General features: G+C 46.0%; 3 protein-coding genes across 13 annotated transcripts; all 3 read left to right on the top strand.

The window, feature by feature from the left end:
• The first annotated feature begins 19,724 nt into the window (after window positions 1-19,724).
• CDC16 (cell division cycle 16) lies at window positions 19,725-57,537 on the top strand. 8 transcript variants are annotated; one of them, XM_089303332.1, is made up of 20 exons: window positions 19,725-19,742; window positions 21,963-22,017; window positions 22,113-22,210; window positions 23,037-23,075; window positions 23,401-23,541; window positions 26,077-26,236; window positions 27,504-27,595; window positions 28,062-28,195; window positions 29,294-29,373; window positions 31,421-31,470; window positions 33,266-33,339; window positions 33,970-34,053; window positions 36,756-36,881; window positions 44,995-45,147; window positions 46,368-46,431; window positions 49,684-49,745; window positions 50,645-50,780; window positions 53,314-53,404; window positions 56,869-57,164; window positions 57,247-57,537. In XM_089303332.1, the coding sequence occupies exons 5-19, from the start codon at window positions 23,443-23,445 to the stop codon at window positions 57,123-57,125; spliced, it is 1,662 nt and encodes a 553-aa protein (XP_089159458.1). In that variant the 5' UTR covers window positions 19,725-19,742; window positions 21,963-22,017; window positions 22,113-22,210; window positions 23,037-23,075; window positions 23,401-23,442; the 3' UTR covers window positions 57,126-57,164; window positions 57,247-57,537. The 8 variants fall into 8 exon arrangements, 5 of the variants coding, with proteins under 5 accessions (XP_089159458.1, XP_051685365.1, XP_089159459.1 ...); XR_011378591.2 differs by lacking the exon at window positions 19,725-19,742 and adding an exon at window positions 19,802-19,975 and having other exon boundaries at window positions 56,963-57,164; XM_051829405.3 differs by lacking the exon at window positions 19,725-19,742 and adding an exon at window positions 19,802-19,975.
• An 11,526-nt stretch (window positions 57,538-69,063) lies between these two features.
• Window positions 69,064-86,110, top strand: UPF3A (UPF3A regulator of nonsense mediated mRNA decay). 2 transcript variants are annotated; one of them, XM_008252270.5, is made up of 9 exons: window positions 69,064-69,313; window positions 69,402-69,508; window positions 70,633-70,739; window positions 75,183-75,281; window positions 75,407-75,517; window positions 78,541-78,596; window positions 78,691-78,849; window positions 82,416-82,576; window positions 85,129-86,110. In XM_008252270.5, exons 1-9 carry the CDS (start codon window positions 69,206-69,208, stop codon window positions 85,304-85,306), a joined length of 1,086 nt encoding a protein of 361 aa, XP_008250492.1. In that variant the 5' UTR covers window positions 69,064-69,205; the 3' UTR covers window positions 85,307-86,110. The 2 variants fall into 2 exon arrangements, with proteins under 2 accessions (XP_008250492.1, XP_051685368.1); XM_051829408.3 differs by lacking the exon at window positions 82,416-82,576.
• Window positions 86,111-92,483: 6,373 nt separating this feature from the next.
• On the top strand, window positions 92,484-105,361 carry CHAMP1 (chromosome alignment maintaining phosphoprotein 1). 3 transcript variants are annotated; one of them, XM_051829409.3, is made up of 3 exons: window positions 92,484-92,621; window positions 98,732-98,847; window positions 101,837-105,361. In XM_051829409.3, the coding sequence occupies exon 3, from the start codon at window positions 101,885-101,887 to the stop codon at window positions 104,315-104,317; it is 2,433 nt and encodes an 810-aa protein (XP_051685369.2). In that variant the 5' UTR covers window positions 92,484-92,621; window positions 98,732-98,847; window positions 101,837-101,884; the 3' UTR covers window positions 104,318-105,361. The 3 variants fall into 3 exon arrangements, with proteins under 3 accessions (XP_051685369.2, XP_089159457.1, XP_051685370.2); XM_051829410.3 differs by lacking the exon at window positions 92,484-92,621 and adding an exon at window positions 94,047-94,066; XM_089303331.1 differs by lacking the exon at window positions 98,732-98,847 and having other exon boundaries at window positions 92,503-92,621.
• The last annotated feature ends 21,494 nt before the right edge of the window (window positions 105,362-126,855 follow it).

Below are 126,855 nucleotides of genomic sequence, written 5' to 3'. Positions count from 1 at the left end.
TATTTGAAAGGCAGAGTTATAGACAGGCAGAGGCCGAAAGAGAGAGAGAGAGAGAGGTCTTCCATCCACTGGTTCACTCTCCTAATGACCACAACGGCTAGAGCTGACTGAGCCCATCTGAAGCCAGGAGTCAGGAGCTTCTTCTGGGTCTTCCATGTGGGTGCAGGGGCCCAAGGACTCGGGCCATCTTCTACTGCTTTCCCAGGCCACAGCACAGAGCTGGATTGAAAGTGGAGTAGCCAGGACTCAAACTGGTGCCCAAATGGGATGCCAGCACTGCAGGTGGCATCTTTACCAAGTACCCCACAGCACCAACCCCTCTCAATCCTTTTTGTGCTTTTGGGACTACAGATGGCACAAGCACCTTTGCATGCTCCATTGGCCAGAACTCATTCACCTGGTCCTGTGACAGGAATGTGAAAGTTGTCAAAATCAAGATGGTCAGTTGTGTCAACCCTGACAACAAGTAAAGAAAAAGTAGGAGGTTGTCAAGGTTAGGTTCCTTTTTTTAAAGATTTATTTATTTATTTATTTGAAAGTCAGGGTTACACACACAGAGAGAGAGAGAGAGAGAGAGAGAGAGAGAGAGAGAGATCCTCTATCCGCTGGTTCACTCCCCAGATGGCCGCAACGGCTGGAGCTGTGCCCATTCGAAGCCAGGAGCCAGGAGCTTCCTCCAGGTCTTCTACGCGGGTGCAGGGGCCCAAGGACTTGGGCCATCCTCTACTGCTTTCCCAGGAAATAGCAGAGAGCTGGACTGGAAGTGGAGCAGCTGGGGCTAGAACCGGTGCCCACATGGGATGCCGGCACTTCAGGCCAGGGCATTAACCCGCTGCACCACAGCGCCAGCCCCAAGGTTAGGTTCTAATGCATGATTGCCTGATGGTGGCTGTCACAACAGACCCTGCCAGAGACACAGCTTATACAGAGGCCACTACAACCTTAGGAGAAAAGTGCTTCTTCAAGGCCATCCTCCCAGCAACGCCTGTTCAACCTTGGACCAATGTTACTGTTGTAGGTGGGAAGGACAGGTTCTTCGAGTCTCTGACAATGATTTGAACAAGACTCACTTTGAATTGCTCACAGGACAGCAAGTGTAGGCAACAAAGATTTATTATAGCAAGCAAAGCACTCTTCACAAAGAAGCTGAAAGCAGGCCTCTGAGAACTCTAACAAAGACCTGGCTCAGAGCCTCCTCCCAGGGCCGCAAAGCAAAAGAACACTCCGTAGGACTGTAGGAGCAGCCTCTGAGAAAATGCAGGGCCCCAAGTTTCATATGGACTGTTAACTTATAGCCTATTTTTAGATAGGTAAGGAGGAGTTGTTGCCAGGGAGGCTCTGGCCAGATGCTTTGGGCGGAGGGATGTCAGAGAGACTCTGGCCAGAGGTCTTGGGTGGAGGGATGTTGTTGTCCTGGGCTGAGAGATATCTTTGGGAATTTGGTCAGGGGTTTTCTGACACAGTGACACATGCTTCTCAAGATTAGCCTTAGCTGTTCTCTCCCTGGGTTTGGCCTGGGTTGGTTACGCATGTAGGTGGGCTGTCTTTGAGCTAGCTGCCTTCTAAACTGGCATTTTCAAGCAAGGAAAACAGTTTTAGCAGTTTTAACAGTTTTCTTCTGAGTTTCCCTCTTGGTGTTCTCCCCAGACCCTATTTCCTGCCTCATCACCCTGGTTATTAATCATAGTAGCCAAGGATTGTTTTTTGTTTCAAAGTATCTGATGTACTCTGCTTCTTGCCTCTAAACATTTCCCCTTGCCTGAACCTCTTTGAATACACCCAATTTGTTATGGTCCAGGTACCTCACCGCATTGCTCTGCATGGCTGTGGTGTCATAAAGAAGTGATGGCCTGGGAACATATGCTTTGAGCTGTTTTCCAGCAAGAAGTTGGATTTTCTCTGATCTATCTACATTTCATATGGTTTTTAAATAAAGGCAAGCCTAGGTTGACTGACTCAATAATGTAGTGGGAAGAAGGAGCGAGATGTGGAGTGAGGCACGCCATGGCTTGCTGGCCTTCGGCTGAGGGCACATAGCTCCCCAGAGACCAAGTGTAGCAAATGGGCCTTGTAAGGCTCCTTATCACAGGAAGAACACTTTCCTTGACATTTAGGTGCTTTTTATTTATCTCAAAAACAATATTCTGAACTCAGGATTTCTCAAATATTTCTGTGTTGACTCCTAGAGTAGTGGTCCTGGTTCCTTTATCCAGTTACTTTCCTTGTTCTTGAAATGTGGATTTTTCTTCTCTGCACATTACCTCCATGATTTGGTGTGGAAAAGACTGCTTTTCTCTTGTTCCAACCCTCAAATCAATGGAGAACCCGTGGCATGCAGATGTCCTGCTGACTTCCCCAGAAAGAAAGAAGCAACTGATACAACTCTTCTGCTGCAGTTTGCCTAATTACAAAGAAATTATTTTACACACTGAAGGCTGATTTTTTTAAAAATTTATTTATTTCTTTGAAAGTCAGAGTTACACAGAGAGGAGAGGCAGAGAGAGAGAGAGAGAGAGAGAGAGAGAGAGAGAGTTTTTTCCATCTGCTGGTTCACTCTCCAATTGGCCGCAATGGCCAGAACTGCATCAATCCGAAGCCAGGAGCCAGGAGCTTTTTCTGGGTCTCTCACGAGGGTGCAGAGGCCCAAAGACTTGGGCCATCTTTTTTTTTTTTTTTTTTTTTTTGACAGGCAGAATTAAACAGTGAGAGAGAGAGAGACAGAGAGAAAGATCTTCCTTCCGTTGGTTCACCCTCCAAATGGCTGCTACGGCAGGTGTGCTGTGCCGATCTGAAGCCAGGAGCCAGGTGCCTCCTCCTGGTCTCCCATGCGGGTGCAGGGCCCAAGCACTTGGGCCATCTTCCACTGCCTTCCTGGGCCACAGCAGAGAGCTGGGCTGGAAGAGGAGCAATTGGGACAGAATCTGGCGCCCCAACCAGGACTAGAACCCAGGGTGCTGGCACCACAGGCGGAGGATTAGCCTAGTTGTACTGTTTTCCCAGGCCATAACAGAGAGCTGGACTGGAAGAGGAGCAGCTGGGGCTAGAACCGGCGCCCATATGGGATGCCGGTGCTTCAGGCCAGGGTGTTAACCCACTGCACCACAGCACCGGCCTATGAAGGCTGATATTTAATTTGAAACAGGTGCTTGGGTGGTGATACTTGCTTAAGGATGTGCCACACATAGAAACAGAGAAAAATGGCCAACATTGTGAAAGTATGTGAAGGCAAAAAAAATTTAGTAAAGCTTCAAAGGAAATCCAAAACAAACAATAGGTACCTTTATGGAAAAATGGTAGGACCAAAACTTACTTATCAATAATAACCTTGAATGTAAATTATTGGGGCTGGTGCTGTGGCATAGCAGGTAAAGCCATTGCCTGCAGTGCTGGCATCCCATATGGGCACCAGTTCAAGACCTGGCTGCTGCCCCACTTTCAATCCAGCTCTCTGCTATGGCCTGGGAAAGCAGTACAAGATGGCCCAAGTCCTTGAGCCTCTGCACCCACATGGGAGACCCAGAAAAAGCTCCTGGCTCCTGGCTTCGAATCGATGCAGCTCTGGCTGTTGCAGCCATCTGGGGAGTGACCCATCGGATGGAAGACCCTCTCTCTCTCTCTGCCTCTCCTCTCTCTGTGTAACCCTGACTTTCAAATAAATAAAATTAAATTAAAAAAAATAGTAATGGGGGACTGCAAACCCCACTTTCATCAATGGACAGACCAACTAGATGGAAAATCAACAAAGAAACAAGAGAGCTAATCTATACTATTGTCCAAATGGACCTAACTGATATCTACAGAATATTTCATCCCACAGCTACAGAATACACATTCTTCTCATTGGTGCATGGAACTATACCCAGGATAGACCATATGCTAGGCCATAAAGCAAGTCTCAGCTTTCTTAAAAAAAAAAAAAAAAAAAAAAAAAAAAAAAAAATCATACCATGTATCTTTTCTGACCACAATGGAATGAAGCTGGAAATTAACAACTTTAGAAACTCTAGAAAATATGTAAACACATGAAAACTGAATGATATGCTCCTGAATTAACAGTGAGTCATAGAAAAAAAGGACTATAGACCAATATCCCTGATGAACATAGATGCAAAAGTCCTTAACAAAATACCAGTCAATCTAATCCAACAACATAAGAAAGATAATTCACCAGGTCCAAATGGGATTTACTCCTGGTATGCAGGGATGGTTCAACATTTGCAAATCAACCAATGTGGTACATCACATTAACAAACTGAAGAACAAAAACCATATGATTATCTCAATAGATGCAGAGAAAGCATTTGGTAAAATACAATACCCTTTCATGATGAAAAGCTTAGGCAAATTGGGTATAGAAGTAACATTCCTCAACACAGTCAAGGCAATTTATGGCACATCCACAGTCAGTATTGTCGCTCCCCCTCTTCGCAGAGGAACGACACTAAACCCTGCCTAGGCTTCCTATCCGAGTCACGGCACCATTATGTCGCTCCCCCTCTTCATGGAGGAACGACACTAAACCCTGCCTAGGCTTCATATCCGAGTCACGGCACCATTATGTTGCTCCCCCTCTTCGCGGAGGAACGACACTAAACCCTGCCTAGGCTTCCTATCCGAGTCACGGCACCATTATGTCGCTCCCCCTCTTCGCGGAGGAACGACACAGGACCCTGCGCTGTTCTTTTGTCTGCTCGGCCCTCCCCGGGTTTGCTGCTGGTTCTTCCCGGGTTGGCTACCGTCCCTTCCACCTCCGTGGAAGGGCGGTTCCCCCTGCCACTTTCCCCACTTCCGCGGGGGAGCGGCACACCGCCGGCCGGCTCTCTCGGGGGCTGCACAGGTGTTCCTTCAGATAGATGTTCCTGGTGCATGTTGTCTCTCTCCTCCTTTATAGTCCTCTTCCACCAATCCCAACTCTGCTACCCACACGCCGAGTACGCTGCTCTCCTCCAATCAGGAGCAGGTCCTGCTGTTTATTGGTTGAACTGGAGGCACCTGTGTAGAAGCTGTTTCCTCCTCTACCAGCGCCATATTGTGGGAGAGCAGATGCATAGAATAAGTCTTAATTCCAGTAACTTAGTCTAGTCCGAGTTGCTCCCAGTTGCTCCCCACAAGTATCTTATTGAATGGGAAAAATCTGGAAGCTTTCCAATAAGATCTGGAACCAAAGATGCCCACTCTCACCAGTATTATTCAATATAGTCCTGGAAGTTTTAGCCAGAGCCATTAGACAAGAAAAGGAAAAGAATCAAATAGATACAAAATGGGAAAGAAGGAAATGAAATTATCTCTATTTGCAGATGACATGATTCTATATACAGGGGAACCAAAAGAATCCACTAAGAGACTATTGGAACTCATAAGCAGATCTGGCAAAGTGGTAGGAAATAAATTCAACCTGCAAAACTCAATAGCCTTTGTATACACAGATAATGCCATGGCTGACAAAGAATTTCTAAGAGTAGTCACATTCACAATAGTTACAGTAATTTAAATACCTTGGGATAAATTTAACCAAGGATGTGAAAAATCTCTATAATGAATATTATAAAACATTAAGGAAAGAGATTTAAAAAAGACACAAAAAAGGGAGAAAAAATTTCAATGTTCATGAATTGGAAGAATGAACATAATCAAAATGTCCATACTATCCAAAGCAATTTACATATTAAATGGGATCCCAATCAAAACACCTAAGACATTCTCAGACATGGAAAAAATGGCCCTAAAATTCATAAGAATCACAAGAGACCCTGAATAGTTAAAGCAATCTTAAGCAGTAAAAATAAAGCTAGACAGATCACAATAACAGATTTTAAGCCATGTTTCAGGGCAGTTATAATAAAAACAGCTTGGTACTGGCAGAATAATAGACATATCAACTAATGGAACAAAACAGAATCCCCATATCAATCCAAGATCTACAACCAACTTATCTGACAAAGAAGTTAAAATCAATTCCTGGAGAAAGGACTGTCTCTTCAACAAATGGTGCTAGGAAGACTGGATCTCCACATGCAGAAGTTGAAATAAGACCCCAACTTTACAGCTTATACAAAAATCAACTCAAAATGGATCAGCGATCTAAATCTGCAACTTGATATCATCAAATTACTAGAAGAGAACATTGGGGAAACACAACAAGATGTTGGCATTGGCAAAGACTTCTTGGAAAAGACCCAGAAGCACAGGCAATAAAGGTAAAAACTGACAAACATCAAAGAATCTTCTGCACAGCAAAGGAAACATGCAATCAAATGAAGAGGCAACTGACAGAATAGGATAAAATATTTGTGAATCCTATACCTGATAAAGCATTAATATCTGGGATATATAAGGAGTTCAAGAAACTCAACAACAACAAATCAACACTCCAAGTAAGAAATGAGATAAAGATATAAACAGGCATTTTTTTGTTAAAGATTTATTTATTTATTTGAAAGTCAGAGTTACACACAGAGAGGAGAAGCAGAGAGAGAGAGGTTCACTCCCTAATTGGCCGCAACGGCCGGAGCTGTGCTGATCCAAAGCCAGGAGCCAGGAGCTTCTTCCAGGTCTCCCACGCAGGCACAGGGGTCCAAGGACTTGGGCCATCTTCTACTGCTTTCCCAGGCCATAGCAGAGAGTTGGATCGGGAAGTGGAGCAGCCGGGTCTTGAACCAGCACCCATATGGGAAGCAGACACTTCAGGCCAGGGCGTTAATCCACTGTGCCACAGTGCCGGCCCCTAAACAGGCATTTTTCAAAGGATGAAATAAAAGTGGCCAACGAACACATGAAAAGAAGCTCAGGATCACCAGCTGTCAGGGAAACACACATGAAAACCACAATGAGATCCCCCTAAGAATGGCTATCATTCAAAAATCAAAAAGTAACAAATGCTGGTGAGCGTGTGGGGAAATTGGTGCCATAATGCACTGTTGGCAGGAAACCATATAGAGATTTCTTAGAAATCTGAAAATAGATCTATCATATGACCCCACCATTAAAATCCTGATTTGTGGTAACTAATACACAGAGTCCAAAAATTATAACATATATCAGCAAAATTAACATTTTGGCATTTCATTATTGTTTATAGCCTTTGTCTATACTCTTGAGGAACACTCATTTTTTTTACTTACCTCCTGTTGAATTCTTCATTTATTGTAGGGATAAGCTTGTAATAATAGAGAAAATTGAAAATATGTCATTATAAAGATAAAAAGGAAAGGACAAGGAGGGAGAGTGGGAATGAGGGAGGGATGGAGGGTATGGTAGGAAGTATTGAGGTAGGCAGACATACAGGTAAAAATTAATTAGGTTTGTGAGCTGGAAGACCATGCCTTCATCATGTCCCTGTGTGACTTCACCCCCTACCTGATACTTTCGCTATGTCCCTGTGTGACCTCATGCCCCTATCTGGCCACACCTGTGTGCCTACTGGCCAATCAGGTTAATTAACCACTCCCCTTTGGAAGTGGGTTAAAAGCCTGGGACACAGTGTGTCCAGCCTCTTCTTTTCCCTAGCCCTAGCCCTAGCCAGGAGGAGGCTGGCTGTAGTGCTATGCCTCCAGGGTGTGTGGCCTTGGGGCCACCTGCCCTAGGCTTCCTGGCCTAGATGCTCCCCCATGTGGCTGATTCCTGGTACTCAGTATGAACCCAGATTTACCCCTCTCTCTTGCATAAAGCTCTCACTCTCCTATGCATCTTTCTCACTAAATAAAAGCTTAAAATGTACCATGCTGCCCCGTTTATTTATGCCAGTATTTAGAATTCTTCTCTAAATATTAGGCAAGAACCCTCTCGGGCTTATTAATATTGGAGATTTATTAATAAGGGTGGTGAGATCATATGGCACCCCAAATTCCAGTAACATATGTGACACCCCAGAATCGACCTCTGGGGAACTTTAAGGTGCCACATTTTCATATATATTTTAGGGGGTCAATTCTGATATCAGTATCACTATGCTCTTTTTTTTTTTTTTTTTGACAGGCAGAGTTAGACTGTGAGAGAGAGAGAGAGAGAGAGGTCTTCCTTCCATTGGTTCACCCCCCAAATGGCTGCCACGGCTGGTGCTGTGCTGATCTGAAGCCAGGAGCCAGGTACTTCCTCCTGGTCTCCCATGCAGGCGCATGGGCCCAAGCACTTGGGCCATTCTCCACTGCCTTCCTGGGCCACAGCAGAGAGCTGGATGGGAAGTAGAGCAGCCAGGACTCCAACCGGCGCCCATATGGGATGCCAGCACTGCAGGCAGAGGATTAACCAAGTGAGCCACACGGCTGGCCCCCTAGGATTTATATTTATAAAAGTTGCATTTACTTTAGAAAGTTAATATTCGGGGCCAGCATGTGGCACAGTGGGCTAAGCCTCTGCCTGCAATGCCAGCATCCCATACGGGCACTGGTTCATGTCCTGGCTGCTCCTCTTCCAATCCAACTCTCTGAGGGATCCAGGTTGAGTTCTTGGCTCTTGGCAGGCATTTGGGGAGTGAACCAGGGGATGGAAGATCTCTCTGTTGTTACTGGAGAAATCAAGGGTTCTTGTCTTTGCACAAGAAAGAATTCAGGCGTGAGACAGAGAGTAAGTAGAAAGCAAATAGCAAGGTTTATTAGGGTAGGGACATCCGTAGGAACAGATGGGCACCTCTCCAGACAGAAACTGAGAGGGCCCAGTCGCTCAGACTCGGGGAGAGCGAGTTTACATGGTTGAATGGAGAGAATACACTGGGCCAGGCCAGGTGGGCGGCTCAGCAGAGAGGCAGAGGGCTGAGTTCGTAGTCTGGTTGGATGTAAATACGAAAAATTCCTATCTGAGTTTTCCCCCTGAAGTTATCAGACAGGAGGAAGCCTGGCTGGCAATGGGGTATGTTTGAAGTGCAGATACTGGGCTGTACCTGGAAGGTTATCAGGCAGAAGGGGCGAGATCCCCACCTGGAAGGTTATTGGGTAGAAGGGGCAGGGCAGGATGTTTCAAGGGCAGATACTGGCTGCACCTGGAAGGTTATTGGGATGACTTTGAAATGCATATGCTGGACCTAGATTGTGGGGAGCAACTCGGACTAGACTAAGTTACTGGAATTAAGACTTATTCTATGCATCTGCTCTCCCACAATATGGTGCTGGGAGAGGAGTAAACAGCTTCTACACAGCTGCCTCTCACCAACTTGACAAGCTGCAGGAGCTGCTCCTGATTGGAGGAGAGCAGCGTGCTCGGCATGTGGGTAGCAGAGTTGGGATTGGTGGAAGAGGACTATAAAGGAGGAGAGAGACAACATGCACCAGGAACACCTGAGGGGCACCTGAGCAGTCCCCGAGAGAGCCAGCCAGCGGTGTGCTGCTCCCCCATGGAAGTGGGGAAAGTGGCAGGGGGGCCCGCCCCTCCACGGAGGTGGAGGGACGGCAGCTAACCCAGGGAAGAACCAACAGCAAACCCGGGAAGGGCTGAGCAGACAAAAGAACAGCACAAGGTCCTGTGTCGTTCCTCCGCGAAGAGGGGGAGCGACACTAGATGTCAACTCCTTAGGCCTTTGTCACACACACATAAGCTCATATCTGACTTCCTACCTAACATCTGACTCGCTGCCCTTTTTTTTTTTTAAGATTTATTTATTTATTTGAAAGTCACAGAGAGAGGAGCTCCTGGCTCCTGGCTTCAGATCAGCCCAGCGCCAGCCATTGTGGCCACTTGGGGAGTGAAGCAGTGGATGGAAAAACTTTGTCTCTCCTTCTCTGTCTGTAACTCTACCTCTCAAATAAACAAATATTTAAAAAATAATATACGTACAGAATTTGAATTCCAAAAAATATTAAAAGATATCCAAGATATCCCAGGGAAGTGTCTCTCCCACTCCTGCCTGAAGGCACTGTACCATGCCAGTCCTTTCAGTTGTCCTACAGTTACTGGTGAATGGCAGGGTTCTTGTCTTCATGCAATGAAGAATCAGGCATGAGACAGAGAGTAGTGGAAAATAAAATAGCAAGTTTTTTTTTTTTTTTTTGATAGGTAGAGTTATAGACAGTGAGAGAGAGACAGAGGGAAAAGTCTTCCTTCCATTGGTTTACTCCCCTATTTGCCACTAGGGCCAGCGCTGCGCTGATCTGAAGCCAGAAGTCGGGTACTTCCTCCCAGTCTCCCATGCGGGTGCAGGGACCCAAGCACTTGGGCCATCCTCCGCTGCCCTCCCAGTCCACAGCAGAGAGCTGGACTGGAAGAGGAGCAACCAGGACTAGTACCCGGCGCCCCAACTGGGACTAGAACCTGGGATGCCGGCGCCGCAGGCAGAAGATTAGCCAAGTGAGCCATGGCGTTCGCCAATAGCAAGGTTTATTAGGGAAGAGACATCCATAAGAACAGATGGGCACCCCCCCAGACAGAACCTGGGAGGGTGTGCCCAATTGCTCAGACTGGGGGAGAGCAAGGTTACATGGTTGAGCGGAGAGTACACCTGGCCAGGCCAGGTGGGCAGCTCAGCAGAGAGGCAGAGGGCTGAGTGTGTAGTCCAGTTAAGGCCGGGGGTGGGGTGGGGTGTAGGGTGGGGGTGGGGGTGGGTGTTAAGGTGATGGGTCTTTGTCTTCTCACATCTCCTCCTGAAACAAAAGACTTTATGGATGTAAATACTAAAAAACTCCTATCTGAGGAAGGATGGGCAGGACCCCCTGGAGGAGCAGGATATTTGAAATGCAGATATCAGGCAGAAGGGGCGGGGACCCCCATCTGGCAGGTTATCCAGTAGAAGGGGCAGGGCAGGATGCAAATACTGGGCTGCCCCTGAAATGTTATAGGGATGACTTTGAGATGCATATGCTAGACCTAACTGTCTCCTTAGGCCTTTGTCACACACACATAAGCTCATATCTGACTTCCTCACCATTCCCACAAATTGTTCCAGCTACAAATTAGGGAGGCATCCTGTGCTTCCCAGTCCCAATTAAAACCTTTATAGCCACAGCTACAAATCAGGCAGCCCCAGAGGCTCCCTGTGTCAGGAACACTCTGTCTCATGTTATCTGGCATCCTCTCCAGCTGCTCCAGCCCACATCCCACATCCCTCTGTTCAGCTGCTCCAACTCATCTCCCACCTCCCTCCCTCCTCCCTTGACACAAGTTCTCTAGAAAGCCCCAGCAGTACACGTGAGCCCGAGCTCCTCTCCCTCTGAGGCTGCTCCCACCAGTTCTTCACCCTAATGAAACTCTTTCTTTGCTCAGCGTGGTCTTGTTACCGGAGAATGGAGGGTTCTTGTCTTCGCGCAAGAAAGAATTCAGGCATGAGACAGAGTAGCGGAAAGTAAAAAGTAGCAAAGTTTATTAAGGTAGGGACATCTGCAAGAACGGATGGGCACCTCTCCAGACAGGACCTGAGAGAGAGTGCAGTCGCTCGGACTGGGGGAGGAGTGAGGTTACATGGTTGAGTGGAGAGATTACACCTAGCAGGCCAGGTGGACAGCTCAGCAGAGGCAGAGGGCTGAGCGCAGTCTGTCTGGTTGGGGGGGGGGGGTGTTAAGGAGATGAGTCTTTGTCTTCACACATCTCCTCCTGAAACAAAGGATTTTATGGATGTAAATATTAAGAAGCTCCTATCTGAGTTTTCCCTTGAAGGTATCAGACAGGAGGAAGCCTAGCTGGCGCCATCCTGGGTTCAAAGGGTGAGCAGGGTCCCCTAGAGAATGGGGATCCATCCGGGAGTAGGGTATTTGAAATGCAGATACTAGGCTGCTCTCTGGGAGACTGTGGAAGATTTGTCAGGCAGAAGGGGCGGGGACCTCCACCTGGCAGGTTATCAGGTAGAAGGGGGCAGGGCAGAATGGGAACACTGGGCTACCCCTGAAACATTATCGGGATGACTTTGAGATGTAGATGCATATGCTGGATAGAGGTCTTCTCTTTAGGCCTTTATGTCACACACACATAAGCTCATATCTAACTTCCTACCTAACAGTCTTGGTTGTCTGTGGGGAGCAACTCGGACTAGGCTAAGTTACTGGAATTAAGACTTATTCTATGCCTCTGCTCTCCCACAATATGGCGCTGGGAGAGGAGTAAACAACTTCTACACAGGTGCCTCCAGTTCGACCAATAACCTGCAGGAGCTGATCCTGCTCCTGATTGGAGGAGAGCAGCGTACTCGGCGTGTTGGGTAGCAGAGTTGGGATTGGTAGAAGAGGACTATAAAGGAGGAGAGAGACAACATGCACCAGGAACATCTATCTGAAGGAACACCTGTGCAGCCCCCGAGAGAGCCGGCCGGCGGTGTGCCGCTCCCCCGCGGAAGTGGGGAAAGTGGCAGGGGGAACCGCCCTTCCACGGAGGTGGAAGGGACGGTAGCCAACCCGGGAAGAACCAGCAGCAAACCCGGGGAGGGCCGAGCAGACAAAAGAACAGCGCAGGGTCCTGTGTCGTTCCTCCGCGAAGAGGGGGGGCAACAGTTGTCATTCTCCATCATGGTTGAAAACCCTAACAACCCAAATAGGAGGCTACAATAACACTGTCATATAACTGCCTTTTCTCATTTACTTTATCTTGGAGAGTCTTTCATGTCCATACACCTGGGGCTTCTTTGTTCTACAGCTGCACAGTGTTCCATTGTAGCAGTATGAGCACTGTGACTTAGTTAGTTTCCTACCTGAGGGGTCTTTAAATTGTCTGCAACCTTTTACTATTACAGATGGTGCTATAGTGAACATCCTTACACAGGCCATTTTGCAGCCAGGCAAAAATGCATTTTTTTCTGAAGTGATAAGGTTTTATTGGGGATAGGGCATCCATCAGAATGGAAGGGACAGAGAGCGAGGTTACATGGTTTAATGGAGAGAATACCCCTGGGTAGGCCAGGCAGCCAGCTCAGCAGAGAGAGGGCTGAGCATGCAGTCTGTTTGGACTCCCTAGTCTGTAAGGGAGTCTGTTTTACCCAGGTCTCTTTCTTCCAGGACAAAGGATGTAGAGTTCTATCAGAAGGTTTTGTGAGGTGAAAATTAGCAAATTCCTCCCCAGATTTGCTGCCCCCCACCCCAGTAGAGGGGTTTCCCTTAGGGCATGTGTGAAGGTTTTACTGGCCCCTGTTATCAGGTCAGGTAACCCATTTGGCCCTGAGGAGAGAATTCTCCTGGGAGCTTTCCTGGGTGTGTGTGGGTGTGTGTGTGGAGGGGGGCAGGACTACCTGGGAGGTTATCAGGGTCTGGGCAGGACTTTGAAGTGCAAGATGCTGGGCTTCTGGAGCCTCTGCAGCAGGTGCTTCAGGCCCTTCTCACACATACATAGGCTAAATTTCTGACTTCCTACCTAACAGCAGCAGTAATGGCTCAAGTAGTTGGGTTCCTGCCACCTACAAGGGATTTCTAGATTGCTTTCCCAGCTCCTGGCCCTGGCCCTGGCCCTTATGGGCATTTGAGGAGTAAGCCAGTGAATGGGAGTTCTGCCTGTTTCTGTTTCCTTCTTGAATAAATTAAAAAAAAAAAAAAACAAATAAATAACTGAAGAGCAGAATAGGCATGGATGAAGATCAAGATCAAGTTCCTGAACACGAAGTTCACTAAATCGCGTCAACGCAGTCTTCCCCACTCCGTGAATGAAGGCAAAAACAAGAAAAATACTAAGTCATGAGCCTGGGGACAAGTTTTAAAAAATTGTCTACCATAACATCTAGACGAGATAATAAGAACTACAGGGATTAAATAACAAAGGAACAAATGCCTCTGCTGAGGCAAGGTTCAAGTCTACAAACTGAAGGGGCCCAATGAGGGCTGGGCTAGAAGAATGAGACTCCATTTCCTTGTGAATTTTCTGAACTCCTGGGAAAAAGAGAGTCTCAAAAGCAGGGGTGGGGTGGGGTGGGGAGGGGAAGGAGAGGGATTCCCATAACCTGGAAGGGACTGATGCCAATTAGCACAAGATTCTCATCTGCAGCTCTCATGCTAAGAGACAAAATTCAGAGGGAAAAGTATTTTCAATGCAGAATTCTAGACCCCGGTTAACCTATCACTTATTTTAATTTAGAATTCTATATTCAGTTCATCTATACTTAAGTTACAAGAGCAAATAAAAATGTACTTGGTCATGCAAATATCCAGAAAGTTTACATGCAGGAACACTTTCTGAAAGAGATACTCAGGGGCAGGTGTTTGGCCTGGCAGATAAGAGAACCTAGGTTTAATTCCCGCTCCTGCCCCTAACTCACAGTCCCCAGCCAATGCAGATCCTGGCAGGCAGCAGGAATGGTTCAAGTAACTGAGTTCCTGCCACTACTGCAGAAAACCTGGACTGAGTTCCCAGCTCCTGGCTGTGGCCCTGGTCCAGGCCATTGCAGATATTTGGGGAGTGAACCAGCACTATGTAAGGTCCAGTGTGTAACAGATCTTCCCAGGCAGACGAATCAATTAATTCACAGGCTTTTATTGGGGTTCCGCTCCCGGGCGAGGTTCCACGGTCCCAACAGAGCGGGGCGGGGAAGTTGCGCGTCAGAGGTTGGGAGGGCTCCTTTTATAGATTCAGGGCATGGGAGTTAAAGGTTGAGACGGGTCTGATCCTCATTGGTTGACCTTTAGGCACCCGCAGGGACCTTGACAAGGACTTTCTTCCCCGCAAGTACAGGCAGGGACTTCCATTCCCGGAAGTATAGGCCTTCCTTCCATGAGGATCCCAAAGCTACCATCCCAACCTTTTGATGATAGGAAAGGGGGCGACGATGAGTCTCTCTGACTATTTCCTGCTGACTGGGGACGTCATCTACAGGGGCCTGCTGGGGGTATCTTAGGGCTCCGCAGGGACAGGAATGTATGGATGGAGAAGCATCTGGTTGACCGCCTGGTTGCTGAAGGCCTTCGTTCATTCTATTATCATCTGCTGTAAACACTTACGTAGACACTGTAATATATAAGTCAGGGTGAGATAGCAACCGATGATCCTAAGAGTGGCATTAACCAGGTAATGAAAGGATTTCATAGAGGAGAGGAAATGAGGGGTTCTCTGGACCCTTGTGAGGATTGTTTGATGGACGTGTTTTTTTTTTTTTTTTTTTTTTTTTTTTTTTTTTTTTTTTTTTTTTACAGGCAGAGTGGACAGTTAGAGAGAGAGAGACAGAGAGAAAGGTCTTCCTTTGCCGTTGGTTCACCCTCCAATGGCCGCTGCAGCTGGCGCACTGCGCTGATCCAAAAGCAGGAGCCAGGTGCTTCTCTTGGTCTCCCATGGGGTGCAGGGCCCAAGCACTTGGGACATCCTCCACTGCCTTCCCGGGCCACAGCAGAGAGCTGGCCTGGAAGAGGGGCAACTGGGACAGAATCCGGCGCCCCGACTGGGACTAGAACCTGGTGTGCTGGCGCCGCTAGGTGGAGGATTAGTCTATTGAGCCGCTGTGCTGGCCGATGGACGTGGTTTAAATCTGATCCCAGCTGAGACCAGGAGAAAGACCACTCGACTTTTGCAAGTAGAGGGGTTTGTCTGTAGAGAAATTCTGAATAATCATACAAATTAAGTACAGGAGAGGACCATCAGTACACACATGTTGGGAGTAGAGCCATTGATGTTGGAGTAGAGGTGGGCTTATAAGTTAAGAGGCCCAGACTTATCTATCTCTTCACATAGGGTACATCCTAAGGTAGGTATGAACCTTCTTGGGGAAGGCACTCTGTTGACTTTCGTTACCCAGCTGGTCTGGGAGGAGAGCTGGATAGGTAAAGGCAGGTGGCATCTCTAACAGGAAATTTACAGTTCTGCCTGTAATGTTGTTGACCCTACTTGGCTGTCCCCTCTCAGCAGCAGTGGTCACCTTGGAAGCTGGGCTGAGTGAATGGCTTTTCAGCTTAGAGCCAATAAGATCTGTGGCTCTGACCTGAAGTCCTTCGACTCCAGGGCAGTTCCATTTCCAGTGATCCAACTCTTGGCTGGCAGAGCTGCCAGGGCTCTTCACAAGCTAATTTCTGCTGAAGCCCAGGCTCACCACATTGAAAGCCACTGCAGTGGGTTGGGTCTCCTTGAGGGCAGACCACTGTACAGAACAGCCATTAATAGGCTGCCACCTACATTCACATTTCTGATGCCTGGCTTTCTCTTCCTCCTGGTTTTTGTTAAAGCAGACCAGAGGATGCAAGTCAAGGGGGTGCTCAAGTCCCAGATCACTTCCTGACAATAGCAATATCAAATGAAAACTTAGAAAGCAGTTTCAATCATTAGATAACAAATATAGCAGCGTCAATACTAGCTTTTTAAACTCTTTAACTGTTTTTTACTTTACCAATTGATTCAAATTACTTTCTGCTCTTAGTAACCTCAGCTAACCATACTTTCAGTTCGTACCTATAATACATTATTGGCTTCATCTGTTTACAGCGCCATCCCAAAGTACTGAATACAATAGATGTGGCTGGAAAAAGTCCATCAGAACCTATAGGAGGACAGCTAAGCACAGAACCAACAATGCTTTAGTTTTATGAGCAGCAAATCTGATATATAAAACTGTGGATGACAAAAGACTTTCAGTTGCCACGTTTAAAATTATAAACTCATTATAAATTCAACAAGAGGCACGTGCTTACTTCACATAGCATTTTTGAAAGCATCTGTAGGATTTTACAGAACATTTAACTCTTTAGGCCTCTGTGGCTTTCTCATTAAGATCCAAGATTTCTTTCTTTTGTAACCTTCTGTGACTTCCACACACCCTCTTCAACTTACTTGAAATATTCCATCATTTCCATTCCAGTCTAGAGTAAACTAGCCATCAGGATGAAGTCAATCTTACAAACCTTGTCCTTTCTTTATTCAAAATAACTCTTTCCTTTTAACCTTCCTTACCAAATGCACATTTCTATAACATTTTTAACACAAATTTAGCATGCTGAGTATACAAGAGTTTACAATAAATTAGCAGTTACGCCTAAATGACTTAAGATGCTGATATGATATATCTCTACTTGAATTCAATTAAAATTAAAATTGCATTCATCTAAAACAAGTACTAATTACCCATTGCTGTTTCATTGAGTACTGATTACCTGGAAACCTGTTAAAATAAATTGCAAAAATAAGTTCAGCAAGTTACAAAGCAATATTTTCAAAGGAACAGGTCCTTTTAAAACTTTGCCAGAGGGCGGCCAGGGAAGCAGGAGCAGTGAATCCCATTAGGATGGGGGTAGGGAGCTTGACACTAGTGGTTGGGCCACATGGCTACCTGGCTTCCAGCAATGGCTGCGGGGAGAGGCAGGAAGTGGCGGTGGGGGCCGAAGAATGCGCATATGGGGGCGGGAGGTTCCTGGCTAGCTGTGGGATCCCCAGGAACTCAGGAGGGTCTGAAAAGGTGGAGGGTGGAGAGTTCAGCAGTAACACAGAAGAGGCGTCCTTAGGAGGTAGGGGCCCGATCTTGGCCAGCAAGACCTGGGCCGTGGAGCAGGCAGAGAGGAAATTAGAGAAGAGGGTAGGATGGGAGCGGAGGTCTCAGGAAGCCTGAACATATGGGACCTCTGACCATTTTCTCTCCCTGCGGCAGAAATTCTCAAGGTAATTAGGCCATGCCTGGGTGGAGTAGAAGATTAGGCGTTTACTCCGTAGGTCCTGGGCCAGTCCCAGTTTCTTCAAGTTCTTTAGGAGGCAGGCCAGGAGGCATTTTGAGTCCAACCCTCGGGATTGGCCAGAGCCCATGGACTCCCTGGTAGCCCGGATCTACTGAAATTCGGTCAAGGCGTCCCCTGTCCTGGACTTCAGCAGACGGTTTAGAGGTCAGTCCTCTACGGGGCCAAGCCAGAGGCAGGACGTCTCCACAAGCCGCTGGGAGGCTAAACAGCGGAGAACAGAGCCCACGTGCGCACGATTTGGAGGTCTCTGTCCAGACAGAGAGCTAGCCAGAGATCGCAGAGACTGGGCCAACCCAGAGGAGGGAGGGAGAGCAAGGGAGAAGTTACTTACAGTTGGTCAAGCATGGTCCATAGTTAGCCTGGGGCACCAGACAGGTTCAATAAGCGAGGGGGCCTCGAACCCAGAAAGGGGAGGCTCTAAACCTCAGGTCCCCAGTTTCAGCACCATCTGTAAGGTGTCTGGTGCGAAACAGATCTTCCCAGGCAGACGAATCAATTAATTCACAGGCTTTTATTGGGGTTCCGCTCCGGGGCGAGGTTCCACGGTCCCAACAGAGCGGGGCCGGGGAAGTCGCGCGTCAGAGGTTGGGAGGGCTCCTTTTATAGATTCAGGGCATGGGAGTTAAAGGTTGAGGTGGGTCTGACCCTCATTGGTTGACCTTTAGGCACCCGCAGGGACCCTGACAAGGACTTTCTTCCCCGCAAGTACAGGCAGGGACTTCCATTCCCGCAAGTATAGGTCTTCCTCCTTGCGGATCCCAAAGCTATCACACTAGCAGATGGGAGTCTCTTTCTCTCTGTCTCTACCAGAGAGATTAAACCTAAAAGTGCATTTTTAAAGGCTATTTACCAAGAATTGGAATCGTTAAGTCAGAGTATGAGAAATTTTAGTTTGGGAAAATATTTCAAACTTGTTCATCAATGCTGCTCATTATAGCAATTTATGAGAAAGCTCATTTCCTTGCCAACAAAATGTCATTAATCTTAAACACCTATTTTTTTTTTTTTTTGACAGGCAGAATGGACAGTGAGAGAGACAGAGAGAAAGGTCTTCCTTTGCCGTTGGTTCACCCTCCAATGGCCGCCACGGCTGGCGCACTGCGCTGATCCAATGGCAGGAGCCAGGTACTTCTGGTCTCCCATGGGGTGCAGGGCACAAGCACTTGGGCCATCCTCCAGTGCACTCCCTGGCCACAGCAGAGAGCTGGCCTGGAAGAGGGGCAACCGAGACAGAATCCGGCGCCCCGACCGGGACTAGAACACGGTGTGCCGGCGCCGCAAGGCGGAGGATTAGCCTAGTGAGCCGCGGCGCCGGCCAAGAAACACCTATTTTTTTTTTTAAATATGAAAGTCAGAGTTACACAGGGAGAGGAGAGAGGCGAGGCAAAGAGAGAGGTCTTCCATCTGCTGGTTCACTCCCCAGGTGGCTGCAACGGCTGGAGCTGCACCGATCCAAAGCCAGGAGCTTCTTCCGCGTCTCCCACGCGGGTGCAGGGGCCCAAAGGCTTGGGCCATCTTCCACTGCTCTCCCAGGCCACAGCAGAGAGCTGGATCGGAAGTGGAGCAGCCGGGTGTCGAACCGGCGCCTCAGGCCAGGGCATTAACCCGCTGTGCCACAGCACCTATTCTTTTAATTTGAGAGAGAGCGCGCCAGCTCTCCCATCTGCTGGTTCCATCCGCAAGCGCCCAACACAGCTGGGGCTGCGTCAGGGGACGCCAGGGGCCTCGCACTCCATCCGCTCTCCCACGTGCCTGCCTGGGACCCATTCATTTGAGCCATCACCGATGGCCTCCAAATAGGAGAAGCTGGATCGGAAGCAGAGCCAGGACTGGAACCTGGGGACGCCAGTGCGGGATGCCAGCGACCCAAGCGGCGCGCCTTAGCTTCTTAGGCTTTTGCTTATTTTTGTTCGCAGCTCCCTCTTCTAGAGCCTGAGATGAGCCTCTTGGGTTTTCCCAAAAGGCATCCGAAAGGGCCACTGAGCTGGCCAACGCCCCTTCTGCGGATGGGGGCGAGCTCGCGCCGCCCCGGCGCCCGCCTGCGACCCGCGGCCGTGTCGATGACCCTCCCGTGGACTAGGTAAACTAGCCCGGCGCCCGGGCGCCTCGAGACGCCCACTGGCCGGGGAAGGAACTCGGGACAACCGGAACGCCTCGGAACCAGAGGCGCCGCCGCTCGCACCGGAGGGAACGCTTTTGCGGGTGACTTCCGGGGCGGGGCCTTCGGGAGCGGAAGTGCCGGGTGGCGGGGCGGGGGGGCCGCGGGGGATCCTGGTGTCTGAGGGGGCCGGCTGGAGCCGGGCGCGAGGGCTCGCGAGCCTCGGAGCGGGCGCTTTCCGGGAGGCGGGTGCGGCGTCGACCGGCGCCTCACGCCCCGGCTCGCGGCCATGAACTTGGAGAGGCTGCGGAAGCGCGTCCGGCAGTACCTGGACCAGGTGGGTGGTCCGGCCGGGACCCTGGGCCTCGAGTGCGCCCGGGCCTGGGGGCCGCGGTGATGGCGGAGGGGCGAGGGAGGGGTCGGACTGGCGCGGGCCGCGGCTCGGCCGGCGGGAGGCCCCCGGGGTCGGGCGCCGCTGCAGGGAGGCCGCCCACGTGTCAGGCCCGCGGCCGGCCGGGATCGGAGGGTCGTCTCAGAGCAGATTTGCGGGGTGCTCCGTGAGCTTGGCCGGCCAGCAGAGCGTCGGCTGCAGTCGTAGTTGCGGTTCTTACTGACTGAGCGAAGATGTCAACTCGCCTGCCGTCTCGAGTCAGCGCTTTTAAAATCTTGCTAACCGCATCCGCGTTCCCTGCCTGCCTTTGAACGGCAGCACAGCGTGCTAAGGCAGGAAGTGTCCCCAGAATCTGCAGCCACGTCTTTGTGCGCGATGCCGTGAAGATTTGCTAAAACGCTGGCGGGCAGTGCATTGGAAACGCAGTGAGGAGAAGGCGCGTTCCAGCGCAGTGTTCCGGGTTGAACGCTGCGTGATTCGGCCAAACGTTTGCAGTTGCTGGAGAGCTGTCGTTTTGTTTGCCATACGTCCCTTGAATCAAACAGCAGATGTGTTCCAGCCGTTTTTTTCTTGGCCGTGGGATGTATCGAGGAGTAAGACAGGCCTGGTTCTGCCAGCAGGGACCATCCCGTGGGTGTCCCCTTTCCGCCCCCCGGCAGCGGATGTCCGTGTTTCACGTGCAGGGAGCGGGCAGAGGTGGGAGAGGGGCTGAGTGAGGGCCAGGAGACTGCAGTGGCCATGGTGAATCTGAGTGGCTCATTTCTGGTGGAGCTGGCCGGAGAAGGGGACTTTCCCAGTGGTCAGTGAAGGTTTGTGTGTGTTTGAAATTTGAGTAGTACTCAGTTTACAACTGTGTTGTATGAGGTGTTTGAGTGCAGGGTTTCATCTAGGAAATTTCATTTTGGGATTCACTAACAGCTTGTTGAAAGTGTTGCTATGTAAATATCAATACAAGAAGTACTAATGACTAGAGACTGAGCTATTGCAAAATAATCATTTAAATTATCTCCTGTTTTAGATACTTGCTGATACATTTTTGCAGTGTATGAGTATAAACACCCCCTGGGTGGGGGTTTGCTGCAGGGGTTTGAGAGGCACCTTGGGGTGTCCGCATCCTATGTCAGAGCACCTGGTTAGAGTCCTGGCTCTGCTTCTGATCCAGTGTCCTGCTAATGTGCCCCCTGGGAAGCAACAGGTGATGGCTGAAGTTCGTGGTCCCTGCCACCCATGTGAGGGATCTGGGTTGAATTCTTGGCTCATGGCAGGAATCTGGGGAGTGAACCAGGGGATGGAAGCTCACTCGCTCTTGCGCCCGCGCTCTCTGCCTTTTTTTTTTTTTTTTCTCTTTTAAGATGTATTTATTTATTTGAAAGTCACAGAGAGAGGGGATGAGAGATAATCTTCCAGCCACTGGTTCACCGCCCCCAGATGGCCATAATGGCCAGGGCTGAGCTAGGCCAAAGCCAGGAACTTGAGTTGGGTCTCCCACTTGGGTAGCAGAGGCCCAAACACTTGGGCCATCTTTTGCTGCTTTTCCCAGGACATTAGCTGGGAGCTAATTGGAAGTGGAGCAATCAGGACTCTAACCAGCGCCCGTATGGGATGCTGGTGTCTCAGGCGTCGGCTTTACCAACTATACCACAACACCAGCCCCTCTCTGCTTTTCAAATGAAATAAAAGTATAATTTAATAAAAAGCCTTAATGAATTGTATATGCAGAAATTCTACAGTAATATTTTTATTGTGCCATTGAACTAAAACTCATGCTAGCTGAGCTGTAACACTGTGGTGTGACAGACCCCATGCTACATGTAACAGGCTGTTGTGTGGAAGTGTTGGTGTATGCTGTAGGGGTCTACTAACTGTAGGTGTCTGTTTAAAGCTGTTGAAGTGACAGCACACTCACCGCTTGCCTTTCCTTTTTTGTGCTCAGCAACAGTATCAGAGTGCTCTGTTTTGGGCAGATAAAGTAGCTTCCCTCTCTCATGGTAAGTGACAAATGCCAAGTTTTTTCTGTTTAACCTTTTGAAATGTTTCTGTCTCGCCTTGCACCTCTGACGTCTTGTGTGACTGTTCCCTGCAGAGGAGCCCCAGGACGTGTATTGGCTGGCTCAGTGCCTGTACCTGACCGCACAGTATCACAGAGCAGCCCATGCGCTCCGCTCTCGGAAACTGGACAAAGTGAGTGCAGAGTCGTGTGAACTTAACAACTTGGATTAGTGTTTTAGGAGCATCTCCTCTTTATGCCAAACTTGTTTAAAGGGGTTCAGTATTTAGTTTTTCTTGAATGTGAAAAGATATTAGTTATTTCTAACCATGGTCCCTCCATCTAGTCACTGAGTTCTACAGATTCTGTGTTCTCTGCAGCTTTGAAATCACGGGTATCTCTTTTCATCTCCTCACCACTATTGCTAAACTCTCTGTCTTGTCTCTTTTCTCCACTAACATTTCCTCCCTTCCCACCTTCCCTGGGTCCAATTCACTTGTAAACTGCAAGGATGGCCTGGATCTGATTTTGTCACCCACGGAGTCTTTCAGCAATTTCCTGTTACCTACAGGATCAAGTCAGATGCCTGAGGTCCTCCAGGATTTCTCTCTAGTCTGTGTTTAACTTGCTGCCACCATCAGTGCAAGTAGCACAGTCTGTTTTGAGCTGCCTTGGTTCCTTGGACCTGTAGCACCCAGTGCCTGGTTGCGCCCAGCTCCTCACCAGCCCTCTCTCTGCCATGTCTCCTTCTTGAGCTGCTTGCGTGTACTTCTTTTGTGGTGCTTATCCGCTGTGCTGTTTTTGTCTCCCTGTTGTATGTAACTGCTAAAGCAGACCCTCAGTCCTTTTTGAATCCTTAGTGAACAGGAGGCTAATGATCAATATAGGTTTTAAAAGTACTGGAATATTTTTTTACACTGCAATGAGAAATTATGAAATTAGCTCTCTATCCTTCCAGTTTTTTTAAGTGAAGAGACATACTATTTTGACTACTTTTTGATGGTTTTCTTTCTTTTCTAGCTATATGAAGCATGTCGATACCTTGCAGCTAGATGCCATGTAAGTGTTCTCAGTTCCAGTTTTGTTCAATGAGACTTTGATCATGCAGTGTTAGGTCTCCTGCATGTATATGTGAGAATTTTAATGGTGGTTCATGGCAGGTTATTAAAGTATTTCATGAGCAAATGTTCATTTCTTTTTCACTGTTTGCTGTAAAATACTGGTTCTTCATTTACTAAAAGGTGACATGCCTGAAGAAAATTGTATTTTAGACATTTTAAAATCTATGGATATAATACTTTGATTTCCCTTTAAAGCTGTAGAGTATGTGTGTGTGTTTGCTGTGAGAAGCCACGCTGATGACTAGCGTTTCTGTTCTCTGTAGTATGCTGCAAAAGAGCACCAGCAGGCTCTCGACATTCTTGATATGGAGGAGCCAATCAACAAAAGATTATTTGAAAAATACTTGAAGGATGAGAGTGGTTTGAAAGACTCCTCCAGTGACTGGGAGATGTCACCATCCTCAGTAAGTGACAATATTTTCACTCTCATTGAAATCAGGAAGAACTCACATTGCTAGCATCCTTGTGTAATGGTGCTTGCCGACTTATTTATGCACCTCAGCATCTCACCCAGCAAGATGAGAACTTTCTGAGCTGTCAGCTGGAAGCTGTAATTAGGTTCTCAGATGCTCCTGAGGTGGTCTGGCCTGCTCTCTCCCTCTAAAGTTCTGACAACGTGCACCACTATCTGTGGGTGGGACAGCCTTCCTCCTGGTTCTATGTTCTGTGTTTTGGACCCAAAGAAACCTTGATTGGCTCAGTTTGTTTCTTTCCAGGAAATACTGTTTATTTCACGGTTCTTTGTTCTGTTTTCCTCATATGTTCCAGTTTGCATACTTCCCAAGATCTCGTACAGAGACTATGAAATATAACTTAATATCAGCCACAGTCAGATGGCTAATACGAATTGTTACTTTTTTTTCACAGTTTGCTGAGACATAATTCACACCCAATGCAATTCATTCACTTAGAAATGTGCAGTTTGATGGTGTTTAGTATATTGAGCGTATTCACGGAAGTGGTCAGTTCTGGAACGTCTGGTATATTCGCAGAGTGGTACAGGCCTCGTGGTCAGTTCTGGAATGTCTAGTATGTTTACAGGGTGGTACAGGCCTTCCCTGCTCTGTTCTAGAACATTTAGTGTATTCACAGAGTGGTGCAGGCCTTGTGGTCAGTTCTCAGAACATCTTTTATCCTGCAGGGACCCTGAATCCCTTGATTTTCACCCCAGTTCTTTGTATCAGACGTGTAAGGAACCTGGTTCTCGTTTCCATCTTAGAGCATGAGGAATATTGCACATTCTAGGTTTTTTTCTCTACTGTCCGTCCGTCCCTCCCTCCCTCCCTCCCTCCCTTCTGTCTTAATCTGTTTACTCATCTACTTTATGTATTCAGAAGCAAGTTAATTTTTCTGCCAGGAAATGCTTTTATGAATGAGTTTGGAATTATTTTTGAATCTTTTAGCATTTATCTGCTAAGAAATGGGTAATTCATTTATAATGTTGTTTATGTTGTAAAATTACTTTTTTTCAGTGTCTCAGAAGATACTGTCTAGGTCTAAGATTCTCACAATGCCAGTTGTTTTTAAAATGTCGATTGACAAATTCCTTTCAAATCCTTGATGATTCTTGCTGCTTCTCAGCTGCAGTTCTTGAGGTTCAGTTCTGGAAAGGGAGTCAGGTTTCCATAAATCTCTTGTAAGTGGTGGTGCTGAGTTGCTGTTGTGCATGTTCCTGTGTGTTGTCCTAGGAGGGGTAGTAGCATCTGTAACCCCCAGAGGTCTGTAAGTTAGGTTGTGTTTCCCCCTCTTTACCAATGGGAACAGGAAACAGAAGCCATGAGAGGGTAGATCACTTGTCAAAGCTCATGAGTACGTGACATGGCTTTGATATGAACTCATGTGTGTCCAGCTGCACCAAGCCATGCTCCTGGCTAGTGGGACCCCTGTGCTGCATTGCTGTCAGTTTTTCACAAACTAAGATCTTTTCACAGGGGAAAGAAAGTTTGCTGTCTTTCTTTTTTTTTTTTTTTTTTGACAGGCAGAGTGGACAGTGAGAGAGAGAGAAAGGTCTTCCTTTGCCGTTGGTTCACCCTCCAATGGCCGCCGCGGCCAGCGCGCTGCGGCTGGCGCACCGCGCTGATCTGATGGCAGGAGCCAGGTGCTTCTTCTGGTCTCCCATGGGGTGCAGGGCCCAGGGACTTGGACCATCCTCCACTGCACTCCCTGGCCATAACAGAGAGCTGGCCTGGAAGAGGGGCAACCGGGACAGAATCCGGCGCCCCGACCGGGACTAGAACCCAGTGTGCCGGTGCCTCAAGGTGGAGGATTAGCCTAGTGAGCCGCAGCGCCGGCCAGTTTGCTGTCTTTCAATCCTTGATGTATTTGGGGCAGAACAAATGATGAACCCAGTAGCTGTGGCATGTACAGGAAGATTTGTTGGGCTAAAGTGATTTGAACTCCAGGAAGAAAGACTAGAGAAGCTGTGTTTTGTTTTCTCATGTTCACGTAATTATTATTCTTTTTTTTTTTTTTTTTTTTTTTGACAGGTAGAGTTATAGACAGTGAGAGTGAGAGAGAGAGAGAAAGGTCTTCCTTCTGTTGGTTCACTCCCCAAATGGCCGCTATGGCCGGAGCTGCACCAATCCGAAGCCAGGAGCCAGGTGCTTCTTCCTGGTCTTCCATGAGGGTGCAGGGGCCCAAGCACTTAGGCCATTCTTCACTGCCCTCCTGGGCCACAGCAGAGAGCTGGACTGGAAGAGAAGCAACTGGGACTAGAACCTGACACCCATATGGGATGCCGGCGCCGCAGGTAGAGGATTAACCAAGTGAGCCACGGCGCCGGCCCTTCAAGTAATTCTTAACAATGATTTAACAGTTGGGATGAACTAAATCTTGCAGAAGTATTAAAGCTTCTTGCCATTCTAATAATAAATAATTTATAGTAAAAAAATAAGTTTAGAAGCATTAATAACTTAGTATGTGACTTGTATTTTCATCAGATAAAGAGTTCAATTTGTCTTTTACGAGGGAAGATCTATGATGCTCTGGATAACCGAACCTTAGCTACCTACAGCTACAAAGAAGCTTTGAAGCTCGACGTCTACTGTTTTGAGGCATTTGATCTTTTAACGTCACACCACATGTTAACAGCCCAAGAAGGTTCGGAAGCTCTGGTATTCTTATGTTTAGCACAGTTAATGCTGTTTTTTTCTCTGAAATCTGGAGTCAAGAGTAGGCGTAAGCAGACCTGCTAAATAATTTTCACAGTGACTTCATATGAGAGCACACCGCCAGACGCAGTACTGCCTTTTGCTATTGTAGGGATTTCTATGATGTGAGAGGCCATCTGTGGGGAGTGATCTGAAGTAGTGCAGGTGGAACTGAGGCTTCAGTATTGGATTCAGTGATCCCAGCCTGGCTGCATGGTCAGTCCCTGAGAAACTGAGAACACCAGGTCCCAACTCCAGACCTGCTCAGTCAGTCTCCAGAGGTGAGGCATCAGACGACCTCAGGCTCCAGATGACCCTCATGTACCATAGGGGCTGAGCCACTGACCTGGTGTTCAGTGCTGGTGCGAAGTGGGTGACAGAAGGAACAGAAAGTGGGGTTCAGACATCTCAGCCTAGTGCAGTGATTCTTGTCTAGTGCACTTTTTTTTTTTTTTTTTAAGATTTATTCATTTATTTGAAAGAGTTAACACAGAGAAGGAGAGAGGCAGAGAGAGAGAGGTCTTCCATCCATTGGTTCATTCCCCATTTGGCTGCAGTGGCTGGAACTGTGCCGATCTGAAGCCAGGAGCCAGGAGCTTCCTCTAGGTCTCCCATGCAGCTGCAGGGGCCCAAGGACTTGGGCCATCTTCTACTGCTGTTCCAGGATATAGCAGGGAGCTGGATCGGAATTAGAGCAGCTGGGTCTCGAACTGGTGCCCATATGGGAAGCCGGCACTGCAGGTGGTGGCTTTATCTGCCATGCCACAGTGCGGGGCCCCGTCCAGTACACTTTTGCCCTTGGGGACATTGGCCTTGTCTGCAGATCTTGGTTGTCACCACAAGGGGGAAGGAATGAGAGATGGGAGGTTGCTGCTGGCATCTAATGCCTGGAGGTCACAGGTTCTGCTGAATACTGTGCAGTGCGGGGATGTTCTCACAACAGACAGTGGAGCTAAGGTCGGGGAGGGGGCCTCAGTCCGGCTGATGTCAGCAGCCACCTGCAGGCTTCCTGGCCCAGCTCTAGAAGAGGTGCCTCTGCCTTCTGGGTGACTCACCTGGGTTTGGGAACATAGTGCCAGCTTTGTCTAGAACCTTCTAAGCTTATTTTCTTTTTTGAAGTTTTATTTAGTAGGAACTATAGGAGAATATTTTTAACTGCTTTGTTTTTTTCTATGAATATTATGAGGACATTCTCTTTTTTTCTTACCGTTTATAAGAAAAAGAACTTCTTGACTCACTACCTCTTAACAAACTTTGTGCCGAAGAACAGGAATTGCTACGTTTTCTATTTGAAAACAAATTAAAAAAGGTAAGGAAAACACAAAATTAGTATTTACTTTATGTAAATGTCTTGTTTCTTCCACTAAATTTGGCCTCTTATTTTTAAAAATAAAAAAAATTAAGATACTTTGTAAGATTAGATCCAGATTATTTAAAATACATGATATGATTCCTAAAAAAACAAAACTTTCTTCCTTCCAAGGACTCCTTATACTAAAAGGTTGAATTATCAAATCAATGGGATGGTGTTGCATGTAAATAAGGATTTTTCTTGTGTTTCCTGAGCCCCTGCTTGGTGAAGTGCTTCTTGTCAGGGGACTGTGCAAGGACATTGAGAGGAGTCTTGATGACACTTGAAGTCAGTGAAGTTGTCAGAGACTTACGTTTGTCCTTGCTTGTGTAAATGTTTCAACCACTTAGGCCAAACAGAGATTGAGTTTGTCTTTTGATTTGTTGTTGTTCATTGAGTTTATGTTTTGATTTCTCTGTTTCAGTATAATAAACCTGGTGAAACTGTCATTCCTGAGTCTGTAGATGGCCTGCAGGAGAACCTGGATGTGGTAGTGTCTTTAGCGGAGAGACATTATTATAACTGTGACTTTAAGATGTGCTACAAGCTTACTTCTGTGTGAGTATATCCATCTGTTTTTGTATAGGGCCTTGGGGTCTAGCACATATCCAAGTAACACACAGATGAGCTTTCTGTATACTCTGGGGCTAGGTGTGGGTCAATGAGGTCGCCTTTACTGTTAGCTGAGCACCAAACGGGGCGCTGTCCTAAAAGAGCAACTGACAAGCACAGGACTGCAGATTGCAAGTGACTGTTTGCACTGGGAAGAGTGTCCGTCTTCCTCGCCCCAGTCTTAATAATCGTTGGCAAATGTGAAAGTACTCTTTTGGTGCACAGCTTTTTATAAAATATGCTCTCTTTATTTAAGTATAGGCTAATACAACCTTACAGGCACTGTGTGCTGGTCTGGCACCTCACTTGCACAACAGTATTCCAGTCTGTGTAATTCACACTTATCCTTCAGCTAAATTACATATGCTGAATTGTGTGTATCTTTTGGGCTGTTTAAGATTTTTTTTTTTTTTTTTTTTTGACAGGCAGAGTGGACAGTGAGAGAGAGAGAGACAGAGAGAAAGGTCTTCCTTTGCCGTTGGTTCACCCTCCAATGGCCGGCGCGGCCGGCGCGCTGTGGCCAGCGCACCGCGCTGATCCGATGGCAGGAGCCAGAAGCCAGGTGCTTTTCCTGGTCTCCCATGGGGTGCAGGGCCCAAGCACCTGGGCCATCCTCCACTGCACTCCCTGGCCACAGCAGAGGGCTGGCCTGGAAGAGGGGCAACCGGGACAGAATCCGGCGCCCCGACCGGGACTAGAACCCGGTGTGCCGGCGCCGCTAGGCGGAGGATTAGCCTAGTGAGCTGCGGCGCCGGCTTAAGATTTTTTTAAATCACAAAATGTATAATTGGCAAATACTTGTGATCCATTTAATCTTCATATTGTTTCTGATGCTTTTAAATAATTGGACTTTATTTTATATAAGTGTGTTGATTTGTGGTAAACATATGTGATACTGTTTATTTTCATTCTTCCCAAATATACCACAATTTTTTCATTTATAAGCTAGCCATTGTCTTAGTCTGAAGGTGGTGGAGTGAGGTGCAGTGCTGGGTGCTAGCACTGTTTCTGAGGTGCTGATGGGTCGGTTGCTTTAACTTTCAGAGTAATGGAGAAAGACCCTTTCCATGCAAACTGTTTGCCTGTACATATAGGGACACTGGTGGAACTGAATAAAGCGAATGGTAAGACTTCTTTCTTTCTTTCTTTTTTTTTTTTTTTTTTGACAGGCAGAGTGGACAGTGAGAGAGAGAGACAGAGAGAAAGGTCTGCCTTTGCCGTTGGTTCACCCTCCAATGGCCGGCGCGGCCGGCGCGCTGTGGCCAGCGCACCGCGCTGATCCGATGGCAGGAGCCAGAAGCCAGGTGCTTTTCCTGGTCTCCCATGGGGTGCAGGGCCCAAGCACCTGGGCCATCCTCCACTGCACTCCCTGGTCACAGCAGAGGGCTGGCCTGGAAGAGGGGCAACCGGGACAGAATCTGGCGCCCCGACCGGGACTAGAACCCGGTGTGCCGGTGCCGCTAGGCGGAGGATTAGCCTAGTGAGCCGCGGCGCCGGCCAAGACTTCTTTCTTACTAAAACAGTTCTTGAGACAAAAAGTAATTTCTGTAACTCTTAAAATTTTGTGTTTCTGATCCTGGGTAGTTGAGATTGCAGGTAACAACATTATAGAATTCTCCAGTAAAAGTAAGATGAGGGGAAAGAACTGTGTATCACAGTGACCTCTAACACAGTGGTTTAAATCTTTATCCCTGTTTCCTTTTTTTTTTTTTTTTTTTTTAAGATTTAATTAATTTATTTAAGAGGTGGTTAAAGACAGAGAGAGAGAAACAAAGGTCTTTCATTTGCTGGCTCATTCCCCAAATGGCCACAACGGCCAGAGCTGGTTCTCTCTTAAGCCAGGAGCCCGGAGCTTCTTCTGGGTCCCTCATGAGAGTGCAGATGCCCAAGCATTTGGGCCATCTTCCACTGCTTTCCCAGGCCATAGCAGAGAACTGGATCAGAAAAGGAGCAGCTGGGACATGAACCGTCGCCCGTATGGGACACCAGCATTGAATCGGAGGCTTAGCCTACTGTGCCACAGCACCAGCCCCCAATCCCTGCTTCCTTTTCTAAGATGTAACTTGTGGTTCCAGGTCTGTTAGGGTTAGAGTGTTTTTTTTTTTTTTTCTTCTTTTTGTAAATTAAATAAGAAAACTGATGTGGCAAGAGGTAGTAAGTGTTAAAAATCAGAAGGGAACAAACAGTTGTGTTTTCTATATTTTTGCATTTCAGAAACAGTTGTGTTTGGACTGTATTTGCCCTTCAGTGTTTCAAAACTGTATAGAGGGGCCGGCTCTGTGGTATAATACGTTAAGCTTCTGCCTGTGGCGCTGGAATCCCATATAGGTGCCAGTTCATGTCCTGGCTGCTCCACTTCTGATCCAGCTCTCTGCTGTGACCTGGGAAAGCAGTAGAAGATAGCATAAGTACTTGGGCCCCTTCCCTCGTGGGAGACCCAGAGGAAGCTCCTGTCTCCTGGCTTTGGATTGGCTCAGCTCTGGCCACTGTGGCCACCTGGGGAGTAAACCGGTCACTTGGGGAGTGAACCGGCAGATGGAAGACCTTTCTCTCTGTCTCATCCTCTGTCTGTAACTCTCCCTCTCAAATAAGTAAATAAATAAAGAAATAAAGAAATAAACCTTAAAAAAAAAAAAAAAAAGAAAACAAAACTGTATAGAGAGCCCTGTCTGGAGGGGAAGCCCAGGCGTCAAGCTTACTGTGGTCTATGGCTGCAGCATAGTGTGCCCCGAGTTGTGAGATGCTGAGGTTTACATATTTCTCAGAAGGAAATAATCTGGCTGATCTGGTCAGCTGTGGAGTTTGCTGAGGCACATTGGTTGTGTGTGGTTGCAGTGGTGGCCTGGACAGTGTGGTGAAGTTCATTGTCAGGGCACCATGGTGCCCATGCTGCCCACCTTGTGTCCCTCCGCACTCAGTCACTCATTAAGCGCTTGGTGGCTGCGTGGGCCTGGCACCTGGTGAGGTGTTGGGCCTGTGTTTGCCTGATGAGGCTTTTCTACTTCACTAGGTAAATGGCTGTTGAATCTGGCAGGAAAGAAGGTATGAAATTATTGCTGTGAGAACAGACTTTGTGTCGTTGTGAACAGTTGGGACTAAGGGGAAAGTCCTATTTTAAATTGCATTTGATGTGAGTAATTATATTCCTTTTTTTCTTTTTCCCTAATACAGAGCTTTTCTATCTGTCTCATAAACTGGTGGATTTATATCCCAGTAATCCTGTAAGTAATGTAAATGTCTTTTCCAGCAGTGTATTTTGTTACCTGAACTTTAATAAAATACTGAATTAGTATTTAGATAATAGCTTATTTTTAAATTTAAGCAAATAAATTTTTTTTTTTTGACAGGCAGAGTGGACAGTGAGAGACACAGAGAAAGGTCTTCCTTTTGCCGTTGGTTCATCCTCCAGTGGCTGCCGTGGCCGGCGCGCTGCAGCCAGCGCACCATGCTGATCCGAAGCCAGGAGCCAGGTGCTTCTCCTGGTCTCCCATGGGGTGCAGGGCCCAAGCACCTGGGCCATCCTCCACTGCACTCCCAGGCCACAGCAGAGAGCTGGCCTGGAAGAGGGGCAGCCGGGACAGAATCCGGCGCCCCGACCGGGACTAGAACCCGATGTGTGGGCGCTGCAAGGTGGAGGATTAGCCTATTGAGCCGCGGCGCCGGCTGCAAATAATGTTTTATTTAAAGTGTTGAGTAGAATCTCTTGGTGCTTAGAATACTTAGATATCAGCATTAACTTTTTTAGTTCATGAAGTATTTTTTTTTATTTAACATTTTATTTATTTATTTGAGAGGTAGAGCTACAGACAATGAGAGAGAGATAGAGAGAAAGGTATTCCAGCCGCAACTGCCATAGCTGAGCCGATCCAAAGCCAGGAGTCAGGAGCTTCTTCTGGGTCTCCCATGTGGGTATAGGGGCCCAAGCACGTGGGTCATCTGCTGCTTTCCCAGGCCATTACAGAGAGCTGGATTGGAAGAGGAGCAGCCAGGACTCGAACCAGTGCCCATGTGGGATGCTGGTGCTGCAGGCGGAGGATTAACCTGTGCCATAGTGCTGGCCCCGAAGGTGTTTTTTAATTAGACTGAAACAATAACTTTAAAACTAAAACCTTTGTGTTTTTCTCATTATAGAGATTATACATGCTTGTTATTTAAAAATACTTAGTATACAGAAATATAAAGTAGTGACTGTGCCAGTAATGCTCCCACTCTTCAGAAGAAATGCTAATAATTGATAGGTAGCTTTGGGGCAGCCATTCAGCCTGCATCTCATATTGGAGTACCTGGGTTGGATCCCTAGCTCTTGACCCCAGCTTCCTGCCAGTGTAGACCCTGGGAGGCAGCAGGTGGTGGCTCAAGTGGTTGGGTTCCTGCCACTCACATTGGAGATCTGGATTAAGCTCCTGGCCCCTGGCTTCAGCCTGACCCAGCCCTGACTGTTGCAGGAGTGAATCAGCAGATGGGAATGTGTGTGTGTACTCTGCCTCTCAGATAATTTTTTAAAAATTGATGGCTTGTTCACATTTTATGTGTAAGATGATTCACTGAATTGCATGCTGTCTGAATCAGTGTCTTCCAAGCTGCCGTGGGGAAATGTGGATGGGAATGGACTCAGAAGCTGTGTCCTTATGACAGAGTCAGGAGTCAAGCTCTGAGTCAGATCTGCACCCTGGCACAGTGTGAAGTGTGCAGGAGAAGCCAGCTAGACACGAGCCACACTAAGGGGAGAGCCAGGAAGTGCCTAGGAGGGCCAGGGCTCCAGCTTGCTTTGAAATACCATGTCCCTTAGGAGCCCTGTCTTGGTGTTGAAGCCAACTGGGGGATGGGGATTAGTTGTGGAATTCCTGTTGTGTTCTCATCTAGGACCAAATAGATAGACTGTCTGGGAAATTTCTGACTTGAACTAGAATAAATGACATAGGAACATCTAGTCTTACTTTTGTGTGGTCTAATGTGTTATAAATACTTATTGAAAACTAAGTGTCTTTTGGTCACGGTAAATTTTGAACATTTTAGGTGTCTTGGTTTGCAGTGGGATGTTATTATCTCATGGTTGGTCATAAAAATGAACATGCCAGAAGATACCTCAGGTATGCATTTATTGTCTTGCCCCTGCTGTGAACCTGTAGGAAGCCATTTCTTGCTGCTGTGCTGTAAGTGCAGGGATTAGTGTTGAGGACTTGAGTGTGGGTGAGGAGTGAGTATTTCTTCAGACTCAAGATGCCGTGGCAGAAGATAAACTAAATCAGTTCTCCTGGAGCTCAGATGTTTTTAATACTATCAATGAGAACAAATATGAAATGAAATAATATAGTTGCAGAGGTTGTTTTTCATTACAGAGATACTATTAACCTTTTGTTTTTAAGACTTATCCTGTAAATAATTGTGAAATTACACGAAGCTTCACTTAACACCAGGGTCACTGGATGTGACTGTAAAGCAGAATTCTCCACTACGTGAACTCATTCCTATGTGGATCTGCTGAAGATGAAGCCGCACAGCCCAGTCAGGCTCTCCAACCAGGGTCAGGTGATAGGAAACTGTCCAATATGTGAAGAATTAATTACAGACTGAATGTAGTGGATCCTGTGATTTCATCTATGCAAAGTAGAAAGTGATCTCTAAGGGAGAATGGTCTTTGGGGTCAGACTTGAATTCTGATCCAAGTTTTGTGATCACTAACAATAGTGCTTTGGCAAAGTTACTTTCTCTCTTCTCAGAAAGTGGGGATCGGGGCCAACATCCCATATTGGAGCTCTGCTTCCAGTCCTGGCTGCTCCGCTTCTGATCCGGCTCCCTGGAAGGTAGCGGAGGATGCCCCAAATACTTTGGCCCTGCTATGCACACGGGAGACATGGATGGTGTTCTGGGCTCCTGGTTTCGACTTGGCCCAGCACTGGCTGTGGCAGGCATTTGGGGAGTGAACCAGTCTTTCTTGCCACTCTCCGTTTCAAATAAATAAATATATATATTTTTACATGGGAATATGTGTGTGTGTGTATGTGTGTGTGTATATATATATATAATTAACACACAAAATGTTACAGCTTTCATATAAACAATAATTCATTACAGGATACTATTACGGGAAAAAGCCATTTACAATAACATCAATGAAGATAAAACATTTAGGAATAGCATTAACAAAATATATGCAAAACTTATATGAGTTGGGGCTGGTGCTGTGGCGTAGTGGGTAAACCCACACCCTGCAATGCTGGCATGCCGTATGGGCAGCGGTTTGAGACCCAGCTGCTCCACTGTCGATCCAGCTCTCTGCTATGGCCTGGGAAAGCAGTAGAAGGTGACCCAAGTCCTTGGGCCCCTGCAACCAAGTGGGAGACCCAGAAGAAGCTCCTGGCTCCTGGCTTTGAATCGGCGTGGCTCCAGCTGTTGTAGCCACCTGGGTAGTGAACCAGCGGATGGAAGACCTATCTCTCTCTCTCTGCTTCTCCTTTTCTCTCTGTGTAACTCTGACTTTGCAGTAACTAAATACATCTTAAAAAAAAAAAAAAAAAACTTATATGAGGAAAACTTTTTTTAATAGAAAGCTTTGATTTAATAAGTATAAATTTCATAGGTACAACTTTTGGATTATAGCATTTTCCCCCCCATACCCGCCTTCCCTCCCCCAAACCGCCTCACCTCCTACTCCCTCTCTCGTCCCATTCTTCATTAAGTTTCATTTTTAATTATATGCAGAAGATCAACTCTATACTAAGTAAAGATTTCAATGGTTTTATATATATTTTTAAAGATTTATTTATTTATTTGAAAGAGTTACACAGAGAGGCAGAGAGATCTTCCATCCACTGGGTCACTTCCCAGTTGGCTGCAACGGCTGGAGCTGTCCTGATCCAAAGCCAGGAGCCAGGAGCTTCCTCTGGGTCTCCCACCTGAGTGCAGGGCCCCAAGGACTTGGGCCATCTTCTACTGCTTTCCCAGGCCACAGCAGAGAGCTGGATTGGAAGTGGAGCAGCCAGGTCTTGAACTGGCGCCCATGTGGGATGCTGGCACTGCAGGTGGCAGTTTTACCTGCTATGCCACAGCATAAATATATAAATATATATATATTTATATATATATATTTATTTTTTATTTAATTAATTAATTTATTTTTTGACAGGCAGAGTGGACAGTGAGAGAGGGACAGAGAGAAAGGTCTTCCTTTGCCGTTAGTTCACCCTCCAATGGCCGCCGCGCTGCAGCCGGTGCACCGCACTGATCCGAAGGCAGGAGCCAGGTGCTTCTCCTGGTCTCCCATGGGCTGCAGGGCCCAAGGACTTGGACCATCCTCCACTGCACTCCCTGGCCATAACAGAGAGCTGGCCTGGAAGAGGGGCAACCAGGACAGAATCCGGCACGACCCGGACTAGAACCCGGTGTGCCGGCGCCGCAAGGTGGAGGATTAGCCTATTGAGCCACGGCACCAGCCTTTTTATTTATTTTTTTGATAGGCAGAGTTAGACAGTGAGAGAGAGAGAGACAGACAGAAAGGGCTTCCTTCTGTTGGTTCACCCCCCAAATGGCTGCTGCAGCTGGTGCACTGCGCCCATCCGAAGCCAGGAGCCAGGTGCTTCCTCCTGGTCTCCCACGTGGGTGCAGGGCCCAAGCACTTGGGCCATCCTCCACTGCACTCCTGGGCCACAGCAGAGAGCTGGACTGGAAGAGGAGAAACCAGGACAGAATCCAGCACCCCAACCGGGACTAGAACCCTGGGTACCGGTGCTGCAGGCGGAGGAGGATTAGCCAAGTGAGCCGTGGCGCCAGCAAATATATATATATATATATATATATATATTTTGAAAATAACTAAAAATGATGTGCTTCTGTCCCAGGATTGTTAGGAAATTGTTAAGATGGTTTGAAAGGCTTTTGCACTGGGAGGAAGATTGAGTTCTCTTTGTGTCCAGCATTTTAGAGAAGCTACAGGCTTTAGGAAGGCTGTCGGTGCTGTGATTTCCCTGTATGTTTGTCTTGTTTTGTGATATGTTCTCTTTATTCCTTATTGTGAATTAGCCATTCCAGTGTGTCCCCTAATTGAAGACTGCACATAGTCCAGTGCATGTAACTGGGGCGAATCTCTTAGTACTGTGTGTAGCCTATTATGCTCTTAGGCCTTGGTGTACTTAATTTAAAGTGAGTTATTAGGATGGTGTCAGCATCGGAGGCATCTGATAATAGTGCCTGGTATAAAATAGGCCCTCAGTAAACATTACCTCTACTACACTTGTTGAATAGTTCTTGCAACTTTTATATAGAATGCTGATGGGTTCAGCTGTAGTACCTGGAAAGTTGTGGACTTCACTTCTAAACTGTAGTCACTTTTTGCTTGTGCTATTATTAACCATTGCTTCAGTTCAAATGAGAGAGCACAGATGTTACATTAGAGTTTAATATGTGGACCGTTTTTATTTAATGTTACTAATAAACATCTTTGATGCCATCTACTTAGATAAAATTAATTGAAGACTAAATATGTTACTTAGATGAACTCTTGTTTCAGCAAAGCTACAACGCTTGAGAAGACGTACGGGCCTGCGTGGATTGCCTATGGACATTCATTTGCTGTTGAGAGTGAACATGACCAGGCGATGGCTGCCTACTTCACAGCAGCACAGCTCATGAAAGGGTATGGTTGAGCAGACTGGCTCAGTGCTTTGGAGGGGTTTCCGTGTTAGCAAAATGAAATGGAATTTTTATTATTACTATTACTTCCACTTGGTTACTGAACTAAACAAAAGCATTGTAGTCACCTCTTACCAGTAGCTCGTGACTGTACAGTAGCTGTGGAGACGAAGAGGGAAAGCAGCTGGTGTAGTGAATCTGCCTAGCATTTTATCTCGTTGCAGCAAGGAAGTGAGAGATGAGGCCAAGAGAAGAGATGAGTGAAGAAGCTCCTCTTTACATTCTCCGTCAGAGGAGAGTCGTCAGCAGTCACTGTGTCTTCTTTAATAGATGGGGCTTAGTGGTAGTGCAGGATTGTATTTGCCCATATTCTAGATTTAAGTCAATATTATAAATGCAGTACTGATGGTGATGTATGTTACTTTTGGGGGTTTAGCTGTCATTCTCATTCATTCTTTTTGGATCTGCCATTGGTTACATCTTGCAGAGTTCTTTTGTGTGGACCACTTGCGCTGACTGAGGGTTACCCCTGTATGGAGAGGTAGTGGTGTGCAGGTCCAGAGGGCTGATTTGGCATCAGGCTGCCTGGACTCACTTCCTGATTCTTCGACGCAGCAACATGTGATCTTGGGCAAATTGCTTACCCTCTTGGAAAATAGGAATAACAAAACAATGTATTATTGTGGAGTAATTGAGATAATACTGGTGAAAGACTTTAAGCAATATCTTTTTTTTTTTTTAATTTGACAGGTAGAGTTATAGACAGAGAGAGAAAGGTCTCCCTTCTGTTGGTTCACTCCCCAAATGGCTGCAGCGGCTGGCACTATGCCGATTTGATGCCAGGAGCCAGGTGCTTCCTCCTGGTCTCCCATGCAGGTGCAGGAGCCCAAGCACTTGAGCCATCCTCCACTGCCCTCCCGGGCCACAGCAAAGAGCTGGACTGGAAGAGGAGCAACTGGGATTAGAACCTGGTGCCCATATGGGATGCTGGCACCGCGGGTGGAGGATTAACCAAGTGAGCCATGGCGCCGGTCCTTGAGCACTATCTTTTTTTTTTTTTTGACAGGCAGAGTTAGACAGTGAGAGAGACAGAGAGAAAGGTCTTCCTTTTCCGTTGGTTCACCCCCATAATAGCTGCTAAGGCTGGCATGCTGCGCTGATCCAAAGCCAGGAGCCAGGTGCCTCCTCCTGGTCTCCCATGTGGGTGCAGGGGCCCAAGCATTTGGGCCATCCTCCACTGCCTTCCCGGGCCACAGCAGAGAGCTGGACTGGAAGAGGAGCAACTGGGACTAGAACCTGGCGCCCATATGGGATGCGTGCGCAGTGGGCGGATGATTAACCAAGTGAGCCACCGCGCTGGCCCCTTGAGCAATATCCTACACATAGAGAGTACTCAGTCAGAGTTAGCTGCCTGTGCTTGTAGTGTTCAGTGCTAGGATCATGTGTTTATGTTGGCTTTCTTGATGTTAGATTTGATTTACCTTTTCAGACCATCAGACCTTTTGACAGTAAGTTCTGCATCAAATAACCTAGATTTTAAGTATAAGAGAGTTGAGTTTGGTAAGCATGATTTCTTTTTCTTTTTTTTTTTAATAAAGATTTATTTATTAATTTGAAAGTCAGAGTTACACAGAGAGAAAAGGAGAGGCAGAGAGAGATAGGTCTTCCATCCGCTGGTTCACTCCCTAAATGACTGCAATAGCTGGAGCTGTGCTGATCCGAAGCCAGGAGTCAGGAGTTTTTCCTGGGTCTCCCACTTGGTTGCAGGGGCCCAAGGACTTGGGCCACCTTCTACTGCTTTCCCAGGCCTTACCAGAGAGCTGGATTAGAAGTGGAGCAGCTGGGACTCGAACCAGCGCCTATAAGGGACACCAGCACTGCAGCTGGAGGCTTTACCTGCTATGCCACAGATTCAGCCCCAAGCATGATTTCATGTTCTCACTAGTCACCCATGAAAGCACCGTGAGGGATTCAGCTCTCTGATCATTGGCTTGAGCTGCCCTGGCCAACACCACAGCAGCAATTTTCCCCATTCTCTGGAGGCTGGGACTCCGAGATGAAGACGCTGGCCTGTCGGGTTCCTGGTGAGGGCTCTTTTCTGACTTGCAGATAGTAGCTTTCTTGCTAATGTTAGTGTTGTTGAGACTTTATTTCCTTGTTGGTCATCTGTCTAGTAACTCTAACCACTTTTGGAAGTGAGCTATGAAATCTCCAACTCATAATTATTGATTATTATTATTGTTGTTTATAAAAATTGCACTTGTTTATTTGAAAGGCAGAGTTACAGAGAGAGCAAGATGGTCCATCTGCTGTTTTACCCTTAAATGGCTGCAGTGGCCAGAGTTGGATCAGTCTGAAGCCAGGAGCTTTTTCTGGGTATCCCACATGGGTGCAAGGGCCCAAACACTTGGGCCATCTTGTGCTGCTTTCCCAGGTGCATTAGCAGGGAGCTGGATCAGAAGTGGAGTAGCCATGATGAGAACCAGCGCCCATATGGGATGCCACTACCAAATGCGGCGGCTTTACCCACTACATCCCAGTGCTGGCCCCTCCAACTCTTATTATTAAATTGTGATTTCTCCCTAAAATTCTCACAGTTTTTTTCTTACATGTTCTGATTCTCTGCTGTTCGGTACATATATGTTTATAATTGTAACTTCTTGATGGATTGAGCCTTTTTTTAATATTGTAATTGTGGGGAGCAACTCGGACTAGACTAAGTTACTGGAATTAAGACTTATTCTATGCATCTGCTCTCCCACAATATGGCGCTGGGAGAGGAGAAAACAGCTTCTACACAGCTGCCTCCAGTTCAGCCAATAAACTGTAGGACTTGCTCCTGATTGGAGAGCAGCGTGCTCGGCGTGTGGGCAGCCGAGTTAGGATTGGCGGAGGAGGACTATAAAGGAGGAGAGAGCCGGCATGCACCAGGAACATCTAAGGGGAACATCTAAGGGGAACACCTGTGCAGCCCCCGAGAGAGCCGGCCGGCGGTGTGCCGCTCCCCTGCGGAAGTGGGGAAAGTGGCCAGGGGGAACCGCCCTTCCACGGAGGTGGAAGGGACAGTAGCCAACCCGGGAAGAACCAGCAGCAAACCCGGGGAGGGCCGAGCAGACGAAAGAACAGCGCAGGGTCCTGTGTCGTTCCTCCACGAAGAGGGGGAGCGACAGTAATGTCCTTCATTGTATCTAGTAATAATTTTTGTCCCGAAGTCTATTTTATCTCACATCGGTGTAGTTGTACCAGCTCTCCTTTGGTGCTGTTTGTATGGTGTTATTTTTTTCCATCCTTATAGTTTTTTTAAAAGATTTCTTTCTTTATTGGAAAGAGAGAGAGAGAGAGAGCGGTCTTCTATCTATTGGTTCACTCCTCAGATGGCCAGAACGGTCAGCTATTAGACCAGGCCAGTGCCAGGAACTTCAGTGGCTCCCTGACAGGAGTGGCAGGAGCCCAAACACTTGGACCATCTTCTGCTTTTTCCAGGGCATTAGCAGGAAGCTGGATTGGAGGTAGAGCAGTCAGGACATGAATTGGTGCACATTTGGAATGTTGGTATCATAGGTGGTGGCTTAACCTACTATACCACAATGCTGGCCCCCGTCTTTATAATTTTAACTTCTTTGTGTCTTTGAATCTAAAGATGTCTCTTGGAGACTATATATAGTTAAATCATGTTTCTTTATCCATTCTGCCAATCTCTGCCATTTGATTGGAGTCTTTATTTCTTCATGTTTAATATACAGTCATAGGATGCATGTCTGCCATTTTGTTCTGTTTTCTATGTATCTTTTTGTGCCTCTGTTTCTGATTCCTACTTTTTTTGTGTTAAATATCTTATAATGTACCATTTTAATTGTTTTTCCTTATGCTACATATTTTCATTTTCTGAGTTCCTTTTTTTTTTAGATTTATTTATATATTTTGAAAGCTTAGAGAGAGCGAGAGAGATCTTCCATCTGCTTGTTCACTCCCCAGATGGTCATAACAGCCAGTGCTGGGCCAGGCTGAAGCCTGGAGCCAGGAGCTTCTTCCTGGTCTCCTGCGTGGGTGGTAGGGGCCCAAGTAGTTGGACCATCATTTACTGCTGGAAAGGCCATTAACAGGGAGCTGGATTTTAATTGGAGCAGCTGGGACTCAAACTGGTGCCCATATTAGGGGATGCCTGTGTCAAAGACAGTGGCTTTACATGCTGTGCCACAGTGTTGGCCCCTTTTGAGTTACTTTCTTAGTGGTTATCCTGGGGATTATAATTAACTTCATAAAATAATCTAGTTTGGATTAATACCAACTTATTTCCTTTCTTTCCCTTAATTTCAATAGTTATCCAAACCTTACTAAAATTTTTTTTTTTTTTTTGGACAGGCAGAGTGGACAGTGAGAGAGAGACAGAGAGAAAGGTCTTCCTTTACCGTTGGTTCACCCTCCAATGGCTGCCGCGGCCAGTGCACCGCGCTGATCCGATGGCAGGAGCCAGGTACTTCTCCTGGTCTCCCATGGGGTGCAGGGCCCAAGCACTTGGGCCATCCTCCACTGCACTCCCTGGCCACAGCAGAGAGCTGGCCTGGAAGAGGGGCAACCGGGACAGAATCCGGCGCCCCGACCGGGACTAGAACCCGGTGTGCCGGCGCCGCAAGGCGGAGGATTAGCCTAGTGAGCCGCAGCGCCGGCTCCAAACCTTACTAAAAATTTAGCTGTTTTCTCCCACCTCTTTGCTATTGTCATATGAGTTAATCTCTTATATTATAAACCCATCAACACAGATTTGTAATTACTTCTTTCAGTTGTGTTTTAAATCAGACACAAGAAAAGAGTTGTAAGCAAAAATAGATTTATACTGTATTCTCCTATTTACTGGTAACTTTTACTAGATTGTTTTTTCTCTTCACATAGATTCAAGTTATTCACTTGTATCTTTTCATTTTAGCTTAAAGGACTCCCTTCAGTATATCTTGTTGGGGAAGTCTGTTGGTGATGGATTCTCTCAGTTACATGGTTTTGTGACTATCACTGATTTCTCTCTATCTTCAAATCTGCACTTCAGTTCTTTCAATGAATTTTTATTTTCCGTTATTGTGCTTTTCAACATCTGAATTGCTGTTGGGTTCTTTTTTTATAATTTCTCTTTATTGCTGTTCCCTGATTGGCAAGGAGATTGTTCTCATACTTTATTTTTGTATTCATAATTTCCTCTAGTTCACTGAATATTTAAGTATTAAGTATTTGGTATGTCCAACATCTGGCCTCTAGGACAGTTTCTGATGGATGTTTCTTCCTCCCTTGTTTGCATGTAGTAACATAGTGTGGCGGTTTTGGAGATCAGATTTCCCCATCCCACCCCAAGACTTCTCATTGTGCTGCTTGTTTAGGTTCTTCCCAGAGTGAAATCTGTAGTTTGTACCCTCTGTTCTGAGGCCAGTGAAGCCACTGTCACTTGGTTGTTTTGTTGTGTATCTTGAACCATAGAGCTTCCATTCTTGGCTGAAGGACGCTGCCTGTGTTGGGGCACACCTTCAGCACTCTGAGATGGACAACTTGGCCTTAGCCCTCACTTCCTTCTTGCACAGATCCTCAAGGTCAGGCAGGGATGAGAGATGGAGGCTTTCTCCATTCTCTCCTGTGCACATGTGTAGCTGTCTGTATCCTCTGGAGTGTCTTCCAGGTGCCTGTGGACATCTTATTCCCCAGATTCCCTTAAAGGTACTTGTCCAAATCTTAAATAACTGCTGCTGATTGTTTTCAGCAAGTGGCCCCAGGATGGAGCTTTCATCATCAGGTTCACTCAGAGTCAAATAAAAGCAAGCTGGGAATGGGCCTTTTGTGAAGGAGCTGCCAGGTCAGAGAATGACAGTTTCCTGTGGCATGCGAGGGGCGGCTCCAGTGGTTCATAACTTCTGTGTTTGTGAGGCTGCTGGCAGTCAAGGCTAGTGTGAGGCCGGTGTTGGGGAGATGGGAACAGGACAAGGAAAGCTCAATAAAGGCTACTGTATTTACCAGAATCCATATTTTCCTCAATGTATGCCCTTGGCCAGCTTCTGAGTTTCTGAAGAAGTAGAATTGGCAGTTTCTGCCACTTTTTTTTTTTTTTTAAAGATTTGTTTTATTTACTTGAAAGGCAGAGTGACAGAGAGAAAGATTCTCCATCCACTGGTTCATTCCCCAAATGGCCATCACAGCTGGGGCTGGACCAGGCAAAACCAGAAGCCAGGAATTCCACTGGGGTCTCACATGTGAGTGGCAGCGGTCCAAGTACTTGGACCATCTGCTGCCTTCCCAGATGTATTAGCAGGGAGCTAGATCGCAAGTGGAGCAGCCAGAACTTGAACCAGCTTTCAGATAGTGGGTGCTGGTGTTGGGGCCGTGACTTTAACCCACTGTGTCACAACACTGGTCTAGGGCCAGTGCTGTGGCATAGCAGGTAAAGCCGCCGCCTGCAGCACTGGCATCCCATTTGGGCGCCGGTTGGAGTCCCAGCTGCTCCACTTCCCATCCAGTTCTCTGCTATGGCCTTGGAAGGCAGTGGAGGATGGCCTAAGTCCTTGGGCCCTTGCACTGCGTGGGAGACCCAGAGGAAGCTCCTGGCTCCTGGCTCCTGGCTCCTGGCTCCCGGCTTCGGATCGGTGCAGCTCCCGCTGTTGTGACCATTTGGGAGTAAACTAGCAGATGGAAGACCTCTCTCTTTCTGCCTCTCCCTTTCTCTGTGTAACTCTGACTTTCAAATAAATAAGTAAGTAAACAAATATTTAAAACAAGACAACACACTGGTTTCATTGCCACTATTCTTCTTGCTTTTGTGGATGTAGATTTTTGACCATTTGAAAATAACTACCTGCAGGTAAATCTAAAGGACTCTTCCTGACCTTTCTGTAGCTAAGCTTAATGTGAGTCTTGACTCAGTTTATAACCAAAGCACATATAAACCAGTCAGTATCTTGGGTGTTTTGGGTCATCTTTGAAGAAAGGTCCTCATACTGTGTTGCTTTAATACAGTCACTGATCTGGTAGTGTGAACAGATGAAAATTGAATTAATAAATAGTACTGACCCTGTGTCTAGAATCTCTCAGATGGGAAAATAGCATTCGTTCATACACCGGTGTCGTTCAGAGTAGAGCTGTTCCTGATGGAATTCACAGTGAGCAAAGCCGTTTAAGGACTTCATCAAGGGAAGCAGAACTGAACAGCGTATCGAAGGATGCTAAGTGTTCCTGAGTAGATCCGGGGAGCCCCGGGGGAGTGGCCCTGCAGGCTGCTCCTCTGCTTTAGAGACTATTTTCTACTTCAGAAAAAAAAAAGCTAATAAGCTCTCTGCTCTGGCCAGGGAGTGCAGTGGAGGATGGCCCAGGTGCTTGGGCCCTGCACCCCATGGGAGACCAGGAAAAGCACCTGGCTCCTGGCTCCTGCCATCGGATCAGCGCGGTGCGCCGGCCGCAGCGCGCCGGCCGCAGCGGCCATTGGAGGGTGAACCAACGGCAAAGGAAGACCTTTCTCTCTGTCTCTCTCTCTCACTGTCCATTCTGCCTGTCAAAAAAAAAAAAAAAAAAAAAAAGGCTAATAGTTTGCTGATCAAATCCAGGAGGTTAGTCTAAAAGCTCTATAGATTCGTTAGCTCATGCATTAAATGCCAGTACATTTTAGAAGGAAAGTAAATCTTGTTTTTTAAAGATTTATTTATTTATTTGAAAGTCAGATAACACAGAGAGAAAGAGAGGCAGAGAGAGAGAGGGGTGTTCCATCTGCTGGTTCGTTCCCCAATTGGCCACAACGGCCGGAGCTGCACTGATCCAAAACCAGGAGCCAGGAGCTTCTTCCGGGTCTCCCACATGGGTGCAGGGGCCCAAGGATTTGGGCCATCTTCCACTGCTTTCCCAGGCTATAGCAGAGAGCTGAATTGGAAGTGGAGAAGCTGGGACTCTGAACCGGTGCCTGTATGGAATGCTGGCACTGCAGGTGGTGGCTTTATCCGCTATGCCACAGTTTTGGCCCCTGGAAGAAAAGTAAATCTGTATTTTGGGTTAATGTTTAAAATATTTTACAGATAGGATTTAAGGTTGACAAGTTAATTTCTGCTGAATTACATAGTTTTTGGTGTTGAATGTGTGACATTTTCCACTACTTTTAGGTGTCATTTGCCAATGCTGTATATTGGACTAGAATATGGTTTGACAAATAACTCAAAACTGGCTGAAAGGTTCTTTGGCCAAGCTCTGAGCATCGCACCAGAAGACCCCTTTGTTATGCACGAGGTTGGAGTGGTTGCGTTTCAGAATGGAGAGTAAGTTCTTTACCCTTCTGCTTGTTCTGTTGTCCTAAAGCATCAGGCTCAGAGCTCGACTGACCAGAGCAACTCTACAGCAGGTGTTTATTTTTAAATGCACGAATATAGAAGAGGGAGCTAGACACTTTACCAAAGAAGATTAAAACTGTTTTCTTGGATTTCCTTAAAAATACTCCATCTGGGCTGGGGTTTCCCTGTGACGTGGGTGCTGCAGGTTCCATGGCCTGACTCAGTGGTTAGAGTCACTGCTACCCCAGTGCCTGGAAGAGCTGTCTGTCCACTGGGAGTTGGAGACTCACTTGAGAGTCCCAGAGTGTTTTCTGTTTGGTCACCTGGAAATCAAGAGTTCCCAGGTCAATGTGAACCTCGATATTTACAGAATAAGTGAATTTCATACTCTGAGAAAAATACCCTTTGTGTTAGATTATGCATTATTCAGTATTGTTTGTGAAGTTGGGTTTTCTAGGTACTTTGCAGCCTTTATGATATCATATAGCCAGTACTGTGTGTGCTTTCTATTTTTGAGAAATAGCCCTGCACTGACCCTTAATTTATAATCCACACAACTGGGACCTGAAGTGTTTGTACAATGGATGTGGACATTCTCTGTTCACTCAGAATGTAAAAAGATGCGATTTTTAATGCTCTGTTCAGTGCCACACTTTTCACAATCTTGTGATTTTTATGGGCTACCTCGCTGTTTAAAATAACCACTGAGCCAAGTGCTGCCTGCTGTTTGGTGTTCTCAAGCACAAGGAGTTGTGATATGCCTAATGTGTGTTAGGTAAGCCTCATTCAAGCATGCGTGATTGTGCTATTGGCTGTGAATTCAGTATTAATGAATCAGTAGGTATCTTAAATCAAGAATCTGTAAACGGAAACAAATAAAACAGGGTTGCTCCTTAATCACTTTATGAAAATGTTATAACCAGGACTGTGCAGGAACCTAAATGTGTTTCCCCTGGGAGCAGTGGTTCTGCATTGCTAGGTCAGCATTCACAGTGACCTCATAGACATAAATACCATAGATGTCTCCTATGTCTGGAATTCATGTTATGTTAATTCAAAGTTAATCATTTACATGTCTTTAATTTTAGTAATTCTCAACAGTTTTACCCCATTTCATTTTAGTACTACTAGAGATACTTGGATTTTTCTGAACTGTTAATACTTGCTAATTTTGACTAACTGGCAACCTTTTTTCCCCTCTATTTTAGATGGAAAACAGCAGAAAAATGGTTTCTTGATGCTTTGGAAAAAATTAAAGCAATTGGGAATGAGGTATCTATCTGGTATTTGCGAGTGCACACCATGAGTGTGCACGCTGTTCAATCTGTAAACTAGGTCAGAACCCAGCAGTTGCGTGAGTTGGCAGGTGTTATGCCGCAGAGGGGGGAGATGAGTGAATTTCTACTCAGAGGAAGGTCAGTGCTTGTTTTAAGGGTGCTCAGGCTTTGACACATGGGAGCGTCTGAATATATAAGGGGCTTCAAAAAGATTGTGGAAAATGGAATTAAAAGGTGCTTGTTTTGATGCAAAAAATTTTGAAATTCATGTGTAGTGTTTTTTTTTTTTTTTTTTTTTTTAAAGATTTATTTATTTGAGAGGTAGAGTTACACAGACAGAGGGAGAGACAGAAAGGTTTTCCATCCACTGGTTCACTCCCAGAATGGCTGCAATGGCCCAGAGCTGGGCCATCCAAAGCCAGGAGCTTCTTCTAGGTCTCTCATGTGGCTGCAGGGGCCCACACACTTGGGCCACTTTTTGCTGCTTTCCCAGGCCATAGCTGAGATAGATCAGAAGTGGAGCAACCAGGATACAAACTGGCACCCATATGGGGTGCTAGCGCCACAGGCAGAGGCTTAGCCTACTATGCATTGGCGCTGGCCACCACGCGAAGTGTTTCTGTAACATACAACATGCATTTTCCGTGAGCTTTTTGAAGACCCTTCGTAGTAGGTGATTTTGAAATTGGATGGCACTGTGGTGTCTAACGTGAGATTTCTGTAGAACCTCAGAGAGCCTTGGCTGTGCCTGAGGGTCGATTCAGTGTGATTGCAGGTACTCCCTCTGCAGCCGTGGGATTAGGGCAGGTGTTGTTGAGACTCGCACTCATGCACTGAGAGTATATTGTGCTGACAGTGTAGGTAGGCCTTTTAATGTTTGAAGCATTTGACTAGGTTCTGTCTCATAAAAAAATGTGCCCCGTGAATTAGCGTTCCAACTAGCAGAGCTGTAGATCCACTGGTATTATATTTAGGTAGTAACGATTTTAGAGAGCATGAATCCCTGTAGGTAAGTGTTTGCTGCTCTTCTCAGTTCCATTATTCTCTCTTGTCTCTGTCCTGTTTGTACACCTGTCCCCTGCACAACTCTGTGGGTTCCTTACAAGTGGCAATTCCCTGTCCCCATAGCTGCATTTATTTAGGAAATTATTTCTGTATGTTCACACAAGAATGTATAGGAAGCAGGTGTTTCTTCAGCTGATCTTGGCTAGCTCTGGATAACCCCATGGGGCTGCCACTCACTTGCTGGCCAGTGGTCTAATAGCATCGGCATCACCTGGAAGCTTTGGAGAGGTGCAGAATTGCAGGTCTGTTCAATCAAAATGCCAAGTTTAGCAAGTGCCCCAGGTGATGCTTGTGCGCAGGAAATCTGAAAGCTGTGTTGTTAAACCACACATAGATTTGGAGACTTTGACATCTTACAGAAGTTTAAAGTAATGGTTGATGAAGTGGTTGGTGGAGATAATGTTTTTGACTATATTTGTAAAGTACAGCACGCATCAGAGTAGCTGAAGAAGACAGTTCTGCCTGAGGGTCCTTTTTTTTCTAAAAGATTAATTTATTTATTTGAAAGTCAGAGTTATACACAGAGGGAGAGGCAGGGAGGGGAGCGGGTCTTCCATCTACTGGTTCACTCCCCAATTGGCTGCAGCTGCCAGAGCTGAGCTGATCCAAAGCCAGAAGCCAGGAGCTTGCTCCCAGTCTTCCACACAGGGGCAGGGGCCCAAGACTTGCAACATCTTCTGCTCTCTCGAACCATAGCAGAGAGCTGGATCGGAAGTGAAGCAGCCAGGTCTCAAACTGACACCCATTATGGAATGCCGGCACTGCAGGTGGCAGCTTTACCTGCTATATGCCATGGTGCCAGCCCTGTCCGAGGATCTTTAAGGATTTGTTTCTCATCTCCACAGGCTGCTGCTCTCCCAGGGCTAGCATCAGTATTAGAAGGTGTAGCTGAGTCTGCTCATTCATTTGGTAGATGCATAGTTAATAGGTGTCAGCCATGCCCAGAGTGTGGGCTGTGGGTTGGCTGCAGTTGGGAACCCATGTGATACTTCCTGCCCTTGGGCCCATTTGGAAATTCAGGTGAGTAATAGGCAGTCACAACACAGTGTGACTGAGTAAAGAGAGGTGCCCACAGAGAAGTCCTTTTACCCAGGCATGAGGGCAGTCAGGAAGCCTTTACCATCCACCTCAGTCCTGAAGGCCAGGCAGAATTGAGGGAAAAAGTTATTTCAAGTATAGGAGCTGGCGTGTGCAAAGAGTAGAGTTAGTGTAGTATGGCCTGAATTTTGAGTTTACAGAGTGCCAAATGCCAAAAAAAAAGGGTCAGGAAGGTAAGTGTGGGTCATTAAGGGCTGTGAAATGATGTTAAAGGTTTGCACCTTAACTCTAAGGAGAGTGGGGAACAGAACAGGCTTAAGAAGGGCAGTGTAGTCAGACTTGTATGACAGGTCCAGATAAAACGCTTGTTAATGGGGAAGGTGACAGGTAGGTGTCAGTGCAGTAGGTAAGACACCTCTTGGGACATCCACATCCCAGACCCAAGAGTCTAGATTTGAGTCCTGGTTCCACTTCCCATCCATCCTCCTACTGATGTGCACCCTGGGAGACAGGGTGATGGCTAAAGTATGTGGGTCACTGCTGCGAATATGAGAGACCTGGCTTTAGTTCTGGACACCTGCATTGGCCTGGCCCAACCCTGGCCATTGTGGGCATTTTGATAGGAGCTCTTTGTGTGTCTGTCTTATCTGTCTCTCCTTTTCAAATAGCAACAAACAAATAAATAAGAATTAATGGGGAAAGTGAGGGTCAAGTGGGTTTGGAGTTTGCCCAGCAGGTGGAATGAAGAAGTCCTGTTGTGGACGGAAAGGTCAGCGGTGGCCTGGTGGTCACTGACTGGCTGCTGGGGTAAGGTCAGAGAGCAGGGAGCAGGAGAGACAGGTTGCTGGGGCACACTGAATCTAAAGTGATTGTCGCCTCTCTGGGTAACGCTGTTGTGTCAGCAGATGGCTTTCAGCCACTATAGACTGCAGGTGCATGATGGGACCTTGCTCAGCATGGATGTGTTCTTTAACAAAATCGTGGATTTCTCAGGAAGTCTCCTTTGGGAAGAAAGAAAGATGACACAACAGCAAATACTCTTGCTTGTTGCTGTGGTTGAGGCACAGCCCAGGAGACAACCAGCTTGCGGAGAGGGGAGGTGACTAGTACCAATGTCCGTAACACATGGCTTGATGTGTTTTAGGTGACTGTTGACAAATGGGAACCTTTGTTGAACAACTTGGGACATGTCTGCAGAAAACTTAAGTAAGTGAAGTAGACCATTTTCAGAAATAGACATAGTGACCAGAAAGAAGTTCACTTAATTTTGAGTAGCCTTTTCACTGTCTGTTTCATGAGACCTCCAGCTGCCTTGTACTTGGCTGCTCAGATATAGCAAGCACCAAAAGCAATGTTTTCATTATTTACCTCTTGATATAATTTTATTTTAGGGATATATTGAGGATTATAGTAACTATTTGTATATTGAATTTTTAGTGTTGAAAATTGAGAAGAATTAGGACAGTAGATCTAATTAAAACTGTTTATGTTTTTTTCCACTGGAGATGTTGAGTTGGGTTACACAAATGAAAGTGGTAGAAAGTGGGTTCTTTGGTTAAGCAAGTCGGAGAAGCTCTGGGTTGCTGAAGGTCTAATGAGTTCTTTCATTACTGAAAGAGCTGTGATATTTCTTGCACTTTAATTAAACATTAAACTTCTTTTTCACAAAAAAATTTGTAGGGCAAGTATTTCAAAGAACCTTGGGGAACATGTTCTAAGTAAATATTAGACCTAAGTTAAAATTCTTTGATGACTTTTAGCCACCCTGGTGTGGGGATTTTCCATCACATTGAAAGTGAGGGTGTAGTAAGCCACAGGCTCGAAATCGGGGATTTGGTTCTGATTGCAGCATCACCAGACATCCAAAGGATGCCGAGGTCCACCCAGGTGTCCCTCAGCCACTGAGGGAGCATGCCAAGAAAGTGCATAGTGAGGGGTGCTGAGATACATGGACGTGGGTGTGAGCCAGTGGCCAGTGCAGTCACTCATATAAGAGAGTATGTCTTCTGGGTTTACATAGGTGAGTGCTCAGTCATGGGGACGCAGTCCTTTTGCTGTACAAGTAAATGTTCCCTGTCTTTGCCCTCCTTGTCTTCTCTTGACAGGAAGTACGCAGAGGCTCTGGATTACCACCGGCAAGCCTTGGTGCTGATTCCTCAGAATGCGTCCACCTATTCTGCCATTGGATACATCCACAGTTTGATGGGCAACTTTGAAAATGCTGTGGACTATTTCCACACTGTATGTCTTGTTTGTGCTTAACTGTACTTCTAGTTAATATTGGTCACTTCTTTCTTTGAAAAGATCTTTTGTATTTTAAAATTTTTTCAGATAGCCTTGCATTTTATTCTTTTCTCCATAGAAGCAGCATGTGTGTGTTGTCCAGTATGCATCAGATTAGCCACAAGCATGAGGCTCTTGCTCCGTGTGCAGTGATGCACACACCAGTCAGTGGATCCGTTCTCTGGTGTAGGCAGGGAGAGAAATCCCTGGTCACAGTGAGAGCCCTGAAAACTCCCAGGCTTCCTGGATGATCCCTAAATTAATTCCCTTAGCTTATCTTACTAGGAGAACAAAACAGAATGGGGGTTCATCAAAAGGGAAGAATCCTTAACATGTAAACTTCATCAGACCTAAGACACCATGAATAAGCAAAGTAAACACAAAGAAAAAAAAATGCTCTCAATTAAACTTTAAAATAAATTTTTCCTGTTGCTTACCTTGTGTTCCTAGAGAAAGGACTCTTTGGACATATATAGTTACAGATTTTCATCAGGGATCACTGTGGTATATACATAAGGAAGACAATGATGTAAATGACTACATCTTGCAACCCAAGTGTCCTTGGTTCCCAGAATAGTGGCCTGGTGTAGGTGTGCCCCTCTGCAGTCCGTATCCTCTGTCCCCTCCCACCTGCTTTGCAAAGGTCTCCGAACCTCTCATCCTGCTGGTGTCAACAGAAGACTTTAGGAAACACCCACAATTTGCGTATCGTCTTGTTGGTTTTCTGGATACACAGGCAGGACGCCACCGTAAAGATAAACCAACAGTTGTGAGGCATCCCAGGTTCAGAGAAGATGTGGTCTTTGAATTGAGGAATCAATGGTATTTGGAGAAAAAGATAAGATATGAAAAAATGCAATATTTCAGAAATAATTCATGAGTAGATAGATTTGTAACTGTTTTTCAAGGATAAGTGAGAGATTTTCAGGCCAAGTAAAGTCCCAGATGTACTCCGGGATAATCAGAAATACAAGGCTTATCAGAAGTCTGGACTAAGTAAGCTTTCTGGTCTTATAGGATCTTCCAGGTACTTCTGTTGGAATGTTTTATAACTTACCTCTCTGCTGTAACTTAATCAGTACAGAAGTCTCAAGAGGGGACACTCTGGAGATGAGTTTTTTAACCTTTTACTGCAGTTAGATTTCAATCATAAGAAAATAGAATTGCCTGAGGGATTTCATGACCCCATCACCCAATATCACCAGTCATCAGCCTTGCAGCTCTCTCCCTTATGACAACCCCATATACCCATCCCCTGTTCCTTGGATTATTATTATTTTTTGGTAAGATTTATTTATTTGAAAGGCAGAGAGAAGGAGGGAGGGAGGGAGGGAGGGAGGGGTTGGTCTTCCATCCACTGGTTCACTCTGCAAATGGCTGCAATGGCAAGCGTTGGGCCAATCTAAAGCCAGTAGTGAGGAATTTCTTTCGGATCTCCTAGGTGGGTACAGGGGCCCAAGCACTTGAACCACCTTCTACTTCTTTCCTAGGCCATAAGGGTGCAAGGGCCTAAGCACATGGGCCATCTTCCACTGCTTTCCTGGGCCAGAAGCAGAGTCTTAGATCAGAAGTGGAATAGCTGGGACTCAAACCGGCATCCATATGAGGTGGCGGCTTTACCTACTACACCACAGCACTGGCCCCTTGGATTATTTTTTAAAAATTTATTATTTATTTTTTAAAGATTTATTTATTTATTTGAAAGAGTTACACAGAGAGAGGAGAGGCGGGGAGAGAGAGAGAGGTCTTCCATCCGATGGCTCACTCCCCAGCTGGCTGCAATGGCTGGAGCTGTGCTGATCCAAAGCCAGGAGCCAGAAGCTTCTTCCAGGTCTTCCATGTGGGTACAGGGACCCAAGGACGTGGGCCATCCTTTACTGCTTTCCCAGGCCACAGCAGAGAGCTGGATCGGAAGTGGAGCAGGCGGGTCTTGAACATATGGGATGCTGGCACTTCGGGCCAGGACGTTAACCCACTGTGCCACAGCGCCGACTTCTTAAATTATTTATTTATTTTAATTTTATTTGAATAAAATTTATTTAATTTTATATTAATTTTATTTTTATTTTAATTATTTAATTATTATTTAACTGTCTAATTTAATTTTATATTAATTTATTTAATTTTATTTGAGAGACAAACACGAGCAATCAGCCTGCTGGTTTACTCCCTCAATGCCCACACAGCCAGGGCTGGGCCAGGCCAAAGCTGGGATCCAGGAACTCAGTCCAAGTCTTCCACATAGGTGATGGGACCCAAGTATGAGGCATCACCTGCTGCCTCGTGGGGTTTGTATTAACAAGAAGTTAGAATCAGAAACAGAGCTGTTAACTAACCCAGGTACTCCTTTATGGATGTGGGCAAGTAGTGTTTTTAACCACTATTCCAAATGCGTACTCTCTGGGAATATTTTGAAGTCAGTAAATAGAGAAACTTTTAAACTAAAATAAAGAAGTTATCTTTTAGTAACCATACTGAATCTTTTTGGCAGGCCCTCGGTCTTAGGCGAGATGACACATTTTCTGTTACAATGCTTGGTCATTGCATTGAGATGTACATTGGTGACTCCGAAGCTTATATCGGTAAGATCCTGATCATTCTTACTGGCATTGTATTCCATTTCTAGGTGGTTGTGTATCTCTGTTTAGGTTTCTCAGAGTCTCATTTAAGAGTCTTAAGTTTATCTTGAACTATTTTAGATACATTAATATAATAAAAGACTACTTTGTTGGAATAATGATGTAGGAATTAGTGACTGATGAAGGAGTACTTGCGATGTGCCAGAATACTGTCACAATATATGTAAAGCACTGTGTTATAGTAGTGTCAATCAGATTGCATAATGGAAAAAGAGATCTTAGAGACACGCAGAGGCAGCTACTCTGACCTCACTGTTTCATGGTGAGGGACAGTAGAATATTTATTTTTAAAATTTTTTATTTATTATTTGAAAGGCAGAGTTATAGAGAGGCAGAGGCAGAGAAGACAGAGTAAAAGGTTTTCCATCTGCTGGTTCACTCCCCAAATGGCTGCAGCAGCTGGAGCTGGGCCGATCTGGAGCCAGGAGCCTCCTCCAGGTCTCAAACACAGTTGCAGGGGCCCAAGCACTTGGGCTGTCTTCCACTGTTTTCCCAGGCCATAGCAGAGAGCTGGATCGGAAGAGGAGCAGCCGGGACTAGAACTGGCATCCATATGGGATGCCGGTGCTGTTGGCAGAGGATTAACCTACTGCGGCACAGCACTGGCCGCGGGACAATAGAACATTAATCTTCACATTTCAGTGGTGGGTTAAGATGACTTTTGATTCACACAGCAGTGATAGATCCTTCTTTGCATTATGCGTGTATGGAATAGCAAGTGACAGGTAAATGTGGGCAGATTTACCGTCTCCTGGCACTCATTTGGCTACAGTCATCACGAGGTTAGGCACTTGGAGTTTAAATCTTGACACCTGGATTTTGGGATAGCCCAAGATTTCATTAGCAGGACATAAAAACCTAAGAGGAACAACAGTTGATAAATTTGGCTTCAATAAAATTAAAAACTTTGATTTTTTAAAAAAGATTTTATTTATTTATTTGAAAGAGTTACACAGAGAGAGGAGAGTTGAAAGAGAGAGGTCTTCCATCCGATGGTTCACTCCCCAACTGACCACAACGGCCGGAGCTGTGCTGATCCAAAGCCAGGAGCTTCCTCCGAGTCTCCCACACGGGTGCAGGGGCCCAAGGAGTTGGGCCATCTTCTGTTGCTTTCCCAGGCCATAGCAGAGAGCTGGATTGGAAGTAGAGCAGCCGGGTCTCAGGCTGGCGCCCATTTGGGATGCCAGCACTTCAGGCCAAGGTGTTAACCCTCTGCACCACAGTGCCAGCCCCCCCAAAACTTTGATTTTTCAGAATCACCATTAACCCATTATGTCCCATTGCCCAACCATAGGACACCTGTGGATTTTAAATGAAGTAATAAATATACCAAGTATGGTAACTTCAAAACAAATATTTTTTGAAGTAGTCACAGAATTGAAAACTTGGGACTCAGTGGGTTAAGAGAGCAAAAGATATGCCATAGTAGGGGATAAGCGACTTACAGTATATTGACTCATCAAAGAACTCTTGTCTGGAATGCATCCTGCAAGTCAGTAAGACAGAAATAGTCAAAAGGCGTATTAAAAATAGGCATCATAATTCCAGGTAGTCATTGTGCAGCTCAGCAGGCCCTGCATCATAACTTGTCAGGGGAATGGGATTAAAACTCTAGTGAGATACTGTGTACCACCAGAAATACCACTGCGCACCCCCCAGAGTGCCTGAAAGTTTCAAATACTGACAATGTCTAGTGTTTGGTGATGATGTGGAACAACCAGCTGGAGCTGTCATGGGTTGGGGATTATTGGGGGTTAAGTTTACCATACGCACCAAAGCTAAGCCAGTTGTGTTAGTTGTCTTGCTGCCTTACGAATGCTCATCCCCGGTGACACACCAGTTCTACGGCTTTGTGTGTGAGTCCATTGCTGCTTTGTTTTCTGGTCTTGCCTAGGTTCACTCATGCAGCTCTGTTCAGTGGATGGTTGTCTGGGTTGATGATCTGAGATAGCTTTGGGGGGACCTCAGCTTGCACAGCTTGCACAGCTGGGCCTCTCTCTGGGGCTCTCATTTCACATGGAGTTCAAGCTTCAGGACCTCTTGATGGTTGGCAGTTGAACACCATCACTTCCTTCAGAACAAGTCTCATAATCAAGCTCAGAGTCAGCATGGGGAGGGGCTGTCCAAGGGCAAGGGTGCTGGGAGTTGGGTTCACTGGCAGTGTCAGGACAGTGCGGACTCAGAGCTCACACATCGTTTGGGGGTGTTGGGTAGGGTGTTGGGTTGGCCCTGTGGAACCAATGTACTGAACATCGGGGGTGCTACGTAGTGACCGGCGTCCTGAGCTGGAATGTCAGGAATCAGCCCTGCAGAAGCAGGAGCCTCTGTTGGCCAGGTTATGCCTTGCCTTACTCATGACAGCACTAGCTGGGAGCGATACCCATGTCCACCAGCACAACGCAGAGACAGGTTGTGGCTTCATACAAATGAGACATGACTGAATCATGTAGTATGAGTGAACTACAGATTTTGGCAAAAAGAGTATATACTGATTACTTCCATTTATGAGAGGATTAGTAATAAGCAAAAGTAATTGGAGGTGACAAAAAACGCGTAGTGATTATTGCTTCAAACAGGGGCATGAGGTCTGTAGCGCTGGGAGTGTTCATGTTCCTGCCTGAAGCAGTCAGCTGTGAGCTTTTTCATGCTGTCTGCTTGGGATTGCGTAGTTCAGAGAGAAAAGCACCTGAGCTCCCTCACCCTGAAGAGCCTGGGTTGAAACCTCAGCTCGGCCACCCAGGGGCCCCTGTGCCTCGGGAGCAGGGCTGAGCCTCAGTGTCCTCATATATTTGGGGAAGAGTTGTGAGGCTTAAATGCAAAAGCTAGTTAAGGGTTGGAGATATCAATGATGAAGAAATAGACATTTTGCTGCCCTCGTAGGGGTGATGGCCTTGGAGAGATGTTCAAGGTGCTTTATCATGACTGTTACTTTTAGTCTGCCTCTCACTGTCGGCTAAACACCCATTACCGAATGCTATTAATTGGAACTGTGTGAAATTGTCATTTTGTGTGCTCAGATCGGTTCAAAAATATATATTATTATTGAAGGTTTTTGAAATATGGAAAATGTATTTCCTTTCATTGTGGATTCTACCTGTATAACTTAGTGACTGTACCAACACTTACGCCTGTTCCTGTGAAGCAGCTGAGAAAAAGAGTTGCCCACAGAGGCCGGCCATGTTGAAGGGGCCTTGGCGAGGGGATAGCTTGCAGCTACTTGTGCAAGTGTTCCAACATCTCCCTTAGACATGGGAGGAAAATAAAAGAAGAAAAAGACTGGAACCTTTTTTCCTTCTGATCTGTCCTTGTGCTCTTGAAAGTACACTTTGGCTTAAAGAACAGGTACAGGATTATGTAATGATGGCAATGACATATATGATAGAATTTCTAATTGTGTTTCTTTTTAGGAGCAGACATTAAAGACAAATTAAAATGTTATGACTTTGATGTGCATACAATGAAGACACTAAAAAACATTATTTCACCTCCGTGGGATTTCAGGGAATTTGAAGTAGAAAAACAGACTGCAGAAGACACGGGGCTTGCACCACTGGACACCTCCAGGAAGACTCCAGATTCCAGACCTTCCTTGGAAACCTTTGAAATTGAGATGAATGAGAGTGACATGATGTTAGAAACATCCATGTCAGACCACAGCGCATGACTCCAGCAGTGGTCCTGGACCCGTTGTCCTAGTGTGTAGGTCAGTATTTCCTTCCACCCTTGCCGCGTATTAAGTGTTTCCCATTTCCTAACACGAATCCAAACTGCATCTCTATATTCAGGGACAGAGACCCGCCCAGGAGACTTGGAGAGCACGCCTTTGCAACAGATGTTTTCTGATTCTCTGAACCTACAAAATAGTTATACGTAGTGGAATAAAGAAGGTAAACCATCTGTTATGTCTTTTTCTTTTTCAATAAACTTTTGTACTGATTTTAGATTTATAGACAAGTTGTAAAGATAGTACAAGGAACTTGTGTGTGTCTCCCCTCAGTCTCTACGTTATTATCACCTTAGATTGCGACATGTTTTTGCATCAAAATAAACTTATCTTTTAATTCTGTTTTCCACAAGCTTTTTGAAGTATGCTTGTATTTATTTTGTGACTTACATTATTTCCACTTGAGCCACTGGGAGCTCTTTGAGCTTTGCTTCCTATCCCTGTGACACAACCCATCCATTGTTTTTTTTTCTTCTTCATTGTGGGAAAATTTAGGTTGCATAAACTGTGGGCTTCAGTTAATGATAATGCATCAGTTTTGGTTCAGGGGAGGTTGTTAATCACAGGATGCTGAGGAAAGAGGCAGGGGAAGGAAAGGAGTAAATGAGAACACTGTTTTCTGTCCAGTGTCCCAGTAAATCCAAACTGCTCTAAGAACCAAGTCTATTAATGAAAGATGCATGAATACACAGATACATACCATATCACTTGCTGCTTTAAAGGATGCAACTTAAGCAACATTGATGATGTTCACATGTACACCAATCACCTCTGTTTCCAAAAGTTTCCATCTGTCCAAACAGAAACAGGATCTATTAAGCAGCCCCAGTAAACATTGAATCTACTTTGTCTATAAATTTTGCCTAGTCTAGTTTTTTTATTTTTTAAGATTTATGTATTTGAAAGGCAAGTTGAGACAGATAGGGAGAGAGATCTTTTCATCCACTGGTTCATTCTTCAGATGACTGCAATAGCCAGGACTGGGCCAGGTCCAAAGCCAGGAGCCGAGAACTTGACGTGGATTTCTTTTATGGGAGGAGGGCCCTAAGCACCTGAGCAGCCATCCACTGCCTCCTTAGATGTATTCTCAGGAAATTGGGTCAGCAGCAGAGTAGTTGGGACTCAAAACTGGCACTCTGATATGGGATGCAGGTTTCATAAGCAGCACCTACTGCACCACGACACCTGCCCCTGTAGAATTTTCTACAAGTGGAAATCTTTTCTGAATGTCTTATTTATAAAAGTATCTGGGGCCGGAGTTGTGGCGTAGCAGGTAAAGCCTCCCTCTGCCTGCAATGCGAGTATCCTATATGATAGCCAGTTCAAGTCCTGGCTGTTCTGCTTCTGATCCAACTTCCTGCTAATGTGCCTGGGAAAGCAGCAGATGGCCTGAGTACTTGGGTCCCTGCACCAATGTGGGAGACTGAGAAGAAGCTCCTGGCTTGCGACCATATGGAGGAGTGAACCAACAGATGGAAGGTCCCCACTCCAACCCCTGTAAATCTGCCTTTCAAATAAAATGAGTCTTTAAAAAAAAGATGCTTTGTCCAAATGTTTCTCAGAACCTTCTGAAAATGAGGTTAGGATGAGAGCATAGCGGTCCAGAAACTCCTGAGCTGGAGTCTTGTGCTGCCCCAAGGTGAGGGAGGGCCAGAACATTTTCGCACAGACCTCCCAGGTCCTGCCCAGCAGGTGTTGTGTGCAGGGCCTGGCTCTAGTTTCCCTTGGCTTGCCTGGAGAGTTAGGTGTCCACTCAGGGCCCAGACCTTGAGAACTGCAAGAATGGACTAGAGGCCCAGGTGGTTGTGCAGCCAGGTCAGCTCTGCCAGGAGGTGTCAGTGGAATAAAAGGTGCTGGAAGGGGTCACGCCCTTGGCACTGGCTCAGGCTACCTATATAGAAAGTCTGTGGTATTGAGGCATCCTGTGGTTCTCCGTGCAACCTAGTGGCTGCTGGGGCATCCTGGGAACATCCCAGCAAGGATAGCACTAGCCTGGCATTCCTGCTCTGGCTCCCTGGAGAGCAGGAAGGCGGGGGTTCTTGCCTAGTGGAGATGAAGTAGTGTTTGTTGGTGGTTTAGATTTGCATTCACTGGGGCCAGGCAGGGTTAAGCTGCTGCCCATGACACTGGCGCCCCATTATCTGAGTACCGCTTGGAGTCCCAGCTGCTCCACTTCCTATTCAGTTCCCCACTATGTAAAAGCAGCAGCAAATGTGCTTGGGCCCCTCACACCCACATGGGAGATCCAGATGGAGTTCCAAGCTCTTCAGCCCCTAGCTCTTGAAGCTGTTTGGGGAATGAACCAGTGGGTAGAAGATCTCTCTCTTCCCTTTCTGTTACTCTGTCTTTCAAGTAAAGGAAATCTTTTAACAAAATAGATTTGCATTCATCTAATGAACAGTGAGGTGGAGCCTCTTACTGGGCATTTCTGTGTATTTTGGAAATACCTATTTACTCATTTTAAATTGGGTTTCTCTATTGTAGTTTTTTTTTTTTTTTAATAAGATTTCTGCTAGTGACCCCTTTTTAAGTATATGATTTGTGTATAGTTCCCCCTATTTCTGTGGAATGCTTTCTTTCCCCCCTGATTGGCAAGAGACAGACTCTGCTTCCCCAAATGGCTGCAGTAGCCTGAAGCTGGACCAGCCTGAATCCAGGAGCTGGAAAATATCCACATCTTATACACAGCTATCAGGGTCACCTTCTGTCTTCCAGGGTATGCATTAGCAGGAAACTGGAGTCAGGAGTAGAGCCAGGGCTCAATCCAGGCACTCTAGTGTAGGATACAGATGTTTGAGCACTGTGCCAGGTACCCTCCTGTCCCCCTTCTTTCCTTTTCTCTTTTTCTTTCCTTTTTTTTTTTTTTTTTTTTTTTTTTTTAATATTTACTGACTGAAAAGCAGGGTGACAGGCACAGGGTAAAGGGGAGAGAGAGACACACACAGCTTCCATTCGCTGGTTTACTCCCTAAATACCTACAACACTTGGTTCTGAGTCAGGTCATAGTCAGAAGCCAGGAATTCCATCCAGATCTTGCACGTGGGTGGCAGGGTCACAAGTACCTGGGCCTTCATCCACTGTCTCCCAGTCAAATATCAGGAAGCTGGGTTGTTAAGTGCAGAATAGCTGAGGCTCAAACCTGTGCTCCAGTGTGGGATATGGGAATCCCAAGCTGCAGCTTGCAATGCTGCCCCCTTTTTTTACTTGATGTGGCTAAAAGTTTATCAATGTAGGTTTTTTAGAAAAGCCAGCTCTTGATTTTCTATGTTTTTCATTTTGTTTCATTTATCTCTAATTTTATTTTCTTCCTTCTGCTAATTTTGGTTTCAGTTTGCCATTCTTTTTCTAGTTTTTTGTGATTTACTGTTAGTTTATTAAATTGTGATGCTTTCATGACAGGCTTTTTTCCCTCTGAGCGCTCTTATCCCTGCAGCCTATAAGTTTCGTGTATTGTGGTTTTATTTTAATTTTTTATCAAGGTATTTTCTGATTTCCCTTGCGATTTTTTCTATGACCCTTTGGGTATGTAATTTCCATGTAATTCAGAGTTTCCCATTTTTCCTTCTTGTGTTGATTTCTAGTTTTATTCCATTTTGATCAGAAGGAATTCTTCATGTGATTTCAGTCTTTCCAGATGAGGCATGGTTTGTGTTCAGCTTGAACGGTGTTCCTTGTCCACTTAGGGAGACTGTGTGTTCTTTTTCTGGGTTTAGCTACAGGTCTGTGACTCTTGGGTCAGATTAGTTTGTAGGAATGATGCGGTCCTCTTTTTCCTTGTTACTTGTTTCTTCCTAGTTACTCTGTTACTGAAAGTGAAATATTGAAGTCTTGGACGAGTTACTCTATTATTAACAGTGGGATGTTGAAGTCTTGACTGTTGTGTAGAACTGCTTTTCCCTTCATTTCTGTCAGTGCTTGCTTCAGATATTTTGGGGTTCTTTTGTTAGGGGTGTATATTTTTATAAATTGTTGTCTTCTTGATGGGTCAGTATCTTTATTGGCATATAATGTGTCATGTCAGTCATCATTTGTGCTGTTTTAATATTTTTGGTAAATTTTGACTTAAAACCTATCTGATATTAGTCCCCTCAGTTCTTTTTATTATGATATACATGGTTTTTTTTTTCTATCATTTTCCTTTCAACTTCTTTATGTTGTTCTATCGAAAGTCCATGTATCTAGACAGCATATGATGGGTCATATGTTTCTTATTGATTCTGCCTTTTAATTAGAGAGTTCAGGCCATTTGCATTTGAAGGAATCACTAATAAAGAAGAGCTTCTGCCATTTAGCTCTTTGTTTTCTTGTGTCTTACATGGCTTTGATTCCTTAGTTCCTCGGTTACTTTTTATTTGACTTGATTTTTTGTTATTGTACCATTTTGATTTTTTTTCTGCATATATTTTTTCTTAGTGGTTATCTTAAATTTCTAGTATTTCCAGCCTTGTTTTGGTGGCATAACCTGTGCTCCTATATACCTCCCTTGAATATGCTATTGTCTACATGTTATGTCCCTATTCTAGGTTTGTAATTACTGTTTTATGCATTTACCTTATAGATCACATAGACACAAAGAGAAGGTAAGCTGAAAGTACAGTGATATTGGCTTTCCCAGTGCTCTTTGGGGGCCTGTGAGCTACTGTCCAGCACCATTTCCTTTCAGCCACAAGGACTTCCAATTTTTTTTTAAAGATAGATTTATTTATTTGAAAGTCAGAGTTACACAGAGAAGGAGAGGCAGAGAGAGAGAGAGAGAGAGAGGGAGGGAGGTCTTCCATCTGCTGGTTCACTCCCCAGTTGGCCACAATGAGTGGAGCTTTGCCAATCTGAAGTCAGGAGCCAGGAGCTTCTTCGGGTCTCCCACATGGGTGCAGGGGCCCAAAGACTTGGACCATCTTCTGCTGCTTTCCCAGGCCATAGCAGAGAGCTGGATTGGAAGTGGAGCAACCGGGTCTTGAATTGGCACCCATATGGGATGTGGCACAGCAGGTAGTGGCTTAACCTGCCATGGCACTGGCCCCAAGGACTTCCTCTTGTAGTGAAGGTTCACCAGTAACAAACCCCCTTACCTTCTGTTAATGTGAGGATGTCTTAATTTTTCCTTGGTTCTTGCAGGTTCGTTTTATCAGAGAGCATTCTTGGTTGACCTTGTTTTCCTTTAACAGTTTAAATAGGTCATCTCACTGTGAGAAATCAGCTTAATCAAACTCATCATTCCTCGTATGTGGCAGTTACTTCCCTTGTTGCTTTCAAGGTTCTCACTTAGGCTTTGGCAGTGGCCTTGGCCCGTTTAACCACAACACATCTCAAAATTGATCTCTGAGTTTATCCTGCTTGGAAATTGTTGAGATTCTGACATTTATGTCTTTTATCATGAATCAAAAGTGGAGAAGCCAGGACTTGAACCAGAGCCCGTATGGGATGCTGGCACTGCAGGTGATGGCTTTACCCACTATGCCACAGCACTGGCCCCCAGAACTTTTTTACCATGAGCTATCTAAAATGTGTTCCATATATTTCTAACTCCCTAAGCAAAATAATCTTAGCTCTTCCTGAAGATCCCCACATTCTAACTCTGCTGTATCCCTTGGAAAGACACAAATGAGGAGTGCAAGCACCCATGTGTCCAGGGCCAGCATTCAGACCCCAGTCTCTCCCACTTGGTGAGTGTCACTTACTGCAGCTGCACTTAAGCAAGAATGTACCTTGAGACCGTAATTTGCCCAGTGTTTTTCATATTCAGGCTAGTTTGAGTTTGTATCTCTTCTGTCAGCATCTCTATACCTCCTTTCTTTTTGGCTGAGATTAGAAAATCAAATGCCTGAACTTCAATTATTTATTTTTTTTAAAGGTTTTATCTATTTATTTGAGAGGTAGAGTTACAGACGGTGAGAGACAGAGACAGAGAGAAAGGTATTCCCTCTGCTGGTTCACTCCCCAAATGGCTGCAACGGCCCGGAGGTGAGCTGATCTGAAGCCAGGAGCCAGATGCCTCCTCCCAGGGTCCCAAGCACCTGGGCCATCCTCCGCTGCTTTCTCAGGCCACAGCAGAGAGCTGGATGGGAAGAGGAGCAGCCAAGACCAGAACCAGCGCCCACATGGGACACCGGCGCCACAGGCGGAGCATTAACCTACTGCATCATGACACTGGCCCTATGAACTTCAATTATTTTTATTTTTATTTTTTTTAAGATTTATTTATTTGAAAGTCAGAATTACACAGAGAGAGGAGAGGCAGAGAGAGAGAGAGAGAGAGAGAGGTCTTCCATATGCTGGTTCATTCCCCAGTTGGCCGCAACAGCTGGAGCTGTGCCGATCCAAAGCCAGGAGCCAGGAGCTTCCTCTGGGTCTCACAAGTGGGTGCAGGGGCTCAAGGACTTGGCCCATCCTCCACTGCTTTCCCAGGCCATAGCAGAGAGCTGGATCGGAAGTGGAGCAGCCGGGTCTTGAACCGGTGCCCATATGGGATGCTGGTGCTTCAGGCCAGGGCGTTAACCCGCTGCACCACAGCGCTGGGCCCAAACTTCAATTATTTTTAAAGTAACTAAAATGAAAGTAGTTATTCATAAAGTTCTGTGTTTTTTCACACTTTTTTGACCTGCCAGAGCAAAAACATTTTTTCATTTAGTTTCCTCATTGATCATCTATTAGGATTCTTTAGTTTTCTGGATAAATGAATTCTGATAAGAGAGCCATTATTATATTGATGGTTCTTTTTAAAAAATGTTATTTTTATTTGAAAGGCAGAGACACATAGACCTTTCATCTGTGGGTTTACCCGCTAAATAAGTTTTAACAGCTGGGCTGGGCCAAAGCCAGGCCAGAGCTCCAATACTTCACCATCACTTACTGCCTCTCAAAGTGCATGTTAGTGGGAAGTTGGAATCGGAAGGAGAGCCAAGACTCAAACCCAGCCACTCTGAAATGTGATATGGGCATCCCTAATAGTGTTTTAGCCACTGAGCCAAACACCTGGCCCATGAAGTTACTTTAAGACCCTTGATGGGCCGGCGCCGCGGCTCACTAGGCTAATCCTCCGCCTAGCGGCGCCGGCACACCGGGTTCTAGTCCCGGTCGGGGCGCCGGATTCTGTCCCGGTTGCCCCTCTTCCAGGCCAGCCCTCTGCTGTGGCCCGGGAGTGCAGTGGAGGATGGCCCAGGTCCTTGGGCCCTGCACCCCATGGGAGACCAGGAAAAGCACCTGGCTCCTGGTTCCTGCCATCGGATCAGCGCGGTGCGCCGGCCGCATCGCGCTGGCCGTGGCGGCCATTGGAGGGTGAACCAACGGCAAAGGAAGACCTTTCTCTCTGTCTCTCTCTCTCTCACTGTCCACTCTGCCTGTCAAAAAAAAAAAAAAAAAAAAAAAAAGACCCTTGATGAAACTGTGACCCAGCTCATCAGCAGTGTCAGCACTGTGTTTAGGCCTCAAAGAGTGAAGAAAAGGCCCTGTGTCTTACTGCCAAGTATTGTGTCTGTTACTGCACAATTCTGCAGTGTCTCAAAATGATGCAGTTCTAACAGGTGCCCTTCTTGCCAATTGAAAGTGGCTGTGCTCTCATCCTTAGAGGAAAGACTGGGAGTGCTATGGCACCAGCTTCCTCAAGTGTCTACTAAGTAGGTAGGAACCACCTAGTTAAATGTAGTCTCATTGACACATTGAAGGGGTCCCCTTAGGGTCTGGCATTGTGGCATAGTGGGTAAAGCTGCCGCCTGCAGTGCTGGCATCCCTTATGGGCATTGGTTCGAGTCCCGGCTGCTCCTCTTCTGATCCAGCTCCCTGCTAATGTGCCTGGGAAAGCAGTGGAGGATGATACAAGTGCTTGGGCACCTGCACCCACGTGGGATAACTGGAAGAAGCTCCTGGCTTTGGCCTGGCCCAGCCTTAGCTGATGTGGCCATTTTGGGAGTGAACCAATAGTTGGAAGACCCCTCTCTTTCTCTGTTCCTTTCTCTCTCTAACTGTGCCTTTCAAATAAACAAATATTAAAAACAAAAAGTTCTGCTAAGCAAGGTTGACTACCATATCCACTGTGTGACTTTTGGAGATACCACTGCTTTCTTTTCTTGGCTACAAGGTTCTGTGCACACATGAAACAGCATTTAAACTTGTTAGGTAATATGTACAAAGTTAGATTCTCTGTTGTCGCAAGTGTGGTAATGGCACTGAGGCAGTGTTGGTTTCAATAAGGATTTTATTATGCAGTGGGGGAGTCACACTTCTAACTCACACCACACACTGGGGAAACTGACCATCCAGGGTTCCCAGGGTACCCACAGTGCTCCTCATGACGTCTTAGCCGTGAGGGCGGGTTCTCACAGCATCTGCACAGGTGGTCTTGAAGGGCGAGTGGAGTCTTGGCTTCAGCCAAGCAGGCCCCATTGTTGGGCAGTCAGGTGGGCTCAGGGCTGGCTGGGAGAACTCTTGCAGGAAGGTCTGTGTGCGGTGGGCCATCCTGGAGCTTTTTGCTCTGTCTGTTCTGAGTCTGGACCTCTGTGTTCTGCAGTTTGAATACACTTTTGGCATTTAGCGTAGGGCTGAGGACGTCCCAAGGAGGGTGTGTGTGCTTCTTATCAAGTCCATGCAGACCTTGCAGTCAGCTTAGCTCTTGCATATTTCTTAATATTATGGTGGAGCTGTTTAATTTCTCTTCAGAGTATTTTTGTTTAATGTCAAAAGCCATTTTACAAATGTATTTTATTCACTATCTATTTGAAACCTGTAAGATTTAAATAATTTTATTGGACATAGTTGAGTTCTAAAATTCTATCAGAGCAGGTGTTGTGGCTCAGCAGGTTAAACTGCTGCTTAGGACACCTGCATCCCCATCAGATCCCAGCTCCATCCCTTATAGGTGTTTGGGGAATGAACCAGTTGATGGGAGTTCTTGGTCTTCCTCATGAATTAAAAACAAAAAAGGACCACACTGGAGTATGTTCAAGGGAGTGGTGAGAGGATAAAGTACTGGGTTGAGTTAGGAAGCCTGAATTTCCTTTAAAAAAAAAAAAAGATTTTATTTATTTATTTGAGAGGTAGAGTTACAGACAGTGAGAGTGAGAAGTAGAGAAAGGTCTTCCGTCTGTTGGTTCACTCCCCAAATGGCCGCAATTGCTGGACCTGTGCCAATCTGAAGCCAGGAGCCAGGTGCTTCTTCCTGGTCTCCCATACTGGTGCAGGGGACCAAGGACTTGGGCCATCTTCTACTGCTTTCCCAGCCCACAGCAGAGAGCTGGATTATCAGAGGAGCAGCCGGGACTAGAACCGGCACCCATATGGCCTGCTGGCGCTGCAGACAGAGGATTAACCTACTGTGCCACGGCGCCAGCCCTCTGGATTTCCTTTCAGTTGTCTGCCAGTGACTTCTTAAATCTCTTATTTGTCTCCTAAAGCCTGTTGTTTCATTCTCTAGGTTTTGTTTGTGCTTGAAGTTCTTGGAAGAAAGGTGCTATAAGTGAGAAACACAGCCAACCTGAATAAAGGAAAAAACAGGATAAAATGGGAAAAAATACATTTAAAAATAGGTTAAAGCCTCTGTGTGTGTGTACTTGATCTTACCTGTTGTACCTGAGACCTCTGAGCACTGACTCTAGTCTACCACGTGGCCCCATTTCCACTCAGACAAAATGAAACGATCATGAACTAGGAAAAACTTCAACTGCAGGCACAAGAGTACACTGGTACGGAAGGAACTGCTTGCAGACAGAAGATAGTTCATAGAACAGTGATGGCAGATGATAAAAAACTTTATCCTTAAAGAACTTAATATCTAGTATAAAAGAGGTGCATATGTTTACAGAGCAAAGAACAGCGATCCACTTTTAACAGCCTTGAAGTTCTCTTGCAGCCCCTTGACCATCACAGGCAGTGTGGAGACAAAGCAGCTGGCGGAGATTCTTCCCAGAATCTTTTTTTTTTTTTGACAGGCAGAGTTAGAGAGAGAGAGATAGAAAAGTCTTCCTTCCGTTGGCTCACTCCCCAAATGACCACTATGGCCAGCCTGCTGCAGCCGGCGCACTGTGCCGATTCAAAGCCAGGAGCCAGGTGCTTCCTCCTGGTTTCCCATGCTGGTGCAGGGCCCAAGCACTTGGGCCATCATCCACTGCACTCCCGGGCCACAGCAGAGAGCTGGACTGGAAGAGAAGCAACCGGGACTAGAACCCGGCGCCCCGACTGGGACTAGAGTCTGGGATGCTGGTGCCTCAGGGTGGAGGATCAGCCAAGTGAGCCGCGGCACCGGCCTCCCAGAATCTTAAATCAGCAGTGGGCAGACAGGCGGAGACGAGGAAGCTGGCCGAAGCTCTCCCCCATCTGTGGATGGAAAGGCACCAAGAGGTGCTCCCGAGGATGATGATGAAGTTCCACATTTCGTGGAGAGTTTTGATGAGCCTTCTAAGAATGAGGCAAAATGAATGGTCAATTTTTAAGATTTATTTATTTGGTAGGCAGAGTTATAGAGAGGAGAGACCAAGACCTTGCATCCACTGGTTCACTCCCCAAGTGGTCCCAGTGGCTGGAGCTGGGCCAAGGTGAAGTCAAAAGCCAAGAGCTCCTTTTGCATCTCCCACGTGGGTGGCAGGGGCCCAAGGACTTGGCCATCCTCCGCTGGGAGCTGGATCTGAAGCAGAGCAGCTGGGACTCCAACCTGTGCCCTCATCGGATTGCAGGCACTATAGATGCAGCTTAACCTGCTGCACCGCAGCACCAGCCCCTGCAGTGAACTTTTGAAGAAAAGTTCCTGGGAGCTGCTGTTTTATATTATGACTGCTTATAAAAATTGTTCTGTTTATGATCAGATAAAATCTAGATTTCTCATATTTGTAAGCTCAGGGCAGCTCTTTCAGTTTTTGCTTATGGAGTTCATTCTTTGCTGCTAATTAAGCTGAAGAAGCCTGGGAATAAAGTTTGAAATAAAGATTAATAAAATTCCTTGCAGAGTACAAATACATAATTTACATATGAATTAATCAAGTGCTGCCTGTAATTTATAAAGCAAAAATACACTAGTGTGAGTCTGGTTTTGGTGTTGTCCCAGTAATCAAGAGCATGAGTGGATTATGAATTTTGCTGGTGAACTGACTCAATACCGGTGCATGGGGCCTGGCTGTTGGCTGCTCTACTGCCTGGCCCACAGGTGAGGGCACTGCAGCAAGTGCGTTCCCCCCACAGGTAAATCGCACAGCAGAACGAAGGTGCACTGTGGTGCTGCTTGACAAACACCAGCTTCCTCAACTGTGTCTGCGAGAACGGAACGGTGGTATCATAGTATTGTGTTATGTTCTGTACTGTCATACCAAGTATTGTACTAAGTATAGCATTGTAGTACTATACTGAGTATTCCGTACAACCACTTTATGTAGTATTGTAGTCCTGAGTACTAAGTTGTAGTTTTGTAACATTGCAAGTATTCTATTTTACACTCATTGTTCCAAGTATTATAGTAAGTATTCTGCCCCGAGCAGCGTATCAAAGTGCCCTGTACTGAACATGGCAGTGTGTGCTACCACAGTATTTTCCAAGAATTGTGGTATTCTCTGCTAAGTATTGTAGTATTCTGTATTAAGTACCACATTAAGTATATTTCTTGTAGTAGCGTAGTATTCTATACTACGCATTCTAGTATCGTAGTTACCTAGTACTGTATTCTGCAGTAAGTGTCGCACTGTTTTCTGTATTAAACACCACAGCGTTTTGTACTAAGTACGGCAGTGTCGTGGTAGTCTTGCGGTAGGTGTTCTGTAGGGTCGCACCAGGCACTCCTCAGGGACTGCGCGCGCGCACAGCGCCCCACCGGGGCTCTGCCCGAGCCTCCGATTGCCCCTCCCCGGCAGCTGACCGGAACAGCCTGTGAGCCGCAGGCGCGCGCCCAGGTGACCGCGGCGCCGAGTTCTCGCGAGGTTTCGGCGGCGGGCGCGCGGCGGCGGCGGCCCCGCGGCGGGTACGACCTGCGCTCCGCGGGGCCGAGGCCGGAGGGCGGCCGTTGCTGTGCGGGGCCGGAGTGCGAAGGAGGCGTCCGGACGAGAGCCATGGAGATCCCGTTCCGACGAGAGCTCGGGACGCCGCCAGCCTCGTCCTCCGGCTGCGGGAGCGGCGCGGGCAGAGCTCGCGAGGAGAAGAGGGCCGCGCTCAGCAAGGTGGGGCGGGGCGGGGGCGCGGCGCGGAGGGCCGGCGCCTGCGGGGCGCCTGCGGGGCGCGGGCCCTGACGGCCGGCTCGGTCCGCAGGTGGTGGTGCGGCGGCTCCCGCCCGGCCTCACCAAGCGGCAGCTGGAGGAGCAGCTGCGCCCGCTGCCCGCGCACGACTACTTCGAGCTTTTCTCGGCGGACCTCAGGTGAGGGCGGGAGGTGGCCGGGGCCTCCGCACCTGCTGCCGGCGCGCCCGTCCCTGCCGCGGGGCTGCTGGCCGTGTGCGCCTCCGGTGCTTCGTCTGTGCGGCCTGTAAAAGCGAATCGCGTTGAGACTCTGCCGAGTGAGTGGCAGACGTGCGTGAGCTGGTTCGGACCCAGCAGGAGACAGGCAGGGTGCCCTGTGCTGCAGCCCCTGTCATTACCGTGTATTGATAGGAATGCCAGTTCAAGGAAAGCATCGTTAGCAGGTGAATGACGTCCAGAACGACTGGCGGATATGCGAGGACCGGCGTTGGGCGCAGGATCTTGGCCTGGGGTCCCAGGCCGGTCTTGAGCTGACCGCTCCTGAGGGCCCTGATTCCCCGGAGCTGCAGAGCTCTGTGGGAGGGGCTGGAAGTCGCCGCCTGCGCAGAATGTTGGTGACCGTGGCATAGGGGAGGACGCTTAGTTCTCTGTGTGGACCCCATCCATGGGCCACCATAAATACTTTATTCTTAAGAATTTTATTTATTTTATGTGAAAGGCAGAGTTAGCCCTTCCATCCCTCTGGTTCACTCCCCAGATCGCTGCAGCGGCTGGGGCTGGGCCAGGCCGAAGCCAGGAGCTTTTTCTGGGTCTCCCACCTGGAGCAGGGGTCCAGGCACTTGGGCTGTCTTTGACTGCTTCCCGAGGCCGTTAGCAGGGAGCTGGCATTGCAGGCAGCGGCTTAATTTACTATGCCTCAACACTGGCCCCCATAAGTACTTTTAAAAAAAAGCAAATCTAAATATTATCCGGATTAACGCGGAGTCCCTCTTACAGTATACATTTTCTTGAATGAGCCATGAGTTACACAGCATCCTGGTCGTCTGTGTTCGGAACACTTTGTTTTTTCAACCTCTGAGGACCAGGATTCTAACTCTGACATTGCAGAGAAGCTGGCCTAAGACATCTCTTTCTGGCTGATTACAAGGATCTCAGTTAGTGGTTTTTGGTTTGTTTGTTGCTAAAGAATATCCAAATTGCTGTAATTAACCGGGAGATGGTTTTTTGGCATAAGCAAATGAAGGAAAGGGGACCCTGTGTTTGTACTAAGCGGTAAGCGGTTTTCCTGTTGTATCTTGTTTCAGTCTGTGTCCTCACCTCTACTCGAGAGCATACATCAATTTTAGGAATCCTGATGACATCCTTCTTTTCCGAGATCGTTTTGATGGATTTATCTTCATTGACAGCAAAGGTTTATCACTGTTTTCAACTCTTACAGTCTCGAAGTACAACAATGGGCTTGGGTGTAATTTTTGTGAGTTTTAGTTAGTTCTCAGAGACTAATCTAAAATAAGATATTGTGAGTATATTGTGATTGGGTGCTACTCTTAAAGTTGTAAATCATAATTTAGTCTATGTAATGGCGACAACTTGTGTATTATTGTTAGAGTGAAGTTTTTCTATATTTTATCCTTCTTTCATATAGATTTTCTGAATCTGAGTGTGTGTCTTCCTAACAGCACTGTTCATCCTTCACCCCTTCTCGGTAATGTCGCGGGGAGGGGTTGTGACCCTGAGCTCCAGTCAGGCCTGCGTGGATGACAAGATTTGTCCTGCTCTGTGTGGGTTCAATCCCCTGTACCTTCTGGTTATGCCTTTGATGTCCACTCCTCCTTCCCTGTTGGACTGCCAGGTGTGGCTTCTTTGCTGTCAAGTCTGAATCCGTCTTAGAGCAATTTGTCTCACTCATCAGGCACCCTCTCCCTCTCCTCCCACCCTCCGTGTGAATCAGTGTGTCCTTCTCCACTGAGGGTGATGGATAAACAAGATTGTCAGAGTGGCTGAGCTGGGGGCCAGGTCAAAATCTGTTTGACATTTGTGTTGGCTTGTTTATTTGTTCAACTGTCTTTTATTTACTTTTCAAAAAATATTGAAGTGGGGTAGGAATTGAGGTGCAGTGGGGTAAGCTGCTGCTTGTGACGCTGGCATGCTGTATGGAACACCGGTTCAAATTCAGGCTGCTCTGTTTCTGCTCCAACTCCCTGCTATCCACCGGGGAAGGCAGCAGGTGATGACCGGGTACTTGGGCCCCTGTCACCCACATGGAGACCAGGAAAGATTCCAGACTCTTAGCTTGGCCTAGCTCAGCCCTGGCTGTTGTGGGCATTTGGGGAGTGAACTAGCAGATGCAGCATATCTCCCTCTGCCCCTCTCTCCCTTTCTCCCCTCCCTTTTTCTGTCACTCTGCCTTTCAAATAAATATCTTATTTAAGCATTGGCAGATAGATATAACAAAGTCTGTTATCTTACCGTTTTTGTAAGAGTGCAGTTCCCTAGTGTTGAGTGTGATCTCCTCGAGCAGCCGTCTCCAGGACTCCTTCCATCTCGTAGCACTGAAACTACACATGCGCCCCACCCCTGGCAGCCGCCATTCTGCTGTATGCTCTGTGAATCTGACTCCTCTGGGTACCTCGAGTTGGTGGAATCATGTGTTGTCGTTTCGTGACTGCCTTATTTTACTTAGCTTAATGCCCTCAGGTTTGCCCATGTTGCAGCATATTGCAGAGTTTCATTCCCTTTTCAGGCTGAGCAGTGTTCCACAGCGTGAGTATACGATGTCTTAGCTGTTGTGCACAGTGCTTCTGGAATGTGAGTGTACACATAGAGCTTTGACACCCTGCTCCCAGTTCTTTTAGATATAGATGCACAAGTGGAGTCAGCTGATCATTTCGTAATTCTACTTTTAATTTTTTGAGGAGTTTTTGTTTTCCATAGCAGCGGTAACACTGTATCTCCCACCAGTGGTGCACAAGGATGTAGTGACTCCCCATCCTCAGCAACACTGATTATCTTCTGGTTTTTCTTGTTGGGTTCTGCAGTAGCGACCTCCTGAGTTTGAAATGCTGTCTCATTGGGACCGAGGTGTGCATTCTGTAATGACTGTTGATGTCTGGCATCTTCCCCTGTGCTCGTTGACGATTTGTATACCGTCTTTGGAGAAAGATCCAAGTCCTTTGCCCTTTTTTAGATTGTGTTTTTGAGTTGTTGGATTACAGGAGTTCTCTGTGCATTGAGTGTCAGCCCCTCATCACATATGTGATTTGCACATGTTTCCTACTGTTCTTTAAGTTGCTGCCTTTTCTCTCTGCTGACTGGGAAGCAGAAGTGTGATGCATGGAGGTTTTTCTGTTTTCATATAGTCCAGTTTGTTTCCACGTTAGTTGCATGTGTCTTGGTGTCATATTCAAGAGTGTTGTAGTTTTAGGGCTTATGTTTAGGTTTAATCCACTTTGAGCCAATTTTTAATTGTGATGCTAGGTTAGTATTCAACCTCTTTCTGCAGTAGAGACCAGTTTCCACAGCCTTGTTGAGAAGCCTGTCCCTTCCCCCCTGAATGGCCTGGCACCCTTGTGCCACACATGTAACCACACATGTCGTTTAATTCTAGGCTGTCTCTTCCATGTGTGCCTATCTTTGTGCCAGCCCTGCATTGTTTGATTACTGTGGCTTTTTTTCTTTTTTATTTATTTATTTAATTTGAGAGGTCGAGTTACAGACAGTGAGAGGGAGAGACAGAGAGAGAGGTCTTCCTTCCGTTGGTTCACTCCCCAAATGGCCGCAACAGCTGGAGCTGTGCTGATCCAAAGCCAGGAGCCAGGAACTTCTTCCTGGTCTCCCACGTGGGTGCAGGGCCCCAAGAACTTGGGCCATCCTTTACTGCTTTCCCAGGCCATAGCAGAGAGCTGGACTGGAAGTGAAGCCACCGGAACTAGAACTGGCGCCCATATGGGATGCTGGCGCTGCAGACAGAGGATTAACCCGTTGCACTGGGGCGCCGGCCCCTACTGTGGCTTTCTAATCAGGTTCGAGGTCAGAGGGCAAGTCAGCTGCCATTTGATGAGCCTCTACTATGAGGCATCAGACATTATCCCTGCTGCATCAGTGCTGCTTGCCTCCTGATACCTTTTTTTTTTTTTTTAATATTTATTTATTTGAAAATCAGAGTTACATAGAGAGAGGAGAGGTGGGCGGCCGGGGGAGGGGGGATAGGGTCTTCCATCAGCTGATTCACTCCCCAAATAGCTGCAATGGCCGGAGCTTGACCAATCCGGAGCCAGGAGATTCTTCCGGGTCTCCCACGTGGGTGCTGGGGCCCAAGGACTTGGGTCATCTTCTACTGCTTTCCCAGGCCATAGCTGGATGGGAAGTGGAGAAGCCGGGACTTGAACCAGCGCCCATATGGGATGCCGGCACTGCAGGCGGCAGCTTTACCCACTATGCCACAGTGCCGGCCCCGATACTTACCTTTATCCCATATGGTTGAGGTTAGCGCAGAAATGTCTCCAGGGAAATGAGAGCTGTGTCACAGTACCTGATCTTTGCCGCCAGGGCAAAGACAGTACTTGGGCTTAGCGTGGAGGTGGAAGTGTCCCATTTGCTGATGCAGCAGATGACAAGTTCCCTTAGTGAACGTTTCTCTTTGTGTATCTGTGCCCCTCAGCTTCCATTCTCAACCTTTTAACTTGAAGCAGGTCTTAGATGCTGTTTGACCCTTTGAAGGTCCTCTTTTACCCCTGTGTGTGTGTGTGTGTGTGTGTTTTTAATTTGAAAGACAGTGACAGAGGGGACAGAGGGAGGGAGGGCAGGAGAGAGGTGTCTTCCATCTGCTTGTTCACTCCCCAAATAGCCATAATGGGGGGGCTGAATCAGATTGAAGCCAGGAACCTAGAACTCCATGCAAGTCTCCCATGTGGATGCAGAGGCCCACACACTTGGCCCATCTTGTGCTGCTCTCCCAGGCACATCAGACAGGAGCTAGATCAGAAACAGAGCAGGGGCCGGTGCTGTGTAGCAGGTAAAGCCGCTGCCTGCAGTGCCGGCATCCCATATGGGCGCTGGTTTGAGACCTGGCTGCACCACTTCCCATCCAGCTCTCTGCTGTGGCCTGGGAAAGCAGTAGAAGATGGCCCACGTCCTTGGGCCCCTGCACCCATGTGGGAGACCTGGATGGAGCTCCTGGCTCCTGGCTTCAGATAGGCACAGCTCCGCCCATTGCAGCCAATTGGGGAGTGATCCAGTGGATGGAAGATACCTCCCTCCCTCCCTCCCTCCCTCTCCCTCTCCCTATCTCCTTCTCTCGACCTCTCCTTCTCTCTCTGTATAACTGTGACTTTCACATAAATTAACAAAACAAAACAGAAAATAGAGCAGCCTGGACTCAAACCAGTGCTCAGGTGAGATACGGGCGTTGTAGGTAACATCTTAATGTGCTGTGCCACTGTGATGGCCCAGTGTGTCTCATTTAAGCAAAGTAATTTCTGACCTTCTTTAACAGATTGAATTAACCTTTTAATATAAAATGTAAACTGACACTGAGAAACCTGACTATTTGATGATATTTTAATTATGAGGTGTAAGTTACCTTGTGAACAGTTTGGTGGCTTGTGACTGTATCATTACAGAACTTTGACCTACAGCGTGAAGAATGTTCTGTTTAGTGAGTAACTGCTCCTCCTCTGTTGGAGTCTGGAGTTTGACTGGTGAGGGCTCAGGTGTTTGAGAACAGTATTCAGTTGTAGTTGCAGCAGTGATGATGGTCTAGAACCTTGGGCTTGTCCTTGTGTAGCGTAGAGCAGGGCCTTCCAAACGACGGAGCTGAGGCTCATGGTGGTCTTGGGTCTGTTTGTGGTTGAAGGCCTGGAGTACCCAGCTGTGGTTGAATTTGCTCCGTTCCAGAAGGTAGCCAAGAAAAAGCTGAAGAAGAAAGATGCCAAGACTGGAAGCATCGAAGACGGTAAGCTCTTTCCAGACGCTGGCTCGTGAAGCTGCCAGAGGAAATCCACTGATGGAGGATGATTCCTGTCCCAGGCCTGGGGAGGAATGTATTTATTTTGATTTTGCATTTTTTTCTCCTCATAGATCCTGAGTACAAGAGGTTTTTAGAAGCTTACTCTGTGGAAGAAGAGAAAACCAGTGCCAGTCCTGAAACTCTCCTGGGAGAACTGGAGGCGAGGGCGAGGGAGCTCACTGGTCTGCTTTACTCCTTTCTTCTTTCCCCTGGGATATTTATTTAGAGAATCTGTTCTACATTTTCATGATTTTGAATTCAAAATAAAGCACTAAAGCGAATGACAGGATGTACTGAGGATACATCTTGCCCGTACCAACTCTGGGTCTGGACGAGGGACAGAGCAGTGAACAGGATGTACAAGGTGTCTGCCTTCGTGGCTGCCTTCTCGTGGTGGGTGGTGGGGAGTAAGCACACCCGTCAGGGTAGCCAGAGCCTCTGGGTTGGTGATGGACACCACAAGTGTAGTGAACTGGAACAGCAGGAAATTTCCTCTGCGCTCTGTGACGTGGCAGAAGGTAAGGAAAGCTGTGCAGGAGTTGGAGGCTGAGCCGTGGGACTGTAGGAGCAGCAGGTGCACAAGGAGCAAGGGGCGGTGTGGTTGGAGAGGCAGGGAGTGCACCTGGGCAAGAGGTCTGACTTACGTCCCCTTCCTGGAGAAGGGGCAAGGGCTCTGGTTGACACACTTTGCTGGGTCCAGGAGGTTGTGCTAGGCTGGCAGAGGCAGTGTGTATTTTGGAAGGTGGGGTAGACCACACATGCTGGTGGGTTGGATGTGGGAGGTCAGGGGCAAAAAAAAAAAAAGATTCTTGGAGTTGTAGATTGTGGCACTGACACTGAGAAGGCAAGGACTGTGGTAAGTTTCAGGGGCAAAAAATTGAGATTTCACTGTTGAACTCACTAAATTTAAGGAGAGCTAGGAAAAGCAAAGAGCCGTTACAGAAGTGACCTTCCTGCCCCTCCCGTTCCTCTTTCACTTTGCTTCAGTGTCCCCTTGTGCAGGGTCTGTCATTTCAGAGCGTTGTAAGGTAGCCCTTTTGCTGCCTTTTGTTGTGTCCCCTTCATCTCGCAGTGCCAGTGTCTCGGGGCCTGCCACACAGTGCTCAGAGCCTTAGACGTTGCTGGGTTGAACTGAGAGTCTCCTGGCACTCATTCATTCATTTTCCCCAGGACTGGGTCTCAGAGCCTTGCTTCCAATCTGAAATTTGAATGTTAAGCAAGCAGTTTTTGCTTTTTTAGCTTTTGGCTTTCAGTAGCTTCTCATGTGCAAGTCTTAGGGTGAAATGGAAGTAGGAAACTCTAGTTGGCAAGGACTGTGTCATGAGTTTCTTCAGAGCACACAGGCCTGGAATCAGCTCGAAGAGGTGACACCCAGCAAGTGCCATTGCCTTCCCAAGCCTCGCGTTCCTCTTGTGAGAGAAGTGTACAGCACACAGAACAGCAGTGGGAGCTGTCCTTGCACTGGTTAAATTGATATTAGTGGTTATGCATGTTTGTTGATAAAGTATACTTTTACGGTGTATAAAACACTTTCTTATATAGGGTCTCGTTTACCAGTCCTATGAATTCTGTGGGTAACAGAGCAGCCAGTTTGTAGGAGACAGGATCCAAAGGATGTCAGGCTGTAGCTCATCTGAGGTGATCTCACCTGTTCCAGTGCCTGTCCTTACCCTGAGCCAGAGGCTTGGTCAACACAGAGGAGGGGTTTTTCCATAGCCACTGAACCTGCCAGCCAGTGTGGGTTTCTACGATGACATCAGTTCCTTCCATAGCTCCTGTGCCCGGCAGAGCTCCTCTTCAGGTGCCGTTTGAGGTGATGTCACTGTGTCAGGGGCCCTTGTTTCTGGGGGCCCCCGGCTAGGGGCTCTCCTCTAATTCCTGATCCTCAGAATTCCAGAAATGTCATGACAGTTTCAGATGCATTTAGGGATTCTCTGCAGCCCATTCAGCCTGAGATTGTGAGGACCTGCAGCACACATGGCACTGTCGTCTGCCTGCGTCTGCGTGTGTGCAGGTGCCAGAACCTGCAGGTCACAGCCAGTTCAGGTCGGGTCAGAGGCATGAAAGGCAGGACCAAGGTAGACTGTGTGGAAGTGTCTGTGCCATTTTGATTAGCAGTGCCGTGTGTGGTAACTTTCTGAATGAACTTTGAAAGAGTTTTGTCTTATCCTTCTGAGTTATCTACAGCATGGACATGGGTTCAGTCAGCACCCTTATTTGAGATGCCTGGTTCAGAAGTGTTTTGGATTTGGAATTTTTTCAGATTTGGGGATATGTGCATATATACTACGGGGAAGACCTGTATCTAAACGTGACATTCATATATGTTTTGTGTGTATCCTACACAGCCTGAAGATAATTTCATGCAGGTAGATGCATCTTTGAGGTGTTTTTTTTTTTTTTTTAATTTTTATTTATTTGAAAGGAAGAGTTAGTTATAGAGAAGCAGAGGCAGAGAGAGAAGTCTTCCATCTGCTGGTTCACCACCCCCCCCATGGCTGTAACAGCTGGAGCTGCACCAATCCAAAGCTGGGAGCCAGGAGCTCCTTCTGGGTCTCTAATGCAGTTGCAGGGGTCCAAGCATTTGGCCCATCTTGTACTGCTTTCCCAGACATAGCAGAGAGCTGGATTGAAAGTGGAACAGCTGGGTCTTGAACCAGCACCCATATGGGATGCCGGCGCTGCAGGCGACAACTTTACCCACTACGCCACAGCGTTGGTCCCGCACCTGTGTTTTGACAGCAACCTGCACATGAGATCAGGGGTAGCTTCCCAGGTCAGGTCAGTGCTCAAGAAGGTTCAGATTTTGGAACATTTCAGGTTTCAGATTTTCTGATTAGGGATGCTGCACCTGTGATACAAGGGAAAGAAGGAATAAATTTCCAGAATATTTGTGGATCAAAGTGAATGTATTAGTATGATTAGTATTGATGTGATGTATCTGCAGAAGTAGGAAGAGGTACTCATGACATTCAGAAAGTTTAACACCTGCTTGTTCTACTTTTATGCCATCTTTGTGAGTGGTGTTTTATGACTCTAAAGAGCCAGGAATTAGCTGTGTCCAAGAACTCTGGTACAGTGTATGCCCATGTAAATTTCACGAATAATACTATTCCTCTAATTACTTAAGGGTTAAATTGAAGATAAGTACTTGAAAAGAAGTCGTGTTTTTGGAATTAAATGCCACAAAATTTCTGTGTTTTAGCTAGAAGAACTACACCTCTTTTGGAATATATTAAAAATAGAAAATTGGAAAAGCAGGTAGGTCTGGCCCTCTACCTGGTGAGTGTCCTTCCTTCCTGGATCTGCCATTTCCATGCAGATGATTCATACTCATGTTTTTCCATGGATGCAGAGAATTCGGGAGGAGAAACGAGAAGAACGAAGGAGAAGAGAGTTAGAAAAGAAACGCTTGCGGGAAGAAGAGAAAAGAAAAAGAAGAGAAGAGGAGAGATGCAAAAGAAAAGAGGCAGATAAGCAAAAGAAAACTGCAGAGAAAGAAGTAAAGATTAAGGTAATTTTGGAGAAACATTCCATTTCTTTTTTCTAGGAATAGTTTTTCTAGGGAAGCAAAGGATTTTCTGTAACATAACTTCTCCCGTGGAATTCACTAGTGATAGAGTGAACAGTTCCTGAACAGTAACCCTCAAAAAACACACGACCATTTTCCTCGCGCAAGCCTGGCCAGGCTGTGCTGCAGGAGCTTGCAGTCTCAGGATCTCTGGGTCCAACCAAACTGCAGTTCGTTTCTTGCTCATGTGTCTCTTCTGCAGCAGTAGATGGCTTGCAGTGGTCATCTGGTGACCCAAGCTGATGGAGGCTCCATCTTGGCATCTGCTGTCAGTCTTTGTGACAGGAAAGGGATGTGTGACTTGGAAAACGGCACACAGTTCTCAAAGCTTGCAAGAGGAGGTGCCATGTGTTTTTTCTGCCCATGCCAGTCATATGGGTTTCCAAGGAAGCCTGGAATAACTGAGCAGCACTAATAAACAACACTGTTTCTTAAAATGTTTCTGTCTTCAAAACTTAAGAGGGAATAGAATGTCATTCAAGCACATTTGCTTCAGAGATAAAAGATACAGATGTGCAGGAGGAATAGATAAAGCATCTGTCCCTAAAACATTCGTCTGTAACAGTTTAAGTTTGCTTTGATAAGAATTGTGTAAAGATCTATGTGGTTTTAAAATTGCATAATCTGATAACATAGGTGAAATTCAGGAGCCCAACCAAGGCTGTTAAATAAAGGTGGTCGATCCCTTGTTGGCAAGGAGAGGGGCTGAATGGACAAAACCAGGCTTTTCCTTGGGAAGCAACTTCGAACCCTTCTTTTTCTGTGTCCTTGCCTCTTTGATGCACAAACACAGCTCTCCATAACCAAAGTATAGCAAACGGATTTCTTCTAACAAACATGTTCTCAAAAGTAAGAACTGACAGTCCTTGAAAGACAGCTAATAAATCTAGCTCTGTCACTTCCTGCTCATGCACCAGGAGTGACCTATTTGTAAATATTACGGTCACTGGCATGCAAACATCATCTGATCTCGTTTTCGTTTCCCTTTCCAGACGAGACCAACAGCTACCCCAGTGCCTCATGCTTTACATTCTCAAAATCACTTGTCAGCAGCTTCTTACTGACAGTTTTCAGAAAGAACCATTGAAACTTATAGCCCATGTCAACTATAATTTCAAGTAGAACTTTTGGGGTATAGCATTTTAGTTTTATGTTTTTTAAAGAATGAAATTAGAATCTAAAATAAGTCAAAGAAATGAAACAGATTTAAGTCAGTAAAAGTAAGTTCAGTGTCCTTCACAAAGAAAAAAAAATCAGAATAAACGTAGCACGAGAAAGAGCTGATTTCATCCAAATCTGGTAAAACAAACTCTAGGTGGCAGATCGGAGGCAGCAACAGGGAGCAACCAACCCTGGCTTCTGCCCTGAGTGTCTGGCACAGTGGCCAAACATGACATTTGAGATTCAGGTCGTCCAGCCCCAAGCTTAGTTTTTGATAAACATCTGTGCTCAACTTGGGGATCTGTGACCACAAGTCATTCAGAGAATTTAAATTATTAAAAACAAACAAACAAAATGTGTGGAGCAATATGCCGACAGATGAAAGGCAGAGATGTGGAGCATGTCCTCGTGACCAGTCCTAACTGTAGGAGCGACCCAGCTGTTGAGTTCCCCCTGAGAACTCTGAAACTGTGCTGTGAGCTTAAATTAGAAGTGAAATTCCAGAACGTACAAGTTAAAGGCTAGACAACATCATCTAGGAAATTGTGTGATCTTTTTCATGGAGTGCTTCAAAAAAGATGTATGTGTCTGTGATGGGTTGCACATTATATAGTGTGTGACCAAGTTACGAGCATAGGCAGGGCTTTGTGTGTGACCAGGTTACATGTATATAGTGTACACACATATGAAGGTGTATGTGTGTGTGAGAGTGAGGTACATGTATAAGCATAAGCACATACAAGGATTCTGTGTATATGACTGGGTTACACGTAAGTAGTGTACGCACAGATGAGTCATGTGAGTATGACTGGGTTACACATACGTAGTGTAAGGAAAGATGAGGTGTGTGTGTGTGACTGAGGTACATGTATGAGCTTGAGCACAGACGAGGGTGTGTGACCAGGTTACGTGCAGACATGGATGCTGGGCGAGAACACACCTGTCAGTAGCTGTTCATCTCCTGATGACCTTGTGGAGCTCCCACACATCCACTCCACCTTCTTCTATGAGTGTTCCTGGCTCATCTCCAGCTCTCTTGCTTGATGAATTTTTTTCAAGTGCACCTGCTGTTTTCCTCAGGCTTCTATGCCTACTCCCTCCACCCAGATATGTTGTGATGCCTTCTCATCTAGCCTCAATTTCCACCTTGTTCCTGTGGAGCCCTCCAGCTCCTTCTGTTGCCCTCGTCAGTGTCATGTCCTAACTTGTGAGGCCTGAGCTGGCCCCAGGCAGATGGTATCAGAGGCACAGAGTGAAGATTGTGGGTACAGAGTCATTTGTTGGATGAGTGCAGGTGGAGACTTGCACCTACCCAGAGCTTGCATTTATTACAGATGTATTGCTGCTGTCAGAGAGAGCAGTGTACTCGCTGAGGGGAAGGTCAAATTTAGGGAGTCCACACAGGATTACAATGCACTCACGTGATGAGAAACAACTTCTAGTGTTTTCCTCAACTTACGTCTTTTTTGTTTGTAAGTGAACTCATTTAACTGAACATAACTAGTTTTGCTACACTGAAATTTAAAATATGTTCAATTTTATGAGAATAAAATTCCCAGAAGTGCATCTGCTGGCTCTATTCTACAAAGGATTCTACCTGTACAGGCCCTGATGCAAAGACAGTCAAATTAGATGTGTCCCAGCATCTTGCTGCACGTGCTGTAAGAAAGAGGGTCATAAGTTTTGAAAGCTGTAAAGTGTCCTAAAAGCCATCTACCTAAAGCAACTTTTTGAAAAAAATTACAGAAATAATACTTGTTTATTTTAGGTAAACTAGAACCTGTGGTGAAGGAAAGAAAATCCTCAGAGACTGGTAGTCACTGTTCACACCATATACAGAGAGCCTTTCAGACAGTTCTCTGTGTGTGTACCTAGATAAGTCACAGCCTCGTAGGACATTGTGATCCACAACAGATGGTGTATGCAGTGGAGGCCCTGTGAGACCACATGGCCTGGGGATGGCGCAGCTTGTGTCTGTACGAGCACACTCTGTGGTGTTTGCATAACATGACTGCCTAGGGACATGCATCCAGAATGTTGTTAAATGGCATACAACTGTGGATGCATTAACTTTCACATTGAAATTGGAAAATTGTGAACCTCCTGTTTGTGACATTTTTTAATTCACCACATCAACTGCCACACCACTTCTTGTAACTACAGAATATTTTAGTGGCTGAAATATTGACTGTATTGAACCAAATCCAGGTGGTTTTTTTGGACTTCCAGCTTACATCATTTTGTTACTTAGATATTTGGGCTTGATATTTAGTATATATTTTTATTTAACAACTACTTTTATAATGTGCTCTTGAGGTTGGTATTTTACTAATATCATAATTTCTCAGCTTCTTAAGAAACCAGAAAAGGGAGAGGAACCAACTACAGAGAAACCAAAAGAAAGAGGCGAGGAAACTGATATTGGAGATGGAAAGCTGGAGACCTGTGCTTCCTGCACAGTCGTGAAGGCCAGGTCCTTGGAGAGCTCGCTGGAGGAGCTCAGGGAGAAGTGAGCAAGCTTTCATTCTTACCACACTTGAGCTTCCAGTTGTAGGGGTGTACCTGTGGCAGTGCAAGCATGTAGAGTGTTGCAGGACATGTGCATGCGTGTTTGTTTCTCAGCAGTCATGGGAGGAACCCAGGAGACCCCTGGGTCCCCAGCCCTATCTGCTGCTGATCACGGCTGCTGTCTTGGCCACTTCCCTCTTCTACTCAGGTGTCCCCTCTTGGGCTCTGGATCCTGTATCTTTAGTCTTTGGGGCCCTTATTTCCAGTCTTTTCCTCCCTTGTGATTTTTATCAGTTTGTCATGAAATGCCGGTCTAGTTGCTCTTCTGGTCCTCCTTCATGTTGTCTACAGAATTCACAGCCCGTTCTTTTAGGGCTGGCAAGTCTTTTGTGATAGACAAATAGAATCCAAGTGTTAGGTAAATTGTCCCCAGTCCTTAGCTGTGGGTTTTGACCAGCATCTCTTGATCCTGCCTTCTGCTGGCCTTGCCCCTGTGTGTCCTGGGGTGTCCAATGCAGTGAGCAGCAGGAGTCCTGGCCCAAGAGCAAGCCTGCTTCGTGTGCAGCTCTGTGGAGAGAGCTTCTCTGGACACAGCACTCTACCCTCTGGACCAGAGAGACCTGCTCCTGATCCACCCCTGGCCACGGGCCACATGCAGCTGGGCTTTCTCTGACTTTAAGAACCGTTGAGCTGAGCAGCTGTTTATTTGTTTACTATTCATTTAGTGTTTCAGTAGATGCATGAATATAACTACTGGCATTACCAAACTATTTATTTTACCTATGCTTGAAGCAGAAGTCACGCTGTCAGTAGTAAGGGCTGTGTTGGGATGGGATGTTCTTCTGGACTCCAAGGAAAGCCTCTCTACCATTCTTAGTTTCAGTGACTTTTTCTGTAAGAAAAGGAGGCATTTTATTTACTTTGGAGGGTTATTGAGAATTGGAAAAGTACATGGAGTACCAAAATGCTTACAGCATGTCTGTCACTCAGGTGTAGTGACAGATACTGTTGTTACATCTATTTGTGTTGGTAGCAGTTGGCAGTACTCGGGTGGAACTCACTGTAGACAGGGAGACTGGTGGATTGCACGGGTTACTGACCCTTTGTGTTGAGTCACAGGTCTTGGGTCGACAGTGAGAAAGAGCAAAGGGACATGGCGAGAAGGTGTAAGAGAAAAGTTGAAACACAAAGATGTCCTGCAGATGATGGCAGAAAGCACAGGCTCACCATGCGTGTGAGCACCTTTGGGAAGGAGTGTGGATGAGCTGGGGTGGGGGAAAGGATGTGCCTGAGACAGGGAGGAAGGGGAGCCAGGATGGGAGTGTCCCTGTGGAGGCCGCAGAGAACCAGGGACCTGGTTCATGACTCAGCTGGGGATCTTTGCTCAGCTCCGTGCTGAGGGTGCACGTGGTACGTCCATGGTCTTACAGCTGTTCTTTGCAAACCTTTTTTTTTTTTTTTCATTAAACTGGAAATGAAAAATCTGCCTGGCTGTGTTGAGGTCTGGGATTCTATTCTGACAGTGTGAAGCATTACTAGGGTAGTTGTACACCCTGAAATTCAGATCTGGGAATGAAATCAGCCATCATCTTTTCTCAGAGAATCAAGTTATTTTTCACCAGGCAAAATTAGTTTTATTTACTATAGAACTAGCACATTTATTCAGTTTGTTTGAGGAGAGGAGTGTAAAGTTCACCCCTAGAGAAGGGTGCTAGGTGCAGCAGGTAAGGAGTTCTTTGGGACACTGCACTCTACCGGAGTGCCTGGGTTTGAGTCCCAGCTCTGCTCCTGACTCCAGCTTCCTGCACATCCTGGAGGGAGGCAGTAAGTAACGGCTCTCTGTGTGCATGTGGGAGACTTGATTAATTCAGGCCCCTGGTGCGCTCTCTCCCTCTCCCTCTCCCTTCCCCCGTCCAAGTAAATAAAAATAAGTAATAAAATGTTAAGACGTTTACCCTTAAGCAGAGAAAATAAAAGATATTTCATTAATTTTTTATATTAAAACATTCTGATTGTTAGTGTATAATGAAATGGCTCAGTCATGCCTAAATTGGTTCTGCACAGAAAACACAGGATTGACGGAAGTTGCATGGTGTGGATAGGGAGGCCAGCTGTGATCTACGTGAAAATTGCTTGTTACTATGTCAGTAACTATTCCGGTTCACAGGTCTGAAAGGCTGTCTCTCTGGATGTCTGTGCCTCATTTTATTTCAGTCCTGTATTTATCTTGAGGGACCAAGATGGACTTGTTTGAGTTTTCATCTCAAACTGGGAGGGGAATGCCCTGACTGCTGTTTCCCACAGAGTGGTTTGAGCAATAATATTTTCCCAGATACCTACTTTGATTTCCAACTGTCTCTTTTTCCATAGGTTTTGTTTTTTTGTTTTTTGTTTTTTTGGCCTCATAATGCCTAGCTTCTGGGATGTGCTATGAAAAGGGCTGATTTCAGCCGTAAGGTTGATTTCCTTTATACAGCTTTATCATCAGGCCTACAGAGATACTGTGTGTGGTGTTGGCCCTTGGGGGACCTTGCTCTTCTTCTACCTTGGCAGGACCAGCCGGCCATGCAGCTGCATCAGCCAGGAACTCGCCTCCGAGTATGTGAGTGTGGCCAAAGACCCTCTGAGGAGGGCTGTGGCGGGAGGAGTGGGGAGGCAGAAGACTCAGCAGGGACTGGTCCCGAGAAGAGTGAAGAGGCAGAGTGAGTCCTTGTGTGCACCTTGTTTGTGACAGCCTCTGGTCCCCATGGATGAGAAGGGCATCCCTGAGATCTGTACCCTGGAATGTAACCTGACTCCTTAGGAAGGGAGCTGCGTGCTGGAAATACAGAGGGCACATGGAAACATCTGGAAATCATTCTCAAAGGAGTAATCATTTAAAAATTGGGCATAAATTTAAAAGATTTTTAACATTCTTAATATAAGCTAATATTTACCACTTAGCCATAACAGGAAATGATTTATTAGAAAGTAGAAAAAATAGTAAAACATGGAAAAAAATTAGTACTGTGTTGGTATTAATTCTAAAGCACTTTGTGAATAGCATCCATTTTGGGTCTTTTGCAGTTTTTTTTAGCACATGATCTGTCAAAATCTGTGTCTGGTGGTTCTTGTTAGCCCTCTCTGAGCTACAGTGCCAAGGAAAGAGCAGTTCTTGTTCCTTTGTAACCACTAAAATTCAGCCACTTCTTCAAAGTCTATTGTATTTTTTCATTCTTGCCCTTTGGTTTGACCGCTGACTGGTTTGACTGGCTAAAACAGTTTCACAGCCTTGTGAATGGATACGCACCGGATTTGTAACCATTGTGGTTGCTAGATCTCCAGAGAAGCAGAAATGTCATGTGGAGCAGGGATAACCCGGGTTAGCTTCTATAGCCTGCCTTTCTGGGTCTTAGGCACTTTTATTTTTAAATAGCTTAATGTAAATGTTAAAACTGTGTTCTACAGTACTTCTTCCTTTTTTAAAATGTTAATGTTTTTGACTCTGTGCTTTAACCATTTGTTAAATAAAAGTGTTTGTTGCTGTGGGTTTTAAGTCCTGAAGTTATGGTACTTTTCCTAAGTAGAATTTTGTATAAAATATGCTTTTTTAAAATGTGGCTTCTATTTGAATATTTTTCTAATTGTACCCATTTCTTGTTAGTGATTAATTATGAAATGTCTATTCATTAAAAACTCAGAAATCATTTGTCACCTAAAAACCCACGACTGCTGTAGGTAGCCAATTGCTTTTTTTTTTTTTTTTTTTTTTTTTTTTTGACAGGCAGAGTGGACAGTGAGAGAGAGAGACAGAGAGAAAGGTCTTCCTTTTTGCCGTTGGTTCACCCTCCAATGGCCGCTGTGGCCGGCGCACTGCGCTGATCCGAAGCCAGGAGCCAGGTGCTTCTCTTGGTCTCCCATGCGGGTGCAGGGTCCAAGGACTTGGGCCATCCTCCACTGCACTCCCAGGCCATAGCAGAGCTGGCCTGGAAGAGGGGCAACCAGGATAGAATCCGGCGCCCCGACCGGGACTAGAACCCGGGGTGTCAGCGCCGCAGGTGGAGGATTAGCCTATTAAGCTGCGGCGCTGACAAGGTAGCCAATTTCATGGCATGGCTGTGTTCTTGTCCATGGGAGAAATACTTGCTGTGTTTTTACAAGGGTCCTGGCTGAAAAGAGCTGGGTGGTAAGATGTTCTACACTTTGCAGGCCATGTGTCTGCCACTGGGCTCTGCCATTCTTGTGAGAAGGCACCTGAAGCAATGTGTAAGTGAATGGGTGAGACCATTATTTCAAAAAAACTTTATAAAGAGAGGCACGGGCTTTATTTGGCTTGCAGGCAGCAGGCCCTGCTCAGAGCATGGGCCAGATGGTCCTCATTGCACATTGTCTCTGATCTGAGATGGCAGGACACAGTGCACCTCGTTTCTGAGATGTCTTGGTGGTTCTGGCTTGTTGCCTGGAGTTCCTTAGAAAATACTGATTTAAAACTGGTTCTTAGACTTTTTAGTCTCAGCATCCATTTTCGTTGTTAAAAATTGCAGCACCAAGGATATAGGGTGTATCAACTAGGTTAAATCTGTTGATGTTTCTTATACTTGAAAACAGAAACGTTTAAAACACAAGAACACATATACACACTGAGATAGTTGATTTGGGTGGGCAATGCCTAGAGAATTGGGGAACCCTTACTCCTGGTGTGTCTGAGTTGGGAAGACTCACCCAGTTGCTGGGGCTGGGATGGAGCAGGAAAGCCAAGAAGGGAGATAGTCTCTGGCTCCTTCTCCTAGGGCTGGTGTGTTGTCTCCTGCTGCTGCCCTACCTGGGGCTCTTGGACCTTTGGTCTCCCTTGTTGAGGCTTCTGGATTTTTTTTTTTCTTTAAGGATTGATTGATTGATTTGAATTTGAAAGGCAGAATTAGAGGAGAAGAAATACCCAAATAGAGAGATCCTTCATCTGCTGGTTCACTCTGCAAATGGCCCCACTGGCCAGAGCTGGGCCAGGCTGAAGCTAGGGACCCAGAGATTCTTTTGGTTCTCCCATGGGAGTGCCCATATGGGATGCCGGCACTGCAGGCAGTGGCTTTACCTGCTATGCCACAGCATCAGTCCCCAGATAAATAAATCCTTAAAAAAAATGTTCACTCTGAAATATGGTATTATTGCAACTTTGGTTGTAGTTTTGTGTTTTTTTTTTTCTATAAAACTTAAGAGGTTAATAACTTCTCTCAAAGAATCGGTATTTGATGTTTTGGGGCATACAACATAGGAATACATGACTTAATAACAACCAAAAAGGAATGTGGTGGAGCTGTTCCATGAGCAGAGTCTTTTGTATGTTGGTTTTTTAAGATTTATTTATTTGAAACTCAGTGCTACAGAGGGACAGACAGAGGAAGAGAGATCTTCCATCTGCTGATTAATTCCCCAAATGGCTGCAATCACCAGGGCTGAGTTAAGCAGGAGCCAGGAGCTTCATCTTTGTCTCCCACATGGTGGCAGGGCACAAGCACTTAGGCCATCTTCTGTTACTTTTCCTAGGCCATTAGCAGGGAGCTGGATTAGAAATGGAGCAGCCAGGACTTGAACCAGCACTCATATGGGATACCGGCATCACAGGTTGTGGCTTCACCTGCTACATTACAACACTGGCCACTTGTATGTTGTTAAAGCTAAGCTGGTGTAAATTCAAATGAGAATGTTGCAACTTTTGGGTATTAAATGGAATAACCATGGCAACCACAAAGAAGGCAGATATAGAATATATATGTATATATACAGAAGGACATGGGAAAAGAATTTAAATGTTTCACTGAAAAAAATCAACTACAGACAAGAGAAAATAGTACTGGAGGAAATGAGGAACAGAAAAAGCTCTAAGGCATACAGACACAGCAGATGATAGCAGTCCCTCCCTATAAGTCATTACATGAAAGTGGTCTAAGATTCTGATCAAACTATAGAGATTGGCAGAATGGTAGGAAGCATCACTGTATTCCTAAAGTTGTACTTATGAAATACATGAAGTTTGTATTCCTTAAATAAAAGTTTTCTTTGGGGGGGGGGGGATACTTAGAGGTGACTAAAAAGAAAAGTCTCCTTAAAACCTATGTGATGCTGCAAAAGCAGTCCTAAAAAGGAAATTTATAAACACAATGAAATCCAGAAAACCACAAATCAAGGAAATAGAAAAATAAGAACAAAAGGAGAAAAAAACTAAATCCAAAACTATCCGAAAGAAGGAAATAATGAAGATTAAAGCTGAAATAAAGAGAAAAATCAGTGAATCTGTAGGCTGTTTCTTTGGAAACATCAGCAAAATTAACCGACTTTTTTTTTTAGCTAGTTGGACTATGAAAAAACAGAGAAGATTGAAATTACTAAGCCAGAAATGAAAGTGGGGACAGATATAAACGCAATCACAGAGAATCCTGTGAACAACTGTATGCCAAAAAATGGTTAACCCAGATGAAATGGACAAACTGTTAGAAACACAAAACCTACCAAGACAAAATTACACACACACAAAAATAGAAAATTTGAATAGATCCCTAACTTTAAGCAGACCGAGTCATAATCTAGTATCTCCAAAGAAAATCCCTGGACCTGATGGCTTAAGGTGAATTCTGCCAACTTGAAAGAACTAACAGAATTCTTCAAAAAATCTGAAGGAGAAGATCATGTATTCAATTTAAAAAGAGATCAAAGAGGAGGGAACACATCCTAAATCATTCTATGGGCCAGTATTACTCTGATACCAGAGCCAGACTAAGACACTGTAAGACCAGTATCCTTGATGAACACTGATCAAAAATTCCTCAGTAGCACACTAAAAGGATTATATACCATGACCAAGTGGGACTTAGAATGCAAGGATGGCTGAACATTACAAATTTCAATGTGATACACTATATTAGCAGGAAAAAACACATTATCTCAAGTAATGCAGAAAAAAAATTCAACATCCTTTCATGATAAATGCACTCAACAAACTAAGAAGATAAGGAAACTACCTCAACATAATAAAAACCATACACAAAAATCTCACAGTGAAAGTCATACTCAATGGTTTGAAAGATCAAGAGTTTTCCCTCTGTTAGAAACAAGGTGAGGTTGCCTGCTTTTGTCATTTCTATTTAACATAGTAGGAGAAGTTCTAGCCTGAGAAACTGGACAAGAAGAAACAGTCATCCAAACTGGAAAAGAATAATATCTGTGTTTTCAGAATATATGATTTTACATGTAGATAATCCCAAAGATTACAAAAAAACCTGTTAAAGAATGAATTTAACAAGGTAGCAAGACAAGGTCACATGAAATCAGTTGCATTTCTCCTTAAAATATTTTTCATTTATTTTGAAATAGAGAACAAGATTTGAAATGAAGAGAGAGAGACAAAGAGAGAACACGCATGCTTCCATCTACTGGGTCACTACCCAAATACCCACAACAAGACTGGCAAGGTCAGGAAACTGGAAGTCAACATAGGTCTCCCATATAGGTGGCAGACTCAAGTACTTGAGCCATCATTTGCTGCCTCCCAGAATGTGTGTTAGCAGGAAGCTGGACTGTAAGATGAAGGGCTGAGACTGGAACCAAGCCCTGATAGAGAATGTGGGTGTTGCAAGTCGCAATTTAACTGCTGTGCCAAATGCCTGCCCCCACAATTGCATTTCTATATGCCACAAATGATCTGAAAAGGAATTTATAGAAACAGTTCTACTTATACTACCATCAAAAAGAGCAAAATAGGATGTAATTTAATGAAGGTGACAGGCTTAAACACTGAGAACTAGAATATGTTGCTGAAGAAATTTTAAAAAAATAGAAACACATCTTAGGTTCATGGACTGGGAGACAATTTGTGTGTGGGTCTGGAAATAGAAAGCAATCCTAGGATCCTTATGGAATCTTGGGAACTCAAATGGCTAAAACAATCCTGATAAAGAGAATGAAGCTGGAGGATAACATTCTGATTTCAAAACTTGCTCCAAGATAGAGATCAAAACAGGTAGTCCTGGTATAAAGACAGACATCGATACTAATGGAACAAAAGAGAGTCCAGAAACAAAGCCTCATATATGTGGTCTTTTGGCAATAGTGCCAAGACCATTAATGGGGAAGGAACAGTTTTTTCAGTAAATGATCCGTGGAAAACTGGATCTCCAGATGCAAAGAATGAAGTGGGACTCTCACCTAATGCCATATACACAGATTAACTCAATGTGGATCAAAGACAACATCTGAAATGATAAGTCTTTGAGGAAAACCACAGGTTAAAAGCTTTATGATACTGGTGTTGGCAGTTAGTTCTTGGATATGACAACAAAGGCACAGGCAATTGAAGAAAAAACATAAATGTACTTCATGTAAATTCATAGCTCAAAAAACACTATCATGGCAAAAAGTCAACCCACAGAATGGGAGAAAACATTTGCAAATCATACATATGATAAGGGGCTAATATCCAGAATACACAGAAAATTCCTCTAACTCAACAACAAAAACCCAAACAACCCAATTTAAAAATGGGCAAAGGACTTGGATAACTATTTCTCCAGATATATAAATGACAAGAGATCACACGAAGATGCCAACATCAGTAATCATTAGAAAAATGCAATGTACAGCAATTAGCTATCACTTGAACTCCGTTAGATTGACTACCATAGAACCACAACCGAAAACCAGAAACTACCCAGTGCAGGTGAGGATGTTGTGCAATTGGAACTCTTGTGCAGCTGCTATGGAAGGCTGCACTGTAGTGCCTCAAAACAATTAAAAAGAGTTACCATGGATCCAGTAACCCCACTCCTGTGTAAATATCTAAAAGAATTGAAAGAATCTCAAAGACATATTTGTACACTCACGTTCATAAAAGCATTCACAATGGCTAAAATGTGGAAGCAAATCAAATGACAGATGAATGGATAAGCAAAAGATGGTATACCCATACTATGGAATGTTTATTAAAAGCCTTAAAAACAGAATCTCTGCAGTATGCTACAACACAGGTAAACCTGCAGACATCATGCTAAAGTTAGCGATAAAAAGGTAACATTTCATTGATAGGAATAGTCAGATTCAGAGATGGAAAGTAGAACAGCCATCTTAAGGGGCAAGACGGGAGGAAGGGAGGTACTGTGCGGTGGGTATGGGGTTCCACCGTTACAAGACGAAAGGGTCGGATGGTGATTGTTGCTCACTGCGAATGCACTTAATGCCATTGGACTATACACCTAAAATTGTTAAGATGATTGATTTTATGCGTATTTTGCCACAGTAAACAGCATCTCAGGGTAGACATCTGGTGCAGAGGTTGACACCCTATCAGGGTGCCAGGGCTGCAGTCCCACGGGGCTGGCTGGTTCCACGTGGGGGACCCACCGAGATCAGGGCGCCCAGTTTCTGGGCCTAGGTCCCGAGCGTTGTGGGCATTTGCGGGAGCGAACCAGCCCTGCGAGCCCTCTGTCAAACAAACAAGCATAATAACTTCTAAAGGAAACGAATGGAAGACATCTAGTCAGTCAACCTAGAGTGAGCTCGGAACCAGGTGCACGCACCCTCCCCGCTCGCGGGACGGAGGTCCGGGAGCCTGAGGAGAATGTTCGTCTCCGACAGCTGTCCCGGACGTCATCGCGGGCGCTGGGCCTGCCTTTCTTCCCTAACTCCACTCACACGACAGCACGAGAAACTCGAGAGAACGCGAAGCAGCACCGAGGCACGGCCCGCTCCGAGCCCCCGCCCACTCGGCCAGCTCCCGCGCGCCGGGCGCGGCGGCACTTCCGGGGCGGGCGCTGCGCGCGGCACTTCCGGGAGCCGCGCCGCGCCGCTGCTCGCGCTCGCGCAGTGCGCACGGCCGCGCTTGGCGATCGGCGATCCAATTGGCCTGCGCGGCGCCACACTCGCCTCCCGGCCGAGCGCGCGCACGCCCGCGCCCCCGGCGCCGGCCCCTGCGTCCCGTCGCCATTCGGAGGCCGCGCCCGCAGGCCCCGCGGAGTCGCTGCCGCCCGAGCCGGGCCTCCCCGCCGGCCTCGCCCACCTGGACGCCGCCGCGGCCGGGACCGGTGAGGGGCGGGCGCGGGCGGGCGCGGGCGGGGTCCGCGCCGCGGACTCCGAGCGCGGGGCCGGCCGGTCCGAAGGCAGGGTCCGCCGGCCGCTGGCGTCCCGGGCAGCGGGAAGGACCCCTCCCCGGAGGCGGGCGTGGGTCGCCATTGTGCAGGGGGCGGGCGGGCCTGGGGCGTTTTGTGTAAAGCGGAGACGGGCTCGGTTTCGGCCCCCGAGGTGGCTGTCTTCTCGCGCGTGCGGGGCTCCTGCCGCTCGTTGTGCCCGCAAGCCCGCTAGGCAGGCCACAGCCCGGGAGCGGACGTTTGCAAATCCTAACTCGGGTGTAGGGTCTGTACCCGGGACACAGGCAGGACTGCACTGGGCAGCGCCGCGTCCGGATGGGTATTTGCCCGGAGACGACACCCGGAGGGCGGGTTAGCCGTTGGGAAGCTGCAGCTAACCCCCCGCGAGGGCGCACCTCACACCTGTTAGGGTGGCTGAACACAAAAGGCACTGGAGTGTGGTTGAGGAAGTGAAGTCGGAACTGGGCCCGTTGCCGGTGGAGCCCCGGGCCGACCCGCAGGGTGGGAGGCCGCCGCTCGGATGCCGACCCCGGGTACCAGCAGAGCAAGCTGAGGTGGTTACGTATCATCCCCGGAAGCAGTGAGCCGCTGATACTTGGCTGTGGGATGGATGAACCTTTAAACATGTTAAGTGAAATAAGACACAAAGGGACAAACACGGACGATTTCTTCCACTCAGGAGACCAGGCTGTGGGAAGCAGGGAACAGGATTGATTGCGATGATTAAAGAGTTCTGGAAATGGATCTTGGTGATGGTTGCTTATACTTAACGGATGAAGTTGTGCTTTAAAAAATGATAAGTTTTTGGTTCAGGTTTCCCACACTTTAAAAAGGTAGAACTACAGAGATATTGAAAAGACTGGTAATTGTTAGGAACACAGGGAATTTTCATGTTGGTGAAATTACTGTGACTGTCATGGTACATGTGTGACTGTATGTCTGCCAAAACCCATGAAATTGCAACATGAAGACTGGCTCCTCTAAGCTGTTAACCCGAGTTAATAACAGACCAGTGTTAGCCATCCCAACTGCAGGATGTTAAGGAAGGCTGGGCAGGGGATTGGGAGGATGTATTGGGGGTTTCTCTTCTTTCTGTTCAGGTTCTTTTAAACAAAATTACTTGAAAAATAGTGTTTAAAAGTCAAAGCGGGGTGCAGAATAGTGCTGGTGTGTGTTTAGACGAATAGAACCCTTCAAATGTGCATGACATGTTGACTTTTTTATTTAAAAATCTACATGAAAATATACTTAAAAAATGACCAGTGGTGTTAGATTTCAAGGAAGAAATTGGATGGGAAATGGGAATTGATGTGACAGCACCTGGACCAGCAGTGCGTTGAAGAATTCTGAGTGATGGGCTGGCAGAGCATTGTTTCAACAAGGTACAGCCTGTAGAGACAGAAGAGAAAATTTCATTACCCTGGACAATTTAGACTTTTTGTCTGAAATTAGAAAATACATTGACTAGAATCTTCCAGCTGGAGGGACTCAATTCTGTGACTTCGCTGTGTGTCCTGTGCTGAGGGAAAGGCAGCCTTGCTGTTACAGCGGAGATCTAGAACCAGGAATCCAGGGTGTTCCTTTGCTTCCTCTGACCTAATCCTTATCTCTGACAGGTCGCTTGTCTCAGAATCAGCTTTCTCAGTGGTAAAATGAAGAGGTTGGTCTCAAGTCCTGTGAAGATCAGTAGCTTCTAGTCACGGAGTGTTACCACTGGACCAAGAAGCTTGTCTAGTTCAGGATGGAGTAATTTGTTTTCTTACTGGCTTCTGCTTGTTGCTTCTAAGGAGACCTTAGACAACATTCATAATTCTTCCCCCTTTGAAGTGAAATGTTTGTATTCACAGACATGTTTTTAAAGACTGCTGCCATCATTGTTGCTTGCTGCTGCTTTTTTAAAAAAATGTATTTTCATTTATTTGAAAGGTAGGGTGGGAGAAAGGACATATCATTTTAATCTCCAAACTGTATCTGTGAATTACATTGAACCTGATAAAAACTTAAAAAAAAAACCCAGAAATTAACAAATCACAATAATGAAAGATCCAGGAAAACTCAAGATACTAAAATTAAACCACATCATCTAAATAAAAAAATGAAGGTAGTGCAATAGAAAGATTTTCCATTCATTAGTTCATTCCCCAAATGCCCACCACAGAATCTGGGTCTCTCATAGGGGTGACAGAGACCCAACAACTTGAGCTATTGCTGCTGCATCAGCAGGAAGCTGGAATCAGAGGCAGAGCTGGGACTTGAACCCAGGCAGTCTTGACATGGAATGTGGGCATCTCAAATGGAACTTTTTTTTTTTTTTTAAATTTCATTTTATTTATTTGGGAGGCAGAGTGGCAGAGAGATGGAGAAACAGAAAGAGATCTTTTTGCTGTTTCATTCCCCAATTAGCTGCATTGGCTAGGGCTGGGCCAGGGTGAAGCCAGGAGCTTGGAACTCTATCCAGGTCGCCAACATGGGTGGGAGGCACCCAAATACTGGGGCGTTTCCCCCTGCTTTCCCAGGTGGAGCTGGATTGGAAGTAGAGCAGATGGGACTCAACTGGTGCTCAGATATGTGATGCCAGCTTAACCTGCTGCACCACAACGCCAGCCCCATAAGTGGAATCTTAACTGCTAGACCAAACACCCACCTGTGTTGCTTTCTTTTGATAAGTGGATTCTAAATGTTTGATGAACTTAATTTTGTGAGTTTTGACCTATTGTACTGGCTTTTCAAGATCTTACTAAATTCTACTATATTAGCTTGATCTTGATATACTGAAAGGACCTGAATCGATAGTAGAACTTTATTCTTTTATTTGCCACATACTGATCATTTGCCTGATCTTGGGCAAGCAACATCAAGTTTGAGCTTCCTCAATGGTAAACTAAAATTTTCTTCAAAAAAAAAATATGCTTATTTATTTTGAAAGGCTGAGTTAGAGAGAGAGGAAATAGATCTTCCATCTGCTGGTTCACTCCCCAGATTGCCTCAACAGCTGGATATGGGCCAGGCTGAAGCCAGGAGCTTTATCCTGCTCTCCTACATGAGTGGCATGAGCCCAGGCACTTGGGCCATCCTCTGTTGCTTTCCTAGGATCATTAGCAGGAGCTGGACTGGAAGTGGAGCAGCTGGGACTTGAACTGGCGACCATATGGGATGCTAGTGTTGCAGGCAGTAGCTTAACCCACTAAGCCACAATGCCGGCTCCAATTGAAGATCTTTTCCTGCCTTCAAATTCTATGATTTTGAGACTAGATGATAGTTCAGATTGTCTCTAATTTTAAAACGGAATTAATGTTAAGATTGTGTCCCCAGTCTTCATGAGACAAGGTTAAGATCAGACAGATATTTTCTGAGCACACAGTGTGTGCCAGGATGTGCACAGTTACAGAGGTGAACAAACAGTTGTGTAGCCCTTGTTCTTTGAGAACCCGTGACCTGATTTGGAGTTAGGCTACAGTGCTAGAGGGTGACTGCTATGTTGGAGGGTATGCATGCAGCTGGGAGGCCAAGGAAGGTTGGGAGGGAGTGGGAAATAGGCCCTTACTTAAAGAGACAGGTGTCTGAAGGATGCAAGAATTTGCCTGATTGCTGGGGGACAAGATGGGAAGTGTAAAGGAGAGGGAACATCTTGTGAATAGGCCCAGAGGCTTGGAGAGCTGGAGGATTACACATGGGCCAGTACTTGGAAAAAGTGGTCTAGTCAGGGGCCAGACTGTGAGGAGCTTTGGGTGCCACGTTCTAATTTTGCAGTATAGCTGTTTGGGACACTTTAAGGAATTGTGAGCAGGAAGTCACATTGGGCTTTTATGTTTGGAAAGTGACTTTTTTTTTTTTTTTTTTTTTTTTTTTTGACAGGCAGAGTGGACAGTGAGAGAGACAGAGAGAAAGGTCTTCCTTTTGCTGTTGGTTCACCCTCCAATGGCCGCCGCGGCCGGCGCGCTGCTGCCGGTGCACCGCGCTGATCCGATGGCAGGAGCCAGGTGCTTATCCTGGTCTCCCATGGGGTGCAGGGCCCAAGCACTTGGGCCATCCTCCACTGCACTCCCGGGCCACAGCAGAGAGCTGGCCTGGAAGAGGGGCAACCGGGACAGGATCCGGTGCCCCGACTGGGACTAGAACTCGGTGTGCCGGCGCCGCAAGGCGGAGGATCAGCCTGGTGAGCCGCGGCACCAGCCTGGAAGGTGACTTTGATAGTGGCATGATGAGTGGGTTGGAAGGAAAAGAAACCAGGCACAGAATCAACCCAAATACCTGTAAGCTGAAGACTGGATAAAGAAATTATGGGATATATATACACCATGGAATACTACACAGTAGTAAAAGAAAAAAATGAATGAAACTGGAAAACATACTTAGTAAAATAAGCTAGTCCCAAAAGGACAAATATCATATGTTCTCCCTGATCTGTGATAACTAATAGAGCACCTAAAAGGTAATATAGAAGTGAAATTAACACTTTGAGATGCAATGACTTTAAACAGTTCTTCACTATTGAGGAACAGTTTTTTCATACATTTGTTGAACTCTACTTAGTATAGAGTTAATCGTATGTGTATAAAGTTAATTGAAAATAGATCTTAGTAAAAAATAAGAATGGGAATAGGAGAAGTGGGAATGGGTGGGAGGAATCACTATATTCCTAAAGTATTTTGAAATGCAAAAAAAAAAAAAAAAAAAAAAGTAAAGCAGTGCCAAGTTGGGAATAGTGGAAGTTTTGGGTAGATGTGCACTAGCTTATCAGCAGTGTACTATAGCTTGTGCATGGCCAGTTTATCCTGTTCTGTTCTTGTTAACAAACTTAGACCGTGAGCAGATTTCTCTTTGAAATACATGGAGGAAGGCCAGTGCCGTGGCTCACTTGGCTAATCCTCCGCCTGCGGCGCCGGTACCCCGGGTTCTCGTCCCAGCTGGGGCGCTGGGTTCTGTCCCGGTTGCTCCTCTTCTAGTCCAGCTCTCTGCTGTGGCCCAGGAAGGCAGTGGAGGATGGCCCAAGTGCTTGGGCCATGCACCTGCATGGGAAACCAGGAGGAAGCACCTGGCTTTGGATTGGCACAGTGCACCAGCCGTAGCGGCCATTATGGGGATGAACCAACAGAAGGAAGACCTTTCTCTCTCTCTCTCACTGTCTAACTCTGCCTGTCAAAAAAAGAAAAAAAAAAAAAGAAAAATACATGGAGGAGGAAGAGACAGGAAGCAGCCACTGAAGTAGACCTGTCTTCTCTTTGACAAAACTGCTATCTTACCTTCAACACACTTCTTCCTTTTTGCCACTTGGCCTTTAGATTATGTGTCCTTCCTCCTCTCTGTGATAATTTGCCACTCTCTGTATAATACCAACGATTAACACATCAGCTGCTGCTCCTGTATTTACACCAGCAGTCTTCTGTGAACCTGTCAGAGAAGTAAAAGTAGGAGTTAGTGTTCCCCAAGACCACATGAGCTGAAGGTAGATGGTGGGTTTGAGAATGGTTGGGCATAATTCCATTGTGAGTTATTAAAATGAAGGACAGGCCGGCGCTGCGGCTCACTAGGCTAATCCTCCGCCTTGCGGCGCCAGCATTCCGGGTTCTAGTCCCTGTCGGGGCGCCGGATTCTGTCCCGGTTGCCCCTCTTCCAGGCCGGCTCTCTGCTGTGGCCCAGGAGTGCAGTGGAGGATGGCCCAAGTGCTTGGGCCCTGCACCCCATGGGAGACCAGGATAAGTACCTGGCTCCTGCCATTGGATCAGCGCGGTGCGCCGGCCGCAGCACGCTGGCAGTGGCGGCCATTGGAGGGTGAACCAACTGCAAAGGAAGACCTTTCTTTCTGTCTCCCTCTCTCACTGTCCACTCTGCCTTTCAAAAAATAAAATAAAATACGGTGAAGGACAGTGTCATGATGATTTCTGCTGCAGCCTTTGTTTGATTAAGATAAATGGTGTGTTTGTTAGATTGGATCCCTCTCACTGTTGGATAGGGCTGGTGAGAAAAATACTCAGAAGTCTTTTAGTACTAGTCAGAATTACCATTGAGATGTGGTGTTTTGATTACCTTTTCTTTTTTTCTTCCAGGTTCAGTTGTCGTCACTGTCCTTCTCTATGCACTATAGGCTGTTTTCTATGGTTTAGTAAAAAGCCATGTAGACTGCTTGTCCTGTGAAGACCACTTTTAAGGTGTCAGACTTCTGGTAAGTCTAACAAGGAAAAGCATGTTGGTCTTTGTTTTTTCCCTATTTTAAAAACTTTCTTCCTGAATTTACAAAGTGTTATTCTATTACTGCTTCTTTACTTATTTATTTATTTGAAAGGCAGAGTTAAACAGAGAGAGACAGGCAGAGAGAGAGAAAGGTCTTCCATCTGGAGGTTCACTCCCCAGTCGACCGCAACTTGAGATGTAGAGTTAGAGAGGGAGCGCTGGAGAAAGAGGTCTTTCATCTGCTGGTTTGCTCACCAAATGGCCTCAGTGGCCGGAGCTGGCCGATCGGAAGCCAGGAGCCAGGAGCTTCTTCCAGGTCTCCCACATGGGTACAGAGGCCCAAGCACTTGGCCCATCTTCTACTGTTTTTTCAGACCATCAGCAGGGAGCTGGATAGGAAGTGGATAAGCTGGGACTCAAACCACTGCCAAATGGATTGGATGCCGCACCGCAAGTAGATGCTTAACCCACTACGCTACAGCACCAGATCTTACTTCTTTCTTTCTTCTTTTTTAAGATGTATTTTATTTATTTATTTATTTATTTGAAAGGTAGAATGATAGTAGCCAGGTCTGGGCTAGGCCAAAGCCAAGAGCCAGGAACTCCTTCCAGGTCTCCTACATGGGTGGCAGGAACCCAAGCACTTGGGCCATCTTCTGTTGCCTTCCCTGAAGTGTTAGCAGGGAGCTGAATCAAAAGCAGAGGAGCTGGGCTGTGAACTGGCACTCAGATATGGGAAGTTGGCTCTTTACACTGTTTCTTTGCTTTACTGTAATTTCTCATTTTTTAATGTTTCAGAGAATATTTTATGATTGTAAAATTTTTGAAAAGTATTTAGAGTTCTTAAGAAAAATCATAAAGCATAGGTACCCAGATCTGTGGTAATGTATGAATATGTGTGCACATACTGATGATAAAATTTGGGATATAAGAAGTGAATTCTAGAACTTTTTTTTACTTTTTTTTCTATTCATTTGAAATGCAGAGCCACAGAGAGAATGGGAGGGCCAGAAAGGTCCTCCAACTGCTGGTTCACTCCCCAAAGGGCCATGACAGCAGAGCTGGGCTAATTTGAATCCAGGCGCCAGGATCCTCTTCCGGGTGTCCCATGTAGGTGCAGAGGTCCAAGTACATGGGCCCTCCTCCACTGCCTCTAAGGCCATCAGCTGGGAGCTAGATTGGAAGTGGAACAGCCAGGACCTCAACCAGCATCCATGTGGGATGCCGGCACTACAGGCAGAGGCCCACCCCACTACACCATGGCACCGCCCCCTAGAACATTCTTTTTTAAAAAAATTATTAAGTATTTGAGAGGCACAGAGACAGAGCCGGGGCTGGGCAAGGCTGAAGCTGGAAACTGAGAACTTGATCTGGGTCTTCCATGTAGGTGACAGGGACCCAACTACTTGAACCATCACTGCTATGCAATAACAGGGTATACAATAGCAGGAAACAAATGGGCAGCAGAGCCAGGACTTCAGCTTAGGCACATGGATGTGAGATGTGAGTGTCCTAAGCAGCATCTTAACTGCTGGGCCAAATACCACCCCTGTAAGCATTGTTTTAAACATATTTCTCTCAAGTAAGAGGTGATTAGGCTTAGTAATAGACAAGTATCATAAGTAACAAAAACTTCGAGATTGGCCAGAAGAGTGGTGGTCTGGGTGGGGAGCAGTTGGGAGATAAAGGGAATAACACATGAATGTGACTCAGACCCAGCGACCTGAGTTCTTAGCTGCCATAGTTCCTTTTAAAGATACAAAACAAATTTGATGTGAGCATCTGTAGGTGTTCCTTATTGCCATGCAGGACAAGGTGGGATCATGAAGACAAATCTGCCCTTTTCCCCTGAAGTTGTATTGAACATTGACACTGAAGTAACTTGTTTTCTTCATTATGTTTGTAAGTTAAAGATTTTTTTAACAGATTTTTCTTCAGCATTAAATTGTGGTTTTCTTTTGTTATTGTCCTTCGAGCCCTAAAAGCAATTTTCTAGAATTGTCTATCGCCCTTTTAGCTTTAGACCATCCCTACCTCAATGCAAATGATATACTACAGGGCACAAAACAATTGATTTGCTAAATGAGTGAATAAAATATATAATATTAAGAGGAGCAGAACATTGCAAGATATGTTGAAATTAAACCAGCATCAGATTTAAAAAAAAATTTTAAGGGCTGGCTCTGTGGTGCAGCGGGTTAACGCCCTGGGCTGAGTGCCGGCATTCCATATGGGCACCGGTTCTAGTCCCAGCTGCTGCTCTTCCAATCCAGCTCTCTGCTATGGCCTGGGAAAGCAGTAGAAGATGGCCCAAGTCCTTGGGCCCCTGCACCCACGTGGGAGAGCCGGAAGAAGCTCCTAGCTCCTGGCTTCGGATCGGCGCAGCTCCTGTCATTGTGGCCAACTGGGGAGTGAACCATCGGATGGAAGACCTCTTTCTCTCTCTCTGCGTAACTCTGACTTTCAAATAAATAAATAAATTTTAAAAAATTAGCTAGATTTAGTTAAATGATTTTTGAAGAGCATTTAAAGTTTCTTGCTCAGCCTTAAATAGCCTAGATTTAATTTTAGTATTTACTCATCTTTGTATGCTTCTGATTTGTTGGTTCAGGGTTTTAGAGTCAAATTGTAAAGCCATTCAGTAGATAATTCTGTGGTCAGGCACAGGTCCTATAAAGCTGAGGGTCCTGTAAACTGGACCAGATTAGTTAAGTTGCTTTTCAGTTTCTTCATCTGTAGATGAAAATAATACTTGAATCGTACCATTAGGAGGATTGAATGAGATGGTATATGTAAAACTCCTGACAGGGTGAAGATATCTGGGATTCAGTTAAAAATCAGGTTGCTATCTCTTTTCGTTTCAGAGTCTTCATAGAGATAAAGCATGTGCTATTCTAGACTTACAGTTATAGAATGGATTAGGATAGCATTTTGTTAAAACTTGTGTTCTATGAAAATAATTTATTTCTTCTTTACTGCAGCATATAAAGTGTTTGGAGAATCCAGTTGTGTGTGTTGTGACAGGAAGAATGGAAGTGTTCCCGGAGCTTCAGAAGCCATCGACGCGCTGGGAGTGTGACCACTGCAGTTTCAGAGGCACAGACTATGAAAATGTACAGATCCACATGGGCACCATCCATCCAGAATTTTGTGATGAAATGGATGCTGGTGGGTTAGGTAAAATGATATTTTACCAGAAAAGTGCAAAGCTGTTTCACTGCCATAAATGCTTTTTCACTAGCAAGATGTACTCTAATGTGTATTACCATATCACATCCAAACATGCAGCCCCAGAGAGGTGGAATGATAAACCAAAACATCAGTTGAACAAAGACACAGATCCTGTGAAAAGCCCTCCTCTTTCTGAGCACCAGAAAATGTCCTCTAACTCTGCAGAGCTCCTGAAAGCTATACCTACCCTTTCTATGGAAACACAAAAACTTGGTCCAGTTTTGTCGCCAGAATCACCAAAACCTACCCCTCTAACTCCCCTGGAGCCTCAGAAACCCGGACCTGTTGTTTCTCCTGACTTGCAGACACCTCTTCCTTCTCCTGAGCCGTCAAAACCTGCTCCCGTTTCTTCTGAACTTCCAAAATCAGGCCCTGTTTTGGAATCTCAAAAACCCGTTCCTTCTCCAGAGCCACAGAAACTTGCCCCTCTATCTCCTGAACTAGTAAAGGCTCCTCTTGTTAATCCCAAATCCCAGAAACACTCTCATTTCCCAGAAACATTGGGGCCACCTTCAGCCTTATCTCCAGAGTCACCTGTTCTGGCTGCCTCCCCTGAACCTTGGGGACCTTCCCCAACTGCATCTCCAGAGTCTCGAAAGCCAGCCCAGACTGCTTCTCCTGAGCCAAGGAAGCCATCCCCATCCGAGTCTCCTGAACCTTGGAAGCCATTCCCTGCTGTCTCCCCAGAGCCTAGGAGACCAGCCCCAGCGGTATCACCAGGTTCTTGGAAGCCAGGGCCTCCTGGGTCACCCAGGCCTTGGAAATCCAGTCCATCAGCCGCATCTGGACCTTGGAAGCCAGCTAAACCTGCTCCATCTGTGTCTCCTGGACCCTGGAGACCCATTCCTTCCATATCACCTGGACCTTGGAAGCCAGCTCCATCTGCATCCCCTGCGTCCTGGAAGTCTTCGTCAGTCTCTTCTGGGTCCTGGAAAACTCCTCCCACATCTCCTGAGTCATGGAAGTCTGGCCCCCCAGAACTCCGAAAGACAGCCTCCACGTTGTCACCTGAACACTGGAAGGCAGTTCCCCCAGTGTCTCCTGAGCTTCGCAAAGCAGGCCCACCGCTATCCCCAGAGATCCGTAGTCCAGCAGGATCTCCAGAGCTCAGAAAACCATCAGGGTCACCAGACTTGTGGAAGCGTTCTCCTGAGCAGCGAAAAACTTCTCCTGGTTCACTTGATTTTCCTGAATCCCAGAAGAGTTCTCGTGGTGGTTCTCCTGATATCTGGAAGTCTTCCTTTTTTATTGAACCTCAGAAACCTGTCTTCCCAGAGACCAGGAAGCCAGGTCCTCCTGGGCCATCTGAGTCCCCCAAAGCAGCTTCGGATATCTGGAAGCCCATTCTCTCTATTGATACTGAGCCTAGAAAACCTACTCTCTTTCCTGAGTCTACCAAAACGGCACCTCCTGCTTCTCCTGAACCACGAAAACGTGCGCTTTTCCCAGAGCCATGGAAACACAGCCTTTTCCCTGAACTTCCCCGATCGGCCGTATTCTCAGAGTCTCAGAAGGCCGTCGAGCTTAGTGGTGAATTACAAATAGATGCCCTAGGTGATCAAAAGTGTGATATTTTGGTTCAAGAAGAACTTCTAGGTACACCTAAGAAACTCTTGGAAGATACTCTATTTCCGTCTTCAAAGAAGCTGAAGAAAGACAACCAAGACAGCTCAGATGCCGAGCTCAGTAGTAGTGAGTATATAAAGACAGATCTGGACGCAGTAGACCTCAAGGGGCAAGAATCAAGTAGTGATCAAGAGCAGGTGGATGTGGAATCGGTTGATTTTAGCAAAGACAACAAAATGGACATGACTAGTCCAGAACAGTCCAAAAATGTACTACAGTTTACCGAAGAAAAAGAAGCATTTATCTCTGAAGAAGAGATTGCAAAATATATGAAGCGTGGAAAAGGAAAGTATTATTGCAAAATTTGTTGCTGCCGGGCTATGAAAAAAGGTGCTGTTTTGCATCATTTGGTTAATAAACATAATGTCCATAGCCCTTACAAATGCACAATTTGTGGAAAGGCTTTTCTTTTGGAATCTCTCCTTAAGAATCATGTAGCAGCCCATGGGCAAAGTTTACTTAAATGTCCACGTTGTAATTTTGAATCAAATTTCCCAAGAGGCTTTAAGAAACATTTAACTCATTGTCAAAGCCGGCATAATGAAGAGGCAAACAAGAAGCTCATGGAAGCTCTGGAGCCGCCCATGGAGGAGCAGCAGATCTGACTGAAACATGAATGTTAGCTCTGCAGAGCTGTCTGTTGAAACCGTTCTTTGAAATTGTAGCTCATTAAATAGTCTAGATGGATTGGTAGATGTGGAAGTGTATTGTGTACCGTATTTAATGGTCTAAGTAGTGTTACAAAGAGTAAGCATTTGGTTGTTTTTTTAAAATAGTCTTTGTTTATGTGGCTATCTTGTAAATCAGTAAATTTCTACTATATTCCATATGGATAAAACATTTCTTTTAAGTATATTTGAATAATGCAAATGGGGTAGGCATTCCATTTAGTAACCAAGAACAAGCTGTACTCCAACCATCTAGTTAAAGTGTATCTGTGTGTGTCTGTGTGAAAGTAATTTCCGACAACAAAAATTATTTGTTGGAATGTGTAAGAATTAGGCATGAAACAAATTTGAGAAAAGTTTTGTTCCCTTAAATGTATTTTCAAACCATAAAAGTTATTTTCTATTTGATCAAGTAAAATTAGTTTATAAATCTTGAACAGTTTCTAGATGTTTATTAGCTTTTATGTCATGGAAAGTTGGAGTCTCAGGGTTGCTAATTTTCTGCTAACAGGGAGCATTGAGTAAGTCCTTAAAGATACTTTGCAGCCTTCTCCTACAGGAGACTAAGAGAGATGTTAAGTGTGATTTGCGGTCTGTCTTGTCCTTTGTTGTTTCCGGTGGAGTCTTCCATTTGGTTCCCTGTCCTATGATCTGGCCCTTCACTTTCCCTGCCAGCTCACACTGACAGAGCATCCTTAATTGCCAAATGTGTTAGAGCTTGTACCTTCCACTCCTGGGCCTCACATATCACCTTTTGGGACTTAAGACCAGGGTAATGAGTGTGGCTGAAAGTCTTCCAGATTCACAATAAAAAATTATAAATAGAGATTTCTGTTTGAGAATTCTGTCAGGTTTCCCCCCCCCCCACACACACACAGTTCTATTACTGTAAATACCTTGTACCTGTTTGTGGATTATTTTATTCTAAAATATTTTGTCAGGTGTGTATCAACCAAATTAAAAACAAAGGCTTTTGTGTCAGTTATGTCTTCATGTATGTTTCCTTTTGTGTAATTTTCATTGTATGATATTCAAGTCCCATTTTTTCTTTCCTTTTTCCACTTGTTGTGTACATGCTGGTTTTCATATCTGTAGCATTTTTGAAGCTGTGTTTTCTCTGAATTCTCTGGTCTGTTGGGTTAGGAAGATACTATGTAGAAACTCTGACCTGTGCATATTAGCATATTAAAAGTGGTTTAGGGGGCAGGTGTTGTGACACAGTAGGTTAAACCACCACTTCATTAGAGTGCTGTTTCACATCCTGGCTACTTTGCTTCTGATCCAGCTTCCTGCTAGTGCATTCTGGGAGGCAGCATGATAGCTTAAGTGCATGGGACACCCACATGCAGTTCCAGGCTCCTGGCTTCAGCCTGGCACAGCCCTGGCTGGCATTTGGGGAGTGAACTGGTAGGTGATGGTTCTCTCTCTCTCTCTTTCTCTCTCTCTCCCCCCCCCTCCCCCCCATCCTCCCCCTCCCTCTCCCCACCCCAATCTCTTGCCCCTTCTAACAGTGCCTTTCAAATAGGTGAAAATAAACTTTTTTATAGTAGTTTAATTGCAGTGGTTGCATATTTTGTCTGCCTCATTTAAACTGTTAGGTATTCAGTGTCACAAAGGATTCTTATGTGTAGCCAGCACTGAGAGTCTACTATTTAGCCTTATGGTCTTAACCCTGTTTGATTCATCTACTTTTTTACCTCTAAACTCAGAGTGAGTTGTGCTGGATCTTTAGAACTTATTTTAATTTAGCCTTAACAATTTTGCCCCATGTATAAAAGCATCTCTAGTAAATATAACCAACCCAGTACATTTTCATTTTCTTACTCTGTAATTAGTTATTTTTAATGAGCTCTCAGTCTACTTTACACAATACTAAAGAGAATGAAAAATATTACCATCTTTTATTTACATTAATGGACTTTATGTCATTACATTTTATATGACCATTTAAGTTTTACTCTGCATATCCATAGCCAACACTACTTTTGTTATTTTGTCTTTTTTTTAAATGTATTTATTTGAAAGGCATAGAGACAGAGCTCTTCTGTCCACTGGTTCATTTCCCAAATGCCTGCAACAACCTGGGGCTGGGCCAGGCTGAAGTCAGGAGCTCAGAACTCAATCCAGATCTCCCATTTGGGTGGCAAAGACCCAAGAACTTGAGCCGTCAGTTCTGTGTCCCAGGATGTGCATTAGCAGGAATCAGGGCTGGAAGTGGAGGTGGAACTTGAACCCAGGTGCTATGAAATAGGATGCAAGTGTCCCAGCTTGTTACTTAGCTGTTAAGCCAAATAACCAGCTGCTCCCTTTGTTTTTAATATTGGTGTTTGTAAGTGTCTTGGATGAACATGTGTATCAAGTTTCTACAAGCATCACAGTTATAGGCACAGGTCCCCTTTTAAATGAATTGCAGCCCCAGATCTAGAAAACCCTGAAATTGTATTCCTTTCTCAATCTGAAAAGTTACTTTTGATTTGTATGTAGTTTTAATCACATGGTATACTAGTTTCCTATTGCTGTCACAAATTGCCTGAGATTTAGTGACTTACAATAATAAATGCATCCTCACTTATCTGCAGTTCACTGGGCTAAAGGAGTCAACAAGGCTGCACTTCCTCCTGGAGGCCCTAGGGGAGCACCTGGTCCCTGTCCTTAGCAGCTTCCAGAGGCTGCTTACACTCCTTGGCCATTGGTTCCCTTCCCGCATCTTTTTTTTAAGATTTTATTTATTTGAGAGGTGGAATTACAGACAGAGGGAGAGACAGAGAGAAAGGTCTTTCTTCTATTGGTTCACTCCCCAAATGGCTGCAACCACTGGAGCTGTGTCAATCCAGAGCCAGGAGCTTCTTTCAGGTCTCCATGCAGGTGCAGAGGCCCAAACATTTGGGCCATCTCCCACTGCTTTCCCAGGCCACAGCAGAGAGCTGGTTTGGAAGAGGAGCAGCCAGGACTCGAACCGGTGCTCATATGGGATGCCAGTGCCGCAGGTAGAGGATTAACCCTCTGCGCCACGGCGCTGGCCCTCCCCTTCCTGCATCTTTAGATGCCAGTAGCATAGTGTCCCTCTCTCTGACACTCCTGCTTCTCTCAAGGGCACGGGTGATTACACTGGGTCTACCCAGACAATCTAAGGTCATATTCCTGTTAAGGATTAACAATCCCTGGCCGGCGCGGCGGCTCACTAGGCTAATCCTCCGCCTTGCGGCGCTGGCACACTGGGTTCTAGTCCCGGTCGTGGCACCAGATTCTATCCTGGTTGCCCCTCTTCCAGGCCAGCTCTCTGCTGTGGCCAGGGAGTGCAGTGGAGGATGGCCCAAGTGCTTGGGCCCTGCACCCCATGGGAGACCAGGATAAGTACCTGGCTCCTGCCATCGGATCAGCGCGGTGCGCCGGCCGCAGCGCGCCGGCAGTGGCGGCCATTGGAGGGTGAACCAATGGCAAAAAGGAAGACCTTTCTCTCTGTCTCTCTCTCTCACTGTCCACTCTGCCTGTCAAAAAAAAAAAAAAAAAATCCCAAAATCCCAATTCACCTTTCCTATGTAATTTGCCGTATCCACAGGTTCTGGTGATTTAGGTCTCTGTCTACCACACCTAGGCTTAAAATTTTGAGTTCTCACTCCTTGCTGTGGCCTGTAACAGCCATGTTGGGTTTCTACGGTCACTGCATAGATGGTGCAGTAGACTGCTCACATTCTGGCTTCCAGTGTCAATCCCAGCCCACCTCTTCACACCAAAGTGAGGTCTCACTGATACTATGTTGCATTCCTAATAAAAATGATCCCTTAAAGTCCAGTTACTGCCACTGGCAAACCATCCTCAAGCAGCCTTGCTGTCACACCTAAATGCCTCAGGAGCCACGCTCATTATCCCTTCTTCCCTAGTCTGTAATCATCCTGTTTTCCTATTTTTTTTTAATGTTGTGTGTGCTATGTTAGCATTTTTAAATTGTTTTTGTTTTTCCCCCACAGGCCTTTTATTTAAGGAATATAAGCTTCATACATCTCATAATTACAACTTTAGGAACTTGGTGATTCTTCCCACTGTACCTGCCCTCCCACCCCTCTTGCTCTTCCCTCTCGTATTCCCACTCTTATTTTTTTTTTACTAAGATCTACTTTTAAATTAACTTTATACACACATGATTAACTATGTTAAGAGTTTAACAAGTAGTATAAAAAAACTCTTCCTCAATAGTCGAGACAAGGGCTATTCAAAGTCATTGCTTCTCAAAGTGCCAATTTCACTTCTGCAGATTGCCTTTTAGGTGCTGTTATTGCAGGTCAGAGAGAACATGTGGTATTTGTTTTTCCTACTAAAGGCCCCTGCTCCTCGCTACATTTGGCACAGTTCTTTCTGTCTTTCAAGGCTACTCTTGCCAAACTGCCTTTTAATTTATGAATTAGACCAATTCTGCAGGATTGGGTTGGACCCCATTAGTGTTAATGGGGTGCTTGTGCTTTTATTCTGTATTCACCAGACTCTACACTCAACCCCAAAACTGAAGACACTGCTGAAATAAAACAAGAGGTTTTAATTCCTTTGATTTGGATCAACTAGGAGCTAAGTTGGTTTGAGTGTAAAGTTAGCTTTTTGCTTGCAACTTCAGCCAGTGTTTTCTACATGCTTGTTCTGGAGAGTGTTACGTGAAGGTGGGAAGTAGGTTAGGGCAAATCCATTTCCACTGTGGAAAAGTAACACAAGTCACTGCTTTGGATTACTGCTGCTAATGGTAGTGGATTATTATTTTACATGAAAGGAAGCAGTGGTAATGTAGTTGAAAGCACAGGCTCAACCTGTCTAAAGCCATACAGTCCAGTACTAGAGGCAATGGCCACAGGTGATTGAGTGATTGAAACCTGGCTAGTCTGAAACGAGATACAAGTGTACTTCAAAAAGTTTGTAAAAAATGGACCTGGCCTTTTAGCACAGCAGGTTAAGCCACCACCTGAGATGCCAGCGTCCCTTATCAGAGTGTCAGTTCAAGTCCCTGCGCTTCTGCCTCTGATCCAGCTCCCTGCTAATGAGCCAGTAAACAGTGGAAGATGGTTCAAGTACTTGGGGCCCTGCAACCCATAGGGGAGACTCAGATGAAGTTCTAAGCTCCTAAGTTTGGCCCAGCCCCAGCTGTCGTGGCCATCTGGGGAGTGAACCAGAGGATGGAAGATTTCTTTCTGTTGCTCCCTGTCACTCTGGCTTTCAGATAAATACATTTTTTTTTAAGATTTTAAAGATTTTGTAAAAGGTTTTTTAAAAAAGATTTATTTATTTATTTGAAAGGCAGAGTTACACAGACAGGCAGAGAGGGAGAGAGAAGGGTCTTCCATCCTCTGGTTCACCCCCCAGATGATTGCAATGGCCAGAGCTGCGCCGATCCAAAACCAGGAGCCAGGAGCTTCTTCCCAGTCTCCCATGGAGGTGCAGATGCCCAAGGACATCTACTGCTTTCCCAGGCCATAGCAGAGAACTGGATCAAAAGTGGAGCAGCGAGGAATCAAAACGGCACCCATATGGGGTGCTGGCACTACAGGCGGTGGCTTTACCCACTGTGCCACAGCACCGGCTCCAATAAGATAAATCCTTAAAAATGAGAATAAAAAGCTTGCAGAAAATTAAATTAAGAAGATGTTGATTTTGTTGTAAAAAAAAAAAAAATGGAAGTCCGGCTGGCGCCACAGCTCACTTGGCTAATCCTCTGCCTGCGGCGCTGGCACCCCAGGTTCTAGTCCCGGTTGCTCCTCTTCCAGTCCAGCTCTCTGCTGTGGCCCAGGAAGGCAGTGGAGGATGGCCCAAGTGCTTGGGCCCTGCACCCGCATGGGAGACCGGGAGGAAGCACCTGGCTCCTGGCTTCGGATCAGCGCAGTGCACTGGCCGTAGCGGCCATTTGGGGTGAACCAATGGAAGGAAGACCTTTCTCTCTGTCTCTTTCTCTAAATCTGCCTGTCCAAAAAAAAAAAAAAAAAAAAAAAAAAAAAAAAAAAAAAAAGGAAATCCATGCATACTTGTAGATACAAATGTTACATATACAACAGATTTCGAAAACTTAGACCCAGAATGAGTTTTGGGCCCCTGACTTTGGTCTGGTCCAACTCTGACTGCTGCAGATATTTGAAAAGTGGAGCAGCAGGTAGAAGATATCTCTGCCTCCCTCCATCACTGTTGGTCTCTCCTTTCAAATTAAAAAAAGGAAAAATGTAAAACTTTTATATAAAAGTGAAATGATTTTGGATATATTTGGCTAAGTAATATAAAAGTTCCACACTTTTTTTTTTGAAAGATTTATTTGCAAGTCAGAGTTAGGGAGAGACAGAGATCTTTCATCCACTGTTCACTCCCTAGATGGCCACAATGGCCAGCACTGGGCCAAGCTGAAGCCAGAGGCCGGGAGTTTCATCCTGGTGTTCTATGTGGGTGCAGGGTTCCAAACACCTGGACCACCTTCTGCTGATTTTCCCAGGCCATTAGCAGAGAGCTGGATGGGAGGTAGAGTGGCCAGACCCATATAGGATGCTGGCATCACAGGCAGTGGCTTTACCTGCTATGCCACAATGCTGACCTCTCACACTTTTACTTTTTAATATGACTACTAGAAAAATCCATATTACTTCAGCCTCACTTTTCATAACTATTAGAACTGCTTTAGTGTGCAGAGTAAAATTTCCTTTTGTTTCTTTACACAAACTTCTTTTGTTTGGAGGTATTCATTTATCTAACCAATAGTTAATTTTGTGTCAATTTGGGTAGGCCATGGTACCCAGATCTTTGATCAAATATTATTCTAGATATTTTGTGAAGGTATTTTTTAAATGTGAAGTTTACTTAGTGAACAGCATTTATTTATTTTAAAAGATTTATTTAATTAAAAGAGCCATAGAGAGAGGGAGACGGAGAGGGAGGGAGGGAGAGAGAGAGAGAGACGAGAGAGAGGTTTTCCATCCATGAGTTCACTCTCCAAATGGCCACAACAGTCGGAGCTGAGCCAATCTGAAGCCAGGAGCCAGGAGCTTCCTCTGGGTCTCCAATGTGGGTACAGGGGTTAGGGCTTGGTCCATCCTCTGCTGCTTTCCCAGGCATGTTAGCAGGGATCTGGATTGGAAGTGGAGCAGCCCGGACTCAAACCGCTTTGGCTACCTGACTAAGGAGGGCCTGTCAACTGAAATTCTCCATAAGCCAAACTTAGAGACGCCTACCTTTGCAAAAGGAGAGTTTATTTTTGCATTGCCAAACAGCAGTGGAGGCAAGGGCTCTTGTTACAAGCTACCTCTCTCAGGTTCAGGGAAGGCACTTATGTATAGGTACAGAAGCAGAAGCTAGGAAATGTTGGAGGGGGCTTGGACTTCAGCTAATGTCCTTAATTCGTGTGGTGTATGTGCAGATTCAGTACTGTTTCAGAGTTGTCATCTGTCCTGTCCTGAGCAAGGAACTTGTTTTTGAAAGAAATAAGATTTTTTTTCTCTGAAAAACAACTTGCAGGTGGTTAGTGGTCATATTAGGATTGAGGGACTTGTTTTCCAGTTGCCAGCAAGGAAAGGGAAAGGAGCACTCAGAAGAATGGGACCGTTTTATATTGAGGGTTCCTATTACAAGGCTCTGACCAGCCATCATTGATTAGTTTTACATGCTCCATTAGTTTTTTTTTTTTTTTTTTTTTTTTTGACAGGCAGAGTGGACAGTGAGAGAGAAAGACAAAGAGAAAGGTCTTCCTTTGCCATTGGTTCACCCTCCAATGGCCGCCACTGCCGGCGTGCTGTGGCCGGTACACCGCGCTGATCCGAAGGCAGGAGCCAGGTGCTTCTCCTGGTTTCCCATGGGCGCAGGGCCCAAGCACTTGGGCCATCCTCCACTGCACTCCCGGGCCACAGCAGAGAGCTGGCCTGGAAGAGGGGCAACCAGGACAGAATCCGGCGCCCCGACCGGGACTAGAATCCGGTATGCCAGCACTGCAAGGCGGAGGATTAGCCTAGTGAGCCACGGCGCCGGCCCATTAGTTTTACAAATCTGAGTTTGTTTCTGGGAGAAATAATGGTACAGAGAAAGAGGAAATGCTGAGTTCAGCACTGGGTGGGCCCCCAGGGAACGTTGGAGTGGGCCACCACAGAATCACCCTATTAACTGCTTTATTGTTTTAACAGTCCACTTTCACTATGGTGTTAAGGTGTTGAAACAAGATTGAAAAATGTAGAAGTAGACATGTTAAAACATGCAGCGTTAAGTTTAAAGGTATTATTTATACCCAAGCCAGAATGTATTAAAAATTGCTTTTATGTTGGGGTGGGCATTTTGGTACAGTAGGTTAAGCCACTGCTTTGGATGACTGCATCGCATATCAGAGGGCCTGGTTTGAGTCTTGGCTATTTTCCTTCTGATCCAGTTTCCTGCTAACGTACCTGGGAAGCAGAGAAGATGGCTCAGTCATGAGTCTTTGCCTCTTTTAGGGAGGGGAACATAGAGTGCATGTTTTGGTGAAGTGTAGAGAGTATCACAGCATCAAGAGCAGTTTGCATAACATGAAGGCAAGACTGGGCCTGGGAGACTGATTTGCATATATACTTTATGTCAAGAGTTTTGAGGGTGCACAGCTATAAAAGATGACATTGGTGTCTATGACACTGTTGTCATGGACCAAAGCTGCAGAACCTATCTGGAACAAGTAAAGCCCCAATTAGGGGTAGGTCAAATATTAACAGCTTCCAACTCTCCAAGCTTTTACCAAGAAGGATAATAAGAAGGGTTCTATTGCAACATGTTTTAAGTCACATTGCCTGATTTGAGTATATTTGTTTTAAGGTGTCAGGTTATATGTCAATGGAAGTACCTGTGGCTGATGTTGGAACTCTATCATTAGGTTCTAGAATGGTTCTGTAAGTTAACAAACTGGGTATGGCTCTTTGCCTCACGGGTCAGTCTGGCTGTGAAATCTTTGGGCTTTCTGGTTTATATTAGTCAATGTGATACCTGTGGGCCACACCATTGAGCATGTTTGGCTGAAACATTGTAAGCATTGTGAGGATTGGGCCTCTGGATTGCTGCTTTCCATCCAGCTCCCTGCCAATGGTCTGGGAAAGCAGTGGAAGATGGCCCAAGTGCTTGGACACCTGCCGTCCTGTGGGAGACTTGGATGGGAGTTTCTGGCTCCTGGCTTCAGCCTGACTGGGCCCTGGCTATTGCAGCCATCTGGGGAGTGACCCAATGGAGGGAAGATCTCTTTCTCTGTCTCTTCTTCTCTGTTACTCTGCCTTTCAAATAAAATAAATGACTTTTAAATGATTTATTTATTTGAAAGAGTTACACAGAGAGAGAAGAAGAGGCAGAGAGAGAGAGAGCGCACAAGAGAGAGCGAGAGAGGTCTTCCATCTGCTGGTTCACTCCCCAATTGGCCCCAATGGCCAGAGCTGTGCCAATCCGAAGCCAGGAGCCAGGAGCTTCTTCTGGCTCTCCCACGTGGGTGCAGGGGCCCAAGGACTTGGGCCATCTTCTACTGCTCTCCCAAGTCATAGCAGAGAGTTGGATTGGAAGTGGAGCAGCTGGGACTCAAATCAGCGCCTGTATGGGCCGCTGGCACTGCAGGTGGTGACTTTACCCACTATGCCACAGCGCTGGGCCCAAAATAATCTTAAAGAAAAAGAGGTGTATAGTGTCCTTTCAAGGTGAAGGTAAACTGAGACTGAGAGACTGTTGAAAAGCACTGAATAAAACATGTTAGCCAAAATGTAAAAGCAAAATATTTACTCATCTATTTATTGGATGGAATCAGAAATGCCAGCTTGGATATTAGTTTCGGAGATGAAGTGGATGGCACACAGCATTGATTGCAGTAATCTACTGGGTAATATTATTTATTCTTTCCAGGTTTAAGAACAGGCAAAATTTAGATGACAAATGGAAAGGCAGGGACAATAATCACCTCCTTGTTAATTTGATTTTAGATAATAGGTTTCAGTACTTGAAGGCCTTGTTTAACTTATCTTGGACCATACTAATTATTTTATTTGTTGGGTAATGAAGTCTCATTTTATCTAGCCAATTTTCAACTGCAAACACCTGGATTTGTTTTTAAATTATTACTCACTGCACTACAGGATCTATTCCTACTATGAAATATTTTAAGGTCCATATTACTATGGAAAATTTAGGCAAATTTTAGTTAAAATTTATTAAAGTTATTCATATTGATGATTCAAGTGAGGTACCAAATTATTTACTTGTTTTTATTCTATTTTATGTTTAGGAACTTTCCTACAATTATAGGGAACATCATGTTTAAATTTAATGGGATACACAGGTATAATTGAACCACATTATTAATTACCTCTACAAAGCTCTATAAATAGGTAAGTTTCAGCAGATGTTAATTTAGGGAGCCAGTGTTCTGGTGCTGCAGATTGAGCTGCTGCCTGCAACACTGGCATCCTAAATGCATGCCAGTTGAGTCCTGGCTGCTCCACTTCCAATTCATTCCCTGTTAATGTGCCTGGGAAAGCAGTGGAAGATGGTCCAAGTTCTTGGGCCCCTGCACCCATGTGGGAGACCTGGAGGAAGCTCCTGGCTCTTGGCTTCAGATGGGCTCAGCTCCGCCCATTGTGGACATTTGGGGAGTGAACCAGTGGATGGAAGACCTTTCTCTCTGTCTCTCCCTCTGTCTGTAACTCTCTCTCAAATAAATAAAATCTTTTAAAAACTTTATTCTTCAGAGTTCTGGAGGTTGGAAATACAAAGCTAAAGTTTTAGCAGTATTGCTTTTTTTTTCTTCAGCCTGACTTCAAATAGCCACCATCTTACTGTGTCCTCATTGTATTTCCTCTGCCCATGCACGCCCAGCTGGGAAGCTCTACAGAGGTCCCTTGATTTGCAGAATAAAGTCATTGAAGGGTATTAGCAGTATCAGAGAAGATACTGATATTTGAACAACTTCAAGTAATACCTTAAGCACAGAGAAAACCACTAAGATTCAGTACCCTCATCACCCCTGTGTGCAGGCTCACATCAACCCTGATCACATGTGCCAGGCAGGAACAGGGAAGCAGTAGGAGCTCTCTGAAACCCCTGTGTTGACTTCCTTGCCTAGTTTGTAGCAGAAACCAGCAAAGGGAGGATGAAGTTCCAGTCCAGTTCTCAGAAAAATGTGTAAGGTTTTTGCTACATAGATGGATGGACTGATGGATTTCAGGCCTGTCAAGGCAAGTAATTACCAGACAGTAGAGCTTCTGCATTCAGGACAAATTCAATTTTAGAACTTCTATCAGTGACTAGGAACTCAAAATTATGAACTACAATCATGACACCAGAAGTTCACTAAGAAGACACCCACTCCGTTACTGCACTATTTTATTCTGATCTATGCACTTAAAGTGCGCCTGTGGGGTGCACGCGGCCGCCGTGAGCCCACGTGTGAGGTGTGTGAGGCGCGCAGCTGAGGGGAGCCCGCGTGTGAGGTGCGGGGCTGAGGGGAGCCCGCGTGTGAGGTGCGGGCTGAGGGGAGCCCGCGTGTGAGGTGCGGGCTGAGGGGAGCCCGCGTGTGAGGTGCGCGGTGGCGGGGAGCCCGCGTGTGAGGTGCGGGGATGAGGGAAACTCGTGTGTGAGGTGCGGGCTGAGGGGAGCCCGCGTGTGAGGTGCGGGGCTGAGGGGAGCCCGCGTGTGAGGTGCGGGGCTGAGGGGAGCCCGCGTGTGAGGTGCGGGGATGAGGGAAACTCGTGTGTGAGGTGCGGGGCTGAGGGGAGCCCGCGTGTGAGGTGCGGGGCTGAGGGGAGCCCGCGTGTGAGGTGCGGGCTGAGGGGAGCCCGCGTGTGAGGCGCGGGGCTGAGGGGAGCCCGCGTGTGAGGCGCGGGGCTGAGGGGAGCCCGCGTGTGAGGCGCGGGGCTGAGGGGAGCCCGCGTGTGAGGTGCGGGGATGAGGGAAACTCGTGTGTGAGGTGCGGGGCTGAGGGGAGCCCGCGTGTGAGGTGCGGGGCTGAGGGGAGCCCGCGTGTGAGGTGCGGGCTGAGGGGAGCCCGCGTGTGAGGCGCGGGGCTGAGGGGAGCCCGCGTGTGAGGCGCGGGGCTGAGGGGAGCCCGCGTGTGAGGCGCGGGGCTGAGGGGAGCCCGCGTGTGAGGTGCGGGGCTGAGGGGAGCCCGCGTGTGAGGCGCGGGTCTGAGGGGAGTCCGCGTGTGAGGTGCGGGGCTGAGGGGAGCCCGCGTGTGAGGTGCGGGTCTGACGGGAGCCCGCATGTGAGGTGCGGGGCTGAGGGGAGCCCGCGTGTGAGGTGCGGGGCTGAGGGGAGCCCACGTGTGAAGCGCGGGGCTGACGGGAGCCCGCGTGTGAGGTGCGCGTCCGCGGGGAGCCCGCGTGTGAGGTGCGGGCTGAGGGGAGCCCGCGTGTGAGGTGTGCGTCCTCGGGGAGCCCGCGTGTGAGGTGCGGGGATGAGGGAAACTCGTGTGTGAGGTGTGCGGCGGCGGGGAGCCCGCGTGTGAGGTGCGGGCTGAGGGGAGCCCGCGTGTGAGGTGCGCGTCCGCGGGGAGCCCGCGTGTGAGGTGCGGGCTGAGGGGAGCCCGCGTGTGAGGTGCGGGGCTGAGGGGAGCCCGCGTGTGAGGCGCGGGGCTGAGGGGAGCCCGCGTGTGAGGTGCGGGGCTGAGGGGAGCCCGCGTGTGAGGTGCGCCGCGGCGGCCATGAGGCTAAGTATGAGGTGCGACTTGGCAGCGATGTCCCGCGGTGCGCTGCATGCCAAGTGGCCTCTGAGGCAATTGTGTGTGTGTGTGGGGAGGTGGAGGTTTGCAGTGTCCCTTAGCCTGTGACGGTTCTGGTCTCTTCCTCGGTTTGGTTCCAGGGCCACTCTGTGAGAGAGATTGGGGTGGTGGATGAAACGTCCCATTTCTTCTGGAATAAAGAAGTTCTTCCATTCTATGAAGAAAGGGCTCAGGAACAGGAATCCCTGCTGAATGAATGTTCCTCTGAGGACTGCCTTGGGGTGCAGTGGGTTGAGCCGCCTGAGACGCTGCCTTTGCGCTTCCCATACAGCTCTCTGCTTGTGTGCCTGAGAAAATAAGCTGAGAGTGGCCCAAGGGCTTGCGCCCCTGCACCCACGTGGGAGACTGGGATGGAGTTCTGGGTTCCAGGCTTCTGCCTGGCCCAGACCCAGCAGTCATGACCACTTGGGGAGTGAGCCTGTAGATGGTAGGTCTCTTTCTCTCTCCCTCACTGTCAAATAGTAAAACAGAACAAAACAAATTTTACATATTCCTCTGGCCTGAATCTTTCCCTGGTGTTTCAGAGCAGAGGCAAAGGAGCATTAGAGAAATTGGAAGATCCTAGCTTTGCATGGCACAAGTTGTTATTGATCTCACTGCCCAGCCTGAACAGTGTTGAATGTATGATAATTGCAAAATTTGAACCAACTTTCACAAAGGAGTTGTGAGTGGGCAGAGATAGGGGCCTAGGAAGTGTTTCTTATCAGAGGGATCTTGATGGGTTCTCATTTGAGAATTGGTCTAGTTCTTCCTAACACAACACACCCATTACTTCATTCCACATTGTTTCCAGTATGGGAGCCCTCCAAAATCTGGTCTGTTACCACATTCAGTATCTAGGGATGTGCTAATGTTCCTTCTATCCTTCCAGCTCTTCCTGGTAGCTCAGGAGAGGTTTGTCAGGGTCTTTCTGCCTGACAGGAATGATGAAACAAACTGGGTTTAGAAGATGAGTGAGCTGCCCAGGGTCACATGACTTGTAGATGTCAGGTTTGTCACAAGTCAAAAGCTCCTACTTGTTTTTGAGATCCATTTCATGAACTAAAGTCAATTTAAAACATTAGTTTAGAAGATTTTGCCTTGAACATATCTGAACTCTCCCCCTATACTTTCTGTGCATTGTATGATCCCAAAACTTTTTTTTTGACAGAGTTAGAGAGAGAGAGAGAGAGAGAGAGAGAGAGACAAGTGGTTGCTGCACCGATTCAAAGCCAGGAGCCAGGTGCTTCCTCCTGGTCTTCCATGGGTTCAGGGCCCAAGGACCTGAGCCATCCTCCACTGCACTCCTGGGCCACAGCAGAGAGCTGGACTGGAAGAGGAGCAACCAGGACAGAACCGGCGCTCCAACTGGGACTAGAACCCGGGGTGCCGGCGCCACAGGTGGAGGATTAGCCGTGAGCCGCGGTCCCGGCCTCCAAAACTTTTATAATACAAGTTTCCTCCACTTAATGTCACTAGTATGTTTCTGAAAATCATGGGTGCTATAGCAGAGTACTACAAGCCTTTTTTCATTATTGAAAATGGGATAATTAGATGGAATCACACCTTTGCACTAATCAGTTTCTTAGACTAAATAAAACATGATGTCCACATATAAGTAAAAAATCAAAATGTAGTCATGATCTCCAAACACTTACTCTGTGTGCTGGTTGACATGGTACTTTTGAAAACATCCTGTGATTATAATTCTACTGAATGCATCTGACATTGAGTCAGTTCTTTCTCCCTCACTCACCAGTATGAATCAGTGTTTGGTGTTTAACAAATGAAAAAACTTTGTGGGTTACAAAATGACCATTGTATTTGTAATTCTGAGCACCTTGGGGTGGGCTTACTGGCATAAGAAACAAATGAGGCTAGGGAAGTTGGCGGAATAGAGAAGGAGCTTATTGCTCTAGTCCAGGGGAAAATAGTTTAAAAAAAAAATGGAGAGAGTACAATCTCAGGGAAGAGTTAGGGAGAAAACAGCAGAGGAAACTCGATGCAAATTAGAGGGACACTGTGAACCTGTGCATAACTCAAGACCCCAGCAGCTGAGAACCTCAGCACCAGCTGGAATGAGGTGAGATCAGACTGCAGCAGCCCAAGTCACTTGCGATAAAGCTACTGGAAGAGCCTGGCGTGAGTCCAGCTTGGAGCTAGGTGGGGGACAGTGTACCTGCCAAACTAGAGGGAAAAGAAGGAGTTACGTTTCTATCTCCCAACCATCCTGCATTCTATAACTAGTCGAGAGAGGGCAGGACACTTGTAACAGCTGCGTCAGCTTGTGTCCGAGTGCCCAGAAACTAGCTGAGAGGAGATGTCTGAGTCTGGCTGGGAGAATTGACAGAGGGCTGGTAACTTGCGAGTGTGGGAGCCTTGTACGTCGGCACTGTGAAAACACTGTGGCTGTGTGGGAGGGTGCAGGGTGTTGCTGAGACTTTGGGCAGTCACTGTGGGTGGCTCCACATGCTTGGGGCTCCGTGATCCCCTGGAGAGGGTCATTATTGCAGGATCCACGTACATACCAATGACTGCACATACCAAGGACTGCATGGATCCTTTGTGTCATTCTTGTGAGAGTGTGGATGAAAATTGTACCCACTGTGGCTAGTACCCAGGCATTGGTCTCCTTTGAGGTGAGCATGAGACTATGGCAACAGAACTGAACAAACCTCCTCTCTGATGAGAGAGAGAGAGATAGAGAGAGAAGAGAGAGAGATTTACCATGCCCAACTCGGGTGTCACCTTGGATACTCCCCTCATTCTGGAGCACTGAATAGAGCTCCGTGGCCACACCCAGCACACGCTTCTGAGTATTCACTGAAAGAGTAGATACTCCACTAAACCACAGAGGCATATTTCAAAGATAAAAGCCATCACAGGGGAAAAAAGAAACACAACAAGTATCACCACAAATGCCTAATAACAAATGCAGCAATTCAAGAAACCAGAATAAGGAAGACAAAATGACACCCCCCAAAAACAACACAGCACTTCAATACTAGAATGTGAAGATAAAGAGATGAACAAAATGCAAGAAACAGAATTCAAAAAATTGACCATAGATTACTTAGAAGTAATCAGAAGCAAATTCATGAACTGAAGAAATCTGTACATGACATGAATGAAAAGTTTCCCCATGAAATTGAGATTTTAAAGAGAAATCAAAATGAAATATTGGAAATGAAGAATTCAATAGAACAAATAAAAATACAGTAGAAAGCCTTAAGAACAGACTCCATGAAGCAGAAGAAAGAGTGTCCAAGTTAGAAGACACATCTCTGGAAATTTTACAGTCAGACCAAAGGGAGGAAAAAAAAAAGAAGAAATAAGAAAACTAAAAAACAGTGTCAGAGATTTATGGGATATTATCCAACAATCCAACATATGGGTCTTAGGATTTCCTGAAGGTGTGGAAAGAGAGAATGAATTAGAAGGCCTTTTTAGTGAAATAATTATAGAAAACTATCCTAATTTGGAGAAAGAGAGAGACATCCAAGTACAGGAAGCACATAGAACTCCTAATAGATGTGACCAGAAAAGATCTTCACCATGACACATTGTAATCAAACTCTCTGCAGTAAAACATAAAGAAAAGATTCTAAAATAAAAGAAATGTGCGTGAGGGAAATGCCAGATTACTTTCAGAGGATCTCCAATTAGACTCAGCTGACTTTAGAAACCCTACAGGCTAGGAATGGTGAGATATATTCCAAGCCTTAAGAGAAAAAAACTGTCAACCCAGAATACTATACCCTGTGAAGCTCTCATTTATGAATGAAGGTGAAACAAAGAACTTCCATAACAAACAGAAATTGAAAGAATTTGTCACCATTCCATCAGCCTTACAAAAGATGCTTAAAAATGTGCTACACACAGGAACATAGTCATCACTATGAAAGAAGTCGAAGGCAGAAAATCTCCCAGTAAAAGTACAAAGGAAATCCAAAGTAAACAATAGGAATAGTTATGGGAAAATGGCAATGCAAAGTCGTTACTTATTAATAGTCACCTTGAATGTAAATGGCCTCAACTATCCAGTTAAAAGATACAGACTGGTAGGGGCCAGCGCTGTGGCACAGTGGGTTAATACCCTGGCCTGAAGCGCTGGCATCCTATATGGGCACCAGTTCTAGTCCCGGCTGATCCTCTTCTGATCCAGCTCTCTGCTATGGCCTGAGAAAGCAGTATAAGATGGTCCAAGTCCTTGGGCCCATGCACCCACATGGGAGACCCAGAAGAAGCTCCTGGCTCCTGGTTTTGGATCTGCACAGCTCTGGCCGTTGCAGCCATCTGGGGAGTAAACCAGTGGATGGAAGACCTCTTTCTCTGTCTCTACCTCTCTCTGTAATTCTTTCAAATAAATAAAATAAATGTTTTTAAAAAAGACACAGACTGGCAGAATGGATTAAAAAACAAAACACATCTATTTGCTGCCTATAAGAAACACATCTCCCCAACAAAGATGCACACGGACTGAAAGTGAAGTAAATTGGGTATAGAAGGAACAAAACCTCAACACAATGAAGGCAATTTATGACAAGCCAGCATCCTGTTGAATGAGGAAAAGATGGAAGCATTCCCACTGAGATCCAGAACCAGGCAAGCATGCCCACTTCTCACCATTGCTATTTAATATAGTCCTGGAAGTTTTAGCCAGAGCCATTAGGCAAGAAAAAGAAATCAAAGGGATACAAAGTGGGAAAGAAAGAGTCAAAGTACCCCTATTTGCAGATGACATGATTTTCTATGTAGGTAATCTAAAATGCTCCACTAGGAGACTGTTAGAACTCATAGAAGGGTTTGGTAAAGTGGCAGGATATAAAATCAACAGACAAAAATCAATAGCCTTTGTATACACAAAGAATGCCATGACTGAAAAGAGCTTCTAAGATCAATCCCATTCACAATAGCTACAAAAAATTAAATATCTTGGAATAAATTTAACCAAGGATGTCAAAGATCTCTATGATCAGAATTACAAAACGTTAAAGAAATAGAAGACACAAAAAAATGTAAGAATCTTCCGTGTTCATGGATTGGAAGAATCAACATAATCAAAATGTCCATACTACCAAAAATGATTTATAGATTCAATGTGATACCAATCAAAATGCCAAGGACATTCTTCTCAGATACAGAAAAAAGTATGTGATAGCACCTTCACTGCTCCCAGGGTATCTTGCAGGCAAGCAGCGGGGGAGACCCAGGCCCCAAAGTATTGATGGAAGTAGTAGGGGAGGAATAATGCATTTGGACAAGGCTGGAGCCAGGATCACATGGAAGCATTCACTGCACAACCTTCTTTCTTGGGCTCCAGTTAGACTGCAAGTCCCAGAAATAAAGTCAAGAGATGGAAGTGGCTGGTGATGCTATAACCCACTGTGCAGGCAGCTTGGTTTGTGTCCTGATGTGGAACAATTTCAGAATCTGAGCAGTCCAGCTGGTTCAGGGTACACTGGTGTGGTGGATGGAGCTTGTTTGCTGCTTGCCCTGATGTTACAGCTGCTCCCTGGTGCTGTGCTGGAGTCCTTGCTACCTCCTGCCTCCACCCCCCGACCTTGCCCATTGAGCATGCAGGGTCCATCTCACTCCTTCTTGTTGTCCCTGGGTCTTGGGATAGGTGTTGGTGAAATCACTGATGCTGAAGTTGCATGCTTAACCCTAATTAATACAGTCTTGCTTCTGACCCAGGTCTCAATATCCTGTCAACACTCTGAGAACTGAACACACTGCTTGGACTTCGCCTAGACACTACACAGTTCCTGACTCAGGTGCTGAGCAGGCCTGGTGAGAGGTATGAGGAGAAAAGCAGATGGGTGAATGTGGGCCTGGCCTTTCTCTGGGCTCCATGCAGTCTGCCTACACACAGGTCAGGATACTTGTCCCAAAGGCATGAGCCAGTCCAGAGAGGTCAGAGTCAAGTAGAGTGGGTTGGGGTCCAGGAGAGAACCTGAGAAATATGGTAGTGTAGAGTTTGGGGGTAATGATGGGCAGGAAGCTTACTTCCCAGCAGCAACCCTTCCACTCCTGGGTTTTATACCAGTGGGCAGGGATCACCATACCATCATTTTTTTTTTAAGATGGGATTTTTTTTATTATTTTTATTATTATTATTATTTTAAATTTTTTGACAGGCAGAGTGGACAGTGAGAGAGAGAGACAGAGAGAAAGGTCTTCCTTTGCCGTTGGTTCACCCTCCAATGGCCGCCGCGGCTGGCGCTCTGCGGCCGGCGCACCGCGCTGATCCGATGGCAGAAGCCAGGAGCCAGGTGCTTCTCCTGGTCTCCCATGGGGTGCAGGGCCCAAGCACCTGGGCCATCCTCCACTGCACTCCCGGGCCACAGCAGAGAGCTGGCCTGGAAGAGAGGCAACCGGGACAGAATCCGGCGCCCCGACCGGGACTAGAACCCGGTGTGCCGGCGCCGCTAGGCGGAGGATTAGCCTAGTGAGCCGCGGCGCCGGCCCCATACCATCATTTTTAAAAAAAATCTATTTGCTTATTTGAAAGAGTTGGGGAGAGAGAGAGAGAGAGAGAGAGAGAGAGAGAGAGAGAGAGATTCCATCTGCTGGTTTATGGCTGCAATAGCCAAGGCTGGGTCAGGCTGAAGCCAGGAGTCTGGATCTCCATTCGGTTCTCCCAGATGGGCCATTTGATGGTTTCCCAGGTGGATTAGCAGGAAGTTGGATCCAAAATGGAGCAGCCAGCATGTGAACTGGTGCTCATATTCCCATGCCAGCGTTGTAGGTAGTGGCTTAATCTGCTGTAACATAACGCTAATGCTGGCCACTACATCATCATTTCTTTAATGATTTCAGCTCCAATCTTTATTATTCTTCTTGTTTGTTTTTGGGTTCAATTTTCCCTTTTTCTAGTTTCTCAAAATTGAAGTTAGCTTATGGATTTATGAGCTTTTAAAAATGTCAACATTTATAACCGTAAATTTTCCCTCTAATTCCTGTTTTAGCTGAATCTCACTAGTTTGAAAATATGTTTCTATTTTCATCCACTTTTTAATATTTTCTCATCTTCCTTGTGATTTACATGACCCATCGCCAATTTGGATTTATATTGCATATGTCCCACATTTTGTGAACATCTCACATATTTTCCTGTTATTGGTTTTTGGTTTAAATCCTTTGCAACCAGAGAATGTACTTTGTATGATCTCAGTTCTTTTAAATGAATTTAGTCTATTTTATGACTTAGCAAATTGTCTTTTCTGGACAGCGTTTTATGTGCACTTGAACAGAATGTAATTATCTTGCTGGATATAGTAAAATTGTTTTATAACATTGTTCAATATTCTATATCCTTGTCAATTATTCTCTTAGTTTTTCTATCTATTATTCAAACGGAGAATTGATTTCTCAAGTACTACTGTTGAATAGTCTACTTCTCCCTTAATTTTTGTCATTTCTTCTTCTAGTGTTGAGTTTTTCTGTTACATATATATATATTTTTTAGAGATTTATTTATTTGAAAGGCAATGTGACATACAGAAAGAGGTCTTCCATCCACTGGTTCACTCACCAAATAGCCAAACAGCTGGGGCTGAGCCAGGCTGAAGCCAGGAGGAACTCCATCCAGGTCTCCCATATGGGCTACAGAGGCTCAAGTGCTTGAGCCATCATCTTCTTCTTTCCAGGAACATTATCAGAGAGCTTGGGGCTGGGACTCCAACTGACACTTTGGTATGGGATGCGGTTGTTCTAAGCAGTGGCTTAACATGTTGTATCACAACACCCACCCAAAGTAACATTTCTATACACCAATTGCAAACTATCTGAAAAAGAAATGACTCCATTGTCAGTAGCTATGAAAACAAAATACCCAAGAATAAATTTAACCAAGGAGGTGAGCAATCTGTACATTGACAACTATAAAATATTGACTGAAGAAATTGAAAAGGACATACACAAATGGAAAGATATTCCATGTTCATACATTGGAAGAATTAATATTTTAAAAAATATTTATTGATTTATTTGAAAGAGTTACACAAAGAAGGAGAGGCAGAGAAACAGAGAGAGGTCTTCCATCCACTGGTTCACTCTCAAGTTGGCCACAATGGCTGGAGCTATGCTGCTCCGAAGCCAGGAGCCAGGAGCTTCTTCCAGGTCTCCAACCCAGGTACAGGGGCCAAGGACTTGGGCCATCTTCTACTGTGTCCCCAGGCCATAGCAGAGAGCTGCATCAGAAGTGGAGCAGCCGGGACTCGAACCAGCACCCATATGGGATGCCGGTACTGCAGGCAGCAGCTTTACCCACTATGCTACAGCGCTGACTGCAGTAGGTCTTATATTTTTTTAATAAGCCCCCAAAAATGATAATGTGGGAATAGTATGTGATGAATGTATCTTTGGCCTAGTTGGTGATTACGATATCAGGGATATACACTTATCCACAAACTCACCAAGTTGTACATATTACAAATGAACAGCTACTTACATTTAAATCACAATAAGGTGTGTTAAAGTGTTTTTTAATTTAAACAGAAAGGACCTCTCTGCCTCCATAAGCTAATTTATATCATGTCGTCTTTAAAATCTCCAAAGACTCTCTGAGAAAGACACATCAGAGAGAGATGGTTCCTGAGTTTGATTCTCTATAGAAATTAATCTTTTCTTTTGGGAACCCTAGTGACTTTTGAATGAAAGCAAAGAAATAACAAGTTCTCTTTGGAGAAAATAAATTCTCTCACTGTACCACTACCTACATCAACACAAAATTGACTGAAAATTTTTTGTTCTGGTGTCTATTTTGTACCCCCAAGGATATTGAATCTTTTGGAAAATAGAACAATTTAATAAGGAGCTTTGGAAATTCAACTTCTGTAATTCTCTGATCCACCCCATGTGAAAACCTCAGTGGGGTTCCTAGGGACAGATCATGAAGAACAGAAAGCTTCAGTGATAACACTGGAGAGAGTCAGGGTGTCTCAGTGAGGGGTGGTGGAGTAAGAAGGAAAAGAGGAGAGAAAGTAGGTACCGGGCTGTACCTCAAGGAATAATGAGACTGGGAAAGCTTCATATTAGTCCAATCAGGTGAAGTTCTTATACTGTGAAGGAACTTCAGTTTCCACTGAGACCAGGCTTTTCCAGCTATGGTTCTGTTTCCTTCTCTCATTTTTTAATCCAGAGACTCTTGAATAAGAGTTGCTTTCCACAGTCTCCAACTCTTCTCTACTCTTTCCCAATAAACTAAGTTCCTGCTAGATTTCCTGCACCCAGTTACTTATTCATTAACTGCTAAAAAAAGATAAAATTATGCACAAGATATTGTGTATCTTTTTAAAATATATTTATTTATTATTTGAGAGGCAGAGTTACAGAAAGAGAGAGTGAGAGAGTGAGAGAACGAGAGAGAGAGAGAGAGAGAGAGAGAGAGAGGTCTTCCATCCGCTGGTTCACTCCCCAGATGGCCGCAATGGCTGGAGCTATGCCTATACAAAGCCAGGAACAAGGAGCTTCTTCTGGGTCTCCCATGTGGATGCAGGGACCCAAGGGCTTGGGCCATTTTCTACTGTATTCCCAGGCCATAGCAGAGAGCTGGCTCGAAGTAGAGCAGCTGGGTCTCTATCCATATGGAGTATGCCATATAGGATATGGAATATGGGATGCCAGCACTGCAGATGGCGGCTTTACCTGCTATGCCACAGCACTGGCCCGAGATATTGTATATCTTTTTTGCTGATGTTATTTTCTCTTTCTACTTATTCCCTATTTTTTACTGGAAATTTTGACTTAGCTGGTGGCCCTTATTAGTTCTCTACTG

Source organism: Oryctolagus cuniculus, chromosome 9 (genome assembly GCF_051225735.1).
Source record: "Oryctolagus cuniculus isolate XC-2025 breed Fujian yellow rabbit chromosome 9, ASM5122573v1, whole genome shotgun sequence".
NCBI lineage: Eukaryota > Metazoa > Chordata > Mammalia > Lagomorpha > Leporidae > Oryctolagus > Oryctolagus cuniculus.
This window is presented reverse-complemented; position numbering and strand designations above follow the sequence as displayed.

Coding starts and splice junctions, on each gene's coding strand:
- UPF3A (XM_008252270.5), top strand. CDS start 69,206: ATGGAGATCCCGTTCCGACGAGAGCTCGGGACGCCGCCAGCCTCGTCC. Junction 75,282..75,406: donor GACTGGAAGCATCGAAGACG/GTAAGCTCTTTC, acceptor TTCTCCTCATAG/ATCCTGAGTACAAGAGGTTT. Junction 75,518..78,540: donor GAGGGCGAGGGAGCTCACTG/GTCTGCTTTACT, acceptor TCTGTGTTTTAG/CTAGAAGAACTACACCTCTT.
- CHAMP1 (XM_051829409.3), top strand. CDS start 101,885: ATGGAAGTGTTCCCGGAGCTTCAGAAGCCATCGACGCGCTGGGAGTGT.
- CDC16 (XM_051829405.3), top strand. CDS start 19,928: ATGAACTTGGAGAGGCTGCGGAAGCGCGTCCGGCAGTACCTGGACCAG. Junction 22,018..22,112: donor AGTAGCTTCCCTCTCTCATG/GTAAGTGACAAA, acceptor TGTTCCCTGCAG/AGGAGCCCCAGGACGTGTAT. Junction 28,196..29,293: donor TGCTACAAGCTTACTTCTGT/GTGAGTATATCC, acceptor TTTAACTTTCAG/AGTAATGGAGAAAGACCCTT.